At 44.5% G+C, this 144179-nt stretch overlaps 2 protein-coding genes across 3 annotated transcripts; one reads left to right on the top strand and one right to left on the bottom strand.

Annotated features, from left to right (window-relative positions):
• The first annotated feature begins 22874 nt into the window (after nt 1–22874).
• Nucleotides 22875–87023, top strand: neurl1aa (neuralized E3 ubiquitin protein ligase 1Aa). 2 transcript variants are annotated; one of them, XM_070924040.1, is made up of 6 exons: nt 22875–22956; nt 58887–59137; nt 59309–59630; nt 74384–75112; nt 85668–85817; nt 86782–87023. In XM_070924040.1, the coding sequence occupies exons 1-6, from the start codon at nt 22875–22877 to the stop codon at nt 87021–87023; spliced, it is 1776 nt and encodes a 591-aa protein (XP_070780141.1). The 2 variants fall into 2 exon arrangements, with proteins under 2 accessions (XP_070780141.1, XP_070780148.1); XM_070924047.1 differs by lacking the exon at nt 22875–22956 and adding an exon at nt 49111–49144.
• Nucleotides 87024–100659: 13636 nt separating this feature from the next.
• Nucleotides 100660–133189, bottom strand: sh3pxd2aa (SH3 and PX domains 2Aa). The gene is made up of 9 exons (XM_070915267.1): nt 133066–133189; nt 117035–117148; nt 112730–112813; nt 107252–107369; nt 105349–105752; nt 105195–105209; nt 103737–103786; nt 103135–103254; nt 100660–102690 (listed from the first exon to the last, which is right to left on the bottom strand). The coding sequence occupies exons 1-9, from the start codon at nt 133172–133174 to the stop codon at nt 100678–100680; spliced, it is 3027 nt and encodes a 1008-aa protein (XP_070771368.1). The 5' UTR covers nt 133175–133189; the 3' UTR covers nt 100660–100677.
• Nucleotides 133190–144179: the final 10990 nt, after the last annotated feature.

Raw genomic sequence — 144179 nt, 5'->3', positions numbered from 1 at the left:
CAGACGCAGCGGTCGGCCAAGGAAACTCAGTGCAGCAGATGAAAAACACATCAAGCTTATTTCCCTTCGAAATCGGAAGATGTCGAGTAGTGCCATCGGCTCAGAACTGGCAGAAACCAGTGGGACCCAGGTACACCCATCTACTGTCCGGAGAAGTCTGGCCAGAAGTGGTCTTCATGGAAGAGTTGCAGCCAAAAAGCCATACCTCCGACATGGAAACAAGGCCAAGGGACTCAACTATGCACGAAAACATAGGAACTGGGGTGTAGAAAAATGGCGGCAGGTGCTCTGGACTAATGAGTCAAAATTTGAAATATTTGGCTGTAGCAGAAAGCAGTTTGTTCGCCGAAGGGCTGGAGAGCGGTACAATAATGAGTGTCTGCAGGCAACAGTGAAGCGTGGTGGAGGTTCCTCGCAAGTTTGGGGCTGCTTTTCTGCAAATAGAGTTGGAGATTTGGTCAGGATTAATGGTGTCCTCAATGCTGAGAAATACAGGTAGATACTTATCCATCATGCAACACCATCAGGGAGGCGTATGATTGGCCCCAAATTTATTCTGCAGCAGGACAACGACCCCAAACATACAGCCAATGTCATTAAGAACTATCTTCAGCATAAAGAAGAACAAGAAGTCCTGGAAGTGATCGTATGCCCCCCCCCCCCACAGAGCCCTGATCTCAACATCATCGAGTCAGTCTGGGATTACATGAAGAGACAGAAGGATTTGAGGAAGCCTACATCCACAGAAGATCTGTGGTTAGTTCCCCTACCAGCCGAGTTCCTTCAAAAACTATATTAAGTGTACCTAGAAGAATTGATGCTCTTTTGAAGCCAAACCAAATATTGATTTGATTAAGATTTCTCTTCTGTTCATTCACTGCATTTTGTTAATTGATGAAAATAAGCTATTAACACTTCCATTTTTGAAAGAATTCTTAGTTTACAGCATTTTTTCACACCTGCCTAAAACTTTTGCACAGTACTGTATATGTATATATACGTGTGTGTGTGTGTGTATATATATATATATATATATTACACAAAAGGCAAAGCATATATGATAATTTATACTTTATGGCCCTACGTGGTCATATTGACTGCACAAATTTCACACGATTCTATTTTCATTGGAAGCGCGATTCTTTTTTTTTCCACACGGAGGGCCATGCATCTTGGTTGCTTAGCAACTGTCATTGTCTCTGTCAAAGAAACGTCGTGAGCGGTCCCGAGGTGTGTTTGCATTTCCTAATTTGCCTCCATTTAAAATACACATCATTCGACGAAATTGGCCTATTCAGTGGAATACCCCTGCCCTGTGCTATCCGTTAGTTCTGCTGGTAAACAATAGATGCTATAAAATGTTTCATAATCTGATAACAAATATATATATATATTTAATTGTTATTTTCTCAGTCTGAGTCGGCCCAATGCTAGATTCATCTAAAATTCGTCGGTACCTCTGATGGTTATGACCCTACAGAAAAATGCTGTGTGAATAAATGCAATAGTTACGGTTTACTATATGCGACGGTATGCACATTGCTAAACACGTAATTATCATCATCATTATCATCATTACATCAAATCTGCATATGCCAAATTTTGAAATCCAAGTTTTCAATAGATATCAGACGAGTAGACATCCTCTCCTGGAGCGCACCCTCGTCACCAATGGAATAGCTTCCCCGATCTCCTGTGTGAATTGCTCATAGTGGTCTCGTATCACGAGAACGAGACGTGTATCAGTTATGACTGAGGTCCATGAAGACTGGGACCTTATTAGTCATCAATTCATTTATGAATTCTAGAAATGAAATATCACATTGCAGGCAAGGTTGTTTAACTCAGTGTGCCAGCAATAGACCCACTCATTCACCTACTATATAGTGTTATGTAGAGCAAGTGCAACTTTGCTTTGAATAATGGCGTTCATTTCAGAGTTAAGATTAGTCATATTATTCCTAATTATTAGATCTGGGTGATTAAAGGAGAAGGCTGGCAACTGTGTTTTTCTTTTCACTCATCAATTCGAGGAACAGCCTCCTCGCTGGCTCACACATACTAGGTGTTTTCATCTGCCGCCCTTTTTTGGTCTCTCCAGTACAGTTTCAGTCACACGCTTCATATAAGTCATGATATATTCACTGAGTCTGTTTCCATAGCACTCATTTTGCTTTCTATCCATACACCTAACCCTTTCCACCTCAGCCAAGCATAAAAGCCTTTTTGCAATATTCCATTTTTTACAAATGGCCCCCAACAAATGCCTATATTTTCTCCAGTGTGAGTAATGTTTACTCAAAACCGGCCCAGCTATTTTAGGCAATAAGTATATATATATATATATATATTTGAACTGTCGTTAAAGTACATGTCTTCAGAAAATAATGGTCTCGGGGTTGAGTGCTGCAGACGGCAGGGAAATCAAAAGGTATTCAGAGACACACTAACACCCACTTTTGTGGGTTTTGGTCTTTTCATGGCATTTGTTGACAATAAGATAAATATAGAATAACACCAACGTTGCCCTTTAATTGAAGTCAATTTAAACATGCTTTGTGAGGCGTATTGTTTAAGTCAATTTGACATGTTTTTTTCTTTTAAACGCTGATGTGAGCAATACTGGATTAGCTGCCCATTACAGCTTATATAGTGCCATCACTGTGCTGCCAGTATTCCTCTATAACAGATGATTCTTTTTCGTCATTATCAGTTATTGACACTCAAAGGTAATCTAAACCAGCTAATACCGTATCGACTCCTGCATGATGCACAGAGCGCTATTCCTCGGCTCCACATGTGTTTTTATGAGATCCTCTGAGATCAAAATATAGTCAAATATGGAGTACGATATGTGCATGTTACTTATGTTAGAATAGGCATGACTTATCACTCCCATTTTTGTCCATTATTCTGATCCCTCCTCAGTCGAATGGCTCTCATGGTCCATTGTTCGTTTCAGATATTTAAGTTTCTTTCTATCGTGACAGGATAGTTTTTATATCAGTATCTTTAAATGATCCATGGAGCAATAACGATGAACCCCATGGTAGGTTTTTTTTTGTTTTGTTCTGTTTGGAGCTATCACGCATTGGTTTCCTGTGGACAGTCTTTCCCATTAGCATTACATCTCTACAGTAACCTGATATGGTTAGATATCGTTATTGGATAGGGGTAGCCTTCACCTCCTCTCGAACCCGTGGCTCCCCTCTTCCAGCAGGATTGTTCCCCACTGCAGAGCTTTCCCACAAACAAGATCACATTTATGGGAAAGCACCCCTTTTACACAGAGGACACCATTCCCTGGACTACACAGCACTTGCTCCCTGGCAACAGCAGTGCTCCGATCAGGGTAAACTGAGAATATTTCCTTGGTATTTCATCTCTCGTTGCGGTGCCCCCCCTCTCAGAGCGACGTCCTGGTTACAGTGTGAAGCACAAAACAAATGGTTACAGGTTTGGCACGCTCCGAGCCAGCAGTGCAGTGTGCTATGAGCAACAGAGGAGTTACTACAAAACCTCCGAACCCATTTGTTCTCCCGGTACATCAGGTCCTTGCTGTTACACAAACCGGACCTGTGTGATCTATTAGCATTATCCTGCTCAGCAGCGCGTTCATGGAGAAAGTCTGGAGACACCGTTATCTGCAGGGTGCGCATTGCGATCATACAATTCAACCCGCGTCATTAACGAAGCCACCCTGAAAGCGGAAAGCGGAGTTGCTCAATACTGACTTCACAATAGGATATATCTGAGGAGGGTTTGTTGTCATGGCACTGCACAGCTCGTATTGCAATCGTTCCCTTGACCAATTACGGCAAATAGAGCTTTCTGATCGTATGAAATGCTTGTGTTTATGCTCAGAAGGAAGGATCAACAAAGATTTCTATTCTGAAAGCCGAGGCTGGTTCTCCTTGGCTGACGTGACCAATGCCAGAGTACATTATATACATAGCTGTGGTGGTTTCAACTGTTATCTGTGACCGTCAGAATGTGTGACCCCAGAAACCAGAGCTGAAAGAGCACACTCTGGCTGTAGGTCCCCTGGAGGCCTTTTCAAATGCCAAATCCAAACCTTTATCTTCACACGTTTCCTGCGTCTATTACGTTCTGGCCAAAAATAAGAAATGGTCTAAATAGCACCAATAGAACCAAAAGACGCATCATATTTGTGGTGTGGATACCTGCTATGCCATCAGCATGTTAATATTGTCATTGCGAGCATGTTAGAACACTGACATTGGCTCAAAGCACCACTGTGAGTACAGCCGCACAGGGCTGCAGGCATGGCTGTAGACTCTTGTTTCTTGACAAACGTAAGCCCTCAGAACACACAGCCAGTAGTTAGGGAAGCAATAATGAAAATGTGTTTCGACGCGAGTTATTTGATCGTTTGCCTCTGGTCCCAATCTATTCGTTACATTTTTCGTCGCACGGCAGCACCCGTCTTCAGCCTCGAAAGCTGGCAATGGCAAAGTGACATAGACCGAAAGGTGGTCCCGATTTTTGGGCTCGTTATCGTTATCACAGTTTAACCTTGACGAGAAACAAAAGGGCAGAGTGTCTGTCTGTCAGTCAGTCGCTTAGTAGATGCGTCAGTCAGACCGTGAGAGACAGCGAATGGAACAAAAGAACAAGTAAAGATCCAAGCGGAGACATATCGCCGCACATGTAGAGGGAGAGACAGGCGTGGGGTGGGGTCAGGCCAGGGTACTCGGGGACTCTCATTAAATAATTACAGCCCGTGGGTCAAAAAGCTGTGAAGAAATGTGACAAGGTCGCCCTGCTTGTCAGCGGAGGACACTCTCAGAGAAAAGTGGGAGTCGAGCCTCAGCCTGATTTTCAAACTATCAAAGACACGGCATAAAGAGAGGATGAAACCAAAAAGGGTGGGAATCAAAAGAGACTTTCATATATAGTGCATCAGAGCTCTTCCTGTGATTTGGCATTTTGTGACATGAAAGCCGCTCGCAAGTCACACTTTTTTCTGTTTTCCCTAACAGCCGCTGCAGCGCATTAGTATTTGCGGCCCCAATTGGCAGCTCGAAAAAAAGGTCCAATTGGTCTGGAACAGCGTTTTAATGGGGACAAAATGGAACAAGCTCAAACAAACAAACATTAGGCTCCGAGTTAATGAGCTTGGCTGCACAATAGAAATGGCCTGCGCGCGGACGCCGCGTCCTCCGCTCCTGCATAGTGTGGCTGTTGGCAAGAGGCGGCACGCACAAATCAAAGCGTGGGAGTGAGAGTGTGAATGGGTGAGCGGGCGAGTGAATGGCTAACATTGCTGGATTCATCTGTGTGTGTGTTAAAGTCACGGCTTTCGAGCATTTAAAAACAAAGGTCACATAGGTGTGTAAATGTTCTGTCGTGGCTTTATCCGAACATGAAAAGACCTTGAGGGACAAAACTGCAATGCTCGTGTGTGATATTTAACACGGCGAAACATGGGATGGGAGGGAGTGGTGGCACTCGGAAAATAACGTCAAGGAAGGGGAGTGTGCTCAGCACGTCAGTGGTGGGTTTTAAAAACTTATTTTGAGGTCCAAGCCTTAATTACGGTCCATCACGAGGGATGCTTGCCCTGCTTTTCACCGCTGGATCTCCTAATATCTTCATGAAAGTTTCTCATCAATTCCGCCCCTTCATTAGACAGAATAAAGAATTCTGCTGTCTAATTTACGCAGCCCAACAGAGCCCAGGCGTAGTTATTACTGTAAGCAGATGACATGGATGAAAACCGAGATAATGGTCTGATGATTATTGTGGGTTTTTTTTGAAGAGTTTCATGTCTTTTTTCCCCCTGCAGCGAACGTCATCTATAGACAGTCTATAGTCTTACATGAGGAGAATCTTCTCAGACTGACTTTATTTTAATGGGAAATACATTACAGTGCACTGAAAGGCAGAGTGAAATAAAAAAAGTAAAAAGTTTAAATAAAAAAGTTTTAATCCCATGTCTCTGTTTTAATTGTTCTGCTGTTTCTTTGGTCAGGGTTAGCCAAATGTCAAATCCAGCATTTAGAAGTTTAGATATTAAAATTCCTCTCTTGGAGTGTTTTTCATTACTTATTATCTGGAACTCTGCGTCATATACACCTTTCACTGGGATTTTAAGAAGGCGAAACAATCCAGGCTTTTAATACCTCCCTGGCGCTTTAGCTTTTCTGTAAATGTGACGTCATTTCAAGTTGTTGCGACCGACTTTGTGAAAGCGGCTCAGGAGCTTATTCAAGTCCAACTTGTAAAGTTTCCGGCACATTTAAGTGAGTAACTTAATGACAAACGTTGGAATATCACTGACTGACTGGCCGGTAAGCTACTTGGCACAGAATATGAGACCGGCTAACAAGCTACACCTCGGTTGCGGTGGCAGCACACGGCGCCCTTGTCTGAGCCCACGAAACGTGCTTTTGCAGTGGAGGTTCCTGATGGACATGAAAGACGCAAACAGACTCTGATGTTCCTTGAGCTTCTGCTAAGTGACCTTTTTTAATGTACGCTCAAATGCCACCGCCTTTTAGTACATCATGTGTCGTCCGCGCGCACGGACGCGTCGAGAGCGGAGGGTGGTGGTTTGAGACAGATAGTGGAGACAAGGGGGGAGGGGGGCGCTCGTGACCAAGATGACGATTGGCGTCTGGCAAAGCTTTTCAGATTCACATTTCATCTCTTGTTTCTCGAGTCAGAAACTGCAATCTTGACAAAGCCGGAGGGAGACTGCGGCGGTGGCGACAACTGTGTTACACCGATGTAAACCCAACACAGCTCCCATTGCTGCGGGATGGCCCGGAGATGTGTGTCACGTGCTCTGCCAACAGCCCCGGCCCATTTCAGCTCGTGTGTGCGATCAATAAGGCTTTCACACAGGCCGGTTCTGTTTTTTGTTTTCACCTCTCTCCTCTGTCCGGCACAAAGCGAGATAAGAAACATCAAATTACATTGCTCCATCCCTTTCCAAATCAAATTAAGATTTCTTGGTTTGTATTAAACCACCCCAGCGCCCCCCTCCCCTCTGCATGGGTCCCCTAATCCAATCACGCAGTGCCAAGGCTCACTTCACCCTCGTCCAAGATAACATGCACAGAATCAAAGGATTTTTACTCGAGGGGGATTTATGAACGAAGAAATCCTAGAACGGCTGCCTGTCAGTGATGGTGGGGAACACTTCCGAGGTAACCCAGGCGACGGGGGCGACTGTGAGTGTTTTCGCCGCAATGCTGTGCCTCACGAACAAAGTGTGCACTTAAATCCGAGGGGGCGCTGCTTTAAAAGTATCTGCTTCTCTGGATAACATGCGAGATGAAAAAAAAAAAAAAAAAAAAAATCAATTTTTAATACTTTCTCGGGTTCAGCTCAGGCACACACGGCTGGTCCACAAACCGAATGAGGTTAGCAGTGCATATTTATTCTTCTCATTCATAGACGATCAATCTTCTCCTCATGAAACACTTGTTCTTCGGTCCGCTTTGGCCAAAAGAAAAAAAGTTGAAGAGCCCTCTCCTTTCACCTCACAGGTGACCGCCTCGGGCTGAGAAACAGGAATTAATGCTGCGGGAAGATGATTGATTAAAGGAGGAACATTGGATTCGAATCAATAGCGGCGCTGCGGTGCCCAAGTAGAATTTTATTGTTTTAACTCCGCTGACTGCCCCAGCTACAGTTTCGGGTTGATTTATCGAGCAGTGTTTTGTGCACAGGTGGCAGGTTTTTGGGGTTTTTTCTTTTTTTTTTTTTTTAAGCAAAAAGGGAAATATTCATGAATGTCTAAGTGTTTCAGTGAGCTAGTCAGAGATAAAGACACGTTCAGAAATCCATTACTAAGGAGGCTGGTTTCAGAATCCTGCGCAGGGCTTTGTGACAGCATTCACTGTGGCAGCTTAGGGTTGTCGGAGATGTTGCTCACCACCCCTCAGCAAGACGCCGCTTTAATGGCCAACATGGGAATATCGTCAGCCGCCGTTTAACCGTTCAAATAGAAATCTAGAATTGTGATTTTTCTTCTTTTTTTGTTTCTTGTTTTACCAGAGACAAAAGCGACAACCTGAAACCAACCAGAGGCTTGCAGTGTAATGCGCAGTGACATGGGCAGCGGGCCGAATGTGAAGACTGTGAGCGAAATCAAAGCGAACGCTTGGCAGGAGGCTGGGGAGGACATCGACTTTTTGACACCACATCTGGAGAAGTCAAATGAGGGAGAGAGGAAGAAAAAAGAAAAAAAAAAAAAAGAAAATTACAGGGCTGAAATGAAATTTTCCTTACAAAGGAAATGGAAATGATAAAGCCAGACTGAGTTACGCTGAGCTAAAAATAGGGGAAGCATACTTTTAACTTCACTTGAAAGCTGCAGAGACGAGCAGCTCAGCTTTAGAAAGAGCGGCTGCTAACAGTGCCACAGTGCAACTCGACGACACAGGCGGGAACAAAGCTAGACGATAAGGTGCTGTAGCATTAGTCCTATCATAGTAATTAATCGCTCTATTTTGGCGACTGTACACTCCCCATTAGAGACTGCTGAACAGCGCTGCATCATGGGAGATTTGTGCACAGGTCGTAGGGCAGTGACGCTGCCTGCTGCTGCGCCCCGCAGCAGCACAAAGCCTCTCTGCAGGCTGCTGCTTTGATGAGGGCCTTTTTGAAACAGGTTTCCACTCTTTTGGAGGGACTGAGACGCATTAACCATGATGTCTTCCAGTGAAGGGGGGGGGGGGGTGACTGTAAGTGGATGCAGGGGCTCTGCTGTCATTACCACCTGGCTCGCTGGCTGTCCTTCCTCTCCACAACATCAGTGTGTGTTTGCAGAGGCGATGTACCCAGCCGACAGACACGTGTCGAAACTGGGAGAGGAGCGCGGCGCGCTGGGGATAGCCGTCTGCGCGGCAACCGACAATCAAGACAAAGCGGCCGCGTGCAGCCAGGAGTCGCCGATGATAAATTGCCATATTTAAATCGAGTTGCCTCCTCGCTCATTTTTTTCTGCCTCATCAACAACACGTGTAAATGTTTTATGTTCGACGCCCCGCATGTTCAAATTTATGGAGCACGTCATTAGACCGTATGTCGGCGAGCGGCTCGAATTCTAATGTCATCTGTGTACGTGCACGTTTGTGTGTGTGTGTGTGTGTGTGTGTGTGTGTGTGTACACTGAATAATAATAAACAAAATGTATTTATCCCAGGAACCATCCCAGACCCTTACCACGTCTAGTATAAATTCTTACTCCTAGGAAGTCTTTCGTGAAATGACAATTAATCAATTAATTAATTAACATTTAAATCCGCATGAGCCAAAACCTCAGCTGCAAGGCTTTTGTAATTCCGTGATTTCAGCACCTTTTCAAATGTAACTGAACGACGTCTTCTGTTCTATCTGCAACACTGTTCTCTGTTTCAGTCACTCCAAAGTTTACGGGACACACAGTTTGAACTTTTTTTCATTCCTGGGGCCTTTTTCTGAACTTGCACTGCTACTTTGGTGTATGATGGAATGTTTCAGCCGTATGGGTCAATATTCACAGAGCCAGAAAGTTTAACAGAGTGAAATATGGGAGAGAATCTGTTATGCTCCTGTGATTGACACAGTGTTCCTGGAATGGTGCTGAACCTAGTCTGATTATTGAAACAACAGCTATAAATGATTGAATTTTTCTCACACAGGTTTTTGCTGCAAACCATCTTTGGCTGTGAGAATGCATGAGCTGTCCTGTGCATCAGTCTGCAATTTTGACACGGCAGTCGTGGTCCTTTTTCCCGACTGGCGAAGGCGAGGCTCTGCGTCGGGGGCCTCACGAGTCTGCTGACATCCTAAAGCTCTGGTGGCGTTATGAACATATACAGTGCTCTCCTCAAATGTCATATTTAAACACGCATTAAACTTTAGAGCCCAACCCGTATATTGGCACTGCCTATTATTGGTCGATGTTATCACATTGGTATTCTCGTGTGTCTTGGCCAATGAGTTAGAAGAAATAAGCTACTATGTGAGTGTGGTAAGTGATGCTACATGTTAATCTTCATTGGGGGTAGTTAAGCAATACTTCATATCTGCCACACAACAAGCTTCTCATGCCAAAGATGCGTTCGAGGTCGCTCAGAAGCAGTGCGTCCGTTGCATAATTTGTCCACCAGAGAGCAGCGGCGAGTCTATTCTCATGTCCCACCTGAACTGTATCTTAGTCACAATTCTTTTATAACCAAAGCCAATTAATGCCTGTCAGTAACATTTGTTATTTATGTTTATTTGAAAAACAAAACAAAAAAACAATCGAGACATTATCTGATCCCCCCCCCCCCCCCCCTCAATATATGCCGGCCTCAAAGTCTTGACACAGGAAAAACGCTCTTCTTCTCTGCTGCTCATGCAGTCCCGCGCCTCTTGCCTCTCGCCTCTCGCCTGCTGCCCAGGCCAATTAAATATGAATGGGCACTCATCTCCTTATACACAACAACGATACAATATTTAGCACATGATGATCTGTGTCAGGAGTGCTCTCCTTTCCCTTGCATTTCACATCGAGAGCCCCGAAGAGCAATTAGGCCCTTTTTTTTTTTTTTTTTTTTCAAGAAGGGGAGAGCCGGCTGGGGCTTTAAAGAGCTGTGTTTTAGAAGCAGCAATACTCCAGATCAAAGCCTGCCTGTCAGAGCCTCTTACAAACCTTTTTTTTTTTTTTTTTTTGGGGCTCTGGCTTGTGTATTGTCAATAAAAAGTAGGCTGTACTTCTACAGCAGCTGTATATTTCTATATATGTTTCTATATTAGGGGAAATCTATAGGGGAGTCCGCTGCGTGCTTGAAGTACATACAAAAGAAAATGTTTTGAGATGCTGAAAGTTGGAGGTTTCAAGAGTCGGTTAATTACAACAACAACAAAAAAGCAGCTTTGCAAGGTTTTTTGCCCAGGTTTTAGGATTTCTGTCTCCACCCCAATACAATAGAAGTCAATCAAAAGCACCGCATTGACAAATTATATTTAAAAAAGAAACACAGAAACAATCCCCTTCATTATTCTCGGTCACCCACAGAACATGCTGTCAGCGATTTTTCGCAGCGACTATTTCTTTGGTGCAAAGCAGTTCTAGTGAAATAGGCCAGTGGATTATCCAAAGTAACCGCAGCCTGACAATCAGAGTGAATTGCCATTTTGCTTTCACTTTATTTTTCAGCCTGGCCTTGTGTGTGCTGTTGATCATTTTCTGTTTTGGAGTAGTTGTTGTTTTGTCCTAACCAACCTCATTGTCCTTTTGTCTTCCTCTGCAATGGTTGATCCACACCCGACTGGAGAATTAGCGCCGCCACCTGTTTATCTCGATCATACCATCTCCCGACATATTCTCATAACAGTAGTGGATGGGAGGGCGCCTTCGTTTGCATTTTCTTTTACTGATTTCTTGGAAATTTTCACTACATTTGGATGGAAACCTGACTTCTTTCAGTCGACACAAAAGCAGTTAGCGGTTTCTAGGGGCACTCAGCTTAACGCTGTCGATTGAAGAAATATATTGATTTAAGAGCTGTTATTTCTGTATGTCCACACAAACCTGATCTGATGTAGAGGTCTGGAACCGGGAAATAGAGCACAACAAGCAAAATTCCATTCACCACCATTATATTGGTGTGGATGCACAAATCTCAGCGACAAATCTCAGGCAAATATAACACTATCTGCGTGGCTAGACACCTCTAGAAGTAAAGAGAAACGTTGGTGTTGTTTTTGTTTGCCGTGTTTTTTAGCCAGGAGTGCTAATGCAGCATAGATACAGAACAAATACATTTACAGAGGCTTTACTGCTTGCAAATAAATTCTGTATGTGCTCCTGGGAAACACACTTAATGCCAAGCAGCTGGATGATATGAAATTTGACACATGATGTTGTGCGTGAAATAACATGCCAGGTAGGTCTTGCTGCAGCGCGACAGCTACCACATCGAGCTGCAGGACGTGTGACCTTTGCAATGAAACACAGAGGGTCGTCATATGGGCTCAAACCGGAAGAGGTAAATGGAAGTGACAGGCTTATATACCTCACACCAGAAACTTCAGGAGTCTGCGTCGAGGCTCATAGCTTATTCAACATGTCTCTTGGGCCTGCTTCTCTGTCAGCCTCCGCTTTACTTTTGGGGGTTCTCGAGTTCTGCCCGGGAAAGGTGACAGGGAGTATGTATTGTAGTCAAAACAATTTGCTTGTGACATTTTGATAACTACTGTTTTTCTTGCATGGCGAAGAGGGCGCATGTATGCCATTTGATTTTGCAGCAGGAATGCGGGCTGTGAAGTCTGAAAGAAAGCTTACACCGGTGGAAAAAAAAAAGAAGCCTATTATTTTTATGTCTAACACAAAATGATGAGCGTATACATAACAGAAACAATACAAAGGGAGAGAGATGGTAAAGGGAGGGACGCAGTTGAAAGACACAAATCTCTTGAAAAAGAAAAAAGGTGAGAGGTATAAAAAAAAAAAGAAAAACAACCGTCAGGAGCGAATAGCAAATCTGGATGAAAACAAAGAGATCTAAAGCACGACATGAAGGGAAAGATGGGGGAAAGAAAGTGAGAAACAGGAAAAAGACAAGCGAGTAATCACGTCTTTGAAAGCAGCACAGGGACCAGTGAACATTGCTAAGTGCATACAGTGTCAGAAAGCATGAGCATCTGGGTTGTCATAAGAAATGGGCATTTCGTGTTCTCCCTTTGGTCGCTGCGCAGTGGATCGTGGCTGTTGACCTCCCCGTCAGATCCTGGGCTCCCATCCATCACCTCGGGGAGACATATTAATGTGGCAGCCTTTTTTTTTTAGCTCATCCATCACTACATCAGATGGCCCACACACAGAACTCAGGTAAGGACACAGTCGAGTCACTCAGACGATTGATTAATCAGACCTTGTCTGACTCTGTTAAAGACTATGTATTATTTAAACGGTTCTTTGGTCTCCGAGAAGACAAAAGTAGGTGTCGTGAAATGTGTTTATTGGTTCTATGTTAGTAGCTTGATTTGAAAAATAGATAAGTGTGTGAAGGTTTGTTATATAAGTGATCCTGCTGCAGTTATAGCCTCTTGTTATGGAAGGCTCTACTAGAGCTCACTGGGCTGAGCTTTTGTTTGTACTAAACCTTATAGGCTTGGTCCAAGGCCTTGGCTGGGTCATGATCAACGACCGAAAAGCTTGTATGGGCTCTCGTGCTTATTGGAGGCACTTGTTGCTCCTGGAACGACTTTCAGCACCGTTCTCCTCTTCTGTATCCATGGCCTGGACATAACTCAAAGGGCAGTTGGTCTTCGTCGCTCCTTGCATGGCCTTTTTGCGTGGTCAGTGGACGGGCTGCGGCTACGCAATCACCATTGTGCAGAGGACTGACCTGTGGGGTTGCCAAAAGGATACCTCAAACACCTTTTGAAGCAAGAAGTGTGACTGCAGGTGGAGAAACTGGAGTCTGGACTGTAATACTAGCATTTCTTGCGTCTAGTTTTTGAGTCGTTCAGGAGCGGTCAAATCCACAGGGGTGACAGTATCCCATACTCATGATACCATTCGAGGTTTCACCAGAAGGACGAGGAGCGCCACTAGATTTCAGTACACACGGCCTCGTTCATGGTGTTGCATCCTGCTTGTGGCCTTCTCCTTTCGGTGGACTTCCACACAGTCCTTAAAGTTCCACCAGACTTTTCATTTTGCGCATGTCCAGGAACTTCAGGTTGAGGAAGTAGAAGACCTTTAAATCTAAAAAGCCCAGCGTCAGCGCCTCATACATGTTCTGTATGAAATGCCCTGGCGAAAGTGCAGGGCACCGGAAAGGCTTCCTTCACGGCTAGCTCTGCTGCATGTTCACCAGTCGAATCCTGTCATTGCGTTTGAACACGTCCCCCCAGAGGGATCAGCGCTGCCCCCACCAAGGCAGGTGCACTATCTAGGCACTCTGCCAGGGATACTGACATGTTGAAAACTCTGCAGGTTTCAGCACAGGTGGAATGGTGCGACGGTCAGAGAACAGTATGAGCTTTAATTCCTTAGGCCTTTTCCCAACTTATGACGACTATCTTATGCTAGTTGGATGAAAAAAAACACTGAGGAGGGCAGACCTACTTGTAACCTACAACAGCTCACATGGTAAATTAAGTTTAACACTAACATTGGCCTTATATTATGTGTTATGTGTGTGTTACGAATATCAGCCAAATTGGTCTTGGCCTCAAAAATCAAATATTGGTTACGAAGGGATTCTTGGTCAATGTTTTTGTTTCAAATTTCTTTGGATGTTTTTGAGAATTGAAATACATGTATGTCCATTTGAACTGGATATTGCGTACGCCCCTTTGTGCAGTGTGTGACATATTCCTCTCCCTGTTCATGTTATATGTAAGGTGTATATTGCAGTAACAGTGAGTGTGTTTACATGAACAGAAGTATTGGTGTTTGTGCATCTAAACACCATATGCTGGTTTCAAACCCCAGTTTGAGAAATCTACATATATCTTACCTGAAGTAATCCGGTACAAATTGGCATACCGTGACATGTAAACACCTGATCCAGGTGTTTGATCATTGTCCGACATGTGGACAGGTACGTCCTCACATCGAGCTAGTTAGTGTTAAAGTTTGACATCAGTAATGCAGAGGATGCATGTTATTGTTGCTCCCGTCTTCCATTACTGATGATGAGACGACGAAGGAAAGTCAAGCAGAACAGTAAATGTTCTGGTAAATGAACTAAACTTGGGTTCATCCCCAACTGCTGGGGTGATTCGGTAGATACACAGAGTGGATGAGATGCCTAGAACACACCAGGATCCATTCAGTGTAATATAGACCCTGACCTACCAGAGACACATTTTCATTCATAAATTACAGACTTTGCCCAGTGAGGTTGCAAGAGTAGAAACGTGCCATTACAACTTCATGGGAATAATAAAAATGCAAAAAACTTCTCTGTTAGAAACCGGGATAGTAGTAGTATAATAATCATTTATACAAGGGTATGGATAACCAGGTTTCTCTGTGTTCCATGGAAACTTCACATCCTGAATATGATCAAAACTGGATAAAGCTTAAAACTGGGAAACTAGTGTGTGCGTAAACGTACACTCTTTACTCTTTTTCTGCTGCCTTCTTGGTCTGTCTCAAAAGACATTTTAATCACTTTTACCAGGTAAATGAAAGGAAAAGAAAGAAAGAAAAGAAAGAGAGAATAACCCTGATGATGTCATCAGGGAGTAATGACGTCTACAGGGTGACCTGTCGAATGAAAGACGCTATTAAGCTGCATCTTGGGAAATGTAGGATTCAGCACTTCTGCTCACTAGGGAACCCGAAAGTCAGGATATCTCAGTCTCTGCTGCTTCGGCTTTGACCGTTCTTTTTTTGATCTGTCTCTCTCAAATCCCACGACTTTATGAAAGCGCAATGACAAAAAAAACGAAATAGCTGGACTGCCCCTTTAATCATGACATCACTGGCTGAATAACCTATTTCTTGCTTTCTCCTGGAAGCAGCTGAAAAAGATGTAAGAAGAGCTTCATGTTGCCGAGACGCTTGCAGTCATGACAGACAGGGTTGGACAAGCTCCGGAGAGAATGTTCATGTCGTATTAAGCAAGGTGTGTGTGTGTGTGTGTGTGTGTGTGTGTGTGTCCTGTGCCTCTCTCTAATCCGCTGATGTTGGCTTCATTGTCTCCCTCAGCAGCACCGCCATGTGTGCCCACCAGCTCTTCATCCTGTGAAACTTTCTTTTTTTCCGGAATGACTCTTGTCGTTGTCAGCCCGGCACATCTGACGCCCCTCGTCTTCTTTTAACTGACACCTGTACTGAGGACCAGGGGAAGCTCTAAATAGGAGATTTCGGAAGACCCGTTGATAATAGATTTTATTGTGTCACAGGCATTAGGGTTATCACCCTATTGTCCTTGTCTCTCTGGTTACATTTCTCGGGGCAACCTCTCCATTTTCCAGAGGATTTGCTGGAGGAAGACAGGTATCACAGCGGTTTGGAGAAATGTAACTTTTTTTTCTTTCTTTTTTTGTCCTTCCTGTGTTTCATCGCCCTCCCTTACTCCCCCCTTTCCCTACCTTCTCTATATTTGCTCTGTGTCTTTCTTATCTTTCTCTTTCTCCGTTTCATAAATTACTACCTCCACTTCACAGGAAATGACAACAATCCTGCAGCAGCATGAAGAGAGCTTCTCATGTGAAATCAAAATGCACGTCATGTGCCAGCACATCAAAAGCAGGCAGCGTTGGCATGCTCCTCCGCCTCACAAGAGACATTTAGGATGTTTGGTCCTAAAAGCTTTCCAGTGGCTGATGCATCTAAATGAAATGTAAACTTAGAATAGAAAAAAATGTTTTCATGCTCAAGATTAGAAATGATCTTCCATCTCATGGTTGTGGAATACAAGTGTTTGAGCAGATGTGGTTGTTGTTGTCTGGGTCCATTACAAGATGAACTGTGTCCCAGCAGTGCCCCCTTGTGGCCGCATGTGACACAGTCCTCCTCTGACAAATTATCCATTGAAGCCTTTAGACGTGTTTCCAATCAAAAGGGGGTGGTGGCAAATCATATCTTGCCTTGTACACACCACTATCCACTGCCACCTTTATTATTTCTATTTAAAATGAAGATGACATGATTTAGAGATTTATGCGTCTGAAGGTATAGAATGAGGAATCCCGAGCTCTGCCTCTGGTCATAATTTTAAAATGAGTACCATAAAGTAAAGATGGTTGCAATATTGGACAAATTTAGCAGGGTATAAATGTAAAATCAATGGAGGTGGGGGCGGTTGGGTGGGGGGCTGAGGACTGTTAAGCTCCAGCTAAGCATGAATCATACCCTAAAGAGCAGTTATTTTAGAGCTCGGCATGATACGAGCATACAGTGCAGCAGCCGCATGTCAATGCTTCCGATACTTTCTCACCATCCCCTCGCCTCAGGCTCAGGGAGGCTTTTTTTTCGAAGGAGGCGAGTTCAGATTTTCCCGAAGAAGAATAACATTAGAAGCCTGTCCTCCTTTCCGAAAAAAAGGTCAAATATCATTCGGCTCCTGCCTACCCGGGGGCTAAAGGAGAGGCAGCACCTAAAAAGCAATACTGGACTCGCAGGACTACTTAGCTCTTTCTGCTGGCAGCGCCACCGTCCACGGCGAGGAACACTTTGAGATGAGAGCACCGTGCGTGTCTTTCATCTGCACAGTGTGAACCCACTGTCAGATCCTTCACTCCCGCTCCTCTTTCCCTCTCAGGCTCTCACACTCATGAACATGCATGGAAAAACACTGTGGACACACACAATGCGCACACACACACACACACACTCACACAGAGAGAACATCAGAGCCGAGGTGATCCTCAGCTGCTCAGGTGTGTAAGTGTGTTGGCGGCCGAGAGTTTACCTTAAGGTCATTTGCTGACATTCCTGTGAGAGATGCTCACTGGCTGATGCTTGCTCTGGCATTGTCGGTTGTACAGTAAGTGCTCGCCTTTTTGGGTAATTCAAGATCTGTCAGGTGCGGGGGAGGGCTGCAGTGTGTGTGTGTGTGCGTGTAGGGGGGGGGGAGAAACAACACAGGGCAAGATGAGATGTCTAAAAGGCAGGTTTTACTTGTGTAGAGTGCAGGGGTAAAGCAAATGAAACGAGGCTTGTTTGTTTTCAACAGCCAGCTTGGCGGTGGCCATTTTGCGAAATGTCACTAAACACTTCAAGCTATGGCGAGCCACAAATGTCAACACAAAAGAGTCAACCAATGGCACGCGGACTCAGATCGAGCGCAGCCAAAGGATGGAGGCAACAGCTGAGCGTTTATCACTCTCCGCGCCAGCAACACATCCGATTGGCACGGTGGGGAAACTTGGCTACGGCAACAACACCTCGCCGCGGCCCCGGGAACAGCCGGGAAGAAGCAATCGAGAGAGTGGAGTGGGGGGGGGGGTAGGAGAGAGTGTGGGTCTGATTGCACGAGTCTTCATCTGTGCTAAGCTAGAGAGTAATTTCCCACGGTCGCTTTCCACTTACCTTTATTAGTGGCCAGCTAATGGTCACTAATAAAGGTCAAATAAAGCAAGAATAGGTCTCAGGTCAGGTTCAGGACCTGCCTTCGTCTGGCAGTGCAGTTTAGCTCTGTCGTCGTCGTTTCCCACAACTCCTGGAGGAAACATCTGGCTCTTTCGCCTCTAAATGCTCCACTGCGTTCACCGGCTAGTTGCTAGCTTTGTCTGTCTGGTGTTTGGTGCTTGGACACAAGTAGCGTACAATTGGTTTATCAGACCTTTTTTGCCGCGGCATGGAAATGACTCTTACGAGAGCAGAGAGACTGAACCAAAACAGTAAGCTTAAAGAAACCAAAAAGCTCTGTAGAGTCGAGGGGGACTACAAAGTCTGGTTTGTCTCTACAAGGGACCCCTTTTGCACTAAAAATGAGTATTTACAGCCAATGCTGATGAAGAAAAATATATCAGAGACACGGGTACAGGACGGCTTGGGGTTCTAACAGAGCACGCCAGCTTGTTAGCTTGCGGCACACTTTTCGATTTAGCCTGTGTGCATACTGGAGGAGCGGCAGCGAACATGAGATGACGGTTTGAGTCCGCAAGTTTCTTAATTGAAGAAAATGAAGTTACACACCGCGTAGTTTTCAATCTGAGTGAATCTGCTGTACTATGCAGTTTGCTAGAGCTACAGCTATGGGGGATTTCCAGGGGGACGACTTTCTGTATATATTTTCAGTGTGGTTGAGATGTGTTGTCCGCCGATTTTACACATAAAAGTGTGTTTACAGTTGTCAGGAATACTACCACAAATGTGAGGGGGGGGGGGGGAAAGTTGTATAAAGCCTTTTGTGGCTCCAGAGGGAGCTGTGTGAAGTCTGATAAAAACTGCCTCAAGTGATGTCACTTGTAGAAGACTAGAAGAGTTTGTGGAATAAAGAAAACTTTGTCTCTGGTCAATGCTGCGTTGATGTTACGTTATCGTAGTGCAAAGCTAAATCTTCGAGGTGCTCTTTTAAAGTTTACAAAGCGTAAAGCCCTTTTGAGGGAAATTTGCAATTTTGAGCTGTATAAACAAAAGTTGCGTGACCAATAATCATATCGGACAGAAACAGAAAAACCCAGTTTGATTAAATGCAGAAAATGTCCCTTTTAAAGAAGAATGAAGGCCCTGAGTCGACCCTTGATTTTCCTCTGTTTGGCCAGACCCGACACGGTGCTTTCTTCCTGTGTGATGCCGGAGTGCTGCCATGTTAGTGTGTGTACACAGTGAAATGACCTGATCTGTGTCGAAGTAATATAGTGTGTGTGGCTGCTTGTAAGTTTCTGCCATCCCTGACTGCTCCAGTCTTGGGGCCTCTCCTTTCTTGGGGCCCTCTTGGCTCCTGCAGCGTCGGGACTTTTGAAGACCACCGCCGTGGCCTCCGTGCCGGCTCTGCTCCTTCATGTCTCTGGAGATCTGACAGGCCCGGAGGTCCTGCTGGAGCTGGATTTGGAAACACCAAAGAGCGAATAGATGAAAAAGATGCCCAGAGTTGGTGTGCTCCACTTCTCGGAGTGCTATATGCCAGTGATGGCCAGTAGGACTGTATCCTGCTGGGGCTCTCTACCTTTCTGACTGCACTCTCTCCAAAGCAAAGTATCCTTTATCTGTACCAGTGTTCCGCAGTTACTGATGTACAAAGTAACATTTCCCTTATTGATTCCAGGCGTTTGTTTAGCAGAAAGCCCAGTGGCTATTTCTTTTATCTCCTACCTTTAAAAAGACACCAAAAGCAAGGTAGACGGTAGTGAAGATGCAGAGGTAGGAGCAGAAAATCTGCTTCCCTGCATGTCTGATTTACTGTATCTAGCATGCAGCTCTGAGGGCCAGGCTTACGCCGACATGGTGTGATGATTAAAAGCCTACAGCAACGTCTTCGCTTTCTCCCGCTAACGGAGAATGCGGCGCATAACAATTCTTCTCCAATCAACTCGCTCTTTAGGACGTCTGTCTCTTGCTGGGAGGACGTGATCGATTCACTCGGCTGATTTTACACATCAAAGTCTGTTTGCAGGTGTTGGCGAGTACTACTGCATATGTGTGTGTGTGTGTGTCACAATCTTCACCGGATCATCAAATAAACTACAGTTATGCATAACAGTGACATGGAGTTATCTACATCTGAGCCATCTTTGTGGGGAACACGAGAATAGAAGACAGGACTCACCTGACACCACCTTCTCTTGGGTCACACCAATCATTTTGCAGGACTTTCTCAGCCTCCTCAAACGCAGGGGAGAGGAGCACCGAGAGTAATAAGCTGGGATCTGTTCCCCAAGGGGTGCCTGGCAACTTCTCCGGGTTTCTGCCTCCTGGGAGTTGAGAAATGGAGTCGCAAACCGTCACTGTCGGAGGGTTCAAAGGCTAATTGTCAAGGAAGCGTGAGCTAAATCACAGGCCTGCTCCCACCCTCATGGAGAAGGTGAAGTCCTGCACAGCTGACACGACCACGTGCGGGGGGGGGGGAGGGGCGCTGCCTGTCCAGTCGCTTCATTGCAGTCGAGTGACAAGTGATATGAATACCTGCAAGGTTCCCTCTTTTCTCTTTACCTGACGCCAAAAGCTTCAGAGACAGCCATTTTTTTAAATGATACCCCTGCAGTTATGTTGTTGATCTGACACGTCAGACCGCTAAAACATCTGTAGTAATCGTCATCCTACAGCCGACTATATTTAGAGCTGTGGTCAAGTTTTGTTTTTTTATGTATTGTGTAGTCGAATAGAAATCACTCTCAAACAGTGTGTAAAGACAGAAAAAAAAATATTGTAAATACGACGAAAAGACAAGTCATTTTCTTTTTTCCAGTTCATAACTAAAAAATAAAAAAGTTCAACATGAAAACTTTGACCGTTAATGAATTATAGGCCCCCTGTTTGCAAGCAAATGACCCAAATATTCAAAACACATATAAATGAATTAACCTAAATCTATCAGTCAATTCGCTGAGCTGCATGGCATTTCAACAATAGCAGGAGAAGCACTCGCATCATTTACTTCAGTAAAACTACCAATACCCGAATGTAGAAATACTCCGTTACATGTTAAAATCCTACTGAAGTAAAATAACAGAAGCAAAATACACTTTCAGCATCAAAAGTAAAGGTAGTCAATGGCTCTGTGCCTGAAGTATTATTAGATTGTTAGTACAAATGTGTCAATTCGTAAAGAGCATTGTCCTGGTGGAGCTCGTTGATCTACTTTGTATACAGAGAGGTAGTGTGGTTCCCAACCTTGGGGTCAGGCCCCTCAAAGATGTCAAAAAAAAACGACACACATTTATGTTTTATTGCGAAAGTCTGGATGCTCTCAGCTCTTTGGCCCCCGAGGGGTTCTTTAAATGATTTACTGGAGAGGTTTGAAAGGGAAACAACTCACAGACATCTGAAACTTGCCAACCAGGATCACAGGCCAAAAAGGTTGTGAACCTCTGAAGCTCATCAAATGTTTTTCTAATGTCTGCGTCATGATCTGAAAAGTTACCGTCTCAATAAATGTCATGGAGTAAAAAGCACAATATTTTCCTCTGAAATGCAGTCAAAGTAAAGGGGCATGAAATGGAAACACTTGAGTAATAGTACAAGTACCTTAAAAGTACAGTACTTGCGTAAATGTACGCAATGCATTTCAACACTCGTTTAAACAACGTAATCCAATGCTGGAAATACGTCATTGTGGGGGTCAGGAGGAGGAGGATGTAGTTGTGAGGTTTTATTGAACTTTACTTTAGCGGAGTAAAAAGGGCACACGTCTCGCAGTTTTGATAGATGACTAATTATTTAACGGAATGAATCACTCCTCATTATTTTCATCGTGACTTTCATCGGGGCTCTTTTCACTCATCAGCGGGACAAAAACCCCAACAACACTGAATCCCCTCCGGTGTTCCACTCCCAGCCCAGTGTGCTGGGGGGTCAAAGACGTGCTCCAAAAAAACACACATTACAGTTACAGCAAAGCAGTGAGTAGATGGACTTCATGTAGACCACCGTGGAGACCTCGGATCAGATTTTGGACGGGAAGCGTAAGCAGGAAGCACAAAAAAATAAAAAAAAATACCCCTCTGTGTGTCAGGGGCTGCTTTTGTTTTATTGTTTATTGTTGGTTTACACTAGATGGCAGCTTTACACAATTCATGAAGCATGATGAAGCGCTCATTAGGCGTGTGTGTGTGTGTGTGTGTGTGTGTGTGTGTGTGTGTGTGTGTGTGTGTGTGTGTGTGTGCGCGCTGCACTGGTTTGATATGTTGGAGGGATGGATGGCAGGTGGAGTTACATTTGTAGGTGTTGGATGACAGCTAGGCCTGCAGACCTGCTTAACATATCATCTTTACAGTCTGTTTCTTCTTCTTCTTCTGTCATGGCACACCTTCCACCCACTTTACCAGAGCACTGAAAGAGAACAACAAACTCAACGTCACTGAACTTCCCGCCCCGTTTGAAATCAAGCAAAGTGACCCGGGCTGTTGTGTGGGACCACTCGGGGCTTGCTGGAGGGGGATTATATCCGTCGTTACACTCCGCTGATGAAGAGCCGAAAGCCCCCTCCTGGATGCGGCGTCCTCGCGCTGTCGCTGCGCTCTTGACTCCGCACACCTGTGCGCGCGCCTCCCACCGTCTCTTCCGCTTTTGTCGCCTCGTGACGGCCGAGGAAGAGGGGGGGTGGGGGGGGGGGCGTCGTTAAAAGCAACCCCGCATCCACATCCGTTCACGACCGAGGAGGGGAGGCGTTCATCACTTGTGCACTCCCGGAGGGAAAGTGTGTCAGCGGGGTACAGCCGCCGGCGGCCGAGCAGCCGGGGTGAAAAACCAGACTTCCGTCAAAAGCCGCGGTGAATTAGTGGCCCTCTCGCCTCGTGCCATGGGCAACAATGTGTCGGGCATATCGACGCTGCAGAGAGGACAACAGCAGGGGTTCCACCGACTCCGGAACTCTCAGAAAGGTCAGGAACCACCGCAAACACGCCAACACACTGAGCGACCGATGACTAGCGGCACCTGGTTAAAAACGAGCGCGTCCTCTGGCAGAACACCGTTTGCAGAGGACTGAGAGGTGTTGGAAGTCACGCTTTGTCAACTTTCTGCTGCACCTGGATCAGTTGTCTGGAGAGAGAGAGTGTGTGGGGTGGGGGGGGGGGGGGGGGGGTGTATGGGGGTGCTGAAGAACAGCTCCCATCTCGTGCTGCAGAAGGCTGGCCTGTTGCTGGTCTGGGTCTAAGGTAGTTGTTGTGTTCGGGGGCATGTGAGTAAGGCGAGATCTGATCTGCAGCCAGTGACAGCTTCCTTGGTTGGATTGATTTTCTAGTGTGTAGAAGTTTTCTGAACTGAATTGGGGACAGCAGGTGGCTGGATAACAGTGTTTTTTTTTAATTGAACTTTTGTTATAATAATATAAAGAAATTCAGAATTAAAAAAAAAATTTTTTAATGTCTTATTCCCCCTAGATGAACCTTGGCTCAAGTAGTTCACACAGCACACGGGCTCCAGCTTATTTCTTTTGGTCATTTGATCAAACATTTTTTTTAAAGATTATGTACCATATAAGTGAAATAATAAATAAATTAAAATAAAGCTATATTAGCCACATAAAGCTATATTTAGCAGCTTCAGTTTCAGGGTCCTGGTGTTGTGCATGCAGGCTCATTGTGGCTTACTGGGACACTGGAAGAGAAAAGAACCAAACCCCATTTGACACACAGTGAGCTGGGGGCTTCTGGGGCCCCTAGGGGGTCTGTGGCCCTGGGCAGTCTCACCCCACCCCTACTCACCACTGTGCAATATAATATATTGCAAAAACCCTTCAAATCGTACAAAGTGCGCTGCAGTCTTTGAGGTAAAATCTTTTAGAGCTTTTGAACGAATCGGTCAACAATTGGGAAAAACTGTCTCGCGTTAAGGTCCATTCAGAAGCTGCTCCGGAGCTTTCTAACATATCGCATGATCTTCCTCAGCAGATGGAGTTTGTCCGTTTGTTAAAAGGTGATCTTGACTGGGGGTTTTTTTCTTGACCTTTTTGAAAAACCAGTTGACAAAACAAAACTAACCTCAAGGTCCATTTAAAAAGTGAACTTTGACAAGAAGTGCTCAGGGGAAAAAAAAAAATAAATAAAGTTTTAAATGCTACTCTTCAGCAATTCCATCTGCTAAAAGTGTGATCATGTGATACGATCTAGAGCTCCAGAGTAGCTACTAAATGGACATCAGGGTGAGGTTGTTTTGTCAGCTGCTGTTTCCAAGGTCAAGAATGAACTTGTTATTGATAACTGGGATTAGGTGCATGCTAAAAGTAGATTTATGCACGGGAGGGAGCATAATGAAGTTCGGCAGGTGTTTACAAGTGCAAGGGCCAGTTAAAGTAACACAATCCATCTTTAATCAAAAGTTAAACGATAAAATGTGCTTTGTACAGCCAAACGTATTATTCACACATACCCACCCAGGATCCAGGACCCTCTGGGCTGAGTCCCATGTGTAATACAATCATGTAACATACAAAAAAGTACACACCCCCCCCCCCTCCTCGTCCTGATTCCACTGTTACCTCTGGATTACAGAGGGGGGAAATGAGCCTGGGGGAACCGTTTAAAAAGGAGCTGTCATCGGGATAATCACCATAAGTACACAGGTTGCCCTTTCACATCCTCTATCTCGAACACACTCGCTCTCAGAGTGCACGGCTATTTTCACATCGCCGGAAACACAGCGCAGAACAAGTGAGTCAGGCGAAAGAGAGGCAAGGCGGTGCATGAGAAAAGAGAGGGGCCATTATTCAGCCAGGTTTCCTTGACAACCACCCCATAACATGTGCAACAGTTCCCATGGTGATGGTTTCCAGAGTGCGTTATCAGCAGGAGATGATGGCTGATTGGGATGAGGACCAGGCGATGTCACTGGCAGCCGTTCAGCAACGAACGAACGGACGGGGGAGGGGGGGGGGGGGGGGTGTTTGTGCTGCTCTGCGTCTGAGTTTATTAGGCTGGAGTGTGGACGGTGCGCAGTGATTGGTTTAGATATGGAACAGTGATGTCTGCAGATCAATGCTCAGCAGGGGTGACGACGAATGCACTCAGTCACATATTCGGCTTATAACACCCCCCAACACACACACACACACACACACACACACCTCTCCAACTCATGTCTCAATGACACACTCACTTCTCTTGGCTGTGCTGACTCAACTTCGTGGCGATGACATTTTCGGAGCAATCTTAATCTCGCTTCTTACATAAACCTCAAAAGTACATTGAAATTCGGTGCAGGGTTTGAACTACAGGCAGGTTTGTTTTTTTCCTCTTCTCTGCAGTGTCCCCTCTGCATGCACGCCGTTGTATTGGGGTTATATTGTCAGAGGCGTTCAATTTCAACAATCAGTTCCTGGATAGAGTACAGTTCAGATGAGAGGTGGATACAATATGGATACAGTTGTACGTTTTAGGGAACAATTAGTTGGAAAAGAAAATAGCGTAAAGGTGCCAAACATTCTCTTGTTTCAGCTTCTCGGATCAGAGGGTTTGCTGTTTGTTTTTGCTTTGTTTTTTCTTTTGGTCACATGTTGTCAAAGTGAAAATCTTTTAAAGACGTCACCTTGGGTTCTGTGGAGTTGCGGCAGGCTTCCGATCTTTCATCATTTCATGGACCAAACGATCAACCGATCAATCGAAAAAGTGATTGGCCCGGCGGCGCTCAACAGTGAAAACAATCATCAGTTTCTGCACTAGTATATTTGTCATATGATTAGCCAACATGAATTAACCTGGGTTAAAATGAACTCCCTCTCCACCGGCTACAATGTTAAAAAGCTGCTCTCATGTTAATGTGTCAGGGGGACATTTTGCAGTATTACATCCAGTACTTACTAACTTTTACATTTGTGCCAATTATACTTACTATACTACTTACTATACTTGTTATGGAGTATTCTTACATCCCGGAATTGTGACTTTTACTTAAAGCAGCTGTAATTGTTATTTTTCTTCTGTATTCTTCTATGTTGAGTTCCAGATCATTGTTTGGATGTCCGGCCCACAACTTGTTTTGGTTCACTCTCAGACTATTCAGCTGTCTCCTGTAAGCAGTATGTAACTCGAAAAAAGCCACGGTGCAAAAGATTTGTGAGTTCATCTTGTGCTGTACGTATAATCAAGTTCAGATGATTTGAAAACATGCAAGGAGTTTGTCCTATTGCAGTTTTTTTTTTGTTGGCTTTTGTACTGGATTCAGTATTTGTCATTACATATTAGTGTATGAGCCAGTATTATAATCCGCGATGCTTTCGATGTCACTAAGCACAGCTGTTCCTGTGACAGAGAGGCAGCAGGGCTGCGTTCAGACATCGGAGTCATCCTCAGGGACGCTGCATCACCAAATGCACTTCAACACAGTGTTCAGTCGCAGCCGCTGACACAGATATCATGTTCGGAAGAACGAGAGTACGGGGATGTTCACACTAAGTGCATGCAGACAGACAAGACCAAACTGAGACACAAAGAGATGTAGCTGAGGAGGACATGTAAGCGTGATAATGTGTGTGTGTGTGTGTGTGTGTCTCCATGGAAAAACAGAGTGAGTGCTAAACAAAGAGACAGGCAGACATTGGGAATGCAAATGCACCACGGAGCAAGATGTAGAGTTAGCCCTCATGGGTAAACAACAGTTTAGTTCCAGCTCATTTCTCCATCCTTTTTTCGAGATGAAGCCCACCTCGCTCGGGGAGTCCCGCCCGGGTAACGTGATAAATGTGTAATAACTGCAAACTAAAAATAGTTCATTTTTCGAACATTTATCCAACCAGGAAAAGGGAGTTCTTTGGATGTCTTCCTCAAGGACGCTCTTAACAGTCAGAGAGAAAGCAAAGCAACCGCTCTTTCCACTTCTGAATGGCAGTCGTCACACTGCGAGGTCAGAGTCCGTCCTGATTATCTCCCGGCACCTACGGCAGGACAGCGTTTTATAGGCTGGCTGTGGTTTGCTTCATTGAGTTGTGACACAGTCCATTTAGACTGGAGAGAGGAGTGAGGACTTAAACAGCCAGTCCGAGCTGTACATCATCGCTCTTTCATTGGAGCGAGCTGACTCCAGCTCAGTTCACTCATGATACACATGATACTACTGCGAGGGCACCACAAGGGCATGCTGTTACCTCATGCACACACTTAAACATATACAAACAGACGTACTCACCGGTTCACATGCTGTGCTGTACAGTACACACGTGAATATGGGAGTTATTGTCGACTAAAAGCAAAGACCAAGTCAAGTCAGTTTTATTTATAAGGCCCAAAATCACAAATTTGCGTCAAAGGGCTGTAAAATCTGTAAATCGTCCTTAGACCCTGATTTGGATATAGAAAAACCTCCCAAGCAAAACTTTAGATCAGTGATTTCAGATGTATCAGTGAGCTGTGAAACTTGACGAACCCTCGCACACATGCTGTCTTCCACCTATTTTGTCTCATCACGACTCCCTGTTTCCACTTATAGCTCAGTTACTATAGTGACAGGGCTGATGTGGACTTGATTTTCTTTTTTGTTACAACGGAAATACACGTTGTAGCTTGTGGTGTTAGCATTGCATTCACTAATTAATATATATTTATATATTTAAATCTTGACTGTAAAGGCTCATGCACACCTTCAGTTTCTTGTAGACAGGTGCGCAGGAGGAACTGTCCACAGGCAAGAGAAGAGAAGAACTCTCGCACTCTCCTTAAAAACAATTGGATCGGTCAGGTTTTTCACTCTAATTGCAATTATAAAACAATAGGAGCCGCCATTCTTATCAGGAAAGGGGTTGCATTTGAGGCCGCCAATGTTCTGTCGGACGCCAACGGCCCGGCCAACTTATTCCTGACCTGCACATCCACCAATTAATATTGGGAGGGGATTGTAATTGCATCCTCCATACAATTATGTAAGAAGTTACTGCTTCTTAGTGAACAAATGTCTTTCTTGAAATAAATCATACCCCAGGAATATCACAGCACACGGTCCGGGAGGGTCTGAAAGCCTATGTTTAGAGGGCAGGTGATTTCATACTCTGCCTACGAGAACAAACAGCACTCCAAATGGATTTGCGCATATACCCTAGCACATTCTGGAAATTGACAGCAGATATGCCCCCTCCCGCAATCCAGCCCTATTCAAAGAAAAGCTTTTGCTCCAGGCAGAGAAGCTTCGGCGAAAATCGAAACAATCTCTACGAGAGCACGAAGAAAAAGCAGGGAAATTATTAGCACATTAGTTCAAGTCAAAAGTAGCCAAGCAGGCTATACCAGAGTTAAGTGTAGGCCCAAATTCAACATCATGCAATCCCCAGATCATAAATGATCAGTTTAAATGGTACTACTACACCCCATATCTCTCAGACACAGATGCAGACTCATCCCAAGTAAGTCCATTCCTCGACTCTTTAGACATTCCCACCTTGAGCACAGGCGCCAAAGTAAAGTAGGAAGGCGCTTAGCCACCAGATCCCACCAGGGGATTCAGGGATCAACAGGACCGCTCCCAAGCTATCGCTATATGCAGATGACCTGAATGCTTTACACACCTATAGGGATTTGTGTTACAAGATCATTTAAAGCAGTTTTTAAACCTAACTTGTACAAAGTGTGCAAAGGGAGACCTGGAACATTGGTCAACCCTTCCCATCTCCCTTGTGGGGCTCATCAGTTCAGTAGAAATGACAGTATTGGCCAGGTTTTCATACCTACTTCAGATGAATCTTCGATTTTAATGATATTTTAAACAGTTGGATCGTCTTTTTTCGATTAGAAAAGCGAGTCAAGAGAGGTCCGAATCAGAGGGTGGGCTAGGTCTGCCCAATTTTTTCATTGATATTGGTCAACAAATATTCCTAAATGAAAATATACTGGATCACCACATTGGAGAGGGACCTTTATGGTCAACTCTGGAGTTACACTATCCTATCTCTCCAATCCCCTTGCTGGCGTCCCCATTAAACTAGATTATTACCTCATAATCTAAATCCTGTAGTCCAAAATTTAACCATCTCTTTCCACCCTCACAATTGGATTTAGCATTCAATGTCTGGCATAGTCTAATGATGGATTGGTCTTTTTGACTCATTCAGTTCTCTACTTTTGTTATTTCCAGGCTCGCAGTTTTTCCTCAAAATACTTCTCATACCCCCACCCCCCCACCCTAAAAACCCTGACATTGTTAAACTTAACCCGCGCAACAAAGGATTCATTTCTAGTGTACGACATGATACAGAACATGTGCTCCCCCCACGTGGAACACCACCAGCGTTGCTTAGGAATCGCATATAGATGAGAAAATCTCAGATGAACTGGGATGGGATTCTGGGCTATTTCTCTTATCCATTCTTCATCTTTCTGCATGAGACATAATCCAATACAATTAGAATATTTAATCGACTACACTAAATTGGCTAGAATTTGCCCATCTGTTCGCCCAGAGATGTCCTAGATGGACATCACATCCCAGTCTCTTTCCTTCCTTTATTCAGTGGCTCCAGGAGGTGACGTCAGTGCTGAAATTAGAAAAGATCAAGTATGCTATATGTGGATACATACAAAATAAATTATAAAACCTGGTCTCCAAAACATCCTTTAACAGAAATCAGGTGCGCAATGCTTATTTTAACAACAATGTACAACCACGGAGGCTATGTTTCAGCTTTGTTTAGGCCTACTGGAGTTTGTGCTTTAGCAGTTTGTGTTGAATTTGAGCGACAGAAGTAGAACCTAGCTCTTTGTTTGGGAGCATTTGTTGAAGAAATTAAAAAGGCAAACGTCTGGTGAAATTAATGGTCTTCAGAATTTGTATGTAATAGGAAACAGTTATATGACCCTGTGAACTTAGGACAAAGCCTAATCAGAACCAAGTGCACTTACTCTTTGGGAAGTGGTCATTAAATGAAATTATACTGTATTTGTTCAGTAATTAGAGACCAAGCACTGCACAGCCGAGTGGAGTCCTAACTACGAAAGACACTAATAATATACCCCAGGAAAACATTTCACCCATTTTCTACACTCCTTTGCTGCAGCAGTGACCTCTCTGTTTTCCTTATGTGACAGTTGACCTCGCCATGCAACAGTACAGCTCCAGTACGGCTGGAGTGTTTTCCAACATCCTTAACACCTGCCTAAATGAGAAACACAAATACAGAGAGGTGATGCAGACGCAGGCATTGTCACTCCTGGGAGGATTCGAGCTCCTCTGGCACTGTAATGCAGCATTCACACTTTGTAAACATTAGCTATAAAAAAAAGAAAAAAAAAGAAAAAAGGCCTGCATTTTCAAACCCAGACAGTTGTCTGTGCTAGATGAGCTCACCAGGTTAGACAGTGTGTCACACTTACATAAGACAACGCAAAGGCAAGGAGCTAAGATTGTTATTAATGCATTTTGAAATTGCTCGGGAGTGCCTTGGCGACAGTGATGCATTGCTCTGCTCTCGGAAATGCAGCAACCTGTTATATTATAGTCTATTCATGCCATGTGTTGTCTGACGTATTTGATGAAATTGATAGAATTATGCGGTTTTTGTCAGAAACAGTGAAAAATGTATTCATGTAAGGGCTCCATGGTTGCTTTAGTTTCTACCTTTGGTGAAAATATTTGTCTCCCAGCCCTTACACTATGATAACCAGGACAAATTATGGCACTTGTAACTTGTAGCTGTTAGCCGAGAGCACAAATGCATTGACCCCCCCCCCCTATAAAGATGGAAATATTGCCTGTTTGTACGCACGGTGGCAGATGTGCGTTTTAACGGCACTTTGCCGTGGCCTGCCTTGTTTAGTCAGCAGCTCCACAGCTTTTATAAGGGGAGAAGTGGAATAATGAATCTCATCTTGAACCATGATCATGTGCCTTTTTTATACATGCACGGTGAGTTCTGTAAAAAACGTGGTGAATCATGGAAAGCTCAGAATAGATGCAGGAAACGGTATCGAGGTGAATTGCAAACTCGCAGGGGTCAGCGGTAGTCGTTTGAGATCCAGATGGTTCTATAGTGCCGTGATTATCCAAGGGCACATTTTCGGCATTCTGGGCTACAGGTGCAGCTGTGATGTTTTGTGGGAACAGATCTATAAATTGGCTACATTGACTGCTACAACACTACGTCTCCACTGTAGTCTTCTATTCATATTTTTTTACGCAAAGTGTATGCGTCCCTTTTACACAGAAATGTAAAGTGTCTCTATGTAGAAGTAGCTATACTGCATATCGGCTACTTGGTATCAAACAGGGCTTCCACTTTGGGGTCTTGATCATCCTGTCGGCATTTATTTTTCCATACCAGCTGGCGGTTGCTTAGTAACTTTGTCCCTTACGCAGCCTAGATTTTACCCATATTACACAAACTTGGATGCGTTCCACAGCACATCTGCTCCACGAACGATCTGTATGGGTTACGAGTTCAATGTAGCCACAGCGTTAGTTTTTAAGTGTTATGAACAAAGTCACTTAAAGTTTTTAAGTGTTTCATTTATTTACAATATCCTCTCTTGCAATACAAAATCTGCTCGTAGCAGCCGAAGCATTATTACACTTTTAGAGTTACTTGTTGCAACTGGTTAAGGTTGAGATGGTTTTACTTTATTAACCAAAACTTCGACCTTTGACCTTAAACCTGCGATAACCAATTTTTTTGGCCACTCAAGGACAAGGGAAACGAGCAAAGACTTTTCTTTTTAGACATCCAGCAGAGCCACATTAGCATTCTCTTTCCACCTGATGAATTTAAGTCCAATATTCGCGCTCCTTTTGTCTTCAACAGCTCCTGAGGGAAATATCTGCTGCCTCTTTAACTGCTAAATGCGCCACTTTGTTCACCAGCTAGTTTTCTAACTTTATCTGGCTGCTTTGGTGCTGGAGAGGTAGTGCACAGCGCTCCACTATCAAAGTCCTGCACTTTGTACACCTGCCATCCCTCCTGATTATGTAATTATATGTAATTGTAAATGTAACTTCTAGGAGACAGGTTTGGATAATTTGATTAATTCCAAACTAGTTTTGTTTTAATTCCGTTAAGTTTGTAAATATACTAGAGCACAATAACTGAAACGAGGGCCTTAAGATGGCTTCTGTAGTTTTTTTATCCTTTATTTCCCGTCTTGTGTCAAAATATAGTTTAAGTACCTTTATTTTTTCAATTGATATTAGGTTTACATGGTGTATATTAATGGTGTATACTTAAATTACATTGTGGTCAATCAAAATACTACAAAAGAAAAGGGTAGATACACACATGTCCATAGAGTGGGAGGAAATGGTGAGTAAGAGAGGTCAACAGGGGCCCCAAGGGCCTCCTGGGAGGTTAATGAGGCCCTGTGTGTAGGTTGCAAGTTATCAACCTATTTGTGATCTACGACTTTTGTTTTTTGTTTTTATAAATAGATATATTAGATCACATGTTGATGCACTCCTTTTCAGGTGGAACCGTGTTGACATAATGTTCATTTTCCCCTTGTTGCATCAAATGACTTCAATGATTTGTGGAATGGAAATACTTGAAGCTTTTCTTTCCCAAGAATTGAACAGTATGTGTGGCACTGATAATATCTCAACTCATGATAGATCAAATCTTGTTACTCAGCTAGGATCAAATGAAATAGAACATAAAGGCATTTTGTGGCGAGCAGCTCTGCAGAGTGGAGCCATCGTGGTTGGAAAATGAACCGACTTGGAGAGGCCAGTACCTTGTCCTAATGTGACCTAAATGTCAAAAGAAATGTGTTGTTTTTCTTTCCGACCAGACCACCAAACAAATAGCTTTTCTATATGGCACGAGATCAAAAGAGGCATACAAACCACACAAATGGTTTTGATTGCACAATTAAAAAAGAGAAGAAGTTGGACTGAAAGTCAGAAGTGTGGAAGTAAATGTTGGCAAAATGACAAGTCAATCAGGATGTGAAGTAATGGCCTGCGTCTCTCTGCATGCCATCACTGAGAACATTGTGACAGGAGGGCGATTCTTTTCGGATTAAAACACTGCATTTAAAATTCATTTTGAATGTTGCTGCATGCTGGAAAGCAGCTAAACGTGACTATAGTGTGATACTTTTAAGAAGGAAAATATGAGTCTATTACTTTAAAACAACAGCTACATCGCATTTGCACGGTAACAATTTCAATTGCGTGCAAACGCAATGAAGTTACAGTTCCTGTGAGCTGTGTTCCCTCCACGAGGAAAGCAAATGGATCATACTGTCAACGGGCATTGTGGAGGGGGGGGGGTTTGCAGAAAAACAGACAGCATGGCTTGATGTAAGGTTTTAGCTCATCTTGTTAGCTTAACTCTTAACAGGCTAACTCTAAAGGGGCTACATTTCTTTACTAATAACATTGTAACACTACAAAATCTAGCAGAAAGAGTCTGGTGAAGGTTTAGTCAAAGGCCAGTTTAGTTTGACATTTGAGCAAACTCTCTGTTAATACAATAAATGAATCCAATACCAGTTTTCAGCGAGCGGCGTGAGAGTCGTGTTGTCGTGTCACTTAAATGTGATGAGGAGGAGGAGGATTCCCGCTTTTTCACAATTTGGGTTTTGTGTTTTGTTTTTTTTTTGGTTGGCCATCATTCCTATCAGAAAGTATTCTATTTGAAACAGAAGCTAAAAAGCTACAAGCTAAAAAAGAAACAAGAGACAACCGGACTGTCCATTGTAGACATTCTTTACAGTTTTAAAAAGGACGTCAACCTTGACCTAGATGTGGACGGACGCAATTTCTCTGCTCATTTAGGTCTTATTCCCAACATTTGGGCGTAGTCACTTCAGTTATACCTCCAAAACTGAACTGTTGACTTGTTTACAGCCTGATGGATCTGATCATCTGCTCCACAACGGACGTCATTGTCAGCAATGTTGTCAAGTCCCACCATCTCAGCAATGAGCGTAACCGTCACAGCGGTGAGCTCTTCAAGTCCGTTTTATAGTGCGTCTTTGTGAATAAGATACATCCTCTGATGGCGTCATCGGGCGCTTTGGGTCTCGCAACATCAGACACCCTCGCCCGTCTTCCACGCGATGTTCTTTGTTGACTTTTATACCAGAACTACGCCTGGTCTCAGGGCGGACTTGACAACCTGCTGGGGGTGGGGGGGCTTGAGATGTCTTCCCAAATCCACCAACAGCTGCCAGTCTTGCACCGCGCTGAGAAGCCGGGGTCCTCTCCTGCCCTCGCGAAGCAGATGGTGCGCTTCTGAGGTTTGGGCCGCCGGGAGCTGGTGATGGCATTGCAGATGGCTTCTGCGAGTCACCGCTCCCACCAGGACTCTATGGCGTAGCTGTGACCCTGCCTGCTCCACAGCTGCCTCCACTCTCCACTTCCTGCCGGTCTTCACTGCCGATTAACCTGACAGCCTCCACGAGCCCGATAGGAGAGTGTGTGAGGATGTGACTCCACAAGCTGCACAAACATGGGCTTTTCTGCTCTGCTCTAACGGAAGTATTTCATGTTTCACTTTTACAAGAGAAAAGGCTTCGAAGGTGAAGACTCTCGGGGAAGTATTCCCAACACAACTAGTCTGGAAGTTTCTCATCTTCAAAGTCTTTTTCCAAAAACAGGTGGTCCTTTTACAATCAGGGGCGTCTTATATACGGTGAATATTGTTATCATAACCAACAGGCCAAAACTATGAAACCAAGTTGTAATAAACAGGAATTATCCTTTAATGTCATTGCATTCATGTTATATTTATAACATATTTGAGTGGGTGAGGTGGCTGTTATTCCACTTCCTCTATACTCATAAACCCATCGGAGCTGCTGAGTACACACACTGGGCTGTTTGCTCCTATATCGCAGAATGGCACCAGTAAAACACATCTGCCACTGTGAATAAAAGCATGTAATGGTACTATCTTTATGGGGATGGGGGGGCGGGGGGGCGTTCAACACATATTTGTGCTTGGACAACAGTTACAAGGCTTACGATCATAAAAGTGCCATAATTGTGTCCTGGTTGCCACACAGGGGACACGGTAAATAAGCTTTCACATGGTTTGTCCAATCAAATCTGAAGTGTAACACATGACTTGATTTGATATGCCTCTCATCACCTCTGTCACTCAAAAAAAGCACAGGCTGCCATTCAAACACAAACAGGCCCCGCTTTCAAATCATTTTATACACACACACACACACACACACACACAAACACACAAAGGGGGGATCTCCCCTCTGGCCTGCTGCTCCACGGAGCTGCAGTAGTGTTTCTGATGGGATAATCTTTTCTCTTCGTCGTGCCGCAGCCCATGTGAGGAAGGGATTACATATTTATTTGGGGAGTTTTCATCCCGCCTTTACCATCTGTCACCAGTAGTGTGGCCACGGGACATTTACAAGAGCTTTACCGTGGAGTTACGGAGTGATGGGATGAGAGTGGGCGTGAGAGAGGGAGAGAGAGAGAGAGAGAGAGAGAGATTGTGTACGTGGGAGAGGGAGAAAGAGGAAGTAAGGGAGCGCGAGCTACTGGCGTTGAGAAACCAGCAGATGCCAGGTCGCAGCTGTAACCCACCTGCAATTTACCCGACCCCCCCACCCGCCCCACCCTTGACACCGGCAGTGGGGGATGTTCGGTAAAGTGAAAAAGTTGTGGGCTTTCCACCAAAGTCATGCAGTACGGTCTGGGACTTTTCCCATGCTCTGTGTTGGGAAAGGGGAAGTCTCTCCATAGATCCTCTTTTTAGATCCCAGGGTGATTAAGAGCCAACTCAGCACTGATGTCATAATCCACATGCCTGTCGCTTCCATTCTAGCTGCGACTTGATTGGTGGTCTGGCTTACTTTGCTGGCTCTGCCGACCTCAGGAAAGGTGGGGGGGGGGTGGGGTGGTTAAAGCCATTCACTGTATTTGCGCTCTGTAATTGCCTCTCTGTGTAGTAGTTTTAATCACTGGCACACGCAGGATGCATTTCACAACATTCTGTCATGTGTTCAGTATCACCACGTCGCCTGACTTCTTTAGTCTTCTTGGACGATGTGACCTGATGAATCGCAAGAGTTACTCTGTCATTGTTGCATTTCTGACAGAGCAGCTGCTCAAGAATTGTACCTGCCGATGCTCATGGACAGACCTGGACCATGTGGGGGCAGTGCAAGTTGGAAACGCTTTTTAATCCCCTTTAAAAAGTCGATATGGTGAAACATGTCAGCAAGCAGTTGCAGAAAACACAGAGATGAGCCTTCATTTGGAGTCATACGTTTGTGCATGTCAGTGAGGTCTGTTTTGGTTCTCCACAATCTGGTTCCTGGGCTGCCACTGCTCCACTGCGTTTACCAGCTCATTGCTGACTTTGTCGGTGTGTGGTTTGGTGGGAGGCAGGTGGCGACAGCGGGTTTATCAGAGCTTTGTCACCGACAACATCTGCCTGCTGCTGCTGCAGAAACAAGTTTTATAAGAGCGGAGAGACTGAACCAAAACAATGAGCTGAAAGATGCTGAAATGTTCTGAATATGCTAATTTGTCCATTCTCTGGTTTATGATTTCTTTTATTGTTATTTTTCAGGGGGCCCTGAAACATGCCAGGAATGATAGATATCAGGCATCTCAGTATTTCAAGGCACGCCCCTGCTCTGTGGTTACGGTCACTTTGCAGCTCTCACTGCGTCACTTTCGCTGACTTCAGGTCCTTTCCGGCAGCACTTTTTTTTTTTCGCAGGTCCCCACACAAAATGCTCGAGCGATCACATGTTGTTAACACATCTCTTTCACTTAGTTCACGCTACCACATACAGCTGGCCCGTCTTTTCTCCGTTTCCATGACCAGTTCGTCCACACGCTACTACAAAGCCTCCACCACAAGCGCTGGCTTTACTCGACAGAGTTCCACACACATCCTTTCAGTGGCCGCAGCCTCAATCCCCCTCGAGTTCAAACCTGCCCCTGACGGCTTCATTACCCTCCTATATAAACTTTTATTCTAAATGACTTTTTCAACTTTTTCTTAGCCTCTTTTAATTTGCTTTTCTGTTGCGACTGAGATCTGGCTCCGTGTCGGCGAGTTCAACCCACTGTCTGGACTCTCTGCCAGACATGAACTTCTTTAGCCCCTCTAGCACCACTGGCTACAGTACGAGATAAGCTCATATTTTTACAAATTGTTTTAAATGCTGCCAGTTGCTCCATGACTCCATTTTCAAGGTGTAACCGCTTCAGCGGTCTAATGCAGTGATCTCAGCCTAGAGACATACCAAGCTTAACAAGGACTATATTAAGGACTTCTCTGGAACGGCTTCATTATTCATATGTCTCTGCTATTCTGGTTGTTTGATGCCAATTCGTCTTGTCAGCTGTTCAAACTCTGTATTCCTCTTTGTGTTTTGCATTTCGTCAACACTGAAAACTGCCAGACAATTCCCAAACACTTACACATCTCGAGAGGCGCCGACTGCGGACCTCATGTCTGGGTCAGGTGCCTGACTTCCTTTAGGGTCCCCCGTACGTGAGATGCATCACATCCTTTTCTACCACAAAAGTATAAAAACATTTCAAATTTTTCTTTTTACGGTTAACTTAACCCCTTTTTGCTGGCACTCTTAATTGGCTCTGCGTGTCCAGATGGGTCGGTTAGATAGGAAGTATCTTTTTTTTCCTGCAAAGTGTTAGTGTTTGCTCACTCGTTAGCTCTGCAAATGTTCTCTAATGCATGGAGCAGTATCCCAGCAGCGCAGTCCTCCGAATCTTTTTTTCGAGGTGTCACAGACATACAGATATACAGGAAGCAAAAATGTTACATAAAGCGAATCTTTGAATGCACAATGCCAGATAATGACTCATTTAAAGTTAGAAAGCTTTCATCTTCAAGCTCCAAGCAGCGGTGTGCAGGCCATCTGGCTTACCGGGACAAATCCTGCTATCGGTGGGCCAGTGAACCGTTGAATCCATAAAGTTTTTACCGGCTGTTTGGCCCTTTCTGTCTCTTTATCCGCCCTGTCTGTATTCCTGTCATTCGGGGTGCACATGAGAGCATGTTGCATTCGTGTTCCCGGGACTGGGCTTACTGGCCAATCGCAATCAAGTCACTGTCGCTACTGTTGAGGCTGTAAAACGGTGGATAAATAGTTTTGATGTTCATAACTTTATTGTATCTACATTCAAGTTAGCATAGGTCTAAACCGGAAGTTACCCCAAGTCTCTGGTGAACATGCTCTGCCCAGAAATAAGTTTATACTTATTTCAGTTGGTAAGAATTAGTAAGGATGTTAGTGTGCCATTTTATTTTCTATGAAATAATAAATTAAGTAGCAGTAACAATTTCTGGAGCTTTATTTACCTTAAAGCATGGCACAAAATGCGATAAGCATTTGCATATTTTTGTGTGGGTGTGAGGGTTGCAGCAAATACAACTGTATTTACAACCATAACTGACCTCATGTCGTGTATACTCTACATATGAAATCAACCCCGACCGATATGTTGTAATATAGACTCAATAACAATTAGTGTCCACTTACCCATAATTCTCACCCTGGATTTAGGAATAGAAAAGTGTTTTAAATATTGGAGAGCAAATATTTCTTTATAGACTGACCCTTCAGTGACTCAGGACATTAAAAAGTGTATGGAGGGATATTTTGATAGTGACGACAATGGTAAAGTTACACAAGTCATCCTACGGGATGGGGCTACAGCAATAATAAGGGGTAAAATGATCAAAATATTGAGTAGAATAAGAAGACTCAAGACTTTGCTACTACTGATGCAAAATGGGGGCCTTAGTTGGCCCAACATTAAATGCTTCTTTTGAGCAGCACAGCTGAGGACCCTGATAGCATGGATAACAGGTGATATGGAAATGGGTTGGGTGAGAGAACAAGAGTATTTAAGACTCCTCCTCTGTTAGCAAGATACAGCAACTCCTCACAACTGTTCTGGACAGAATGCGGGAAGATTGGCGACCATGCCCGCATTTTTTGGGGTATGTCCTAAATTGTGTCAGTATAGGAGAGATATTCAGAAACCTGATGTTTTCAACACTAAGTGGACACCGGTAACACTACAGCTGACAAGACTGATGAAGGACACAGCCTCTCCATGAACTCAGTGGAGGCGGGGAGGTCGACAGGTGCAGTCTACATGTAACTGGAGCCATGTATACAGATGTGACTGTGATTGTGTATAAGTGCATGTAATAGTGATGGTACAGCGACACACTCCTGACCCTCTCTTCTTTAATCTCCAGAGTGAGTGTGTGTCTGTGATACCTCCTATAAACAGAACCCGAATAAGATTGTGATTTTGTGTGTGTTCACTTCCATATGATAACATTATGGCAATAAAGGTTAAGTGCGAAAAACAATAGTGAAATATCCAAGAAATTCAAGAAAGCCAGACATTTTAGACATATTATTTCTATTTTTTACAATACAGAATTGTATAATATAATAATCTAGATTGTATGTATACGTTTTGAGGGTATGAGTATGAGTTGTTTTGTTTTTTTTCACCCGACCGACGAAAGCATTACGTTAACACCACTTAAAAGTCTTGACCGCAGAAATGTGTTTTCAAATCTTTCAAAAGGAAAAGCAGCAGGGAAATGGAAAGAATGTAATCTCATGTGTCTCATGACAGTCTGATTAAATACCAGAAGGCTGCTCGAACAGCACAAACATAGCGTTTCTCTGGCATCTGTTTTGTTATTGGTATATATTTGCTTTATCTTGAAATAGCATAATTAAATAAGATCGTAAACGTCAAAGTCCTCCTCCTGACTGCTCTTACCATCTCTAAAATTGTTACTTTATCCAAAGTGGTCTTGCCTCAACCTTTTCTGGACCAAAACAGTTTTTTGATCAATCTTAGGCCGGGCCAAGTGGTCTTCATATTACATAATTGTCTATAACATAATGTGCTGATTGATTCTGTTAATCATGCCACTGTCGCTGACTATTTTCAACACTGGTTTGAATTTCAGGAAACTGCCCCGGAGTTAAAGATAATGGGAAGCTTTCAATCTGTTTGTGCTGCTCCAAATGTTGAATAAGGTTTATTATATGCGCTCCCCTCTGGGGTGTATCTTTCAGAAACACAATGTCTCCTTTCATTGCTACACTGATGATGATGTAACGCAAAGACAGTATTTCTCCGAAGCCAACGTGACATTTCATGCTGGATGGACGCACATTTGTGAGAAAAATAAAAGAAAAACTGTGGTTATCCTCCTCACATGCCAAAAATTCAACTCCACCCTCCAATTTGTGCAGGGTTGCTCACTTGTGCTGGTCACTTGTCCTTGGCTCACCGGCAGCTGATTCTAATGTGTATTTCGAGTTTTTATCGTTATTTGTAAAACCTGAAACCTATATACCACATATATATATATACTACATATATATATATATAATGTCACAATATCGGATGATCATATTAAACGTTGCCAAAGTTTCAAATAATGAGGTAAACGTATGTGAAAGTAATCCCTGTGAGGAAAAAGCTCAGGCTTCAGGCAGCTCGGAATACTAGGTATATGCGTTTTTCTACTTTGTTGATGACCTTTATATGGTCATCTGCTCCAGGCACAGTCTGTTTAGTTAAAAGCCTTATTCAACCGCTCTACTACGTTTACGATTGAAGGTTAGTTTCCTGATGGACAGATGTCTTTACTTGTCGTTGCTACGTTGCTTAAGTAATCGCTAACTACTGGCAACTGGAGCCGCCGTTAGCTAGCTAGCTCAGTCAGCTGGTCCTATTAGCTGGATAACTGTGGCCGTGTGAGACGTCCTCGTGGTCAATGGGGAAAATACGTTTTGGGCCGCAGGGGAATTTTTGAGTGCAATACCACGAGTGGCCACTGGGAAAAATTGGAAGCGAGGCTGAGTGACAGCGGTATCCAGGTCTAATCAGAGGCACTGGGTGCTGCCCCTCTGCAGGCTTTCCCAGGAAGTTGGCCAATCAGAAGAAAGTGGGCTTTTAGGGAGGGGGGCCGTAAAGAGACAGGAGCTAAAACGGCTTGTTTCAGACAGAGGGTGAACTAAGGAGCTGCAGAGAATAATTAAGGTTGTTTTTTTTTTGTTTTTTTACTGTGAATCATGCAGAGCTACTCCAGTGGAGTCCCAGAATAAACATATGATGAGAATAATAGGTCCCCTTTAAAGCTATAAGGCAACTGTTAATAAAAACTAAATAAACTGTTTGTCCATGCCCTCTAGCACAACACATATAATTATAGTTTTCCAATCTGACACCCCTATCAGCAACAACAACAACAACAACATTGTTTGTCTGTGCCTTTCAAAACTGTTTTAAATCACTGTTGGAAAAAAGAAATCTGTTTTATGATCGGAGAACGCCATGGTCAAGGTTCGGTTACGCCATGTCTACACAGGAGATGTAGCGAAAGCAGCAGCAGCAGCTTCCGTCCTCCATCTGTGTCGACACAGGATGCTACGGAACTGAGTTGTGGCAAAGCACGCATTTAACAAATCCCTAGAAAATGGCTAATGATGTTTTCATCAAGCATACTGTAGCACATCTAGCACCCTGCTCCCCATGACTTCCTGATTCTTGTACCCTGAAGCTACCGGATCTCAGCTGAGTCCTGTGACTCCTCTCTCCTTCCAGTCTTCCGTCCTTCTCTCAGGCTCAGAGCAAAGAGACATCTTCATGTGTTTCATCATCATCATCATGCTGGAGAGACGCTGATACTCAGGTCTGAGCTGTGGGAACAAGAGGAAAAGATGCCCTAAAAACAGTACTTCAGTCTGCTTTTGAGAAAAGGAACAGATTAGCCCCAGGTAGTATCTTTGGTGGCCTCTCCTGTGTCTAATTAAAAAGGCTATTGTTTTAGTGAGCACATATAAAGCAGTGATTGAGGTGATTTTCATTCTAAGTTGTGCCAGCTCTACGGGACAATCACAGCACTTTCAAGAGCTCCATTTTCTTTTGATCTCGTTTCAGCTCAACCCAGCTCCTCAAGGATCTAAACGCAGTGAAAAAACCTAGAGAGGGAAGACTAGAACAGCTTGTAAATGTGATAAATGAGAGGAAAGATAAAGCGAGGGTCATATAAATGGATAAAAGAAAGCTCGGGTGATCTGCCTCTGCATCTGGAAGTATCCTTTAGCCAAATGCGACATGAGCCAGTGGATGTCAAGAAGGATACAGTGCGCTGATTCACAGAGGGCACGGCTTGGAAACCACTAAACCAGCAGGGCCACTGATTGATGGCGCCAAAAATCCATGCAAACGCATTCATGTGTTTCCCCACGCAGCAGCTGTCCCATATTAATGTAATGTAATGAACAATAAACACCCCATCATGATCGGAATTGCAATTTAAAAGTCGCAGTGATGTGTTCTGAGAGGAATTACAACCACATGTACTTCTGCCCGTAAGAGAGGGGAGAGCAACAGGAAACAATGAGTTTCCTCATTAAATGTTTTTTTTAGGGTTTTTTTGGTTTTTAGCCACGGGGATCACAATGCTGGTCTGGTGTTCGGTCGGTCGGTCAGTTGGTCGATTGTTGCCCCACTGTGGCCCAGGCTAAAATGTCCCAAAAATCTATTGCAATTAGATTTTGTACAGACATTCATGGTCCCCAAAGGTTGAATCCTGCTTGGTGATCCCCTGAATTTTTCTGTATAGCGCCACCATGGGGCTAATATTTTACTTTTTTAGTTAGATGAGAAGATTGATGCTACTCTCATGTCTACTATCACCTGCAACCGATTTAGCTGAGCATTTAAACACTGAAAACGTTTCTAGCTAGCTGCCCCCTCCCTTTTCCGGCTTTGTGCTAAGCTAGGCTAACTGACTGCTGGTGGTAGCTTCATATACTCTCTGTTGAACTAGGGTTAGTTCATGGGTTAGCTAATGACACTCCCGTCGTTCCACCGCTGTACTTTGTGTTGCTGCTGTTGATGGCAAGTGTTAGCACCCTAAACCAAGATGGTTAACATAGTAAACATTATACCTGCTAAAGATGAAACATGTAGCATTGTCATTCTGAGCATGTTAGCATGCAGATGTTCCACAGTGCAGCCTCATCGCACCACCAGACAGTGGACTCTTAACCGATAAGTCATAGAAAATATACCGTATACACACCAGACAACTTATTAAATTACCAGCTTCATTGATAATTCAAATTCTTTCATATCCACAGTGATACCCCTCTGAAGCCCATCACTCCTCACCAGCACATTTCGCCGCAGCGTATCAGACAAGGAAACGGTATTTTCAGTTCCCGAGCAACAGAGACAATAAGGCATTTCTTTGCAACAATCCAGCCCAGGGCCGAGCCGTTCTGAGAGATATTAAAGCAGAGTGACAGATTTAATTATCACCTCCCCACTTCTTCTGCTTCAACTTTGATGAAAAGTACTACATTACAGCAGACATCCTATGCCCTCAAACTAACTTTCACCTTTGCTAATAACTAAGAGTGTAGTTATCTGGAATACCTGCTGAGGGCATGTCTCAGAATAGGCAGAAAGGGATTTGCAATAAGGCTGGATTTATGAAAGGAGGAGACCATCATTATTCCAGTGCTGTGCAAATGCCCCCTACTCGTTATCTCCCACCTTTCCCCCCCTCTCTTTTTCCATGTTTCTCATTTTCTCCTCTTCAGATTACATAATGATCTGTGGTCACTTTTGCTGAAATGTAGTGCAGTTGCTCCACCTCTCCCCCCCTTCTCTGTCCATCTCGTCCTGTTTCTGGATTGCATGAGGTTCCGCTGTTGCTTACATTGCAAATGGCCTGGTGATGCGCCTCCAGAGGCTATGCTGAATAGGAGGTTTTGTTTGGACACACACGCCAAGCAGCACTCTCAGACAATACCAACTGCAGGAGGCCCACTCTGCTGACCTCCCCTGCCACTCGGCATCTCCGCTGCCAGATCCCCTTTCACTTCCATACAAATCACTTAGAAAGAGGCGGCAGGCCCCATTCTGCTGGCAGGATGTTGTGTCGCCCCTGTGGATCGGTATACATGTGCACAGCTCACACCTTTTACAGTGGCGTTACTCCACTAAACTGCTATCTGCCGTGTTACTGTTCCTGGACACTGTGTTTCTAATGGGCTAATGTTTGTGTTTGTCCCCGTGTGCTTACATGCACATCTCTGTTAGCTGTACGTAATTCCTTTCGAGCAGTCGTTGTCGTGGAAACCTTGTTCAGGTCTGGTCTCCAGCTGCTGTCAAGCCTGAAGCATGCTGGGACATGTGGTGGTGAGAGTGGGTTAATAATCAGCCACAATGTCAGATCTGCAGCCACATGATGTCTGATGGTTGTATTCAATTTACGCTTTAATTGCAGAGAGGGACATACATGTCAAAGATGTCACAGCTAAAATTGTGACCAACTGATAAACATGCCTTTACATCTTTTGCCCCATCTTTACTGTGTATGAAGTGAAGATGAAGGCCTGTGGGTGTGAGGACACCGCATGCCAGAATAGAAGAGAATTAGCAATTCAAGTCAAAGAGTAGAACTTAGTGAATACAGTGTGCCATTATCTGTTTGCACCTGAAAATAATGAATGAATGTGTATGGTGCCATACATTGATGTTTTCACCGTTTTGTCTTTGTGGTTTGGTCTCTTTTTCGTCTTATCCCAACTTGCTTTTATTTCTTCATAATTTTGCCTTTAAGATGAAAGAAGGACACCGACTTTATTGGCCGAGTGTGTTTACACATACAAGGAATTTGACTCCAGTTTCCGGTGTCTCTCAATGTACTTAGGCACAGTGCAAAGAACAAATAGGAAGATAGAGTATAACATACATAGACATACAGCTAAAACAAGGACAACACAGCTAATCAAATATAACAATAACTATTATGAATAAGCAAGTAGGAATGGAAATATATATATATATATAACAACTTACATGGTTACATAAAACACACATTGTGTACATGGTTACAAATAGTGCAAGAGTGTGTGGGAGTGCAAATTAAGTTGGAATAAATATTGTATGGATCGTCTGATAGCTTGTGTACAGTGGCATATGCACAGTGTATACATATACACACATACACAGCGTGCTTACATTTACCTTTGACAGTGAATTGATATTACATAGATCTATTTACCATTAAAATAAACAGGTAAGATTTAGTTTAAATAGACTGCACTGTAACATCCGACATACACAGGATCCAGCTGCGAAGCGTTCTGGCGAAAAATCCTTATTTTGCAGTCACAACATCGTCCGACAAAATAAACAAAAACCTAGCCGGAGCGCAGCAGGAATGCGATGCAGGCGTGGACCCGTGGACATTCTGTGTAACAGAGATGGAGGAAATGGCAGTAAATGTCATCGAACCAACATAGGTTGTTTGTCATTGTTTGTCTGTCCTGGTTCCAATCAACACGACAGCATCTTTTGCGAGTGCCTTCCAAAACCCACTATCATCACAAAAAGGTATTCATAAAAGCGATTTCTGATTTGCCATCGTTATGGTCTGATTGAAATGGGATGTGCACAGTAGCTTCCAGTGTCAAAGTTCACCCTGAACTCTCTAGGTTTTGCAGTATATAGTGTATATACATATATACTATATATAACAGTAATTCCGCCTTCGCTGCTCAAAGACAACAGTTATTATTCACACTGACACAAGACGTGGGGTTAAGTGTTTCGGCAAACAACTAATGCTGTCATTTTTCCAGAGACGACGTCTTGAGAAAACTCTTCCTGTGATAAAAACGTGTGCTTATTTGTCAGAAGTCCACCTTTTAATATACTGTATCGGCCAACATATCTGCAGCCTTTGTTCCTGAGCAAACACCAGAGAACTCCAAAGGGATTGTCAGAAATCTTAAGTATCCAAAGGTTCAGCAAGAGCACACCAAACCTAAACAGAACAGAGCTGAATCACATCTGTTGATGGTGCTCGTGATATTACCCGGGGATTTCCCGTTAAGCCAAGAAAATACGGACGGAGTTAATGGTACACATAAAACATATAAACCGTCACAAAGGCAGCTGACGCTGTATGCATAGTCCCCTCTGATACCAGTGGAACTGCAGTGAACCATGAGCCGCACCGCATTATCTGAGCATGTTATGTAATGCAATTTTATGTACAGACTCTCAGAAATTCACCTCAATCATGTTGCAGAGACGACTGCGGGCCAAAGGAGGCTTTCTCGTTTGAAGGTCAAGGCCGACGGAGAGTGGTGTCTGCATTATTAAAACAGGAAGTAGAAGGTACTGTACAAAGGAAGGATGTTCCAGCAATGCGCTTGTGTACGGCACCAAAGTCAAGCCAGGCCAAGGAAGTGCACTTCACTTCAGGCCTTTCCTCCACCGTGCATCTGCAAGGTTACATGACATGGCTGCGGTAAAACCGTCTCGTGTTTCTTCCTGAAAGTCGTTTGGCCAGAGTCCAGTCACCGCTCTCCTTGCAGACAGTTGTTATACCTTAGTGCAATGAGGTCATCCGTGGGGAGACTTTTAAGACTCGACGGACTTGTTGGTGTTACTTTTAGTTAGTCAGGACCAAAACGCGCGTCTCTCGACTTTAAGCCCTTCTATGCCGTCAACTAAATGGACTCCCACCGGTCTGACTTGTCAATACTGATGAATACTGGTGAATTCAGTTCCAGTTGTTTGTGATGTCTTGAGGGTCGTCTTGCATTGTCTTAAGTCAACTTGGCTTCTTTGAGAATCCTGAATCCAGGTTTTTACAATTGTCTGCAGAGGTGATACTTGAAACCAAATGTGGCTAGCCTCTCTTTGTGCTTTGAGCACTTTCCACCAACTGTCTTCACCTCAAATGTGTGCGCCATGTGTGCGTCTAAAGTGTCTCGTTTAGCAAAACCAAACCTTGAGGTTGTGGTCCTGATTTCATTTTGATCAACATCCCAGGCAGGCTGGAGTGTTTGTTATGGTTACATCAGTCCTGATCATTAAGAGTGATTGGGAAATGGGGACATGTAAATATTATTACCTGCAGGATTTAGTGGGTAATGCCTTGAACATAAACATGAATGTACAGTATTGTTCAGCCTCTTCGTCCTGTTCACAAAAGAGTGGCATCTGTGCCATTTCATTATGTCCCTACATGACTTGTTATTGTCTCCTTTTCCCTTTTTAAAATGATTAAATTTTTTTATGTACAATAGTTCATTTCTAAAATATGAACAAAATCAAAAATATAAGCAATTTAAGTAACAGAACGTGGCACCAACTGTGGCTGAAATGGTGTGAAATTGAGGAAATGTAATTTACTACATTTACTCAACCGCTGTGCTTAAATACGACTTTCAGGTACGTGCAATTTACATTTCAGAGGGAATTATTGTGCTTTTTACTCCACTATGTTTATCTGACAGCTGTTGTTACTAGTTAATTTGGAGATTAAGCTTGTATGTGTCCAACATATGATTACTGTAGAAATCTGATGAAAATAGGATGGATTCCTCATAGATTAAATTACCCAATAGTATACCTCCACCAGCTACAAATATAAAATGCTGCCTTAACGTACCAGTGACAATATTGAAACGCTTTGATAACACTCCAAATTGTGCCATTTTGCATAATGAGTACTTTAACTTGTACTGGACTGTTCGGCGTGAGGTTTTGGTCCTGATGGACCGCAGCCTCTTGTATGTACTCACACCGGAATGCACACCTTCTACTTGTAAGGGAATATTTCAGTGGTAGGTTTGGTATTATTACTTTTACTTAAAGCAAAAGTTCGACAATATTTATGAAGAGTATGGTCCAGACTATATCTTCAGCTCTATATGTAAAGTTTCATTTTCCGGTGGAGAGTTAGATGAGATACCACTCTCATATATCAAAAAGCCAAGAATTAGTTTGGCACATAACCTCCCGTCACAGCAAAATAGTTTTACACAAATCAAAGGAAACGTGTCACGGTGCTGATAGGTGGATTTTGTTACAGTTGGATAGAACGAGGCCAGCTGTTTCCCACTGCTTCCACTGTCTTTGTGCTAAGCTAAGCTAACCGGCTGCTGTCTGCACTGTAGCTTTATATTTAACGGACAGATACGAGAGCAGTACTCCTCTTCGCATCTAACTCTCCACCAGAAAAGTGTATTTCCCAAAACGTGGAACTTTGCTTTTGTCTGTTTAACAGACAGATAGGAGAGTGGTGTTCATCCTCTCATCTCACTCTCTGCCAGAGGGCGTAAGCATGTTTCCTCAAACATTGATTCCTTGAAGGAAAAAGCTCTCAATACTCCCAATACGGCCCCTGCTGTAATTGTGTATTCCTGGCTTTCACCCAGCACACTTTTGTTCAATTCACATATCCAATTTACCTCACCCTGTCCTTCACGGTGCCATTATCTAAGAGCCTGCAGCTTCAGGCCCAAAGTAAAACACAGGCGGTGTCCGAGATTGAGGGCTGTGAGGTCACCACGGATACGCGATGACAGCTCCAGTCAGAGGCCCGACTCTTGAGGGGTCACCCGGTCTGTCTGCCAGGGTCCCGGAGCACATGTGGAAGTATGGAAGGTGAAAGAGTGAGTGCTGAGAGTAAAGAATGTGACCACTTGCACTCTGAGCTTCTGGATCCATACTTAGCCTCAGACTTGTATCAACTTTATTTAAAAAAAAAAAAAAAAAAAAGTCTATGTGGAATCCCTTTTATTTAGTAATTGAATTACTTGGCCTAAAGCCACAGGAAGATAAAATAGAGGTCAACACATCTTTGCGGTACACAGCCGGATGTGTTGTTTATTCTTCCTGGTCACCCCCCCCCCCCACCTCACGCTCCACAGCACCTTGTCGTGGCAGCGACAGCGTTAAAAGCGCTCAGCCAGTCTCCACCTTTTATGTAAATGCCAGTGTGTGTGTGAGTGAGTGTGACCCGAGGCGGAGAGAGCGCTCATTGAATGGGCTGGGTGGGTAGGTAGGGAGGGGAGGGGAGGGGAGGGGTGGGGTGGGGTGGGGGGGGGAGTTGCCTTCACGGATGTGTCCCTACGCTCACAAGAAGGAGGCGTGTGGCTCTCTGTCTCCAGTGTTAGCATCTATTCGGAGGAAAGGAGCGATAGGCTGCCTTCGGATGCGAACGTGCAGTCATGTCACGAGCGCTGGACCGGGCAACGAGAGCATCTGAATAATCCATACGGGCGATAAGCAGACTCCACAGCAATAAAGCAATGGGTGGGCAGATAACGCGAAATGCCTTTTACGGTAAGAAATACATGTGTTTTGGCTGTAATGTTTTGAGCATGTATTAAAACGCACGCTGTGCTGTTAAGGCCAATACGTCCGGCTTTGGTCATTTGGTTGTAAAGAGCGGTTAAGTGTTTAATTCCCGGACGAGCGTTAGCTGTGCCCACAGCACTGGCTGTGTTATCAGGTACCATATTGCCACTACAGCCTATTCTTTGGTCACAGTTACGTCACTCCGGTGTTAAGAATAGGGGAGGGGGAGGGGGGGGGGGTCTCGAGACGAGCAGCTGTGTTCCTCTCGTCTTTTGACCGATGTCACCACCTCCTCGCGCTCCAGCGGGGTGCTGTGTCCCACCGTAGACTGTTGTGTCGCGCGGGCTGAGGAGCGAGGGATGGAAAGTTGTGGGTTTCCCTCCGCTCCGCGCGGCGCTGCGGCGTGGTTCCCCCCCCCTCCCTCCCTCATTAAATGAAGAGACACACGCGCACGTTGATTTCCCATTGCATTGTCCCGCATGCTAACAGTAAGGTCCACCTCTCGCGACGATTTGTGGCTATAAGCAAAGCCGCTAACAGGATTGCAGAATCCTATTGCAATTTGATTTGGTCTTGAAGTAGGGTCTGATTTTTGTTTATTACTGGAACAAATTGGTGTTTTTTGTTGTGTGTGTGTGTGTGTGTGTGTGTGTGTGTGTGGATACAACAGTCTTCAGGTCTTTAAGGTTAATTGAAGAACTGAAGAGCTCCCTGGGACTTAGCGGCTCTGTCAGTTAGTAACCAGTGGAGGTCCGTGGGCAGAATGTGGGCCAGTTTCAGGCCTTGTCTGATGCTCCCTGTGGTGACAAACAGCAATACCATCATTGATTTTTTAACAATAAATGTAGTCCTCCCCCTTCTATCTTTCTTCCTCTCTACCATTGCAACATTTTAAGAACATCACAGCAGCGCACAGTGCCAATAGTATGATACTGAACTCACTCTATGTTTCTATAGAATTATTCTTAGCATAATATCGTATATATATTTGTGTGTGTGTGTGTGTGTGTGTGTGTGTGTGTGTGTCTGTGTGGTAACCTATGGGACTTAAGCCAAGTCCCTGTTCCTACAGCCTCTTCTGGTTTTGACCACCTGATCATTCTAATTAAAGCCCCAAGATTAATCCAATTAGCTAAAGAGGGACAGACTAAGACAGCAGGAAGAGGAGGCTATAGCTCCTTCTCTTTGGGATCAAGGTCAAACACCTCCATTGAATTACGTTTTGCAAGGTGTGTGCGTTCAATTGCAATATCACCCGATTGCTTAGCTGTTGGCTCACCGTGTAAATACTGTCCGTTTTAAACAGGTGAGGTTTTTTTTCTTCCAGTTTACAGTACATCAGACCCATTCAGAAATGCCAGTGTAAGTGCACTTCCTGGTGAGGAAAAAATGGACCCCCCCAGAATACGGGTTCAGAACAAGGTTCAAACACAATTTTGGTATCATTCAAAAGATCTCGGAGCTCTACCCGTAAGCCCATTTCAGATACAAAACTGAGTCTGGTTGGTGCTAATGTTTAGGCTGACATTCGCTGTTGTAATCTTTTCCTGGCTTGTGGATCAATGGTATCTTGCCCCCTTATTTCTGAAAGTATTTGTTGACAAGGCGAGGACCTGAGCTACCAGCATGGCGTTGTGCATGCTGGCTCACCGATATGGCTACTCTGATGCTTCAGTGGAATGGACTCATTAATTACTATTAATGTTATTAATTACACCTGGGTTTCTCCCGCTATGACAAGCCAAAATTTCAATTTCTTTTTTTTATGTCATTTCCTGTCCTTATCCCTTATTAACCCACACCTGTGAACTCTCTCCTTGTTAACATTTCCTGGACCTTCTCCTCTGGAGAATTCTGTCTCTGGTGTCACATGATATTAATATTGATATTCCTACAGTCCTATTTATTTTGTTACATTGTACATATGAATATCAATGCATGTACATTGCCTGAACTTAATCCATAACTCAATTGGCATGAGTATTTGGCTAATTCTTTAAGTTCTTTAAACAAAATACACAGTGCGCTTATTATTGCATTGTACTATATTTTGCAACACTAAAAAGCTTTAGCCCACTTATTACAACGCTGATTAGGAAATAAATCAGTAATTTGACACAATATAGTAATTCAGAAATGGATTATTAGCCTAAGAGAGTATTTTATTAGAATCTATTATTCAGACTTCGTTCATAGTAACATAAAAAGCAACATGACTAAAACGTTTGTTCTCAAAATGAATTGAAATCATCAACAATGAATATGTAATTGCTTGATGCTTCCAGTAAGATGGTGAGTGATCTGATTATCAAACAAACGAAGCTGACCTGATTTCTTCCTGCGGTGTGATGACTCGATGTGAAACACCAGCAGCAACAGCCAGTTATTCACAAACAACAGTCAGACTTACAGTCAGAAAAAGTTGTGTTTAGAAGTAAAAATGTGGAAAAAAATCCGGTAGAAGAACAGAGGGGTTAAACTGAATTTGATATTAAAGCACAGGCATTGCTATGGCGACCCACAGCCATTGATAGAAAGCATTTGTTTGCTTCTGCTGCTCCTTTCTGGAACGACAGTGCAAAGTTTAAGAAACCAGACTCATCGTGTTTTAACCCTTCCAGTGATGCATCCCTCCACGCTCGTGCTTTCGGAAAAAAATGCAGCTGGCAAAGGACTGAAACTTCCTAAATTGAAATCTATTATCTGTGTCACTGTTCTCATTATGCACTCACCGTTTACGCGTAGGTGTGAGAAAGGTGTGAGTTACTGAGGAACAGATTATGCTTTCTTAAGCTGCACCTCTGCAGGCTGTTGTTCCTCAGGTGTGAAGCACCAGAGCACATCCAAACAGTGCTTGCTGAGGTGGTTGCATAATTGAGTCTGCCGAGTGTGTGGGAGGTCCACTTCTGTGCTCCCGATTGACTGAAAGTGGGCCAGTGTCTGAGGCTGCACAGGCTGATTCGATGGAGCGTCTGGCTCCACTCGACGTGAATTGGACTCAGTATCCAAACGCAAAGCGGAGCTGAAAAGATGCACATATAACAAAGTTTGTAGAATCAGACGGGATCCATGCCTCGAGTTTATAGAATGCCAAATAAAGGCTGTGGATAGTTAATGCAAGCTACAAGCCACCATTGACAGTATGTCCTTTTCCTTCTTCCTCCTCTATCTTTTTTCTGTCTTTCTCTTTGTGTGTAGGCGAGTAAGAGCTAGAAAGACAGAGCTTTAATCAGTTGCTGGGGACTGACAGAAACATATGTCTCAGGGTCAGGTGGCGTTGTAAAGAGAGTGTGTGTGTCAGTGTCACCCATCTAATTCTTACTTTGTTTGACTTAAGGCGGCGTGTTCTGGGGCAACAGTCTGTCACCTGCATCAGCACACAGGGGGTAGATCCCCCTCACTTATACACGTGTGCAGCCCTAGCCTTCCTATTTGTCCAGCAAGCCTGCAAAGTTGTGTGTGTGTGTGTGTGCAGCCAGGCCTTTCATCCTCACGACAGGTCCCCTTCAAGGCAGCACCCACATAATGACTTCCAGCCAGTGCTGAATAGCATCTTGCCTGCTTTCAGTCAATACACGCTGCATATCATTACGCCCCCCCACCAGCCCTGCTCTCCTTCACTGCCAGAGAAGCATCATTGGATTGCATTGGTCTCGCGATATTATCACTTATTGATCTCTGTTGCATAATCTCGCTCATGAGGAGAATGCGGTAACAGCAGGAAGATGAGCGGGTCGTGGTGGATGGTGTCAGCCAGACTTCATCATCTCCTCTGTCTCACCTTTCACTGCCAGGTCATCACGGTGTGAATTATTGACAGCAGAGAGTCTCTACAGTAGGGTAAGCCCAGGGTAGGAAACTAGACAGAGATATTCCTTTTAGGTAGTAAAGAAAGTAAAATAAATAGTTGCGACTGCTCACATTTTGTAATATGTTATTTTTATTTTTGCTCAAGTCTGCGTTCTGTTTCCTCTAGGAGACAATGAAGTTAGTTGAGTTGAAGTTGAGTTAAACTTATATTGATAATAGATTCAATCGTTCAAGTCCAATCCATAATTTTCATCATCGATTCATCTGCGGATTCTTTTCTTGATTAATTGTGTGGTCTGTAAAACAGAAGAACACCAAATGTCCAACACAGCATCCCAGAGCGCGATGTGACATGAACAAATGTCTTGTTTTGTCTGACCGACTGTCCAAACCTCCAAAGCTTTCCATGTAATGTAGCGTAAGAGCAGAAAAAGAAGGGAATTTCTCGATTGACTAATCTTTGCTCTATTGAAGTCACTTATTTCCGGTTTTCTGGTTTTGTGCTGTTGCTCGGTCAAAACAAGCAATTTGAAGACGTCACCTTGGGAAACTCTTGACATTTTTCACTAGGAAGACATTTTATGGACTAAACAATGGAAAATTTGACAGATGATTTGATCATATTTAGCGACAGCTTTGCATTAAAGTGAACGCACATTGTTAGCCTGTTCAAACCTCTGAAACCTCTTCAGACCTCCGAATCACCACCATTACGTTGCTTAGCCTTTCCTACATTCATATTATTTTTTTAATTCAGCAACATGTTGTATCTTGAAAGGTATTGTCATGATCCCACAGATTTATTTTCTCTGCCCGGAACAGATAGCATTTTTACCTGGGCCGAAACCGACGTTTAAATCCAGCATTTCCACAGACTGCGCCAGCTACTGAGGCGGTCTCGGCAACAGACCTGGTGTACGTTCCAAAAAGAAGATAAGCAAAGCGGGGGGCGGCACCGTCTGTGGAAATGTTGGACTTGAATTTTGATTTGCACTTGGCAAATGTTTCATCATTTTGGGCAGAAAGTAGACAACCCAATCCGCTGCTGGACAACAGATGACATGGGCTAACAACAACATGGCCCCATCATGCATGCAACATTACCATGGGCACGAGTTAATGCATCAACACTGAACCAATAGATTTGTCACGACGTTGCCTAGCAGCGCTCAAAGCCCTTTGGTTACCACCAACATAATGAGTGATGAGTCTGTAATGAGTGTCCCCAGGTAGAATAGCAGCTACAGGTACAGTTACTATCACTGCCACAGTAGTAGTCACTGAGCCATTGAGCCACACACGGCCTATTGGGTTTCACACACTCGACCTGTATCTGTGTAGCATCTGTCACATGTGTGTAAATGCACATGCGAGGAGCTCAGTAAGAGCAGGAAATGTAATACCCTGCGAACTGCACTGTAAAGGGCACCAGACATAAGCCGTGAGCTGTGAGCACATGAAGCCACCTTGCCTGAGCCGTATTCTAAAGCATCTGAGCCTAAATGATAATGCGTGTGATTAATCGTCGCTATTATTGCGTGATTCATTTCACAGTTGGCGTTACATCGGGCTGAAATGCCATTTTGTCATGAGTCAGTGGGATTGAATACATCATCCAGACAGTGCTGTGTAAACATCATTAAGATGTTGTTTGTCATTGCCCTCCAGGCTTGTTGGCGGCGTTGTAAATGACACTGTCAACGCATCTACGGAGGGCAAAACCAAATACAGAACTTGAGCAGAAAGAGTCAAATTTTACACCGGTAAGAGGAAATCCGCGCTTTTATCCCTCCTGAGCTGGTAATGATTGCAGTTATTCCAAGAGAACAAAATGAGTGTTGAAGCATAACAGTCCCAGGTTCCCTTTTGTACAGTAGCACATTACCAATAATTTACACTGATGCAAACATGTAAGAGTTTATTTCATGTTACGCCCAACATTAGTCTGCATGCTTGCATATTCCAAACCGGCTTAAATATTTAATATTAGTGTGTGTGGGTGTGCCTGTGTTTTCTCCAAGGATGAGTGTTAAGCTGGGCTTTACATAGCAACAGGTACAGGGAGTGGGTGGGTACGTGGGCTACCTGCGCTACACAGGCACTGCTGCTGTTGTGACTGACTGCTACAGACTCGTCATGTTTCCACAGTGATAAAATCAGGCATAACGGTTATATATGTATGAGATCTGGATCTGTGGTATCCGTAAAACACTAGGTTTGTTTCAGCGTACCTAGTGGACACATGGGCGGGGTCTGGAGAGAGAAAGCTTGGATCACACTAGAAAAGGATTACCTACACACAGTCAATTTATTATGATTTACATGGAGATTAATCTGTATACATTCCAAGTGTTATTTAGTATTTCAATCATTCTGTAAGATTTCAACCGAATGTAAAGTAATACAGCTTAACTGTTACCTTATGAGAGCATTTAATTTGGAGAATAGCTTTTTCAGTTACAAATACTGAGCAAATATTTGAATAGTGTTCTCCCACCTATCAAATCCTATTTGCATGGTAAACCACTTAGCTGATGGTTGGTGAGTAACACACACACTGATGCACACACCAGCGGCTCACCTCTCGCTCCCCTTCGTCAGCCAAATGAACTGGCGAGAGATTAGTTTACTGCTCCACGGAGATGTTCACTGGCGTATGACAGGTATTAGCCCCACACGAGCCTGTGTGTTGCGATTGGGGTGGGGGGGTGGGGGGGTTGGAGCGGTCGTGCACGTGTTGTTATTAGTGGGATAAAGACCTCCATACAGAGCCCGAGGAATACAAGTGTTTCATCCTGTTCATTATAAGACACCCTTGACCTTCGGCAGAATGGCTCCGGTGAGGCCCCCCCCCCCCCCCCCCCCACACCAGATAACGCACGCATAAAGCTGTGTGCACAAACACACAGGTTTCTCAGCTGCCAGATTGATGTTAACGGGAGCCATTTTCAAGCCTTTTACATCAAGGGGTCACATCTCGGGCTCTGTGGACACGAGCACACTCCAGGATTTGTGTTGCTGAGTTAATTAAAGGGCTGAGACCAGCCGTTGGTCCACTTTGGTCTGTCTAATAACTTCAAACTACAACATGGGATTTAAGAGTAAACACTGAATCTTAAACAGTAGAACCGCCGTGTGGAAAAAACAGTTTACCACCCATAAAAGCCTATTTTTACTCAACTAAATACAAAGCTTAACTGATATTTTGCTGTCTCATACCCTGCTACAGGGCACCTGTGTAGAAGATGAAATACTTTAACAATAAAGTTATAATAAATGTTGCTCTCCACCAACCCCTTAAGGAAATATCTGGCTCTTTAAATACTCCACTGTGTTCACCAGCGAGTCACTAACTTTGTCTGCCAATTGGTGAACCAGAGCCTTTTTTTTTGCTGAAAACACCTTCCTGCTGCAGTTGGAAATGAGGTTGAGAGTGGTGAGAGTGAAACATGAAGGTTGTTGTTCCTGTAAATATAATGGGATCAACATAGAAACCACAGTCTTCCTCCTCCCCTTGCTTGTTACCTTGGATAGGAGGAAGGGTCAAAATGTCACAGAGCACTTAAAGACACTTAAATCCCATTTAATCGGGTGTAGCAGCTCAGTAGTTGACCTGTTTGTTACAAGGTATGAGTCAGTATATCCTATCTGATCGACCTGCAAGTACAAACGCCTGTTAAGCTGTTGAGTCAAGACATTTGGTAAAAGAGAGGATTAAAAGATCTATCAGAATGATATGAATAAAGTTAGACGTTAGTTTTGCTCTTGATATTCCCCTTTTGTTTGCTGAGTTGCAAAGAGCTAGAATCTGAGACTATAAATATAATTTTGTTGTGTCTGAGTAAACAAAAGGCATCTGTTGTATCCTAGCTGATAGCCGCAGAGTGAAAGAGTGCACTGATCGAGACCTTTAGATACAAGGGGTTGCTAAGGAACATGAATTCACACATAGCCCTGTTTCTCCCGACAGCAGCTGCGCCTCTTTAGAGCCCGGTAATGCATTCAGCTCAATCTGCCCAGGACCATGTGCACCGCATTCAACAACTGCTCTCCTGTGGCTCTTGCCTAAGACAAAAGGCCTCAACGATGCTCTGAGGTTGGGGCCAGCTCGAACGCTAGACACGCTTACGGGGTGAAAAACTGGAAGCGCTGTTACTAGATAAACACAGACAAGAGGGAGACAAAAAAAAGAGAGGGAACACAAAGGGTGCTGCTTTTTAAGGACTAGCTGCCCGGTCTTATCAGGACTCCACAGGACATCTGCTGCTGCCGCCACTGCACTAGCTTTCATCTGTTTGTTTGTCAGACACTCTTCTATGATTACGGCAGTGGGTACAGAGTGAGTCCAAAGCACCATTAACTGAATATTAACTATAATCTTACTTTGACATTTTCAATTATAGCCATTTATTATGTGGCTGTCCCCCCTGAAGTCGGAGGGTAGGAAGTGTGACGTGTGTTGCGGCTGGTGTCAGAGGCAGGAGTGAAACGTTACTGATACACCAGGGTAAACAGAAGGGTTTGCTGATGATGTATCAGTCCCTCGGATTTGAAAAGATGGGGTGTCTTTCTAGCCAGTAAATCATACAGGGAGAAATCAATCAAAGAGGAAACAGACATACCAATATCTCCTCTGACAGTCAATAGTCCGTAATGCATCACAGCTGGGAGACATGATGCACGTTGAGTCAGGAATTGGCATTATTGTTTCCTGGGCCTACAAGCAAAACCCTGCTGGATACAAAGTATCCAGGTGAGAACTTTTGAGGGAAACGTGGATCACTAACTGATGTGAAAGTAGACCAGGCCAGTTGAGAGAAAGCGGGCAACAACAAAAAGATAAATGAAACCACCACAAAACACTCTAAGGTCTGGAAATCTAACATCCAAGAATGATGATATGTAATATATGGAAGGAGTGTCCGATGGCGGAGGTTTTAGGTTTCTCTGTCGAAGCCGTTCAGCTCAGTTCAGTTCCAGACTACTAATTTAGCCATTTTAATCTTGCCAGCTCTGGAAAATATCCTGTGCTCCAGGACATGGTAAACGGACTGCGCTTTTCTACCTTAACGGACAAAGTGCTTTACAGTTGGCCTCTCACATGCACAATTAGCGGACGACCCACTGTACTGCCCCACGTTGTTTCCAGAAGCTGCCGAAGTGCTGTGGTCATACCCCCTAAGCCACTCTCACCCAGACTCCATTCAGACACATTTATCGCTCATGCATCTGATTATCAAGTCAGTCGAGCCTTCCTCTGCATGTCTTCCTGACTCCTGGCAAGCAGCCACTGAACTGCCGGGTTTTGGGATGAAGCACATGACAGAGTGCGATATGTGATATTTAGTGATATTTAGAACTATTTTGTTGGGTAGTATAGATCGGCAATTTAGCCAAATAATGGATGGTTATTAATATCTGTGTAGTGTGTACTATGTTGAAAACTGCATTCCAGTGCCAGCCCAACTGTATGGGCCAAAGTCGACAAGGACCATCTCGTCACATCCATTGGCTTTTCTAAAGGGCTGTTTGTCTGGGAACAGTTCAGTATGTGAATAACTGAAGAGCGTAATTTACAGAGTAATTTTTGCAATCTTGACCTGCATGGAGATTTGCTTTTCACCCTGCAGAGCCCAACGTGATTATGGCTGATTAGCTTATTGCTTCGTTGCTCACAAATAATCAACAAAGGACCCAAATACAAGAGCTCAGAAATCTTAGATTATGAGGTAATATCTGATGTTATTTTCTGTGATGCAAAGCTTTTCATCAAATTTGAAACAAAAACATCAGACTCTAATTACAGTGACTGAATCTAACCTCCTGCTCCTAATTAGGACGTTTTGGTTTTTTTTGTTTCACAGTGAAGCTCATCTTTCTCTGTGCTTCGCTCTCCTTTTGTCCCTCTCTGCCTCAGACTCCCTCGGTGGCCCGTTCCCTTCCACGTCACACCGATGTCACCACAAACCCAAGAGGTGCCTGCCTATCCAGTGTGGCAGCGTTGGTGGTCCCCTTCCCATCAGCCCACTTCTCTTCCATCCAAACGCCAAGGGATCCCAGATCGTCATGGACCTTGCCCAGAAGACGGTCAAGAGGCAGGCCAGTTTCTGCAACGCCATCACCTTCTGCAACAGGCCCATAGCGCTGTATGAGCAAGTCCGCCTCAAGGTGTGTTATGTCCGAGTGGAGTACTTGAGCTCCTGAAAGTCTGGGAACTGTCTATTGTGCTATTTGACCGTTTTCATTTCAGGTTTACATTTAAAATGGTGAGTCAAATTTCTAGGAAGTGATCACATATTTTCAAAATAAATGAACAATGCCGCATTTGGTTTTCCCCAGATTACTAAAAAGCAGTGCTGCTGGAGTGGGGCTCTACGTCTGGGCTTCACCTCCAAAGACCCCTCCAGAATAAACCCAGACAACCTGCCCAAGTACGCCTGCCCTGACCTGGTCTCCCAGACCGGCTTCTGGGCCAAGGCCCTGCCTGAAGAGTTTGCCAACGAGGGCAACATTATCGCCTTTTGGGTTGACAAGAAGGGCAGAGTCTTCTACCGCATTAACGAGTCCAGTCCCATGCTGTTCTTCAGCGGAGTCCGCACAGCTGAGCCCCTCTGGGCCCTCATCGATGTTTACGGTCTGACCCGCGGAGTGCAGCTGCTAGGTAAGATGGCTGAAGAAGCATAAGAAGCAGAGCTGAATTACCAACCAGGCAGCTGCCCCAGGGACCCGGACCCTCGGGCCCTAATTTAATTAACTGAATATATACTGAAATGGAAAGGGGTTTAAAGGAACAGTATATAATAGGGTATGTAAAATACTATGGTATTTAAGGTATGGTATGATATGTGCTGGACTATTTTTTGGCTTGGTTGGCAACCTCGTGGTGACGACAAGACTCCATAAAGTCACTGCTCCTGGCCAACGTGTTAATAGTGAGTTTTAGAGCTGCTGGCAGGCCGATTTCTTCACCTTTTGACAGAGCCAGGCTAGCGGTTTCCTCCATTTCCCAGTATTTATGCTTAGCTACGCTAACTTGCTGCCGGTTGTAGCTTCATATTTAGCATGCGGACATGAGAGTGGTATCTTTACATCCAACCCTCGACAAGACAGGGAATAAACCTATTTCCCAAAATGCCAAGCCATTTCTTTAAGGTGACTCCTCTATTTTTAGCTAATCTTAAAGGATATTTCTGGTTTATTTATATTGATAGTGTCTATCGTGGCTCTACAAGTCACGCTCATTTTAAACTCGCCACCTCCATCGTAGAGATTTGGGAAAATGAGGAAAATAGCATGCAGCTTTCCAAGTACTCGTGATTTTCCATGAATCATTTGTCTCTGAGTCAGACTGGAAGTAAACACCTGGGACAGCCATTATGACTACGTGCATAGGAATCATGCATATTTTTTTTGTGTGAGGATGTGGGTAGCTTACCATTTGGTGTGTGCTCTCTCTAGAGATGTAGTAGCAAACAAAATGACATAATTGACAAGATACACACCGTGCAGTTTTCATAGACTAACGGTACCACTGGATGATAGAGACTCTAGTCGGGTCTAGATTCACTGCAAGTTGACCAAAACGCTACCGTCACATTCTTTTTATTTTTGGTTATTTTTTACCTGGGGGTAATTATCCAACACAATTGTGATCTTTCTTCTCAGCTACCGTGGTAATTTTGGGTCATGCTTATTGCTGGTGGGATCACACATATTGTAACCCCTCACATAGCGTCTTGCGCGTTGCAATGGCCTTTTCTTACTGTGCGGAGAGCTGACCCAGCTGGTCCAGCCAGCCTCAGGCTTTTCTTCCAGTTGATTTTGGGAAGGTGAAATACAGTCTCCAGGCCAACAATGTTGATAAGCGCTGCAAATTCATTTGCTGTGGTTACACAGCTGGGATCACTCTCAACCGTGGACACATCTACTCACAGTCCACTGTCCACTGACCCAAGGCGTGTTGGGTCACTGTGTTTGTGAATGATATGTTACCGCTAAGTGTTCTGCTTACGAAAACAAAATGACAATCAGATAAAAAAAACAAAAAAACAGTCTTGTCGTCAATCATACCATTTCTGCAGATGACAAAGCAGGTTTTCTTGTGTCCTCATGTTTACTGTAAACAGGTCCTTCCTAGAGGTTACCCTTCCTGTCTTTGTGTACAGTAAAGCCTTCCATGAAGCAATGGAATAACAATGAACAAAGGCTATCTATATCTGACCAATATTTTGCCCCCACATTGACACAAAAGCAACGGGGCACGCATGTGCATTATCAAGGTATGCTAGCTAGCTTAACATACATGCCACAAAGGCATAGCACAGGATAGCATGGTCCAGGCTTTGATGTGAGAGAATGAATACACATATTTCTTTCCCCTGGAGAGTCAGTGCTGTCATCCCCTCCGCTGTTGTAAAAATAGACCAGGGGTCACATGTTCCATAGATAGCACATTTGATTGTAATTGTGCACTGCGTTGATTGACACTGGTATCTCCAGGCTGGTGGGGGGTGGATGTTCAGTGTCTTGAGTATGAGGGAAGCCATATTCTTTGTTTTCCGCTCTCTGTGTTTGCCTTTCCCTTGATGACCAGTGGCACTTTCATAACTCAAAGTCCTGTTGTCATATTCAACGTAGTCTGTCCTAATAAATTACTGTTTGCAGATGGGGGAAAAAACCCTTATTAGATAAAGGGACATGCAGAAAATGGTTCAAATATCAAATGGCAGAGGCCCCCCAGCCGAGCTCACCACCCCAAGGTTTGCTCTGATTGAAGTCTCTGTACGACTCTCTCTTTCTGAGAGACATCCGACCCCTCTGAAACACTGCCCCAAGTAGAATTTCAATCAAAAACCGGGCTTCTCCGTAGCCCTACTTAAGTCATTTCTACTGTCTTTTTACAGTCAGGCCATATGCAGGGCTGCCTATAGAACAGTGCTCCTGTTCCCCCGGGGGTGGGGGGGGGGCGACTGACTGACATCTGCCCCCACAAACAGGGGCCTGTTCAGAGGGGTGGAACGCTACCGAAGGTCGAGATAGAAACACATCATCTAGACGAGACACAGCCCTTTGTGACGCTGAATGGCCAATTGTGTCAGCTCTGTGCATCGCGTTTCTGTGCGCAACGCTCCACGAACCTTTCCCTATCCGCAGATAAGCCCTTGGGCTTTCACATCTGAGGCCTTTTTTCTCTTGCTTTCACTCCTTATTTTATCTGGCATTTGAGGAGCTGCTGTTGTTGTTTTTTTTCCTAGCCTCGGATTCTCAATTAAACCCATGGCTTGGGAGACAACAGATAAAGCAATAGAATTGGTAAATATGCAGCCTTTTCTTTATTCCTTTTTACTCCTTCTAAATCTTCCAATACCTAAATAGCAATCTCAGAGCAAATTTTGCTTCGGCTGTTGCCGAAAAAGCTTTTGTAACAATTGTAGACATTTTATCTTTAAGCCCCTTTTTTACTTTAATTTAGATCCTTTATCACATTCTCTCTCGAAATCTCCAATCCTCCCCAGCCTCCATTCTTTGCCGCCATGATGACCAAATTTCCCCTCTAGGATCAATAACATTCATATTATCTCCATTTCAGCATTTTTCAACAGCAAGTGCGATTATTCATGTGCCTCTTTGGAAATACTATAATCCTCCGCTACATAAAGATTGAATTAAAATTCTACGGTGGATTAAGTTTCTCGCTCAAAGACATTTTGTACAGCTTGTGTATGTAGCCCTTTCATAATGGAAATTAACAGGGGGCCTCCGGTCGTGTCTCTAGTGTCTACATTCAGCAGGGATAGTGCTACACACAAACATGCACACGCCTTCAAAAGCAGCCTCCACCGTCTATTCTACCTGTCTTCATTCATCACTTTATATGCTTCTCCTTCCAGCTGCTGCATTATGTTGCTCATTTCATGTCATCCATGTTATCTAATGGCTCCTGTGTATTTGCTGTCAGCATATATCTAGAGTGGGTTTGTTCCTTGAATACTTAGCTGGGTGCTTTGCTTGATGAGGACTAATGGTTAGACAAGTGGAGGACGGGTCTTGTCACAGGAGCTCACAGGTAGTTCTCCTACTGCTCGGTGTTTCCAACTCCCGCTCTTACAACCCACAGAAAATGAATTTGATCAGGGCTCAATACAACCAAAAGAGGGATTTAAGAATGACTTGACTGGATTAACTAAAAACAGAAGGCATGATTTGGTTGTTTTAATCCTCACAATAAGTATGTGGGAACACGTTAAACCTCAAATCCCCACTTTGGGACAGTGAAAACAAGCAGTAAACACAACATTGACATATTATCAACGTCCAAATTTTATATAGAAAACGTTTTAGCAAGCAGTTGCTTTTTTACACTCCTGGAAGATAACATTAGAATTCATTTGGAGTCGTGTTTGTGTCCTACTGATGAATGTAAGTCCAATATTCACTCTCCCTTTTAGTTCTGTTCTTGGTCTGACAAAAATATCTTGCCAACTTTGACAAACCGGAAATACGCCTTAACCTCCTAAGACCCAAGCTCTATCTTAATTTCTCTTTGCTATTTGGGCTTATTGGGACCTGATAAGTATAAAAACTAAACATCATCTGTTGACATGATGTGGTTCCGCATACGGGGACAATTTTGAATTTCCATATAAGCAGAATTAAGTATTATGGTATAACCCAAAATGTGATGTCCACGCATGTGGATGCCAGGTCTTAGGAGGTTAAAGCAGTATTAACTTTCTTTTTGCCACTTGGGGGCAGCGCAAAAAGCCAAAAACACAACATTGCCATATTGCCCTATCTAGCTGACTTTGTTTGTCTGCCATTAGGTGCTGGATCACTAGGGTGCAGTAGGGTCATCAGAGCTTTTTCCCTGGGAACCACTACCTGCTATGGCTTAGGTTGATGAGAGCTGTGAGAGTGAACCAAAACAGTACATTGGCAAGCAGGAAAAAACAATACAATGAAGTGAAAGATGCTGAGACTCCTTAGAACTAGGGGGAACTGCAGAGTTGGGTGATAATTCTCAACGAGTGATTTCTTTTACATTACACATAGTCATTGGTCCCATTTTTATCCATCAATAATATAAAAATATTGATTATAGCCACTCTAATTTTGTCTCAGCACATGTCCTGAGCTGCGTCTTGCTTGTGCCCTTATGTCTTGAGACGCATCATCTGTTCGGCATCCCGAGGCTGTGGAAGTGGAAGAGCAAAGGGTGACCCTGGATGACATTTGGAACGCCTTTGATCCAGAAAGATTGAAATAGGAGCCGTATCATGTGATGATCCACACCACAGGAATCACCAGGGGGATACATCATACAGGACGGCAACAAGAGGGGGCAGGGCCCATTTAGTGGTTTCACACCTCCCTAAGCATGATGACTGCAATTTAAGATTTTCCCCTCCCACCTTCCAACCTGCTAACGCAGCTGAGACAGAAAAAAATGATTGGACACCCTCAGTGACTCCAGAAACGAATGCATGTAGGCGAGTATACATACATCCATCCATTTTTATGCTTCTGCTGTAGAGAAAGGGTGTCACATGCAGTGATGTTTCTGCTTAGGTGGAGGAGGTAGCAGGTGATTGACTGCACCTGGCCTTGAACTGGGCAAAAACATTATTGCGGAGGTTTGGCTGGATAATCTTTGGGGGAGACTGAAGCTGTCCCCATAGGCCTGAAATCCAACAAGCCAGAAAAGTTTTTTTAATATATACCCATGTCCCAGGTTCCAAGGGTTCGCTGTCACTCTCATACAGTATGTACACACACACACGCACACGGCCGAACTTTACTTGACATTGGGAAGGAGGCTGAGTAACTGAGCAATTCCAGCTGTTCCAGCAGGACTCAGATTGTATGAGTCAGTCACAGTGGAGCTTTAATCAAGAAGGGGCCCTCTGTGGGACTTCCCTGAAGGACAAGAGAATGAAGTCTGATTGCAAAGCCTTGAGGCTGCTAACACCTCTCAACCAGGCTGACTCAGAGAAGGAGCGGGCCAATCTAGCTGTCACCCCAAAGAAGCAAAGCAGTTAATTTAGTTCATACGAAACACAGTCGTCCTGGAAGAGAGGCTACCCCTGTATTCCATCAAGAAAAAACTCTGGGAAACACTAAAGAACTTCTGACATCCGCAGTGTTATGAGAGATTGTCCTCAGGTCCTCAGGTGATGGATTGAATTACACAGTAGCTCCTGACCAGAGAGTGAGGAAACTACCGCGCCATCAACAACGTTTGCCGTCACTCTACATGATTGGCAGAGCAGCAATGCAGTAATGGGAGAAATCTTTTTCATCAAATCAACCAGAAAATATGATGCGGATTTCTTTGTATCTTCAGGATATATGCTATCGTCCTCCTTTATTTGGCTGGACAAATCGCCACTGATTGTAGTAATGTGCTTTTGTTGTAAAGGTGACAGATGCTGGCTAGGTGAAGGGAGAACTAATCCTAGAGACTGAAGTGCTGCAGCGAGAGTAAAACAACGTGTGAAGGCTTGATGGATGAAGGCGCGGCAGGCCCGACTCTCCGTTTACGTCTCTCACAAGAGGTGTCAGAAGAGCCGGCTTATCTCTTGACAGCGCATCAGCTCGCGAGGCAGGGCCGTCCTGTTTGAACCCTTCACAACATGTCAAGTGTTGCTAAGGCTAAAGTGAAGGATGCCATCTCTGATGGAATTGTCATCCCTCGTGTGCTCTCATGGAGCTTTCCAGCTGGTTTGGTCAAAGAGCGGCTTCTCCGCCTACGTGTGCTCAGAGGTTTCCCCTTCACTGATGTTACAGGTGTTTCTAGGTGTCAAAATAAAATGCAGTTCAACAATAACCCAGTACAAAAGACAGGTAGGGAACACTGTTATATACATGGAGCTTCTTGCGGCGAGTAATATTACAACATTCCCTTTACAAACCCTCTCAGACTTGATTATTATGCGTGACTAGCAACTCAATCAGAGCAGGCTGTAGAGCATTATCGCATTAAGGTATTAATGACATATGAAATTTGGATTAAACCCGTTGGTCTGGTGTTGGCTCCCATGTAAATGTGATGTTAGGGTTAGCTTGTTGGGGTAAAGTAAGACAGACACGGGTTGATTGAACAGTGTGAGCGACGAGGGAGAATAAAAAGAAGTGGATTAGCACTACCTCCATCAGTGGCATAATTTGGTTTGCTTTCCCTTCCTGTGGAAATGTTTTCTTTAGCCCACGGTACACAGAGACTAATTACCATGAAAAACCTACTGAATATCTGATGACAAAGATTAGAACTTAGCAAGGGATGAGATGAAACACATTGTAAACCCAACACTAATTATAAAAGTCCGGAAGAGTTCGGAGAAACAAACATTAAAACACTTAAATGTAAACTCAGTTCCACAGTTGCATGCTGAAAAAATAGAGCAGGTTTTCATTTTTCTCGGGGTACAATACGAATAATAACAAGATTTTAAAACCTCAGGACTTGTGAAATACATGCACTCTGGGTTACTGACTGTGGCTTTGGCTCTCTCTGTACTCTGCTCCGGCTCCACTCCTAGGACTCCACTAACATGAAGTCATCTAAAAATGACAGAAGTCTGTTATGAACGTTTGTTGTTATCCTGCTCAGAGAGAGAGAGAGAGAGCGAGAGAGAGAGAGAGAGACAGACCAGGCCTCCCATACTTCCGAAACCCATTACTTTCAGCGAAATGATGATTTGATTACTTGCGCGCACTTGACTGGCACTGGTGTTTGACTTGGCAGAACTCAGCCTCCCAGTTAATAGCAGCACTTACGAATCCCGATGCCGCACGCAGCACCCTCCAACAAAAATACACAAAGCAGAAGAGATGGTGTAAATCTGACTCTCTTTTTTTGTACTCATTTAGCAAATGTAGTGGATGTAGTGTTGAAAAGACCTCGAGACATCAAGCAAAGCAAATTTAGCAACGTTCTGTTTCTTGGCCTGCATATGATTTATGACGGTTGTTGGTCAGAGCTTGAAAGGCTTAGAATAAACCGGATTTGAATGATTTGGCATTTAGATTGAGTTTCAAATGACTGTACCTTGGCTGGATTTCCTCTCCAAAGAGATAGCACAGAAGACATTACTAAAATCATTCCATTTCGAACTTTATCAGTAGTGAGAAATTCAACAGATAACTTTTAATGGGGGTAAAATAGAGGTAACTCCTCAAGATTTATGTGGCGCTTCCTGTTTTCTCCTCAACTCTGTCTGTCTTTCCTGTGCTCAAAAGAAGTTATTTTACCCATAGTTCAAAGCACGACGTTCAGTAAGGATCCTCTGAAACATCCAGCCGTCGAATACTGCTCGCCCCCTGAAGCGGCGCCAGGGGAATCAAGACCATATTTACTGTTCACTGCTTATACACTTTTAGACTGAGACAGAACAACAAGAGGAGTCACAGGGTTTATGAATGTTCCTTTATGACACAGTTCAAGTAAGTGGATGACAGCTGGCGTGCCCGATCAGAAATACGGTTCAGAAACAAAGCAGCCGTGTTAATTATGTGCTGTGATTATTTAAGGGGTGATTCCAGTTTATCCCAACTTGGGTCATATTTTTTATTAGGTTTGGCCATCATTCCTATTGGTAATCATCAAGTTAAGTGCTGACATCTGGGAACCCTGCACCATCAAAAAGAAGTCTGATGGGGAAAGAAACATGAGCGGGCAGACGGCCATACAGGTTTGAAACAAACCCAGAGGTTAGCCAAACTTGGGAAAGAACACAAGGCTGAATGGTAAAATTATTACTCAAACGCTGTTTCGCAGTTTACAGGCCAACTTCCTGGTTCGACTTTGACTCCTCGGTAATAACGGACATTTCACTCAAACTCGGTGTATATAAGATATTTAGATTACAGCTGCTGCCTCGCAAATGTGTGACCTGTCAAGTCAGACAAAATAAGCAAACTGAAGACATTGCCGTTGTGACTGCCATCTTTTGCACAATTTCCTTAACATTTCGTGATCAGTTGATCGAGAAAATAATCGGGATCGAGATTAATCGATAATGAAAATATTTTTTTAGTTGCTAATCTAAATAACGTGTCTACATTTTTTGGCTTGTTTACCGCCTGTCTGACTGTCTGACCACAAGCGGCGACAGCTTTCTCATTACACAGTCACTTCACCCTTTGTTGATATACGAATATAAATGAATGCAGCTTTAAGAGTTGAACCAGTGTCGGCCCTCTCCCAGTAATAAATAATTAGCCTAATATCGGCCTTCCTCCACGCATGAGCGCTGGAAATAAAGCAGGGGAGCTTTAATATAAGAACCTTATGATGGAGGTTATTAACGCCGGCGCGCTGATTGGCAGAGAAGGGGCGGCACATGCTGAATTCTGCCGATGACCTAAGGGACAGGGCTTTTGTGACTTACCGGGCGTTTTGCCCGGCTCTTTGTTATGGCCATGTGTCGCCCTGGGAGCCCGCTGCTCTTTCCAAAAGCCCCAGGTTCAAAGCCGCCCAGCCCGATCAGGGAGCGGGGATTGGGCCCAACGCCAGGGAATAAAGAACATCCTAAACATCTAGCACAAAGACCCCTCTGACTCCATCTTTCTCTTCTGCTACCCCCTCCCCTCTCTCTCGCTCTCTCTCTCTCTCTCTCTCTCTCTCAGCTGCTTTATATCTCGGCCTCTCACTCGCTTGGCCGGTCAGTTGGCGTCTCTTAATCCTCGGGTCAGTCACTGAGCTATCTGCTGCCTCTTTCTCCCTCAAAGACCCCGTTCTGTGTCCCCGACTCTGTGCCTTACCTGTTCATAGCAAAGTCCCCCTGGATATCCATCTGTACCTTCTGCCTTCTCAGCTGATCCCAGCTGAACAGTTTCCCTTTACCTCTTGTGTCCTCTTTTGCTCCCGTTTCTCCTCCCCTCCCCTTACCTCTCCTCTTTCCCCTCTCCTCACCTCTCCCCTCCCTTTCAAATGGCTCTTAAGATCTCTTTTCATTTTCTCTTCCTAGTTCCAGCTCTCTCTTCACCTTTGCCGACATCAGATGAAAACCCTCCAGAGACTATGGATAAAGATAAGCCCTGTGAGATAGATTGTGTGCGTGAGATAGAGTAAACCCACCCCCCACCCCCCTCTCTCCAGCACTGGCTCAAACCCCTGGCACGTTCCGTCTGCTCGGGCTAGCAAAGCCACTAAGCCAGCCTCTGCCTCTATCCACCTCCCCATGCACACCATTAGCTAACCTGCTTTGCAGCTATTCCCTAATCAAAAACATTTACATTGTGAGCCAATGCCTATGCGGGCCAAAAGAGACACTCTGCCATGCTCCCTCCCATCACCCGCCACCCATGTCCATGTGTTTGCGATGGATTAGCCCAACAGGTGCTTAATTATTCTGATAAAAAAAAAAAATGCTCCAAGGAGGAACTGGGGAAAAAGGGCAAGCAAAATAGGTTTACATTTTTACAAATTCCAATGAAAGAGCCAACCCATAACTCTCACACACATCTGCAGGAATTCATTAATGGTTCAGCCCAACAGGTGCTACATTTGATTTGAAATTCAATCAAAAGTGAAGAATCAGGTGATGAATCGCCTCCTTTCCCCAACCCCTCCAGGCTCACAGTGTCAGCAGCTGCATCTTCCACAGCCCCATTACAATGTCTTCCTACATGAGAGAGAAGCGAACACACACACACACACACACACACACACACACACACACTGTTTAATGCTGCTTTCAAAGTGCAAAATTCTGGCCTCGGCCAATGGGAAAGAGCATCTGTGAGTGGTGGATTTGAAAGGGACCAATAGGACAAAGGGATTGTATCGGCTAAAAACGCAGGTGCACCGTGATTAGTGGGCAGCAGCTGGTGAGGTCACAAACGGACGCGGACACACACACACACACACACAAGCTTTTTGCAAATGCATGGTAAATATTCTACAGTCCTTTCTTTCCTCTCTCTGCCCTCCGAGCTAACAACAAGCTTTAGGAGCACATAAAGTACAGCAGTGCCTCCGTCTCACCAGCCTTTGATGAATAAAGAACCAAAAAGAAGAATACATGGCACACAAGCCAATATGGGTTTGAAATGACTACTCTTTGAAAAGTGAGAGAGGAAGAGGGGAAAGGGAGAGGATAAAAAAAGGGAGCATAAACCCTCTGAGAAGCCTTTTGAAAATAGCTGATAAAAGACTATATTTTTTAGAGGAATCAATTTACCGTGTGTATGAGTTTGTGTTCACACATTCTACGTTTGAGCTAGAGTCGGAGTGACACACACACAGAGAGTGAGATGATTTGCGGCTCTTTGGAAGCCTCCGCAGACTCCTTTCAACCTAAATCCAGCATTGTCACAGGCAGCACATCCCTCCCTCCCTCCCTGGATTTACCTCTCCTCTCTCTCTGTTCTCTCTCCCATCCTCTGTTATCCCCCCGAGACATGTCATCATCCTCCGTGCAGCTCCGGTCCTCCCGCCCGTCCTGGAGGTCTCGCAACAAAGTCTGTCCCATCGTAATCCAATTTAGGATGGAGTGATGGGCAGCAGAGAAATGGCCGGCTCTGGAAGAGACGCACACAGTTTCATTTGGTGATGTCAGTCAAACCCCCCCATAACTCTTGCGATGCCGAGCAGTCGGCTGCCCGTTCGCGCAATCTGTTTGCGGTTGAGCAGTTAACATGCCTCCTTCCCGCTCTCTGGCCTTCCCTAATCATCAGAGAGCAGAATATGAGGCTTGAGCCACATTAAGGTTTCTCTACTTCATTAAAGGCTCTCCCCTCAGCAAATGGCTCTCTGTCTGAGGAAATGACATGAAATCAGGAAATGGACTACATGGCAGATTGAGCCGTTCAATTACAACTTAACAGCCATACGTTGTCAGGCTCTGTTCATTTCCACAGCCTGCCCTCCCAAGTTCTGGCGAGGGTTTTCATGGAGTCCATCAGGGGGGAATGATAGGGGGGGGGCAGTAGATGAAAATCCGAGCTGGCATGCTAGTCATCTTCAGCCTCAGCCTCGGGGACTCGCAGTTAACTGCCGCACACTTCTGAGCAGAGAGGTGTTTAATGGTTGATTAGCAGTCTCTGGGAGCTGCCCTGCGCACCAAAGACACTGTCCTCCCCATTTTATGCTTCTGAAGAGAATCAATTAGCACAATTAACAGCATCTCGGTTCCATTAAACATTAATCACAAAGCGCCGTGCTCCGGGTGAGCAGCTAACATTAATTGACAGCTGACATGACTTTGAGGGAGCGGCGATACCATCTCAGCTTTACAGTTTACGAGGACTCATCAGACAGCGTTTCAGTGATGATGCAGAAAATCTGACGCATCAGTTTCAGTTGAACACTTAATGTCAGGACTATGGTACACCGCTAGAGATGTGGATTTAAATAAGATGTGTGAGATGTTCAGATGTTTCTTTTTAATGATGTCCTTATCAATGTTCTTTGGCACAGAAATACAGGAATCTCCCAAACCATATAATGGTACTATAAGGTTATGTTATGACTACCAGTTTGGAGCTGAATACTACAATACCCATGAGCCTTGGTCGCTGTTGCTACAGTTGCTACTGCTTCATTGGCGTCTTTGGGGACAAAATACGAGATTGAGTTATCAGGTTTCTAAATCTTTAGCGGCACAGGTAACAGAGTTTAAAGCTCAGTGATTGGATGGTGGATGGATGAATGCACCATGGGAGTCGTAGTTTACTCCTCTCTTTGCCTTTTAACACATGAATTCATGTGACCCAGAATCTGATAGTGAAGTCATTTAAGCAGCAGATTGCGTTATCAAAGTTTCCCAAAGGTACCCTGTAGCTTTTGGTCGCCATTAGCAGCACTCGCTACTGACTTTTAACCTTGGTGATTGGTTGTTTCTTAGCGAAATACATCTGAGTTGTAGTTGACTATTCTCATATGTTTTTATGCACACAGGCTTGTAGTTTTGACATTTAAAAAAATATTTTGATTTGATTTTATGTCCATCCAAGTGCTCCAACCGCCAGTTACCTGTAATAGTCTTTGCAGAAACGCCCAAAATGACCCCTTCTGCTTCTCAGCTCTATACCGAACGCGGGCCTGGAATGTCGGGTCACATTTGTAACCTTGTTTACTTAATCTTTGTAAAGATAGTTCCTGATTCACATTTTTGTAAAAATGCAAGTTTGATGCTGTTTTATTGCGGCAATGTTCTTGTACAGCTGCCTATGTTTAGACAACATCTAACATTTGATAACTTTGGCTTCTTTTGTTAGATGAATAAAAGAGTATTGAAGTAAGGCATCCAAAAAAAAGTATAGTTTTGCTATCACATTATACTTGTGTATTAATGTTTGCTGATAGTGAAATGAATCATTGCCTTGTTGATTTCCTAATCTCACAGTGCATCGCTACTACTATTTTTCAACTTACCGCTGCAATAAATTAGCAACAAAATCAAGTTAAAACTGTGTTGAGAAACAAACTGCAAATGTCAAACTGTTCCTGTTTCAGCCAGTATAATGTCTGCTTCCATTAGGGCCGTCATGAATCTATCCTCATTTGGCTTGTGTCTCTTTCCGCTGTGGGAGGTCACCATAAGAGGCTTGGCTGCTCTGTTTTCACTGCTACAGTTTACAGTTAGTGGTGGGCAGCCTGTTCCACAGCCCTGGTAATTGAGGCTAAGAGGTTTATCTGGAGTCAGGCTCTCAGGGCCTGGTCAGATAGAGGGGCCTGGAGCTGACCAGGACTGGAGAGACTCTCCAGAGACAGTCAGCGGCTGGTCACTGTCTTTCATCCTCCATCCTCCCCCCAGCCCCCCTTTTTTTTTCTTCGTCTCAATAGCTCTCCCCCACCTCTCGCTTTGACTGAGGAGGGTCGCTCAGTATCTCTTGTTTCCTCTGTCTGTCAGTCCTACAAGTACACATGTGCATACATCACACACAAACACAGACAGCCCACCCTTTCAGCCCACTCCCGCCCAAACTCGGGGAGTAACAGGGGTCTCTCTCAGGACGCCAAGCTAATTTTACCCCTACCACCAGGCCAGGAGGAGGGAGGGCACATTTAGAGGTGTTATTTAGAGCAGCCGTCTCGAGGCGTAGGATGAGACTGTAAAGCCCCTTTCACACATGCATTCTATCCCTAAATTTCCCCCGAAACATTTCCTGTATGGGTTCATGTGTCAATGGGAGCAGGGATTGGTATTCAGGGAAATCTGTACCGCCGATTTCCCCACCTCAAGACCGCGTAACGCTTCAGGGAAAATGCCGGTAAGGCTGTGTTGTGGATGAAAGCGGCAACATTGCAGAGACAACATTGCAGGGACAAGCACGTAAAGGGTTACGTCCGTCTGACAAAAGACAAGACAATTTGAATCCGCTTTTGCGGGGTATTTCATAGTCATAGTCCTTCAGAATTAACGTTTTCCCATTACGCAACATCAGACACCCGCTGAACATACAGTTAGGAAATAGCACGCTAGCTACAAGTACATTGATTTAAATTCAGTGCCGCATATTTTCCAAGCTACTGCAGCTGTCACATTTTGCGGGACCCGTGTGGGCGCGGCTTCCACAAGAGCTTCCGCCAAGGCTTTCATCATCCCGGAGTGGGCGTGGTTCCATCTGAAGTGGGTGGGGAAAAAACGTCTGTTCTATTCCAGCATAGCCATGGCAATGCGTGAAAAGGCACAAGACGGAAATGTTTCCTGAATGTAGCCAACAGGAGTCAATGTGTGAATAGTGAAAATCACTAGCGGTGCCTGAAAGGTTCTCCCTGTAATCTGCCAGGAGCTACGTATGAAGGAGGCTTCTGCAACCTGAGGGCAGCTTATCAGAGGTGGAGGCATTTGTGTGCACTTGGCCACTACGCTCGCTATTGGAGGCACATATTGGCTGATATTAATGGCTTTCTGCAGAGTGATACTGTACTATGGATTGCAAGGAATGCAGCCGACACACACCCATATACTCACACGCACATACACATCCATGCACGTTATGCATGGATGTGTATTATATTTCGTTTCAGGAGAGTAATTTATTCTTTGCTAACTGACACCATACAGCATATTCTTGTATGAAACCCGATGATTCAGCTCTGTGCATATGTAGTAGAGCCACTGACTTTCTTTCATTTCTTTATCTTAAAACAGATTCCCTGACACTCTCATTTGCCGCAGCCTTGAGTAATTAGAACTACCCTACATCGCATACAACTTGTGCAACTGGAGTTAAATTGCTCTCTCTTTTTTTTAATTTTTTTATACCATTATCTTGTTGTTAGACTTGCTGCAGATTCAGCCCTTCTGAGAACTGTATGTGCACAACTGGGATTCAGCTGACTGCAAACTTCATCGCCACAGGCATCGGGCAAATTGCTAATCAAAGCAAAACACAGTCAGACTAGGCTATTAACCGCTGTTCTCTCTCCGTCTCAATCCCACTCCCTCTCCCCTCCCTTTCCAGACAGCGAGATTGTACCTCCTGACTGTCTGCGGCCACGCTCCTTCACCACAGTGCGCTCCTCCTCCCTGCGGCGTGAAGCCGACGACTCACGCCTGTCCGTCAGCCTGTGTGACCTCAACCTGCAGCAGGAGGACGGACGCCCCGCCCACAATCACTCCCACCGCCACACCCTCCACCTGGCCTCGGCCTCCTCCTCCTCCACCTGCCCCATACCCCAGAACTCCCTCAACTCCCAGCAGTCCTCTCTGCTGCCCTCCGCCCTGGAGAGCGACCTCCACTTCCACCAGCTGCGCGGCGCCCACATCAAGACGCTGGACGAGCAGACGGTGGCGCGATCCGAGCACGCACGAGAGGAACGCACTCTGGTCTTCACCAACCGGCCCCTGCGCACTGGAGAGACCGTCTTCATCAAAGTCACCAAGTCCAGCCCGGCGCGCTCGGGCTCATTGTCCTATGGTGTGACGTCCTGTGACCCGGCGGTGCTGCGCCCCAGCGACCTGCCCTACAATCCAGAGGCTCTGGTGGACAGGAAGGAGTTTTGGGCGGTGTGTCGGGTGCCGACGCCTCTCCAAAGCAGTGACATCTTGGGCTTCTTGGTCAATCCGGAAGGGGAGGTCATCCTCAGCCACAACGGCACCAATGTTGGCATGCAGGTGTGTGTGGACAACTCCCGCCCACTCTGGATGTTCTTTGGTCTGCATGGGGCTGTGACTCAGCTGAGGATTCTTGGTAAGTAAGAACTGCATGAGGTCACATTAGATTCAAGGGGGTTGTATAAAAAGAAAGAGGACTCTAAAAGGGGTACTCAAGCGATTTAGTGTTTAGTATGGTCGAAATCCATACAGGGGAGGCTGAGATCTCTTGACTTTTACTCCCTAATATAGGTCCAAAAACGCTGGATCCACCAGTATCTTCTGTTCACTAGACCCTCGCTGCCTGCATCTTTTAAACTCCATGCCCCCAGTTTTTCAGGCTTTCTGTTAGAGCTGGACTGATAAATCGGCCAGGTTGACACTATTAGCTTATTGCAGATAAATATCGTATCTGTTTATATATGGGCGAGTAAGTAACAAGACATTATAGCACAGAGTGGCCACACTAGGTCTAAGGACATTCAGAAGCAGTGTCACCATTACATAGTTTGTCTATCAGAGGACACTAACAAGTTTATTTTCATGCCTCTGCAGCCAGAGGCATTATGTTTTCCAGTTGTCTGTCTGTCCGTCCCATTCTTGTGAACGGGATATCCCAGGAATGCCTTTGTGGAATTTCTTCAAATTTGGCACAAACGTCCACTTGGACTCCAGGATGAACTGATTAGAATTTGGTGGTCAAAGGTCAAGGTCACTGTGAGCTCACAAAACAAAGCGTGTTTTTGGCCATAACTCAAGAATTGATGACCATATTCCACAGTTGGTCGGACAAGGAATTGGTGACACTGACTCAGAGGTCACGTGACCTCAAAATATATTAATATTGACAAACACGGTTTTGGCCATAACTCAAGAAGTGACGATGTAATTATGACAGAATTTCACACACATGTTGAATGGGATACAATGATGAAGTATGCATCTGGTCACAATTTAAAAATAAATAATCTTAAGGGATCCCTATCAAGATTATTTGTTCATGTCATGTGTTTATATTTAAAAAAGAATATTAACATTATCGGGCTCTAAAATCTCTTTACTTTCTGTCACAGAAGACATTATACAACTAAGGAAGTACACTGGAAAATAGGAAGCGTGGAAGTACAATTTAAAACTAATCCTCAGAGATATGATCGACATAACAAGCACCTTAATATGGCCATCTTACTTTGCTATTTCGGTGTAGTTCACTGAAATTTAACTCGTATTTAATTAAGTGTTAACATTATTTTATCAAGTTGAGTCATGAGCACCCTTTGTTCTTTGACCGCATGCTTGCGGATAATCCCACTTGAAAGAGTCATTTATGGTGGAAATAAGCATCCTTTTAGGCCGGTGATGTGTCCCGGGTCAGGAACTTACAGATGGTGGGGCTGAGTTCCGTGCTTAATTCACTTGCTCCCCGTGGTCAAAATGTATTTGTGCAAGGTGTCGATGGCTCTGACCAGTACACCAATGGAGGCAAACCACCCCCCCCCCCTTTGTAAATTACAGCCACGGTCGGGTTCGGGAGAGCACTTTGTTACTTTGTTTGTCACAATATTTACGGCAGATGTCTCGAGACAGGAAGCATCTGTACACATTCGTAGGATTAACGAGAAAAGTAGACGCTCTGTCACGACCTCAGAAGATGAAAAACAGGAAGTGAGCAAACGGAGTTGGAGAGAGGCTTGCAGGGAGGGGGGGGGGGGGGGGTGCACACAGCAGGGATGACAAGATGGCTCAGCGGGGTGGATACTTTGCCTGCCAGTGGCGGGGGGGGGGGACACCTGAGGTGTGTTTACCCTTTCTAAACGCTGATAATGACAGGGGGAAGCGGGAAAAGGTGTGTGGCAGTTCTGACCCAGCACTTCATTTCACCCTGCCAAGCATATTGCCTTCCCACGAGGTGCACTTAGCTATGGCACTCACGAGCATGAGAAATGGAAGACAGCTCTGCAACAGGCTATCTTTATGAACGCCATTCTGAATGGCATTTGTTCCCACGTCTGCCAAAGAAAGTCGGCGAAATCCTATCTAAACGACAGCACCGCACAAATGTACACGCGTTCTGAAAATCGTCACTTTCAACAGCCATTATAAGGGTCCTTTAAGGGTTGACAGTAAAAATGCAACGTCTTTCTCAGCTGTATAATGCAAATTGGCGCGTGCAGCGGTGGATGCTGTCTTCTATTAACGCAGCTTAAGAGGCATAACCCGCCAAAACAGCACCGGCCTTTCAAAGGTGTCACAAGTGTTTGTCGGTGGAGGAAAGAGGCATCTATAAATACAGCCTGCTTTTCTTCAGTGACAGCAGCGGAAAAAGGAAGCAGAGGTCAAAAGAGGTTGGATTGGAACAACCTCAGCTTTAACTAGACATGCGAGAGAGACAGAGAGAGAGACAGAAGCTAAGGCTTAAACCTTTCACTCATCAAAAGTTGTGAAATATAATGTTACAGGGGTTTTAAACTCGGCTCTCTGCATGTTGCACAAGGGGATTCACAGTGTTCACTAGGGGCTGGCCTCCGGTAGCTTGACCCACTTAACGTCAAACCACAGCAAAGTAACCATGACAGCCATGTCGATACAAATCACAGAGAGCTTCAACGTACAGTAGCTTTGATGTGCAGAGGAAGAATGTCCGTGATCAATTCAGCCAATGCCAAAATATCACAAATTCAGCTTTTGTGGACTTTTTGTCTTTCAATCTCCTCTTTACCTTCATGAAGCAAGCCGTACCTTATCTTACTTTTGCAATGCAAAAAAAGCAAAATGTCTCGATGATACAGTAGGCACTTTTGCTCAGTCCTGTAAACAGAGAGGTCACTTACTTCACTGTTAAATTACATTTTAACTTGGCAACCGTGCATTATAGACCACCTGGTTTTTTTTATGTGCATTTCTAACAATCATTTACTGAAACCAGAGAGCCTCGGCAGCGCAACAAAACAGGAATAGCAGAACAATGAAACCCGGTCCGAGGCACATCTCCTTATCAGAGCAGATCTCGGAATTCCCACTGAGGTGTGAATCATCTTTACTTTCCAGCTGCTTTCAATTAGGACGCATCTCTTATCTCGCTCTTGCAACTCTTGATCTATTGCTTTGTGTTGACTGAAGAGCAATTTAGCCTTTAAGTTGAGCTGAATGCGAGGCGTGCCCTCTACTTGGAGTGAGGGATGTTAAACTTGAAAGCTCGGCTCTCCCAGTGGGCCCCCGCTCTTTTCGGGCATGGCAAGATAGAGCGGCCGTCGCAGAGGCCTCTCACTTCAAACAAAGCGGGAAGCAATGGACCTTTCTAATAGGAACAGACACACTCAAACAGATACATCAGGATAGCTCAGGTCAGCCAAGAGAGCTTGGACAGGGTAATGAAATCGATACTGCATTAGTTCTATTAGTAGTAATGGCAGTGGAAGTAATACTTATTTTATCATTTTAAATTAAAATGTCTGTCTGTTTTAAATCCATTTGAAGAAATGTATTCTGCACAATATACATTGTATATATTGTTTTACAATCTGTTTGCTAGCTTGTAGTCTTCTTACTTCACTGCTTTGCTTTGCCTCTTTGTGCATTACTGCCACCAACTGTCGACCAGCGGAATAGAATAGAAACTGGTGGCACGAAAGTTTACCATGTTGCCCGCATATCGGCGCAATCGGCCTGTAGCACCAGTAGTTTAATGCCCAGAAGTGTTGGATGGATGAATAATAGAGAAACAAGTGTTGGTGCCAGAAGAAATACCACGTCAGGCTCAGGTCTATATAGTCAGAATTTAAGGTCACAGCCTCAGCTGTAACATTAGCATGCATGTTAACTATTGGATGTTAATCTGCTGACCTTTCGCACGTTATCGTGTTCACATTCGTTCGTTGAGTTCGCACGGGAACATGTTAACCATTAGCATGCAAGTGCAACTGATGTTAGAATGCTGTCAGCATTAATCGCAATGTACAAGCGAAGCAGACAGAAAATTGTTGATTAGTTTATTATGCTAAAGTTGACAGTTATAGTTTTGATCAGTCAAGTCTCTTTACCCTCAGTTGAGTCGGGGTCATTAGTTTGTGGTCGTGAACTGCAATAAAAGTGGACAGCTATAGTTTTGACCTGTCGGTGACACTAGGCACCATTATTTGGGCGATTAATGAGTGTGTGTAAAAAAATTAAAAAATAAATCACAACAATCCATGCAACACTTACACAGTATTTCACTGTAAACTATAGACTGACCCAATGACCAGCTGCCATCCCCAGAGCCACACACCGGCAGCATGACCAAAAGTCACCCTACGTGTGGGTGGATTAGTGTGAAATACATAAAAACCGACAGAATCTGTGTTTTCCAAGATCTCCATGTCAAGACACGTCAACTACAGTTTTACCCTGCGGAGGTACGCCAACTCATAGATTGCGGCATTGTCCTCTATTGTCCATGTATTTCCTGAAAAAGAAATGAAGCTGAAAACAGACCAGAAGACAGTTGAACTTTGAGGGAGGGATATTGAAGGGACCTTGTGCCTAGTGGCGTGGAAATAGGACACCCATCCAGTGACCCACTTCGCATGAATTATAGATTCCATTAAAATGTCAGCACGCTCATGCTCAAGTGAAACGTCTCACCACCCACATCCTCATACTCTGCAGCTGCCACGCTTCTCTCTCCTCCTCTTCTCAACTTCTGTCATCTTAGCTGGTGTCTTCTTCTCTTCTCTTTCACATGTTTTGGTTTTCCTCGTCAGTTTTGTGCTTTCTATTCCCCCATTAATCACACATGTACCCCTGCTGCTGCGTTAGACACACAGACATACAGTGCATCCGGAAAGTATTCACAGCGCTTCACTTTTTCCACATTTTGTTATGTTGCAGCCTTATACCAAAATGGATTAAATTCATTTTTTTCCTCAAAATTCTACACACAACACCCCATAATGACAACGTGAAAAAAGTTTTTTTGAGATTTTTGCAAATTTATTAAAAATAAAAAACCTGAGAAATCACATGTACATAAGTATTCACAGCCTTTGCTCAATACTTTGTTGATGCACCTTTGGCAGCAATTACAGCCTCAAGTCTTTTTGAATATGATGCCACAAGCTTGGCACACCTATCTTTGGGCAGTTTCACCCATTCCTCTTTGCAGCACCTCTCAAGCTCCATCAGGTTGGATGGGAAGCGTCGGTGCACAGCCATTTTCAGATCTCTCCAGAGAAGTTCAATCGGATTCAAGTCTGGGCTCTGGTTGGGCCACTCAAGGACATTCACAGAGTTGTCCTGAAGCCACTCCTTTGATATCTTGGCTGTGTGCTTAGGGTCGTTGTCCTGCTGAAAGATAAACCGTCGCCCCAGTCTGAGGTCAAGAGCGCTCTGGAGCAGGTTTTCATCCAGGATGTCTCTGTACTTTGCTGCATTCATCTTTCCCTCTATCCTGACTAGTCTCCCAGTTCCTGCCGCTGAAAAACATCCCCACAGCATGATGCTGCCACCACCATGCTTCACTGTAGGGATGGTATTGGCCTGGTGATGAGCGGTGCCTGGTTTCCTCCAAACGTGACGCCTGGCATTCACACCAAAGAGTTCAATCTTTGTCTCATCAGACCAGAGAATTTTGTTTCTCATGGTCTGAGAGTCCTTCAGGTGCCTTTTGGCAAACTCCAGGCGGGCTGCTATGTGCCTTTTACTAAGGAGTGGCTTCCGTCTGGCCACTCTACCATACAGGCCTGATTGGTGGATTGCTGCAGAGATGGTTGTCCTTCTGGAAGGTTCTCCTCTCTCCACAGAGGAACTCTGGAGCTCTGACAGAGTGACCATCGGGTTCTTGGTCACCTCCCTGACTAAGGCCCTTCTCCCCCGATTACTCAGTTTAGATGGCCGGCCAGCTCTAGGAAGAGTCCTGGTGGTTCCGAACTTCTTCCACTTACGGATGATGGAGGCCACTGTGCTCATTGGGACCTTCAAAGCAGCAGAAATTTTTCTGTAACCTTCCCCAGATTTGTGCCTCGAGACAATCCTGTCTCGGAGGTCTACAGACAATTCCTTTGACTTCATGCTTGGTTTGTGCTCTGACATGCACTGTCAACTGTGGGACCTTATATAGACAGGTGTGTGCCTTTCCAAATCATGTCCAATCAACTGAATTTACCACAGGTGGACTCCAATTAAGCTGCAGAAACATCTCAAGGATGATCAGTGGAAACAGGATGCACCTGAGCTCAATTTTGAGCTTCATGGCAAAGGCTGTGAATACTTATGTACATGTGATTTCTTAGTTTTTTATTTTTAATAAATTTGCAAAAATTTCAAAAAAACTTTTTTCACATTGTCATTATGGGGTGTTGTGTGTAGAATTTTGAGGAAAAAAATTAATTTAATCCATTTTGGAATAAGGGTGTAACATAACAAAATGTGGAAAAAGTGAAGCGCCGTGAATACTTTCCGGATGCACTGTACATTCACGCAAGCCTATACGTATAGATATACACATGAACAGTATATATATATATATATATATATATATATATATATATATATATATATATATATATATATATATATATAGTGCGTATGTATATGTGATCATATATGTTGTTTTTCCCGGTGAACTGTAATGATTGAATTATTATTTGAAATATTGGTTAAATCAGAGCATTGTTGTCGTTTCCTTGCCCGCCAAGAGACAGTCCATGTTTCACACCTCAGTTGTTGAGTCTTGTTAATGATATTCATTGCTGGTTTTATTAGTTTGTTAGTGCGGTGGTTGGTGTGGGGTTGGCATTTTACGCTGCTGCAGGATACGCAAAGGATAAAATGCAGGATGGGAAAACAAGTTGCTTTTAATTACCGTTTTTAATTTCGGGGGCATTTTCCAAAACTTGCAAAACCGAGTTCGTTTTTCGCGACCGTGCATGCGGTGTGTACATGCGCTCGTACATATGCATGGCAGCACACAACCTCTGCTCACTACACCTGGTCAAGAGATAGCCAACTCTCGGATGTAAGACTGTGTACTCCCTCCAAAACAGCTCTTAAAGATAACATCTCCACCACAGACACAAAGAGACTATTAACATTTAATGCAGCAAGCTAAACCATGACCTTAAACTGCTACCTTCTGAGCTGCTTTCCTCTCATCCCATCTAAACACAAACACATCTAAACACATCTGAGCACAAAGCCTAAGTGCACATTTGTCCCGATGGTGGGGATTCTCTGCAATTAGATTAACGGCTGCTCATTTTTGTCACCAAGGAAATGTTAATGGAAGCTATTTGCAAGGGTCCTTTCCCTCCTCTCTCCTTCCTTTCTTTCGGTTGCTCTTTCAGTCTATAAACAGGCCTGGAGATTTTCCGTTTCACCCCTTCCCTCCCCTCGTTGCAAAAAAAGTGACCGAAATCTCTGTCTCACACTGGCCTGAAGGCTGTCAAGGGTGATCCTTATACACACAAACACACGCTAAACCCCTCACCCACCTCCCCTCCTCACATACTCCGCATGCCTCCCATGCTTTAATAGATGGATGGATGATTAGACGGATGGATGGAGGTAGATGGCAGCAGAGATGTGGCCACAGAGAGGCGGCTTGCCTCTCACAGCTGTTCACACAGGTCGGTTTAATCTAGTGGTGAGCGGGCGGGATCAGGGCGAGGCACCGCAGATCCTGCCTCAGCTGCCCTGGATGGGAGGTGCCCGCCTGCCTGGGGGATTAACAGGGAGAGATGGGGCAGAGGCAGGGAGGGGAGGGATGTGCAGAGAAAGAGGATTCGGTTCCACGGGGGAGGGAGGGGGGGGTCACTCATGCTACAGGGCTGCAGGGCGATCAGGCTCGAGTAATCCGATGAAAGTTGAAACATGACGAGTGCAGTAGCACCTTGTAGGGGCGGCATGGTGATTTACTGATCAACACTCAGCGTGCTGGTTTGATTCTGAGCCTTTCTACACATATACAGTCCACGTGTCGTACATGTAATCGCTGGGGGGTTTTCCTCTAGCTGCTTTGATTGATCCTTTGCTTTTGCCACTTTCTGTGACGGCTGCAACGCCGTGAGTGCCGTCAAGGGGTGACACCATTATCCTCATTTGAACGATGGATCATGTCTCGCCCTTTTCTACGATGGCAGATTTTCTTGCCCGGCGTTTGAGAGTAGCTACAAGATGTTGAGACGCATCCTACAATGCTGTTTATTCCGACAAACCGAAACCTTCATCTTTTGTTGTTCATGGCATAGCGTCCGCGTACGTAGTCGCTAGGTCCATATATATACACACACACACACACAGATAACGCAGGACTGGAATCTGGACCTTTTAGAAGTTAGAAAATGTATCAGGAGCCTATGTTTTTAGTAATGTTGCCACTATCCCAAGATCTCAGCAACTACTTTAGTGAGTACAGCATTCATTTATGGCTAGAGCTACAAAGGTTAGACTCCTAACTGGTTTACCTTTGGTTTTTTGGTTTGGTCTTGACCAGCAGCCAGGATAGTTTGGAATCTCGAATGCCACACTGATTAGAGAGAATAAATTCTGAGTCGGCTTGTGATGAAGTGTGTGTGTGCGCTTATACTTGTGGCATCTCACGCATCCCTCCTGGACCAGGAGTGTGATTCTGGCTGGGGCGTCCCCCTGCTAAAAATGTATTCTCTTAAGGTGTTCCAGATGACCTGTTACATCATGCTACACACTGTACATACAGTACACTCAAACACACTTTGACAGGGTAATCCCCGGTATGCAAACAACAGAGATTGTTGACTACCCCTACCACCCCCCCCCGAAACAGCTCCTGATATAGAGTAATGAGCAGCAGTGACACGATGCCACGGCAACTGTGACAGAAACGCTGCTACTGTTTCCTACCTGGCAGTTATGGGCCAGTTTCTCTAAATTCCGGTGACCCGTTATTGGCTTGGCCCTCAAGTGAAATAGGCCTCTGTCTGTTAGCCCTGGGCATCAGTTGGATTGATCAGACTGCTGTGACATTCATTAGTGTGGGGCTGTCATCGTGATGTTACTGGTCAGTGTTGACGGTGACTCTGCCACACCAGTTGACTCCGGTTTCACTTTTTCGCTCCTGTCATCTGTCCAGGAGAACAGACACTCGGTAAGAGATGCTTTTTGTAAAAAAGCAGGTCCCCGTTATGGGATGGTTAAATATCTAACGTGCACGCGGCAGCTGATTTCTGATGCAGTTGTTGGTGTCTGCTATTTTTTGACAGCAAGCTTCAGGGAAGGTAATTAAAGTAATCTGCCTTTACGTTGGGAAGCCGCAAAGCATTTGATGGGAATTCTTTGTTGATGATTACATGCTCACTCTGCAAGGCAGCTAATTTGCATCTTAATTTGTTGGGTATTTTGGTGCCTCTGCACTACCTGTGATGGTAAACAATACAAGTTATTTTAAATGACAGAGCATACCAGAAGATTAGTGACAGACGTGGTCTTGTGTATTTTACTTTTTATTTTATTTTTTATAAATCACCACATTTAGCATATCCCCGCTGATACTGCCCTTTTGGCAGATGAACAAGCTAAAAACACATTTGACAGATTATCGCCCTATAACCTCATAAAATAACAGAATAAATAATAGATAACCTCGTTATTTATTCTTTATTCTCTATTCATTTACACACACATATATATATATTTACATATATATACATATATTAGTGCTAGGAGGGTAGTGTACACTGGGTTTATCACTGGAAACAACTGTCTGTTGCAGCTGGAAACAATGCTGACGAGAGCTAAATTTGTTTACAACCAAAACAATTAGCTGAAAGAAGCCAAAACACACCTTAGAACTGCAGAGTCTGGGAATACTTCTCTGTGGGGTTGTCACTGCGTGCGCCCCCTGTCACATTACATCATTTGATCCATTGTGATTATGTTAAAAAAATTGATAAGTGCAGCTTTAAAGTCACATGTTCAACTGGCTATGTTAATGACTTTGAGTCCAGTGTGTCGTGTCAAGTCGTACGACAGCCTCGAACTCTGACCTGTCTTTCCTGGCATCATTGGCATTTCAACATGTGTTTCCTAAACTTGCTCGTGGAATTCCCATTTGTTCCTCGACCGTGATGTAAAGATAGGACGTGGGACGTGGAACGTGGAAAGAATGGAGGACGCCGACTCTTGTTTTATAATGCACTTTCCCAAAAAGAGACAGGAGGGAAGAGTTCATCTCTTCAGCGATGAATATGTGCGCACTTCTAAAATGACTGCTCTCACAAATTGGAGTGCTCTCCCTGTGCTCTCTCATGATGATAAATGTAATGCCTGGATAATGGGGAAAAAAGTTACATTGCATGTACTATTGTCGACCAAAGAAACAAAAGAGAAAAATTAACAAAAGGATGGGGGAGAAAAGAACAGCCGTCTCATGGGAAGACCTTTTATGTCGCCTTAGCTATTAAAAGTCAGTCTTAACTTTTTATAAGTGAACACACTATTTGGTCTACGGCCCTCTAGACCTCTCTTAGACCTCCTTTTACATCCTGTTATCCTAGCACCACGTCAGTCGATCTGTATTCTGAGGATCATTTGAGACCACGGTGTCCGTCTCCTATTGCAACCGGTTCCTGAAGTCATCTGAGTTGTGAAGTAAGTTGAGTTCTGTGAACTAATTCCCTGCCCTTCTCTGCTCCAACTAGGCTCCACTCATCTCGGGGATCCGCGGGCCACATCGAACCCCAGCTCGCCCTCCTCCTCCCCGCACACCCACAGCGCCCTGAGCAGTGGCAGTTCTGATCCGGTGCTGAACGGAGGCCTGTGCTCAGCCGCTTACTGCAGCTCAGCGGGGGGTAGGTACACCCAGATAGGAAGCTACTACCACAGAAGCAGAGAATCAATCACCCCACAGGGGACTGAGTGGGAAACCATTATGGGATAGTGAGCAGACGTCCTCCTGCAGCAGTCGGGAACAATGGCCAGAGCTTCATGGTCCCACCGCTGCTGCAGCTGCAGCTGGATGTAGGGAAATGCTCGGCACGTGTTGTTATGTCACACAGCTCTGTTACGTAAATGGGCCTGATGCCATGTCTTTTTTTAGAGACTTAAACCTTGTTTTTTTTAAAACCTGATAATCAGACCGAGGTGCCCTTTAGTTTCACTTCATCCATTCAGCTTGATGTCGTTCTCATGTTCGCGGATTTCTTGCTGGATGGAGGGAGGTATTTTGGATCTTAAATGTACTAAAAATGTCCTGAAAATGATATTAGCAGGATGGCTACATCACTTGCTACTGACTGGTTACAGCTAGTAGCAAGTGACTTAGCTAACGTATCCTAAAAGTCAACATGTTAGCAGCTGTTATTTCTGTAAGATGACCTGCAACAATTTGTTCAGCATCAATCTTGCATCGTACTTGTCGCCCCCTTAATGACATTTTACTGTTGCTATTTTTTTTTTAATAAAGCTAGGTAGCTAACTACGTAGGAAGATGCTGTCCTATTACTTGCAAAGCTCTGATTGGTCAATTGTTTCTACAATCTAAGAAAACAGTCGTCAACAAAAACAAAATAAACCTCATTTTGAATTGTTGGTTTCTCTTAACAATAATAAATTCTCTTAATTCTCTTAATAATATAATTTATTATAATAAAAAACCCATCTTAAAGTAGCTGAGATGTTTTCTCTTTACCACCAGTTTGTTACATGTGCATCTAGTGGTGTAAAAAAAGTAGATGATATCAAACTTAAACTCATTTGGCTACTTGACTTTTCCCATCTTTCCTTATTTGACATTTTATTTCTATTTCACCACAGGAACAACCCAAAATTCACCAGTCAGCCTCCCCAAGTCACCTACGTTCCCGTCAGGCCGTGGGCCTTGGTCCGACGAGTGCTCCATCTGCTACGAGAACGCGGTGGACACGGTCATCTACGCCTGTGGACACATGTGTCTGTGCTACACATGCGGCCTCAAACTCAAGAAGATGTCCAACGCCTGCTGTCCCATCTGCAGACGGCAGATCAAAGACATTATCAAGACCTACCGGAGCACGTAAGGCAGGCGGCGGCTAACGGACGGACGGCCTCCCTAAGGACGGCAAAACTCCCAGAGTCAGGGAAAGAAACGTCTAAGTTCAGGGAATATGAACTCTGGTACTTTTAATTAGGTATGTTCATACAATTATCATTGGTTGGTTCTTTCACGTGACCTTTTCTCAAGGCGGTACTGCTTCACTGGGAAGGTCTCTTTCAGCAGCCTCCCTGCAGAGGCAGCACTTGAAGTGGCAGGGGGTTCCGCTGAGAACTTTATTCTCGCCGGAAGTGTTCCCTCTTCTCCTGGGATCTTGGAAGGCTTTGAAGGGGAGAGAAGAGAAGAGAGAGAGGGAGAGAAAAGAGAGGAAAAACTGAACCGATTCCAAAATTCTTTCATTTGTTGAGCCACGTTGTGTGATTTAGGGACTGTGGCCCATTTGCAACGAAAGCAAATGAGTCACGTCGGGGCTGAATGTCTCGATAATAGATGATGACTGGAGCTCCGAAATATGCTGTCAACCTGATGCATATTTCCGACGTAACCACTCAATAAAAATGAACACCCGCAGCAGGTAATCATCTCAGTGTGTCACAACTTTTGTCTGTGTGTTACTGAGCATTAGAAAAGAGAAGCCAGCCTGCCGGCGTCATGATGAAGTGATTTCTGTAATTATCGTGGTGATTATCAGTGAGTGATGTGCTTAGAGATGCAAGGCGGCGCTGAGTATATTAAGTAGGATTGTAACACCTCGTGTACTCATATAATCTAATGTACCTTTATGGTAGTTCTATTGCAATCGTCGGTGGTAGCTATATTGTTGTGCTAGCTAGCTGCTTGCTCTGCAGTGTGGTATGTTGCACTGAAATCGTCCTCTCAGAAACGGCCCGTTACAGGCAGAGAGGGTAAAGACGTTCATCAGTCCAAACAACAAAAACAAAAACAAAAACCTGCGTCCAGCCGACTCAGCAGCTCCAAATCTATGAAAGTTAACAGGAAGTGGGGAAAAAAAAAACAGTAATTTGGATTCTCCTCAGGGCCAGCAGTCTTGTTTTTTAAGATGTGGACCATTTTCCCAAACTCAACCTACAACCATGCCTGATACACTGTGAGCGCTCATGACGATTTGACAGGTCCCCTAAAGTAGTTCCCATAACAACACATAAAGAAGAAGGATTGTTGCCATGGTACCAGAAGCCAGCACGGATACAACACAGCCTCCTGCCTTAACCCACAGAAGGTTCATTTGTTGCACGCGGATGTATCATATTCTGTGTTTTCTGCCGCTTCCCCAAATCACCCCCCCCCCCCCCCCCCCCCGACAAATTACCAAATAATGCTGTGGCGTGGCACAGACTGTCACAACATGTGGAGGAAAAAAAAAAAGAAGAAAACGCACACAAATTGAAAGTTATTTTTGTAACATAAATCCACGACATTTCCAATGTTTAATAACCCTCGTGACAGGCCTTTCACCAGCAGCAACGATCCTTTACAGAAATCTGTTCAGGTGCCGGGTTTTTAAAAGAAAAATATTTTGAATATTTATATGATTCTTATCCCCTAATTTCATTATAACCCCCCCCCCCCCCCCTCACACACACACACGCAGGAATTTCACCTGTAAATACAACAACTCAGCAGTAAGCCATAGCTTATTACAGGACATCACTCGAAGCTGAGAGGCTGTTTTTTTTGTTTTGTTTTGTTTTTTTAAATTGTCCTTCATTTTGTAGATAATCAACAAATGGGGCTCAGACCTTTGCTGCTATGGTATTTGCCAGCTGTCCGCTCCGGGCAAATGCTGACAGTGATGTTCTCTCACATCCCTCTTCCCCCACGTTACCGTTTGATTACGCTACAGCTTGAAGTGTTAATTCACATTTGAATGTTAACTTATGTATTTAGAGAGAGAAACAATTTTTATCGGTGTGTTTGAATTGAAAAAAAAAAAAAAAAAAAACTAAGGAAAAAAAAAAGAAGTTTTTTTTCGAAGTTTGTTTTGATTGATAATCATGATTTGTTTTCTTGTTTATCCAAACACCAGGAGAATCTAAATTTATTCTAATAGTGAGAGGATGGAGGCTTTCGTGTACCTTGCAGCAATAAGAGATATTGCAGTACACAATCAAAACCTCATTGCTTTGGGGTGCAAGATGTAAACTGGGTTTTATTAAAGTCCCCGAATTTCAGGTGTTCTTTTTTTGTAATTTATCTTCTGGCGTGTAAGCCCATGTTAGGGAGCCCCACCAGCCCTTCTGTATTTCTATCTGTCATCAGTATAGAGTCTGAAAGCCGTCACTGGATGGCAATGATCAATGTCACTTTATAAAGCTACTGATTGTAATCTTGTAAATGTTTAGGCCAGCGTTGCACTAAGACTCAACCATGGCGTGTTTTATTTTGTGCAGACACTCCGACCAAATCGAAAAAACCTTTTGATTTTTTTCTTCTTCTTCTATTACTTTTTTGTTTTTGAATATGTTGTATAAATGCAATTTTACTTGGTGTGAAACCCCGTATTCAGTTTGGGCTTTTTTAACATTTACATCCATCTGTTTTTGGACCACATTCATTGATAAATTAATTTAAAAAAAAAAACAACAACCTGTAATTCATACCAAAAAAAAAAAAAAAAATGGCTGTAATTTGTAAAGTATTTTGTACACACATTATAATGAAAGGATGTAATGCCATTTAACTTTTTAATTTTGTTTTTGCGTCCAGAATACTCCACAGGCTCCTTGAATGTGACTGATCCTGTAATGTACTATTTATTTGTCCATCACTGACGTGTGGACACTTTTTCCCGTGCGTTTGCTTTCTCCTACATTGCCACTGCACCGACATGACGCCTGTGTGTCCGGCCAGTCGCAGAGCAGCACGTCTAGAGATTCTTTCTGCAGATCCTCGTACTTTTTGTCACGCACCAATATTCTGCTCACTCGGCGTGAACATCGGGACCAACAGTACGCGAGCATCAGAGTGGACCGCTTCCGTAGACTGGAACCACTGGCTACAAATACTATACGGCCATCGTTGTGACACAGCGGCTGAAGTACTCTGCTAAAACTGTATTTTCTTTCTTTTTCATTTGAAACAAGTGTTTGTTTGTGAGCTCTCTTCAGTGTGAGTCGGATGATTGTGGTTAATAAACTTTCCAGATGTGTTTGAGCAAAAAAATGTGTCATAATTGAGCCAACATTTACACATTCATGATAACACAAAATGTTCTGTCTGGGAATAAAACGCAACCATATCTTTAAGGCAGCATTAATTCATCTTTTCGGCCACTTGGGGGCAGCAGAACAATCTGTAGACACGGCACTGACAATTAGCGCCTTAAGAAATTGTTCTGGCAAACATGTAAGTGAAGTAAATGTTCCAAAAAAAAATAGAACATTTAACGCTGTGCTAACATGCTAACATTGACATATTACCCCTACATAAAGATGTGTTGCCCAACAGTCAGTGAAGAAACACTTAGGCAACATTAGCGTTCCCTTGAAGTTGTGTTTCTGGCCACTTTTCATGGAGTGCACACACACACACACACACACGGGGATGCAGCCACAGCAGATACCAATTACCTTGTTAGGCTGAACCAAGTGGCCACGGAAGAGAGAGGGGGGAGGGTGGAGGGTTTTTTGTTAAGTTCATTAGTCCTTCAGTTTATTATGTATGTTATTTAGACTGTATTAGGCCATAGTCATTGGTGTTTTGGTATAGGGAAGTGTTGGTGGGGTTTAATTGTAAATGTATGTTTTAAAGCGGTATTGGGATTGTCTACGTACCCTTCACCGTATAATGGTGTTGCTTGAGACATGGTATATAGGTCAGGTGCAAGATCAGTGTCCAGGGTCAGAGGGAGGGGGTCAGGTTGAGGTTGAGGTTGGGGTCACCTCTGTTGCCAAGGCATTTTGGTCTGCTACCATTAATTAAACGTCCCTGATGAACCTAAATGTTCCGGACTAATTTGCCAGGCTAGCTAAATGCCCCACTATGTTAGCTAGTTGTTGACTCTGTCTGGGTAGGCAGTGTGCAGCTCATCAGGGCTTGTTTGCCCTGAGAGTAGCTGCCGGCTACTGCTGGACACGAGGATGAGGAGAGGCCGAGAGGCTGAACCACACAGTGCAGTTGGAAGTAAAAGAGGCCAAAAAGCTCTGATCCACTGATAACATAAAAACATTAATGGGTGCAGCTTTAACTGAAAGTAAGCCATTTGTTTTGTTGTTTTTTTTTTTACATCACCAGTACAGCTTGTGCAGTGACTCACAGTAAATTGCCAGTCACACATGTGATCATCGGTTCCCCCTTGAACAGAACGAGGGCCAGCTGGAACATCGCCTAATCAAGTCATCTGTAAATAGCCACCAACTTAAAGCTTATGTCACGGCAAGAAAAAAAAAAGAAAAGAAAAGAAAAGCCGGGTTTAAACAGGTTGCTGTAACAACCCAAATGAGGTGACGCCCTGGATCATCTGGAGATCTAAACCTCAGTCTCCTAGCGGACAGCAGCCCTGTCGGGCCCCTCTGCGGGAATGATTAACATGCTAACATGCTAAAGCTGCGGATCGGCTCTGTGCGGCAGAGGTGTCGCATGAGTCACTGCGGGGCCTGCTCATTGTCCCCACGCTTTTTACTCTTCAATAGATTTGTCCTTTTGTAGGTCAGGTGCATTTCTGGAATCCACAATTAAAAATAAAAATACTTAATACTTAGGTTGGCCAGTTAAGGTCCACTTACTAGCTTTTTCTGAGGCTTTTGACTGTATCGCATGGCCTTCGTGGCAGCATGGAACTGCAGATGTTCAAACTTTCCATCATTCTGAGCGCCCATAGGACGTCTCGCCTTTGCGCGATGCCGTCGGAAAGCTCCGGGGCGAGCGAGCTAGTGGCCCTTTTGGACTAAGGCAGTTTATTTCAAGGTCGCGCTCAGTTAGAGCCGCTTCCTTTTCACAAAAGTCGTGTTTATTGTGCGACTCGTGCCGTACAGTGTGAAGAGCTTCCTGTTGATATTTGTGTTTATGCTGCACAGTATCACACATGACACTGTGTCAACTGTGCCAAATGTTTGCCTCAAACAGTTGCAACATTGCCTCCACTTCACATCGTGCTCCTTTCCTCTGTCATATTGGTCACCCTGAATGGAGGGTTAACAGTGTTTACATGCGCTCTACATTTGTCAGGCCAAATGAAACCCAACAACGCAGATGTAGCCAGCCGTGCCTTTTGAGTTCCGGGTGGGTGGGGGGGGGCGGCCCGGCCCGGCCCGGCCCTGCCCGCTGTTACACCATGTGCTGTGGCCTCTGTCCCAGCAAACAGCTTGCACCCTACTTTGAAACTTCTAGGTCTAGATGTGCTCCTACCAAAAATGGCTGCACTATAAATTCATGAGGCACCTCATCCAGATGTCTCTTCGGAGCTCCCCGATAGCCATCTGCCTGCGCCTGCAACAGGCCGACTCGTGACGTCTCCATGTAAAAGCACTGACTAAGGGATATGAATAAATTGAGTAGTAATCTCATGAAAAAGAATAATCCAGACGAGTGTATCTAATACTTGTCATTGTTCAACTGAGCATTCATAACCCTGCCAGAGATCATCATCCTTCAGTGTTCACACGCAGTGTTATTACTAATGCCGTATAAAAAAAAAAAAAAGGATCTATCATAATAGAATTTCATTTCAAGACTCAATGTCATCGTACATATTGAGTTTCTAATGTGCGGGTCTATTCATGTGAAAATCTCTGTCCTATCAGCACTGATGCGGTCTGTGAAGGGGAGGTGGGGGGAGGGGGGGTTGAAATAAGACCGGTTCAAGAGAGCCATCTGGTGGCGATACGCTGGTACGGTGAGTTTGTCCACACATGGAGGGTTTCTTACATCTTACATCTTAACTCAAGCTTTTTCCAGAGCTTTCGACTGCACCTCAAGGTCTTCTTCCTTTTTGAAGGGATTCGGAATTTGCTCTGTTGTGCTCACATATGCGGTAAGACCATCTTTTAACAGAGGATGGGGTTATAATCCCCCCCCCCCCCCCCTCCCATACTGTACTAACCGCCCTCATCTGACCAAATTCCGAGCTTTTGTCTCATGATGACTGAGTGTATCTCCATGACAACATCCACCGGGTGTGGTGTCCTAGCTCTGGAGAAGAAAGCTAGTTAAATGGCCCTGAGGCAAGTTTTTTTTTTTTTTTTTTTTTTTCACACTACTGTTTCCAAGGTCAAGGATGAACTCTCATGTTCAAGTGTACTTCAATAATTACAGTAATTAAGTCCAACTGATTAATGCTGCTCGAATCGACACTTTCATGTGAACGATGGAATCCAAAGACTGTGTGCACTGTGAGAGAAAACCTGTATTCTGTTGGGGCAGAGGTGTAAGCGTGTATTTCGTGTAACTTTGGACACAAGTTATAAATCTCTTCACACACATTTTGGATGCAGGAGAGCAAAAAAAAAAAAAAATGGGGAACTGGGGCTCCGGGAGCTCGTTCGTCTTCATTCAGCGCTCCCCAGCCTCCTCACACTTTTCCCTCATAAGTCACACCGTAACTCTGTAATGTCTCCATCTGTAACATTACTGTCACATGCTACCAAGCTATTATCACGGGCAGGAAAGAAGGGCACAGTGTGACAGGAAGTGGGAGACAAATGAAAAAGGAGCCGGTCTAAAACAACAAAGATAATACATTTAATATTGTTTCTCTTTTGGGCAATGCGAGATACAATGTAAACATGTACAAGATTAAAAAAAAAAAAAAAAAAAGAAAGAAAAAGAAACAAGACTTGTCAAAATGAAACGGCAGATAAGAAAAATGCCCTGTTTTTCAAAATAATGCGCATGTGCAGGTGGTCTCCAAATCGGAAAGGCTTTCGTTGTATGTCGTCCCAGTTTAATGACGCCATGAACCGACTGGCGCGTGGCCCCCGTCGCCATGACTCGTCGCTGGACATTTACAGTGGGGACAGGGCCTCCCTGTGGCGTGTCTTTTGAAAACCAGCAGTCTGCAGGAGTTAAAACACAATCGGCGAAACGACGGCGGTCATAGAAAAAGAGAAAACAAAAGAATAGCACCTCCTTCGGTCCAACTCGAGGCCTGTGGTTGTTAGTGTGGCTGACATGCTGGTAACGGAGTTGCTTTTGTCAGAATTTACAGATCAAGAGCTTCCGGGTTGTTTTTGTCGGTTGTTTTTTTGTTTTGTTTTGTTTTTTGGCACGCTGCTCTCCTCAGCGGGACGGTGGCAAAACTCTGGTTCTCGAGATGCAACATGGACGCTAAAAGCAGACCTCCCTCCCCGCACATCTCACCAGAAGCTGTGACCCGGCATCAGTCACTTCTGACAGCCCGCCTCCACCACACCCACACACACACACACACACACACACACAAAAAAAGAAATATGGCCGAGCTCCAACCGGCACCAGAGGCTCCCACGCTCTTGGTGGAGGAAGCTGTTAGCGCCGGAGTATCATCTGACCGGCTGAGGTTAATTAAGACACACTGTTGTGCTAATTAGAAAACAGGACTTCAAGCCGAGGCAAAGCAAAGTGGCGCAGAGACGCGGCGGCGGCGGGGGCCTCGTTCCTCGACACAGCCCCCTCTCCGGAGCTCAGAGACGGCTCCCGCTGATGCCCGCTGGTGCGTCAAACAACTGCGATTCTGTGAGGAAGTTTTCCAGAATGACATAAATAACCCCCCCCCACACACACACACACACACACACACACAACCCCTCTCTTCTCTACCCCAACCGCTTGAGAACAGCCCTGCAGCTCCGCTTGTTCTTTTTCTTTCTTCCCTCGCACTCAAACAAAAACTAGATTATTAATTTAAAAAAAAAAAAAAAAAAAACACCCGACAAAATCACCCCCCTAAATACCTCCCACCTACTCCCACACACTTGCTGAAACTTTCTCATCCAACCTACAACGTCCTCCTATCAAACAAAGCGCCATTACCAACCCAGCGATCACTCCCTTCCAGAGCCGGGTGCTGTCGACCTTTGAAGCCTCTCTTTGAATTTCTTTCCATTATGAATTAAAAGTCATTAGATGTGAATGAACCCTTCAAATCCTGCGTTACACTTTTACAACATTCAATTATTTTCCCGACGAAAAACCACAAAGGAATAAGGCAAAAAAAAAAAAAAAAAGAGAGAGAGAGAGAGAGAATCCACCATTTGAAGCCTCTTTTTTTTTTCTTTTTTTTTTTGCCTTATTCCAAAAAACTTTTTTCCAACACCCAGCTCAAACTCTCACACCCTCAGGGCGACATAAGATCTGAAGACACTGACAGTAAAAGAAGCTAAGAAGCAGACGCGGGATCAGTTTTTAAAAGGTATTCTGTCGGACGGAGAGTGAGGCTGAGGAGACGCTGCCGTAGCGGGAACTCCTCTTGCAATTAAAACATTGTTTGGAAGTAATGAGATCTCGCAGCTCAGGTTCGGAAGCTGGGAGCTCGTTAGGGTCCGGGCTTTTTTAGAAGCTGAGTGGAGGGAGTTCATAGCGTCCTAGCTTTTAGAGGCCCAGTGGCCTTTCATCTCCCTCCTGTCAAAGCAAAGCTCCTCTCACCTGGTCCTCCCAGAACCCACCGCCTGATCCATCCTGCGTCCCCCTGCATCCTGCTCTCGCAAATCCCCCTCCTTGACCTCCGAATTCTTTTCTCCCCGAGTGCACCTGCACACAATCCATCTCATCATGCAAAAACACACACACACACACACACCCTCCTGGATATCTCAGTCATGTTCACCGGGAACAGACTGCTCGGCTGTGTCGAGGAAGGAGAGAGGTGGAAAATACGACGTGGGGTGGGGAGGGGAGGCGGCGGCTAGTGTTTGGGATTACAGAGCTTCAGGTGCCGCCTGTTTATTCAAATAAAAAAAGAGAAGCGGGGAGTAAAAAACGTGGTGCTGACATGGCAGAGCTGTCTCACCTGGCTGACCTTCGGGGGGGGGGGGGGTATGTCGGGGAAACATATATTTCCTCTGGCACGAATGAGTCCTCATCATCATGGAGTGTGTGTTTGTGTGTGTGTGTGTGTGTGTGTTGGCATATGTGCGGGTGGAATGCAGAAATATTACCTCCCACCCATTCCATTTCCATTCTGCAGCTCAGAGGGGCTGAACCGGCAGGCCATGACTGAAAAAGACGCCTGTAACCTAAAGAAGTTACAGGCAGACAGAGTGTCGAGACGAGTGACACCGCTCTCGTGTCTGCGCGCTAAATGCAAAAGCTAAAGCCAGGATACAGCCGGCTTAGCTTAGCATAAAGGCTGAAAACCAGGGCTAAGCCTGGCCGAAATATCCAGCACCTCTGAGGCTCATTTGTTTCATTCTGCCGGGTGCGGACCCAACGCGCTTGTGTAAGTGGCATACTGGACCGCCATTGGTCTTCCTCCAGCCGTGATGTCACAAAATCCCGCCTGTGCGAACGCGCCTTAAACTTTAAGATTTAAAGGCGAGCACAGCAGCAGATGTACGTCTGCACAGTTGAGATCAAACACCCGAGTGAGGCGACGATAAGCGGAAAAACACACGTTCGATGTGTTTGAAGTAGATCATTGTATTTCCCAAAATGTCAGACGGTTCCTCTTATCTCCAAACTGTCCCAACAAAAGGATTCACAAGCCGCCGCTAATAACACAGGCAACTCTGTGTGTTTGCCTGAACACACAGGAAGTGTTTAGCACAATGACGCATTCACCTGCAGCACATGGATAAGGCCTGCCGGGGGCTCAGCAAAGAGGAAAATAAAAGGTTGTTTTTTTTTCTATTTTTGGTGACATCCTGGAAGTTGATGGATTGAAGTGAAATGGCCTGAAGGAGCGCTCATCTCCCCGCTCTCTTGTTTACCGTCGAGACTCTCCCGCCGCCGCCCGACGGTTCCAAATGTCACCTTCTCCACGGTGATTGGTGAGGGGAAAAGTCTGACTGGGTTTGACAACAGCGGGGTAAATGTCAAGAGAGGCATCCACGTAGGTGCAGAGAGGACACACTCCGGGGGGGGGGGGCAAAACAAAACAAAAAGAGCAAGAAAACAACAACAAGACAAAAGCAAGAAACTATCAAAATTCCATTCAGGCACGAACGTGACAGCTCAGAGCAAGGGGGGGGGGCTCCGAGGCCCCCTGATGATGGGCCCCCGTGACTCGCCGCCTGTGAAGAAGACCCCAGATGGCCGTCATGTCAATACAGAATGGGTCATGGGTCAAATCACTGTCCACTGCTGATCCGGGGTCAGGAGGAACGGAGCCTCTCGTGTAAAGTTATTATAAAAGTCCATCACGGGAGGAGATAATGAGATGTCCACACACAGCTGCTTTGGTCCAACGAGTTTTCCGGTGCTTTCCGGGCCTTTCACCGCTGCTCTTTCAAACAGACTTGAAAGAACACACTTGAAATGGGGGCGAAAGCTCACCACTGGCAGTTGGAGCGGGAGGATCCACTCCCAGCAGATGTAGCGGCAATGTTCACGTTTTTAGTTTTTTTTTTTTTTTTCCCTACACCTGTGTTATTTTCTCCTCTTGTTGAAGCGTGATGCGTTCCTTACCTATTGCACATTTCCTTGCGGGTACATTTCAGAATTTGACAAAAAAAAAAAAAAAAGGGGTGGGGGGGGGGTAAAGGAAGGTAAAAGCACAAAACAAGCTAGATGCTACACAGCTAAATGTACGAACGACTCCCGTGCTATTTCAGCCGAGTACATTCAGCTCGATCAAACAAAGAAATATGCAGTAATAATATGAGCTGGAGCCAAATGTTAAAAAGTGATTCAACACATTTACATAATGCCTTCGTCTGGATGGGAAGAGGCCTTGTCGTCCGGCAGCAAATGTCCACATCCTAATTCTTAATTCTATCGTTTATAGGTCCTTATATGGTCATAGTTTTCATTCTCGTATATTAAATTGAATGCAAACACCTCCCACGTTCGACGAAACCATTGCATTTTTACATTTCTGATGACTGAGTCGGCATTTTGCACTGTCAGGTGAGTGGACAGTGTAAGGATGATGGTCCGTGTAATGCCACACAGTGATATTTTGAATGGGGGAATAAGGTGATTGTCAAACCGTGATAAGACATACAAGTATTCATAATAAATATGCATTAAATCAGGCATTATGTAAAGCACAATAAAGATGAAGGAAGTGTCCATGATTTGCTAAAGTTGCAGCACACAGCATAGAGAGAAAAAATATTTTTATTATTATTTTAATTTAAAAAAATAAATAAATTATTGCCCAATAAAAAAATATGTGCTACAAAATAGTCTTAGCTGCACTGAGATTTAAAAAAAAAACAAAAAAAACATTCAATTTCTGTACAGTTATTAATGAGGCTCACTGACCAGCAGTGCATGTGTTGTTGCACTGAGGTAGGACGGCCGGTAAGCCTGGAGGAGGGGATAAAAATCATGTTGTAGTACCTTTGACCTCCCACAAGAGGTCTCTCTTTCCCCAATTCTACTCAAACTTTGGCATGATCACTGTCATGGAGAGGACTGAGTTTCCCGCTCTCATTTGAGGTGAGAGAAAGAAAAAAAAAAAAAGTTAAAATTAAACAAGTCCAAAAACGTATTGAATAAATAACATGCTGAGTATTCACTGCATCTTTACATTAATGCACCGTAAAAACAGGTTTAAAGTGCATTAACTCGCAAAACAGAATCACTTCGTTCCTCATTATTGTCACTGTGTGATCACAGAGCAACAAATTAACAAACACACAAAAGAACAAATATGGTTTCGCAAAAAAATAGATAACTGCCGTCTAGCAGGTACTGTACTTTTGTTTAATACTATGATACTGTCCAGCAGAAACATAATGAAGTTGGTGTTCAGCCTCACACAGAGAGCTCAAACCGTTCGTTAGAAAATGTATTTCAGCAGTCTTGAACATCAGCCATTTTCAGTTTTGAAAGTTGGATTTTAGCTCCAAATTCTCATATTTCACTTCTGCATTGGGGGGAGAATTATTCCTAACTTGATATTTTTGGACGTGAAGTCTTATTTATATGATCTTAAAATGTATGATATGAAACACAACCATAATTTGGAAAAAAAATACTATAACTTTGAAAAAAGTTAATACGCTACGTTGTCTTCTATTTAATGTCAAAACTCATATTACGATTTACTTGTTGTTTCATAGATCTGTAATTTTGAGAAAATATATCAAGTGCTTCCAGGTACTGATAGGAAAACGTTTTTTTTTTCAGTTCGGAAAACCTTGTTTTGAATACACCGTATTACTTGTACATAAATAAATAGTAAAATCACAAAACAAAGCCAATGAAATGATATTTCTCTTTGGTTTGATCACATTTTGGGCTAAATGCTATGCAAATATGTCCCTGGGATTCAATAATTTCACCACATTTCCAGTAATTATTCAAAACATCTCTGCAACAGCGACATTATCATATGTATACAAAACAAAATATATACAAAATCAATTGTTCCTGGAACTAAACGCACTACAGTAAACCTAAACCTTTTGTAAACTAATTGTGTTATTATTAGCTACCCAGATATGAGGTGGTTTTGTTCTGGAGAGCACTGAAGTTGTTCCTTCTAAAATATCCGACTGTTTTTTTCTTCTTCAAGTTTCACAGGTTTTTATTTATACATTTGTTATCCCAGATAGTTACATCTCGGATTAAAAACGTGAATATTACCGTAACATATTTTTGTTCTGGGGCTTGAGGATCTATGACAAAGCGATGCCGATTCATCGAAGCTGAACACCTACTGCATGTTTTGCCAGTGTCAGATGGTACAAGACATGAGGCACTTTTCCAATTCAAGGCTGCCGGTGGAATACAGATGTCACAAGAAAGCAGAAATAATTCTCTAAGGAAGACTTGCATTAACACAAGACATTATAACATAAGCAATGAAACTGATAAACTGAAGAATATTGATAACGAGATTAAAATGTTTTAGTTTGCTTGATCATTTGTGGCTTAAAACGAATAAATTCTCTGCTGACTTGAGTCCCTTCAATCTCTGTTTTTTTTTCTTTAGTCTGCGTTGGAACAATTAAAGCACTCTAGATCAAAACCTTACACTTTGTTTGCCCTCTACAGAAGAGCTCTTAATCGGTTATGGAAAGACTCCTGGTGGTGTTCATAGGCCTATGGCACTCTTAAAAGATTTGGTTGATTTAGTGTTTTACCATCCACCATTTTTGACCATTCAGGTGAACAAATACAAAAGGCACTTGTCGGCCATCATAATCGGTGATGGGCAGGAATAAGCATAGCCATTACCCTGCTCAACTTCTGTATTACATGATGCAAACCTCTTTAAGAGGTTTCCACTCCCATTCATACCATTTTATATCTAAAAGACACTGTCCTCCTCAAATTTCAAGGGTGACCCATCCAACGTTTCTGTCTCTCATTCCCAGGCAAAATATTTAAAACTTTTTACACTCCTCTTCGTATACATTTTAGTAAACCAGCACTAAAAGTGTCCTTCCTTATCATACGAAAACATCTTTCTTTTTAAACACAGTCTTTTCATAAATGTACATTTTCAAGGACATATTGCTTATGGGAGTTTGTGAGTAACATTCTTAAGGAATGATGCCACCCATGTCCTTGAAGACATCAAGAGGGGGACATTGGGGGGGGGGCGGGGGTAGGTGAAGGATGTGGGGTTCTTATTTTTTCCGCTCTAGGTAGTTGGAGGGGACCCAGCCCTTGCGGGGAAGCAGGCTGTCCTGCACCTGACAGTACCACCATCCATTGGGGTTTCTCTCCAAAACCTCCAGACAGGTGCCCTCAGTGAAACCCATAGTTTCCTCATCGCCACGATAGTCAGCGATAGACACGTACACATCCCTGCCAAGGTTATTGTGAATCAGTTGGCTCTTCTCTATCGGCTTGGGTCGGACTGTGGACACAGGGATGCCGTTGCGTTGGTTAACTCTGCTGAGGGCATCCTGGACATTGCTTGTGCTGAATGAGCTCCCTGAGGACCCCAGGCTGGAGCGCTCGGCAGGCCTCGTCTGACTTTCAACAACTACGTGTGGCCGCACGGTGCTGAAGGAAGCATTTCGGCGGACACCAAGAGTGGCAGAACCAGAGCCATAGTGATCACTTCTGCCAAGTGAGTCGTTTCGCCTCAGAGACCCTGTCATGTAGTGTGCATCCTTGGCTGGCTGTGATGTGGTCACAAATACAGACTGAGGCCTCACCGCCACCTGGCGTACCCCGTTTCTCATCCTCACACCTCCATTAACCATCCCAGACGGCTTTGAGAAGCCACCAGGAGGCTTAGAGGGAATCGGCGGAGTGTTCCTCCTCAAGCCTTGATGCTGCTGGCTCAGACCCTGAATGTTGATGTTATTGAGGGCCAAAACATGTTGCTCGTTTTTCTCCAGGCTGTTGGACTTACTCCCACCACTCCCGTGTCCATCTGACTCTAGCCCACCTGCATCACCCACTTGTCTGACAGGTTCCAGGTAGTACGAAGGAGCCCAGCCCTCTTCGGATCCCCAACGGATGTACCACCAACCACTTTCCTGCTTCTCCAGAACCTCAACCTCCACCCCGGCTGGAAAGCTGACCTCAGAGTCCTGGACCTTCTTATAGGCATCCAGGGAGCGGTAGAGATTGGGGCTTTCCACATCTGAGTCACCACGGCTCCCTTTGGAGTAAACAGAAGAGAGATCTGAGGTACTGCGTGAACACATTGAGTCCTCTGATGAGATAACAGAGGCTGTTTCAGAGTCGTCCCCACGAGTAGGTTTGAGGCCATGTCGAAACTGACTCGTAGGCCTCAGCTGCCGTCTCAGAGAGCTGATGTCCATCCTCTCAGGACTCTGGGGCTCTGATTTGGTCAAGAGTGGTTTGGGTCTTACAGAAGGCTTAGGTCTGGTGGAAGGGCTCTGGCCTATTCTCTGCTCCACATCCCGGCTGAAGGCAGGGCCTTTCTTGGGGCCTCTCAATTCATCTGATGAAGAGTGGGGGCTGTTGTCCTGTGACCTGAGGCTGATATCTATGTGTCTGCCCAGGGTCTGGCTTCTCCGGTTCATCTCTGGTGTCATGGTCTTCATGGGCCTACCAGCTAAAGGTGAAGATCCAGAGGGTTTGCGTGGGACTGTGGAGGAATGGTAGCTCCTTGGGGAATTCGGCACACTAGAACCTTTGACTGAAGTTCCTTCAACGCCGCTGCTTCGCCTGAAGCCGTCATTCTCATAGATACACTCCTCTTTTGCAACCTCCTCTACTGACCTGAAGGAAGCTCTTCGATGAGTGAACACGGGGGACGCCTTGCATACAGGAGAGGCCTTGCAGGAAGGAGGAGAGCTGCGGTACTTGTCGCTGACCACGTTGCTGATCTTCACATCCAGGACGCGCTCATCCTTCAGGGAATCTGTGTCTGATTCACCTTCACATCCAATTGCAGGAACATCATATTCAGGTTCCTCGTACACAGGCCTGCTCGGCGGCTCTGAGACTTTAGAGGCAGAGTTAGCTGGAGGTGGGGCCTCCTCCGAGTCTGGTTTTTTGACAGGTGGAGCTGGGGGTGGGACTTTGGGCCGGGTCAGGGTGCTGGTCCGACGGTTGAGGTTAGGCTTCTTGCGCTTGTCAATGTAGGAGCAGGGGGCCCAGCCCTCCATCTCTCCAATCTGCACATACCACCAGCCTCCAGGGTTCTTCTCTATCACCTACACAAAAAGACATGGACGATAAATATCTAAGAATATTTCATTTTCTTTAGGATTTGTTGCTAAACACTGAAATGGGATTAGGGTTCAGGGTTAGATGATCTGATGATCACAGACGTGCTGTTATTATACCTGCTATTACAGATCAGTGTGTCTTGCACAGACATTAATGACAAAAAAAAAATGGCACACTGTTTCGAAGTACCAGCTCAACATACATTTAAAAAAAACCTCGAAGGAATCTGTGTTGTTATCTTCATCTCTCCACCTGAGTCTCCGCAGAGCAAATTCTGTCTACATCATCACATTCAAGCACAAATCTCAAGGTCGCATCTCTATTGCCTCAGCTTTCCTGTCTATCTGGGGAGCACTCAGTTGACATACATATTCAATGAGCCCTGACTGTCTCATCTCTGTGACAACAATGTAGACCTGGACTCTTACATCAGCCTTTTGTCCTCCACGGAAACTGATGCCGTCAGAAATCGAGGACTGGAAATCTGCTATAGTGTAATACTCTGCTTCCACAGCAGGGGGCTCTGGTGGTTTGGGTAACTGGAATCCCTGCACAGCAAAGGAGGAGAGATGTAAGCAGCTGACATCACATCTAGGCATCATTATATTGTATCTGACTATGACTTAAGAATGAGTACAACTAAAGACTTAATAATGATTTCAAGATATGGTTTATGGCTGCATATTATAATAATATACACATATCCTAGTATGTATATACAGTGGTAGATTCAGACGATCAAAGGCATGCTGAAAGTGTACTTGTGTTATTGCTGTGCTTTAATGGTTGCTATGCCAACTCTTGCGGTAACCTGGGAAATAATTAATAATCTTTCATTCATGTTGTTGTTCTTATTCACTGTATTCATACTGCTTTGAAAATGCTGCAAGAACCAGTTTGTAAATGTGCTCGAACATTCTCTATTGTGGCATCAGGTTCTTTGATGCCTACAAGTTTCTATTGAAGATACAGTCATATTAGAGAAGGCCCTGGGTATTGTTAGGAAGCAGTGGCTTGTGAATTGTCTTACCAAGTTGGTTTCTCTTCTTGGGGGAGGTTTTTGTCTCAGATTCGGAGACCCTGATAAACAAAGAAACAGCTCAATAAAATGTATTTGCAATGTACTTAACCTCATCCAACAATCAGTAACTATGGAGTTATATTTGTGCCTCATTCCTGCGGGCACAAAGACACATATACATACAACTGACGCAGCGTTTCATGTCATTCAAAATAAGCACAAAGCTTTTCGTGTCACCCCAGCAGAGAGAAAGGTGGTCCGGTGAGACATCTCACTCATGCTACTCGGAGACCCGGGGTTACGTTAGTAACCTCGTGTTTTCTTCCATAGCACTCGTTTCGATGTCTATACGGAGACTCCTGTATTACCAGACAAGATTATCCCGATGTGGATAAAGCAGATCCACCAGGGAGCCCCCGCTCAGGACAGCGGGAGCGAGGTAGTAGTGCTAGTAGTATTATTGGTCACTAGGGAAGGAAGCACTAGAAGAATGATAAGCGGCTCCACAGCCCCATGAAAATCTTTACACAGTTTTGATTAAATACCTAGTTTAATGAACCTTTATTCATTTCTGGCTGTAAGTTGGTCCATTATTTATTACCTAGCAACCTATCTATCTTGGCAGGTTGCTAGCTCTAACTTCTTTTTGAATTCATGCAGTAGCTAACTAAGCCAGTTGGTTACTTTGCTGATTGGCCACAGCCATGGCTTTATAATCATGAATGTACTGGAATCTGGAATCATCAAGTTCGCCTACTAGTTTAGAACTTGGACAGCTACCTATCAAGATAGCTAGGCTGCAAGCCAAAACAGTAGAGATGGAAAGTCATAAAACTGGGTAAGTAACCAAAACCGTATCAACTAATTATGTGGGGCTGTGGTGTAACTGACAATACTACTAGCAACCCGACAGCTAGTCAGAAAGCACATACTCTCTGATTGTCTGGAATTGTGGCACACCGTTACACTCTCGTCAAGTTGAGAAAGCGCACAGTGCGGGGCTGTGAGCAAATGTCCAAGGGTTTGCCAGCATGCAGCAGAGAAATTGAGAATAAGTCAATGACGAACTGGTAACTGGTTGAGAAAGGTTGTCATTGTGCACTCGTGGATATTGGCAAACACACAGGCAAATGTATTGAGCCCAATTCGTTTGCTAAAAATAAAAGCTTCTTTGTCTGACAATAATTTCTGTACAAAAATAGAAGTCATGTACTTGCAAAAAATCTTTTTCTGTGCTCACATGCTCAGGAATGAGGCACAAATATAATGCCATAAGGAACCTCCGCGATTTAATACATACACATACCATACACATACATTCTTAGTATGTAAGTGAGATGGAAATCCACACACCAAACATGTTAAATAGCCTCAGGTTACCATGACAACCAAGTATATGTTATTAGATTAGATTAGACCACCACCACCACCACCACCATTAGATACACCACCAGCCATGTTGCTTACCTATAGCATCAAAGCCTACACAAAAGGAAAATGAAATGTCTTAATGTCTCGTACAAAGACTCCAAATCCTCCTCTCCTTCGCTGCAATGCATTTACTGCTTTATTCCCTGGCACAGAAAGCTCAATTGTCTCCTCACGCACCACAAATACTCACCAATTTCCACTCTATGCGGTGCCACTCTTGCAACAGCTGGGGATCCTGGCTCGCCTCTCCCTTTATTTTCATTTAGAGCAGCGCTCGCTGCTATTCCCAGACATGGGCTGTTGGTGTCACGGCCCGCGCTCAGCCTCCTGCCCGTCTCGGCATTGATTTCAGAGTTGTAGGGCATGGGCAGGCTGATCTCGCTCTTGGAGATGTGGCGCTCCGGCGTGGTGCTTCCCTCTCCGTCGGTCTGGATGTCCTTCTCGCTGACCGACTTCTTTTGCAGGAGGTTGCTGATCTCCATGATGTTGCCGATGATCTCCACGGGGCCTGTCAGGGTCTTCTTGCGAGGGGAGAAGTCCTCTTTCACCTTTTTCAAGTAGGAGGCAGGGGCCCAGCCCTCTTTCCCTAAATATCTGTGGGTAGAACGCATGAAGACAGTGTTTCATATTGTATCTTCTTCTATCATTTAAAGGGGCACTGCACCAATTTTACACATAAAGGTCAGTGTATGGGGGCATGGACATGTACCAGGCAGGGAGTGCAATACTAAATCATCCGAGTACCCCTTTAAGATGAGCGAATAAACAACTAAATTCCCACATTCTCTGACATTTAAGCAATAAAATACACCCAGTAAGATGCTGTGTTTTGAAAAACAGACGCTTTTAATTCTAGTGACGTAGGGGTAGCCAGAGGCAAGTAAACAGACTGCATAATTTATGCAAAGAGACACCGCTTCCCACATTTCCACATTCATTGTTCAGCTAAATGAGTCATTTTAGACTGCTTTGTGAAACAGTAAGTAATGTTTCCAAATGCAACAAGAGTCATTTGCCTCTGGGTGGGCCATTTTCTGCTCAGAAGACATGTGATCGCTTCTGCTCCCCTCCAGCTGCGACCACAAGGAGTCCCCATAACTAAAAAATCCCCATGCTTGGACTTCAAGGTATAGAAACGGCCCACAGAGAGCAGCATGACTCCGGCGTACATCTGGAGGATTATTTCTTGTTGGACAGCGTGCTCTAAAATGACTTGTGCAACAAGTCAAGTCAAGTCAATTTCATTTTTATGGACCAATATAACAAGTTTGCTTCACAACCAGTGTAGCGTGCGACACCCTCCATCATTAGATCCTCGATTCGGGGGAAGGAAAAACTCCCCATCCAGCTGTTTGAACAAGCAGGTTGTGTATACATATTATCCATGTACTACAGATATCACACAAGCACACATAAGCCCCTTTAACAGGGGCCCTGTGTGTGTACGTTTGTGTGTACATAAGCATGCACACTCTTATGTGTGCATGTGTGTGTCAGATGCCACGAGGCAGCATGTGATAGTAATCCGCTGTGCAGTAGAGCTCCACTCTCTTTTGACCCCCCCCCGTTCCCGGGGATATAAGGAAACAAACAACTGACAGGAAATACACACTGGCTGGGCAAACAACATGCATATGCACAAAGAGGCAGGCAGACAAACACATACACATTAAAAACCTCAGGCAGGACACCCAGTTGATATGTGGAGAAAGCGCCGTATGCTAATGGCTCCTCCTCAATACCATTATGCAAGTGAAAGCTGCAGGACACTGTAGGACACGTCTTTTAAAGTGGACAATTGCTTTTACTTTGTGGTACTTTGTAAACTTGTGTTTGCTTTTGCTTGTTGTTGATCAGTTGTTGTCGTATGTGCAGTGCATTTCTTCTGTTTTTTTATGCTGCACCAGAATTGCCCTCCAAGGACAATAAACATTGATTTAATTTCGCTTAACTTAATTGACAACGTCTGCCACGTACACTTTACACAAAAGAAAATAAACTTTGGACAGATACCATTTCTCTCATTCTAGCTGCTCTCCTGCTGTGGCGGCTCTGTCAGCTGAGCGCCTCTTTGCTCATCAGCGTTTACTCACCTGATGTACCACCAGCCCTCCAGGTTCTTTTGGATGACCTCCACGGTGACCCCTTTCTCAAAGCTGACTTCATCCTTCCCTTGACTGGTGTGCGGCTGTATCGTCACATATTTCTCCTCTGGGGATCGAGAGGGGTGTAGGAAAGAGAAAGAGGGGCAAAGTGAGTGAACTGTTACCATTAAACAGTCTTAGACTGAGGGGTTAAACCGCTGTACAGTTTACATCTTCCCAGAGGGCCTTCTAAGGGGAAAAAATGGCCAGTGTGACCTACTTAAAATGCTCTGACTATTACCAACACAAACACAACCCCCCTTGTCCTACACAATAATAACAACCGGCTCCCCCTGCTGGCTGGACCTCTCCCCCTTGCTGCTTGTTTCTTATCCACGCTAAGACTCGTTCAAGACCCCGATCCAGTGTTCATCTCTCTCCACAGGGAGATTCCTCTTCTAGCAACAGGCCTACATCAGGGCCTCCCCGGAGGAGATAAGATATTTGGACCAAGATCTCTCTTCTCAGATCCCTATCTGACCGCCACTCCTCTCTCACGCTCTGCTGGGCTTCCGAGACCCCGTAGGGAAGGAAATCCTACAATGGGCTTAGTGGGGAGCAGCAGAAGGTTAGGGGATTTATAGACACCAAGGCAAAAGATGGGAGCAGAGGAGGAGACGCAAGACTGGCAGATAGATCGGACCAAGCTTCCCAGCAGTGGGAGAGATGATCAGCGCACTGGCTTATTTCAGCGGCTGATGAAGTGGCATGGAATGGAGAGGAAGAAAAATCATCTGCATACGCAATTCGGTGGCAGACAGTAAGACAGAGGAAAAGGAGGGAGAAATGGCTGCAGGAAGGGATCTAAACATAAATGAGACCCGAGTTAGACAGGACAGAATGTGACCTTCGATTTCTGGATAATAATAACAATGAGTAATGGTAATAAGATTGCTCAAGGAAATGTGAGGGGCAGGGATGATATCTCAGAGGCATGCGTGTTTCTTCTTCATGTGAATGCATGCTTTCAATAGGTGGGGTATGTCCAGACGGCGGGGATTCAAGTTCCTCTCTCGCCCGTCACTGTGGAGCAGCTGAGGTGAATAATGTGGACCAGAGTGGAATGTCTGGCCCTGAAGCTCAACTCGCAAAGCATGTTGCATGTGTGTGTGTGTGTGTGTGTGTGTGTGTGTGTGTAGAGGTTGGGGTGAGTACTTGCAGATGCACAGGGAATAACAAATGGGGGGGCTTACAGAGGGATCTGGAACGTGTACCTAAATGCTTGTTATGTGTGTATTGATGTACCACTAACAAAATCTTTGGCACTGTGTTGAAAGTACAGAGCGCATCTTCGTGTGTGTGTGTGTGTGTGTGTGTTGTGGATTATCATTTAGTCGACTAACTAATAACTCCCTGAGGACTGGAATAAAAGATGAAAGATTGAATTAATCACATCTATTAATCACATCTGTGTGTGTGTGTGTGTGTGTGTGTGTGTGTGTGTGTGTGTCTTTCATGAGCTGGACACGTGCCTCAGTGTCCATCTCTGTGTGTTCGTGTTGGCGCCGGTGTCCCACTGCAGGGACAGAACAATGAGTTGAGTGGGCGGTCAGTGGGACTCCATAAATCAGATTAGGGGTCTGCTGTAAGTGATAGCGCTCTGTGAAAGCACGGGCCGCTGCCAGCAGGGCGGAGGGGAGGGCGGCTCTTGCTGAACCTCGGAGCGCGAGACGCCGCCCCATGCCGAGCACACAATGAGGCCACCCTGACCTGGCTTTGTGTCTGAGCGCGGGTGAGTCAAAAAGACGAGGAGCCCTGTGATTTAATTTGAGTCCCGAGTGCGCCCTTATTTCATTGTCAAGATCTCTGGATCGCGCTCCCCATCTTCTGTATGAGGCACCGCGTAAAAAGGCCAGGAAATATGTGTCAGCAAACGGCCTGCAGAGTATACGAGCGCTCTCTTCCATTAGCAAATTACATCCTGAGGGAACATAAATCTACGTGACCGGCCTTTGTTTTTGTCTTTTGCCAGTGCCACTAAATCAAACCGTATCTCAAGTGTCTGCGCCGAGCTGTAAAACCTCACTCACCCGTTTCTTATCGCGAGCTCAACAATGCATTATCAGGCAGGGACAGTGGTGCCTCCATTCACAAGGCAGAAAAAGGGGGGGAATGGGGATGACAGGAAAGTGGGGAGGATATGAATAGGTGGAAAGATTGAAATTTGGCATGGGTCAAATAATTTTCTTAACTACAACTTTCCAGATAAAATCCACTCCTATTATTCCCAATAGCAAACCCAAGCTATCAGGTGAGCCAAGCAATTCAACACAAAACCACTACTGTACCTGCGCATAGTGGCATTTGATCCAGGTCTAACTGAAGCACAGGTGAACCGGCTTGAGGCAGAGATGGGTACTGTGTAGCTCGTGCACAGTAATCGGACAGCATGTCGACAGACAGTAACACAGTCACAGAGTGAAGAGTGGTGGTGAATGAAAACGTTGGAAAATCCATAAAAAAAAAAAAAAACAAGTTTGACATGACTCCAGTCATCAGCAGCCGCTGGTGGTGATGGTGGTGATGGTGGTGGTGGAAATAGGGCTACTGGTCCAGGAGCCGTTAGCTTGTTTGCAACATATCCAGCAACACTCGCTGCCATGTGATACTCCTCAGTTCCTCTAGTCCTCTGTGACCTGACGTGAGGCTTCATTAATATGACCGATCTCTTTCAACCGATAAATCATCGCACAGCAGTGTTTTAAATTCTCTATCTAAGCTACACAAACTGAATATGTTCAGCAACGAACAACAAAAACTAGCCTGTACTCCAGATGTTGTGATGTAAGTTGTGTATCCAGCCAATCTTCATATTTTTTGACCATCTGAGGGCCAAATGCCAATGGTGAAGGGCCGAATGATGTATTTCACATACAGTGCAGCTGCCTCTGGTTTTAGATCACAGGCCTTTCAACCAAAAACACGTGCTGAAGCTGGTAACTACATCAAACTGTGTATGTGCAGATTTGGCCACCATGACAATGTTCAGAATTCATGTTTTGGTGGCCAGTGATGACATCAGCAATGCTAAGTCATGCTAAAAAGCACAGCGATCAACTGCAAACATCGCAAGTTAGCTTGGTGTGCAACAAATGGCGACAGGAGAAACGTCTGATGAACCTGCTGGGGGGTGCCAGGGCAAAAATGAGCTGCTGGCCCCCCATTTACCCACCATTAATGGCAAAATATACGTATTTCTACTGTTTATCTTGCGATTGTCGCAACAACAGTTGCCACCTCGATAACTTTCTGGAGTTATGACGAACTGTTGTATGTTTTGCCATCATCATAAGCCTTCAAATTCACAGATCTGTTACTCACACTGGACTAACCCTGGATATTGTATATTTATACTGCATATTTCATTGTCTTGCCGGTACCTGAGGCAACACACCCCCACCAACGCACCCCCCGACGTTGTTTTAACGCAAGGTTGTTTTTTGGTCTCAATGCCTCCCCTAAGCCTGCAGATTTCAGGGTCTAGGCCTGGGCCTGTTGCCTGGTTTGCTCAGGCGGAAATCCGCCCTTGCATGGCAGTGACGGAAAAATTTCACATTTTGAAGAAAGTGATATGTTCAAGTGTGTACAAATGTGGCTTGAAAAATCAAAGAGCCATTACGTTGACAAGGTGGAGAGACTCTGTCAGGTCACGTTGGACAAAGTAAAAAGCTCGGCGTCTAAAAAAGCAAGCGTTGGAATTCAAGAACACGGCCTCCAAAAGTGTTTCATGCCCTCATTCTCTGGTGGCGACAGCTAGCCGCGCTCTGTGGAGATTGAGGTCTGTGTGATTAAAACCAGTCCGCAGATTGGGCTGCTGCCCCACTTTCACACTTTCCGCCGCTTTCTCACCGTTCTGGGAGACATGTCTGGTGTGGTGACATTCCTGCAGACCTGGCTAATGCAGTATATGCTTTGATTCTAGTCAATGAGCGATGATGGTTTGAATTCCTAAATCAGCTGTGTGGGGGGAAGTGAATTAGTAATGTTCCCCTGTCTCTCAGCAGCTATCACGATTCCTCCCCACCAAAACAGGATTAACGACATGGGTATGTGGCAATGTGGTGTGTAACTTACCGTGCATCAACTGCCTGAAGCTGTTGACTATATAAGAATATTTCCTGTATATCAGTGTGTGTGTGTGTGTGTGTGTGTGTGTGTGTGTGTGTGTGTGTGTGTGTTTTTAGAAGGAGCAGGGGTCCAGTGTTTTTCTCTCCTGTACAGTGTAAGTATCAGTATTTTTCAGACATAGACTCGTGTCTCTCTTTCAGCATTAAAGCAATACTGACTCTACAAAACCGCAGGTAACTTGCAAAAATTCAAAGAGTGCAAGAACATTTTACATGTAACAGGCAAAATGTGAAAAGTCATTAACAGCGTTTTAAACCTAAGGGAGCTTGCTTTAATTAAGCAGCGACACTGTTATACAATCATTTATGTTCACATGGCTCAGTGGCCGTCAAGGTTGCTGCGTTCGTGCCGTGCTGGGGGCCGGAATAGCCTTAATTACCCAAAATGTGCTTAATGCAGTCCAATTATTTTTGTTGTGCTCCGTGTGAGCTGAGGAGCGCTCCAGTTTGATGGAGTGAGATTGGAGGTTTTACTGTCAGAGCTGACTCATGGCCACCCAACATGCTGCTCCTGGTAGATACTGGAGGCCAGTTGTTGTTGGCCGACTAGTGAGGACGTAAATTGGGTTGTTTACCATGTGGCCGCAACATATGTGAAGAGTGGGGCCACGGGGAGGTGCTCAGCAGTGTGTATTTGTTTCTTACAGTATGTGGGGAAGGTGTTGGACTGTGTGTGTGTGTGTGTGTGTGTGTGGGCGAGTGGGTTTCAGTCACTTGATTATTATGTTTTGTTTTAACTCTGTGACATCTGCTATAACAATTATCCACCTTTCCATCGCTTAAAATAACATTTTACGTGTGTGTGTGTGTGTGTGTGTGTGTGTGTGTGTGTGTGTGTGTGTGACAAAATGAGCTCAACTTGCTAGCTTTGTCTGAGCTCCTGCATCTCGCGATCTTCACTAGCAAAGAAAAAAAACAAAACAGACTCAGGTGCCCTGATGTGAGCTAACGCTAGCTACCGTGTGCGTTGATTCTTTTCAGCATGCTTTTAAGAGTGCGACTTTTCTGCAAATTGCATGAAGGTTGTTGAGAGATAAGATCGTGTTGTTATGACAACATGTATCAGGAAGTTTCTCTTAAAGCTCGTATTTTTAATTAGTTGACGAATTAAAATAGTGAAAGAGAGATGGAGACAGGTGAAATAAGAAAGAGTGTGTGTGTGTGTGTGTGTGCATCTGTGGTATATGTATACATGCTAACACTTCTTCTGCACTATATGTGTGTATTCACGTGTGGATGCCCCTAGCTGGGTATTCTGTGCGTGTGCGGGGGAGTGTGTGTCCGCCGTCTCCATGTTCACCTCTGCTCTGCTGGCGGTTGACTATACCCCCGAGGGTCCAGCGGCGGTCCAGCCTCTTCAGGTGCGCCTTGCGTCTCTTAGTGACTGATGATGATGAGGAGCAACCAAGGAGGAAAACAAACAAACAAACAAACATGGAGTTAGTTTAAGAAGCATAGATTAACAAAGTGAATAAATGCAACAAAAAAAAGCTGTTATTAGTAGCACCACAACCGTGAACCGGAACTTCCGTACGTCAAGTATGAAGCCAGTAAATCATCTCTCGCAATGGTAGCAGGGTCAGTGTTTTAGCTAAGGATATGTACAAAGTAAGTTGCTGTTCGATGAAGACAAACAAATATGTTTTGTCTTTTTATGTGTATGGAGTCAAAAGGAAAACTCTCAATGGCCTATGACGGGACAGCTAACCACCACGTGTTACACTGGGCCATTATGGTCCATACGCATCATGTAAATGTCATGCAAGTGAATTTAATGAGATATGTCGTTTTATTCTATTTTTAGTGTTTGACCAAGTCCCTTCCTGCAGCCGCACCCTCCCCATCGGCCACCTCTCCCAGGCCGTGTTCTTTCCTCCTACTCTCCGGACCTGCCATCCTCGAGCCGTCCACCAGATGGTCCCTCATTCGCCCACACACCTGTTCGTCAGCCCTGCAGCCACCTGCTCAGCTGCACCTCATTCCCCAATCACCCGTCACTACTTATACCGGTTCACCTGCTTTGCTCTGCGCTAGTTCGTTGTATGTTCTGGTGCTGTGTGTGTTTTATGTCTTGGCTCCCTGTTATGTCTTTGTCCCCCTGGTTTCACTATTAAATCGTCACCGCATCAAGCTCTGCCTCAGTGGTCTGCATTTGGGTCCAGACCCCGGTGTTCCTGTTACCCTGTTAGCCCCAGCCGTGACAACAAAAGACAACGTGACACCATGTACCTCGAGCTATGTGTTATTCCTACCTTATGTTTATTTACCTTTTTATTTATATAAATTTTTTGACGGTAGCAGAGAGCTCTCAGAGAGCATCCACCTCAATTTACAGACTTAACCCCACCAAACAAAAACCAAAAAAATGCACTGCTGCTTTCCAGCTGACACTGGTAGTCGGCAAGATTTTGCATGTTCCTCTCCGCACACATTTCATCAAAGTCAGCCACTGGAGCGGCCATCTTGGCCCTACAACAGGACTGTCATAAACACACAGCAGATTTCCCGTCACAAGTGGGAGGCACTTCAGTGAGTTCCTTCCAACCAATAGTTTTTTTCCCCCCACCAATAAAACAAGTATTTGAGTCCTAGGTGGCATCTTAAAATCATTTTTGTTTTGGCCGAAGCGAACAGTCCAAAATCCAAAGGCAAACATTACGACACTTGCTGTGGTTTCTTGACTCCAAAACACTGCAAACTGACATGAGAGGACAAGGGACGGACACCAATCTACAAATGAGGAATCGCTTTCGAGCACCCGGTTCAAGTGTTACGTCGCCTATGAATATTTCCAGAGAGCAACTTGTACAGAAACGAGTGTCAGTACGTTGAAACGGAAATAATACAGTAGGTTGAAGGTGACTTGATTAAAAAAAAAAAAAAAGAAAAAAAAAAGCTGTGTTGGCTAATGAGTTGGCTAACATCACTGTATTCTCCACTGAAGAGTTCAGATCAGCTGGTCAACTCAGGAAGTGCAGATTTTATTGATTATAAACTGGCAATTGATCCTACAGTATCTCAATGGGACTGTACACAGTCTGTCGCTGCTGTGTGCTGAACTCTCAACCTCTCCCGCTCCTTATTAGTTCAAAGCCTGTGTGATAAAGCAGTAGTCACAACATGATGAGTCATTTTCCGATCTCAGTGCATTCTCTGAGGCCACGTGAGGAGCACGCACATTACAGTAATGCAGGGAAGGATGGACGGAAACAGCACTTGTCTTCTGTCTCTCTCTCTCCATCTTCTGTCCTCTCTTCACCTTCTTATCTCTCCGTCTTTCCTCCTGCCCGACATCCACCCTCTCTCCCTTTTGTGTGCTTCTGCTACTTGTCATTTCCCCTCCCTTTTGATGCCTCCCTGCCGTCCATCCATCCCACTGAGCGCCATCCTACTCCTGTTGACCCCCTAATTGAAATATCAGCTAAGGGAAGGCACAAAGGGAAATGTTATTTCGAGGTAATTTCAGCGGGGCCAGGCTGCGCCTGTCGGTTCCTCTCCAGCGAGCCGAGCTGTCAGTGGAATTAGGTTACAGACCACGCAGAGATAATGAGATGTAAGAGACGACAGGAAGCGGGAAGGGGGAGATCAGAAATAAGAAGTGACGATGTGTGCAAACACAAAGACACCAGGCCTAATGGGAAAATGGGGGCCACTGACAGAGGATGGGGGTAGAGGGGGAAGTGTGTGTGTGTGTGTGTGTGTGTGTGTGTAGTTGTGAGGTACTTCCCGCATAAATTCACTGGAGGTTAACAGAAAAAGAAGACAGTGAGAAAACCAAACGCGACGAGAATGTGTTAACACAACTGCCAGATCCAACCCACAGGCTTAAAGGATAATTCTGGTTTATTACAACTGGTTTTATTTTGGTAGATTTGGCCATGCTTCCTGTCACTAATGAGCAGATTGCAGACTGCTGGGATAGGATGGCACACAGTTTTCCAGTACGTTGAGGGATTGTCACCAGCATTTGGGGTACACTTCCTTTCCACCTCTATATAACATGGTTTAGATCATCTGTTAACCCTCTTACTGCTTGCGTTTCTTGCCCCGCTGGACTTCTTTGTAGCAGTGTTGCTGTGTTCCCAGATCTCTGCAATTACTTAACCGATTTAGCGTTACACTCCTACAATATTGTGGAACCCACGATGGAGATATCGTCTTTCTGTAATACACGGTTTCTTCTTCCTGGCGCCTGCATTACCCACAAAGCCACTCGACCACCAACAGTGTGGAGATTCGGGTGTGTCATGCCCGTTGCGAGTGTAAAATCAGTGATGTACACCGAGCTTAATAGAACGCATGAAAATGCTCAAAAGGCAAAACATTATATGTTAAAACTGCTGCATCAAAAGCATTTACTGTACATGTGCAGTCATCCAAATGTAGTTCTGCACAATCAAAGGACAAGATGACGGCAAGACATTCTGAATATGTCTTGGGGACACAAGCCCACCATTTGAGAAGAGCTGCCCTGACATCGCCCATGCCCATGACGGCAGGTGGGATTAACTTGTGTCAGTGAACAAGGGAGAGAGCAGCCCGGACCCACTGTCACAGGGCTTGGCCTGCTTAGATAAAACTAGCCTACTGTCATGAAATCCCCATAGATGAAAGCTGTGCTATACGAATAGCTGTTTGACTTTTTAATCATGTAAATAGTTCAATTTGTGGCCTTCAGTCTTAAGTATCTATGTAAGAAGATGCATTGCCATAAAGCTGTGTGATGTTGCTTGTTGTGATTGGCTTATATGCCTTGTATGTGTTGAGTGTGTGTGTGTGTGTTGAGTGAGAGAGAGAGGGGAAAAAAATCCAAGAAACAAATGAGAACAGCAAATAACAGTGACTGTGGCAGCTGTGCAGGGGCTGTCATCATTCTAGCAGAGTGTGTGTGTGTGTGTGTGTGTGTGTGTGTGTGTGTGTGTGTCTTGCAGAGTGTGCCCAGTTCAATGAAGCGTGGAGGCTTTTGTGTCTTCTGTGAGAGACAGAAAATGTTTGTTCGATAATCCAGTGGCACTCTGCAGCATAATAAACCATTGCACCGTCCCTGTTTCATTGCCAAACACTAGTGCAGATCAACTGTGTACATGTATTTCTGAGCATGCATGTGAGCACACTCGCGCGTTTGCACTTTATTCATCTCTAGCGGATTCCCTTGGTCAAAAAGCAGAGGGGGGGGGGGGGGGGGCTTATGGCACAGTGATGAAATGCTCCATCCCAGCAGTCAGACTAAACATTCGGGAGGAAAGGGTCACAACAAAACGAGGCTCCTGCAAGAGTTGCAGCCTCCCGGGGGAGCTGAAAGGAATTTTCAGTGGTGCCAAAATATTGCAAACCCTTTTGGCTGCGGTCTGGTACCATTTCACCATGGAGCTGCGACTGCGGTCTTCAAGGTTCCTAATGTGTGACTGGAAGTGCATGTGTGTTTAGCGCTGACTTCTGTTTGCCGCTTTAAGTCTTTTAGTCTCGAAAAACCACCCACCAAAAACCATCATTGAGAAATCATGATTTCACGCGGGCGTTTCTCATGTAACGACTAGGCCAGTGTTTTATGAATCTAATAATGTTGTGTTTCTGTGTGTGTGTGTGAGTGTGTGACTGCACTAACCTTCTCCAGTCCTGGAAGTGCCCAGATCCAAATCGTCTCTGGTTACATTCTGGGAGTCCAGGTATGTGGCCGGCACCCAGCCCTGCTCCTCTGCTGTGCTGACGAACCACCAACCTACAGAGAAGAGAGATAGAGGGAAGAGAGACGGAAAGAGACATATTAGTGCTGCTAACAATCATCGAGGCCCGGAGGATGGCAGCGGGCTTCGTTCCCACATGGTGATTTACACCATACAATGGAAATTACACATCATTGTTGCTCATCTCTCAAATGTAGCACAATGTACCGTGCCTGTGGATGAGCCGGCATTCGCTCTACAGCAGTTTCAGTGTATGGGTTGCAAAACTGTCTAATATGTTGGGCTTGTCTGTAGCGTGACAGGGAGATCTGTGGCTGCTACAAGTTTCACCTACTTGGAAAGCTCTCATCATTACTAAACCAGACACTGAAAGAGAAGGCAGACACTGGAGAGAGGGAAGTGTCGGAGCTTGAAGCAAAGCACAGATCAACGCAGGTTTAAAAAGCAATTGTTGCAACAGTTGAAGATGGATCTGTTGAGGCTTCACATTATGAAACATGTTATGCTGCTGCTGTTTTGGCCAGACCTCCCTAACATCCTAGAGCTACAGGCCCACAAAAAACATGTTAACATGCTAATGTTTAGCTGGCATAAAGTTTTACAGCGTTCACAATCTTAGTTTAGTGTGTTAGCATGCTAACATTTGCTAATTAGCACTAAACACAAGTACTCAAGTACAACTGAGTCAGAATCAGAAACAGGTTTATTGCCAAGTACGTTTTCACTTACAAGGAATTAGCCTTATTTTGGAGCATAATGGTCGCAATAAACATGGGAAGAGAAAAGAAAACAACAAGTACTGCAAAAGTCAAGACTCACAAATACATAATGAATAAAATGAAAAGAGCTGTACGGTGTTTAAAACAAAGAGGACGTGCAAAATATTGATTGTGCAATTGTTCACAATATATAGAATATGTGTAACAACAACAAGATTTGCAAAAATGTGTGTTCATGTAAAGCATGGGAATGTCATTAGTTTTGCAGGGATTTCGTCATAAACCAAATGTCTGGGAACCATGCATGTCTGTGGCAAGCTCTGTGATAATCCCTCAGGCAGAAGTCGATACATTTCACTAGAGAAGGGATACATTTGATGCGCTGGTGGGGGCGCAGCCACCTCTGGGGATCATGAATGTCGCTGAGATATTACAGCCTGGACCAAAGTGGTGGGCCAACTGACAGACCGACAGATTGACCAAACGGCCGTCCAACATCGTCATGCCTTGAGCCCTGCTGCCATTGTCCATTGCTTTATCCTACCGAGTCTTCATAGCATGCTTACTTGATGCCATGAGAGATACTCAGTGTGTGATGCAGTAGAATTGTTGATTGATGACACATTACTGCTTTGTGAAACAGCCAAAGACATCTTGCTGGACTGTCCACATTTTCCAAGGCTATCCTATCGTGTCTTTCTCACACTGACTGACTGAATCTTGTGTCTTGAGGGAGTCTCATGAACCTGGAGGGGTTTCCACTCCTGAATGAATTAAATATCATAGTATAACATCACACTGGCGCACTGCATTTGCATGAAACTTAACTTACAGGACTTCATCCATACCCTGGCCAAAGTTGTAGTCGTACTTTACTACAACTAACTAATGAGAGGTTTGTGGTCACATGGATGCTATTCTGTTTCAGCATTCACTGAGCTGACTTGACACGACTACAAAAACACGTCCCTTTGGGCGGCAACCACAACCAAGAGAACCGAGGGGCGAAGTCATTTACATCGATCACATTTTGACAACTAGCATCTGTCATTCTTTAACAAAGGGCATGTTTAGAAAATTCGGAGGCGGGTCGAGTATTGCCTTTGTAACATTTGGGATCATATCAATGGTGCTGGATAAGTTGTCTTAAAATTAGATGTGACTTCATTATTGTTGTCGCTCAAGCTTCTGGCTAGGAAAGCATTGCATGACACATTCTTTCAATATGTAACAGTACAAGCTGGCACGACAGCTGACTCTGTCTGAGGCGAGAGTGAGACTATGTATCACAGCATTTTACTTTTTACCATGGAAAGTTGATAAAAGACATATTTCTCTCTAACAGCGTGGAGGACTATCTTGCAGCACTGCAGCTCCACCAAAGTAAGTGGTTCAGTGGCCTTGCTTGTGGGCACTTCTAATAGTAGCTGTTGTGCGCTATATGTTTGCAACAAGAACCGCAAATTTGGATTTAAAATGCCGCTCAGACTGGTTTCAAGTGTGCTTTTGTATGCAAGTGTGGTTGAGTGGGAAAGTACAGTAGAAGTGACAGAATTGGAGAGATGGGTGGAGATAGAGCTAGAAAAGTAGGACGAAAATGGAAACAAACTCACGATGAGTTCAACAATCAGGTCGTCACTGCTCCGATGCATTTGCAGCCATATGGCTCAGCTCTCTAATGTGGTAGGAGAAGCCCGGGTGAATCAACCCATCACGCCCTTTTTTATTACCCGGCAAGACACCAATCACATTAACACGTATGAATGATGTGGAAAATATGCCTGTAATATAGAGCTGTATCATAGGGAAAGTTACAGTAATGGCAACGAGGGGAAGGTGTGTTCCTGCTGTATAAAGCAGCCGCCGTATAAGCAAACTGAGATTTGGTTGGAACAGAGCATGTGCGTTATTTTCAGATAACTGCACAGCCGTGTTATCAATGAATACTCATAACTACATGGGTAATCATTTAAACTATTGCTGAGTAAATAGTGAAATCATTTACATTTGTGAATAAATAATACTTCAGCAATATTTTAATTGCTGTTAAGGAGACCATGTCTTAGCAGTATAATGTAGTCCAACCAGTGTGAGGAATGCAGTTATCAGACAATAATGCACGTCCCTCTACTTCAGGTTAAACTGTGCAGCTTGTTTTGGATCGGTACTCACATATTTCACACATCTAGAGCTGTTAATAATGATCACTTTGATTATATCTTCATCTATCTCCTTATCAATTATTCATTTTTTTAATCACTAGTCTATAAATGCTACAAGTCACAGTGGAATGGGGGGAAAAAGACAAACAGATAACACTAAATATTTACATTCACGAATGTTTTGTATATTTTGCTAGATAAATGACTTAACTGCACAAATGATCATCAAAATTATTCATGATTAATTCTATGTTGATAAAATGCATGGTCCAAACGACCACAATACAAATATTCAAACATTATTTTCGTGCAAAGTTTGATGTGTTTCTCATGCTTGACCCCCCCCCCCCCCCCCCCCCCGACACCACTTACTACCTTTTTTCGCTTCTGGCCTCATCTCTCCTTATACCTATATAAGCACAGTGAGACCCGAGCCACCTTGACTTTGACAGCATATGCGTAGCATAAAAAAAACACCTTCTTCCAACACACACACACACACAAAATCATAGTGAAATACTGTCTGCCCTGAATTTCCCCACAGCGGGTCATGTCTCGCAGTCAACACAGGAGTTAATTCAACCTGAGGCCTGACAGACACATGGGGGTTATGCACAGTAGCTGCAGTGTAGCTCCTCCAGCCTGAACTTCCTCACAGTGACACTAGCTTTCTGTGGATGCTCTGTAACCTCCTACCGACTGCTTTCGCACTGCTGCAGAGACGGTGCAGTGCAGTTTCAGTCAGGATCAGTTTAGGAGCCTGTTGGGCCCTGACTGGTGGAGGTTCATGTGAAATTGTATTTGACACCACAACAGTTATAACATGCTAATTAAATCTTACACCATAGCTCCTGGTTTAAGAAGCCCAGTGTTATAATAAACAGCGCTTGCCACAGTCTTAGGGCTTGTAAACTCAGGAGTGGCTGTCAAACTTGGGCATTCAGGGGACTTTCCCGTTTCGGGGGGGGGGGGGGGGGGGGGGGGTCCTCTGCTGGGTAAGGGTTAGAGAAGAGGGCTGTGACCAGACAATCAGTGGAGAGTGTGTCTTTTGATTTCTGAAGGTTAATTTAGTTTCTGTTTTGCTGCAGTGTGAAAGGTCCGCCTAGCAGTAAGAATAACTTGCTCCATATGAAACACATTAGGGCTTTCATAGGCTGATTCATTGCAACTACTTTAAAAGCTCAAGAAGAATTGAAGCCACCTGTACAGAGGAGAGCAGTAGTTCTGCACAGAGATGAAATGCAGGAGTTCTTCCTCTCTTTAGCCCACCTGGCACGCGGTGGAAAAACAGAACACTAAATCTGCAGCGCTGATAGGACTGAGGTGACTGTTTGCCATCAACAGTGGCAAGTGTGAGATCCTAAGCTGCTACATATCTCATCTTACCTTCGGTGAGACCTCGTGTTACTGAAGGTGATGTAAGTGCATGTTTCTAGAAGAATCCGTGAGTGGCATACTCATACCCCACCATGCAAAGAAAATCCCAAATCAGGAATGATTTTGCCTCATTCATGCTGGTTAAAACCACGGCTGCAGCATTGTCCAAAATGAAGACACAGCAGCAATGTTTGATTGATGCCAGAGTGATGAGGGTTGCAGAAGTCCAAATGTGGGGAATGAAAATAATAATTGGCTTTCTCCAGACCGCTAAATTATAAAAAAAAAATGGGTTCAGTTCTTCAAGTGGCTCTTGATTGAAGAAAGACAGACTGCACAAGTCTCTTTAGCCATACTGCTGATCAAAGCTGACATCAGAATCAAAGATTATTCCCAATTTTTGACCTGCTGTCAATATCTAGCGACACTGGCCGACAGGAGTCCTAGTTCATTGCGAAACCCAAGTGTTTTGGGGGAAACTGAAGATTTGTTTGAGAATTTAGTGACATGCAGAACTTTTTTGGGGGGGAAACGCGCTTATTAGCTCCCTTGTCAAGAGCTATTTGAGAAGATTAATACCACTCTTATGTCTGTACACTGACAACATGTAGCTGGAGCCAGCAGCCAGTTAGCTTAGTTTAGCATAAACACTGGAAACAAGCTGGAAAGAGCAAGCCTGGCTCTGTCCAAGTGTAGCCATTCCAAAAGCCATTCCAGCAACCTCTAAATCTCACTAATTAACATGTTATACAGTATCTTGCAACGTTATACTATTTTATGATTAAACAAACGAGATATAAAGTGTTAATTAATGAGCTTTAGAGGTGATGGTAGGCAGATATTTTTTTAGAGCCAGGCCTGCTGTTTTCCCATCCTTCCTGTCTTATTCTAAGCTAAGCTAACCGGCTGCTGGCTCCAGCTAAATGTTTACTGTACAGACAGGAGAGTGGTATCAACCTTCTCGTCTAATTCTCTGCAAGAAAGCTAAGTTTTCCAAAAGTCCAGCTCTTTCCTTAAGTCATGCTCTGCTTTCCAATCACAGGTTTTCAGAAGACAAACGTGTCATACAGAGATGGTATGACCAGTTGTGCAAATGGTGCACAGATATTCTGCATGGCAATCTTTTTTTCCATTTGTAAGCACTGACAGGGATGTGTGAGGAAAAATGAACAATACCACTTGGCCATCACCAGGCTGGCAGATATTCTTTTGGGTTTCTGTCGTTTTCACATATGCACACCAAAACAAAGCATCCCAAAGGCCAGAAACAGCCAGGCAGGCTCTCTGTCTTACTCACAGACGCCAAGCTTCAGACTCCATCGTGTGCACACATGGTAGTGCGAGGCAAGGTTTTGACAGCACCCAGTTCCCCTATAAATCCAGCTCTGGAGAAAGTGGGCATAGTAAAAGCAGATAAATGAGGACCAGAAACCGAAACCGTGCAGGATTGCCTCAAATACACACATACACTCTCACTCTCACAGAGGGTAGAACAGACTGGAGACAAAGGCTACGAAAAACAAAATGGAGATGCAGATATCGGAACAGGAGACCGAACGCGAAAGACAGAAAAGCAGTCACTCTCTCACTATTATAGCCAGTTGGCAGTATGGCAAACCTGGGTCCTGAGAGAAGTGGGCTGACCCTCATGTGTGAGAAGCCTGTAGTCAGATTACAGTTTTCACAGAAAATCTGTCCCGTAGGAGGCAGATCTGGGCCAAAGATTGGCAGCCAGATGGAGAGAAATTACTCAGAGTCAATTAAAGCGAAGCATAACTTGGCTCAGCTTAAGCGTGGAATGATGCATAAACTGACTAGTGAAGTTAAGTGAGGGCGTGGTGGGCCGAATTTCTGCAAGGGCGAAAATGCTCACTTGAAAAGAGATTGAGTGTGGACAGTGAAGTAGATTTGTTGATTTTTGTCCCGTTAGCGGTAATGCCTAATGGCCAGAGCTTTCTTCAACCGAACTAGTTTGTACAACATGTCCTATGTTATGGGTGAAAAGCCTGTCGTCATAGAGCGCGGTTCAAATGAGGATAACGGTGCACACTTTTGGACAGTCTCTCTCAGCACACACAAAAAGTGACCAAAGTAGTTGTGTGAAGAAGGAAAAAAGTTCAGGCCTTAACTATTTTTCGAACCGCCATCAGAAAGGTGTGTGGGGTTGGAGTTTCAGGCACTGTTCAGCGATCCAACGAGCACTTTGTTTGAAGCCTACTGCCCACTTAAGGGAGTGTTCAGACCTTTTCAACAAGACCATCGCGTTGAGCCAAATAAAGGGTTGGTCCTGGCTCAACTTTTGCCGCAATGCAATGCGACAACATCCTGCAACCCACTGTGCTACCCAGTCAAGTACATGCAAGTGCACATTCCTAATCGACTCATTTGTAAAAGTGAATGGGGTTTGCCTTGTAAAATTCTGCCTCATAGTGTTATAAACTGCTGTGCAGTGTTTTGGCATCTGGTAACCCTTCAAACTCATGGATCTACTACTGAAATCGGCCTTCCCCACATTTCACCTCCTTACAGCACCATGGTTCCGTCTCTCTCTTGTTCAAGACCAGGATATCCAAACAACTACTAGCTCAAATTGTCAAGGAATTGAGACATGGATATTCATGGTACCACAGGATGAATCCTAATGTGTTTGGTGACACTGGGACTTTTCCTGTAGCGACAACATGAGGCCAGAGTTTCAACAAGAAATATAAAAACAGATTTCCATTTGCATTTGCGGCGCACATTCGACCCTTTTCATCTCAGACCCTCCGTGAGCTTTCCTCTAGCACTATCCTCAGGACAAAATCACCACTTCGCACACAGTTTATCTCTACATCTGACAGGAATGTTGCCCTGACACTTTGCTGTGCACATTCATGCTTCCTAGGGGATATACTCTTTAAATTCTAATGCCCTTAAATACTGCCTTTCAGCCTCAGGGCAAAGTTAGCATTGTTATACCTGATAGAAGGAAAACAAAATTGCTGATTCTGCACAGCATTTTCAAACTGAAGGATGTAATGAACAGCCGCCTGGAACTGATAAAAATTCCTTTTACTTTTCATTTTGCTGAGATACAAGTTTCTTTGTGTAAGTAAAAATACAGGCACATGGTGAAACTACAGTATGTATGTACTGTAGGCCCTGGAGATAATGAGATGCTGCTCTCTTAATTTCCAACATATGGATGAAAAATGCATGTGTTATGATAATCTTGCCTTATATGAAGTTCAGCTTCAAATAAAGTGCCCCCTAGAAGGGGTTCAAGTTGTGATCAAGGACCTCCTTAAGTAGGGGAAAACATCACTTTTCTTTGAAACATGATGACAAATAACTGCTCATGTACATGGCCTGCCGTGGAAAAACAAGAGTCACGCTGGCCCAAGCCAGTTGGTGGGGTGGGCGGGTACGGCAGCAGTGGCAGCTGTGAAAGTGCCCAACAGTACAAATAAAAGGTGTTCAGGTAATGAAGTGCATACTGTAGAGCCATCTGTACATACAGCAGAACGCAGGAGTGGACTGTTTGTTTTAACAGGTTGAAATCATCATACTTTGTTATTGGTGGCTGGGTCCACCCTCTGTGTGTGTGTGTGTGTGTGTGTGTGTTTGAGTGAGTCACACCGATGAGCAAAGCAATCCCAGAGCTCTGCTGAGTCCTCTCGACTTGAACCTGAGCCGTAACGCGTGGAATTTGATAGTATGAGAACACGAGTGCTCATTTCCTGTTAGGTGTCGGGTCTTTTTTATCGTCCAGGTGCTTGGTGAAGCGGAACAGGGATGTGTGAGGAAAAATGAACCCCCCCCCCATAAATGGATGCTCGTGCTAGTTTGTCTGACATAACAGACCCAACTGCTCTGGAGGATTTATGAGGCGCTCAACAATTAATGACTAATATTCATGAAGGTTATGCAGCAACACCTGCTGTCTCCCACATTTATCCACAAAGCACAAAATATGAATATGTAAGGCAGTAGAGGAGCTGTAATTGGCATTTCTTACAGTGTTGAGCTCTAATTGGAGTTTCTAGCTACACCATGTCTTGGCAGGCTATAATTGCCTGCATTCTCCCGCGGAGGGAAGGTGGAGGTCACGGTGAACACAGAGGTACAGTAGCCGAGCAGAGCAGGATTATCATCGTCACGGGCAATGGGAGAGGTTCGGAGGAATGGGAGGTGCATGAAGTGACGCAGCATCCCAAAAGGGTGATTTAAAAAAAAAAAAGACAGAAGTGAGCGAATGAGTGAGGGGGAGACAGGGATTGAAAGAGCAGTATGGGGGGAAAGACAGAAAGACAAAAGGGGGAGAGCCAGCAGCAGATGTTTGGCTGGGGCTTCAAAGCCATAGTATTCCACGTTAATTCCCCGTCCAAAAACAACACCGCAAGTTTTCCTTTCGGTTACTCATTTTGGGATCCTCGTAACGGTCATCAGACAGTTCCGACAGTGACGTCTGTTAGAAATGTGACATCTGTGGCATCGAGGTGACTGTCATCCTTGCTTTCTCCTCTCAGCTTCTAATTAGGAACAGATCCCCTGGAGGGCAGTGAGCGCTGGAACGCAGTGCTTATTTTCAGAGCAACGTATTGAATTGCCTGCTTATATTTCTGCAGAGTAAGCAGAAGGGGGGGATTCAAAGAATATGCCTAAAATAGCAGCACAATTGTTGCTGCCTAAACCCAGCTGTGAAATCGGCCACAATATTATCTTTAACATGGACTGCACCAGCTTCATTAATGGGATTAAACTGCAAAAAAACGCTTTTTTTGACCTAGATCCTCATCATCATCATTCAAAAATATCCTTTCGATCCATCCAGTGGACATGCTAAAGATGGTGAAATGTTAGGGAAGTGACTGCACCGCATTTCCAACGGAGAACCAGACACAATCCTCAGCAATTACATGTATGTATTTGAAACTCTGTTTAACCCGCTGTGAAGCTTTAAAATATCCCATAACTCTGCGGCCAAGTACAGCCATGCAAATTGTCTGTGTCAAAAAAACCTCCACACAAAGTCTATAAGTAGTGAAGTGGGTGAAGTTATTTCGAGCATTGCCTTTTTTCCCGAGGCAAAAGACATGTCCATTTTCTGCATTGCCAATGTTGGGTGACTCGCAGTTGGAGCACTTTCCAAGATCGTATGGGTCCGGTTGAATCATCAGCGCGGAAGATGAGCTATTGCGTAAGAAAATACCTGGTGCTTTTTGACAAAAAGTCAAATGTCCAAGCCTGTCTACGTTAAAACGTGAGGAGACAAGTCAAGTCCCATTCAAAACTGAACTGCCAAGAAGCTTATCGCCCAACACTGGATGTCTGAACAAGCTTTAATACCGAACCACAGGCTAAACTGTCAAGTTGCAGGTACTTCTACTGCTACTGGTTCACGGGAAGATGGACTAGTGGCTGTAGAAGACTTCTTAATCAAATAACCACTTTTATTCCTTGACACACCTTCGATCCATCAATGTGCATGAAAGATATAACTCTTGATTGCCCTACAAAAACAGTGAATCACAGATATATTTGAAAATGAGCACCCTTACGAGCACTATATTATGCCTAAATCCCATGTTTCCTCCTGTGTTGAGAAACATTTAGGTTCTCAAGATAACTTTTAAATGTCAGCTTACAATGGGGAATATACTTCCTCCACCCACTCAATACTCTATGAGAACTTTGAATTGACTGTAACTTTTTTTCTGGCGTGAAAACGATTGGAATCCACTTTAATTGCCGTTCACCGTGAAGAAGAAAGCTACAAACCTTTTACAACTACCTCTCAGACCTATAGGGTGTGAGTATGATTAGTACCACTTTAAGACACTTCAAAGAAAAAATAGGATATATAGGGGGCCACCCAGCCCCTTCCGTGCTGTTTCTTCCTAGAAAGTCTGAGCCTATTTCAAGGTTCTGCTCTTTGTTGACACTGTAAGACGGAGGCATGACATCCCAGTTTGAAGCTCATGTTACCTGGTTGAAGTTTTCATAAAACGCGGGGGTCTTGTTCCTGCCAGCAGTGGATCTTTCAATAACCAGTGTTGACTAAACACCACACTCATTACTCCTCCATAATGTGTATGTGTGTGTGTGTGTGTGTGTGTGTGTGTGTGTGTGTGTGTGTGTGTGTGTGTGTGTGCTAGCATGCGCTACCAGCCTCTAGCTAAAATATCCTCCTCCGACCCACAAACACGCACACGCCCCTTTGTGCTAACACTATCATTGTGCTCATCAAAGACAACATACTTTTCTGAAATGTAGAGCATACAGCGGCCTGTCAGGTTTCTGCCAGTATCCGTACACACCTCTTTGCTATGCTAACTGAGCCCCATGACGGTGGCTCCCCGGTCAGCTTAAAGCAGTATCCTCTGAGCCTCCGCTATCCCCAAATTGTCTGAGCTCATGTCTGTGAATGAAGTGACTGAAGCAGTTTAGCACTTTTTTTTATTGCCTGAGGGTGAAGCTAGCTCACACAGCTAAGCTAGGATGTTGAGAGAATGATACTAGGCCGTCTCTTGGCTCAAGACGTACCACCCTGATTGATGTTGGCTGTCTGTTTTATAGCCTGGAGGCAATGCTAATACTTGCCTCCAGCCTCCCACGTGAACTCGGTCCAAAACAGCCTTCTCTGATCCAGAATATCCTTTAAGCTAGCCCTCAGTACACCTTGATTAAAGACATAGGCCACATTTGACAGCCTAAGACAGAGGGTATGTCAAGCTAGCTTCTATGCAAAACCTTTTTAAAGGCCCCCCTAGAGAAGGCTTTAAAAGGGAAACGCTGCATCATTTCACATTTGGGCACTTTGATAATTTTTAAGGTCCTTGACAGTCCACTTAAAACATAATTCATTAGTTTAAAAATAATGTTTCAGCTTTATTTTACAATGGTTCCACAAACCAAAGATGTGTCACTTATATCTTAAGGCAACAATGTTGGATATATTTATTGTATCTTTGTTGTGTTCTCAACGGGGCTATTGGTGTAGTCCTGAAACATTTAGTTGATTCATGGATTGGTGGTGGCTTTTTTTCCATTGTAAATTGAACATGTTGGTTATCTGTTTTGACTTCTAATGGGCACTGTGAGTGAATGCTCATGTTCAGAGCCATCAACTCCTTTTGTCTCAAACATCAAAACCAGGATTCGGTGTAAGCTGTGTAAGGGGCAGGCAGTCCAATATATTGGTAATTATAGAAAAACTGATTTCAACAATGCTTTAATTCAGAGGAATTTCTTCATATTTCCCTGCCAGTACAGTACAAAAATGCTGTAATTAAGGTAAGGCGTACCCTAAGCTAACTGCAGCTTGTAGTGCAAATGACCTAATGCAATGTGAGGCCCTGATACAAAATTTTAGCTCCAGGCTTTCTCTATATGAAACTTATCCATAGAGGGAACAGTCTCAGGCCAGACAAAGCAAAGCACTGAGGACAAACCGTTGGAAAGGCGTTATGGGTTAGACTGAGGGCTGCCAGCATCACCAGATCTCCTGGGCACTGGGAAAGGTGTGATGGGAAAATGTTGCCAAAACTCCTGGCATTCTCCCTCAAACAGCATTGCACCCTCAAATGTGTCTAATTTCTTTAAATAAACGGTGACAAAATGCCCCTGAAACTTGGCTGCAAAGAGGGCCAACATATTAGGGCAAATGGCCAAATGGTGTTGTGATTTGGGCGGTACACTAACCCAAAGGATCCTGTTTGCAGTTTAGTGTCACGGTCCTCCTGGCAGATCCATTAGTCTCGGCTGATGAAACAAGGGGGAAAAAAAGGGTATTTTTCCCACATACATTCCCCCGTCTGTCACCGTGGCCACAGAGTGGAACGCTAGTCACTTAAATTTACAATTAATTCTCTGAGATGATATCAGAACGTGAGGAAGAAAACATCTATAGGATTACTGCTCCTGAGGCCATGTGTTCTACACAACATCAAGTATGTGTTTTTGTGCCTTCATTAGATAGAGAGCTAGCAGAAAATTAATAGAGAAAGAGGGAGATTACAGGCAACAAATGTCTCCTGCCTGAATTCAACTGGGAACTTTGCAATTGCAAAGTCAAACTCTTCAACCCCAAGGCCACCTTGGCATGCCAAAGCTAAAATAAATGTATGTACATTTGGCACTTAATAAGCCAACAAATAAGGTTGCCATGTGCATCTATTTCTGTGCCACTCACTCTCCTTGCAAGATACCTATAGCCTGGCAGTACAGGTCTTGATCCAGAACGAATTGATTTTTGAAACAAATCAACCTGGAGACTCAAAAAGACCTACCTCTACCTGGCAGGCAGTCATCTGTGCCGTGCTTGCGGCATGGCTCTGGAGATGACACTGTCCATCTGGTGTTTGGTCCAGACTGAAATATTTCAACAACTACTTGATGGATTGCCATGAAATTTGATACAGATACCCATGGTCCACAGAGGATGAATCTTATTGACTTTGGTGATCCCATGACTTTTCCTCCAGTGCCTTTAAGTGAAACGTCTCAACACCTATTAGATGGATTGCCATGAAATTTGGCACAGATGTCTCGGCTGCCCAGATGATGAATCCTTTGACCTTTATTCTAGCAGCACCATAAGGTCAACGATTTCACTTATGCGGTGAAATATCTCAACATCTACTTGATGGATTGGCACACAATTTGATTCAGACACTTATGGTGCCCAGAGGATGAATCCTAATGACTTTGGTGATACCCTGATTCTTTGTAGGTTCAATTGAAATGTCGAAGAATCGTTGGATGGATTGATATGAAATTTAGTACACTACTGGTGATCCTCTGACTTTTCATCTCGCACCATCACAGGGTCTAAATTTCAATTCGTCCAAGATTTTGGTTTATGACTAATGACATTCCCATCAGCCTCATCTGTACTTTGTGTTTAGTGCTAATTCATAAATGTTAGCTGCTTGCACTAGCATGTTAGCATTGTCAGTGTGAGCATGTTAGTATGCTAATGTTAGCAAATAAGATTTCATCAAGTAAATTGTCAATCACAGAAAAGAAACATAAATATGCCATTAAAAACTTGCATCTTAACCCCGTAGTACTGATTGTAAGGCTCCATGTTGCCCCATCTGGTATTCCAAGAGGGATCTCCAAGTTTTCCAAGAAGGATTCTGATCAAGTACTATTTGACACAGGTCCGTGGCTGACCTTTCCTCTTCGTCTCCTTCACGTTACTGCCTTCCCTTAGTCCAACACACCATATCATTTAACTGGTCACATATGCAGATTTATTTTCTCCAGCTGGGACATTCCTCTCTCCAGACGCTCTATGGTTCCCATGTCCGAGAAGGAACCAGACTGAGAAAACCCGGACAGTGGCCCAGACGAGGTCTCTACTTCTCTCTCAGGGACGATTCCGGCCTTCCAACCCCCACCCACCCCCCCTCCTTGGTGCTTCATGAATCTCACTTTACTAGATAGCAGTTCCTAAATTGCACGATAATTGTGCAAGGATAAGTATACACAGAATTCACACACACAAGGGCATAACCACCGGCGCAAACTCATCCAAATACACACCAACCCCCCATTTCACACACAACTTATGATTTAACCAGTTCTCACTATGACAACGGGTCTACTTGAAACACTACAGTGAAACAGCTGAGTCGAGACTTGCAAGGGCAATAACTTCTCACAGGGGCAAAACGACAACATCCGACTCTGGAGTTGAACCCATAATTATATCAGCAAGCCTGCAGACACTTAAAAACTGGTTGAATTATTCTGTATTGGAATGAGGAACAGCATAATAATGCATGCTACCATCTGTGCTCAATATGTGGAGGGGGGGGGGAATCAGTATTTGAAGAACAAAGCAGGTAAAATATGGATTTTGGGGAGGATTAAAAAACATCACTGTACTACACTGACACACACTGACTAGGATGTTGGAGAAAATAAGCTCTAATTAACAGCCGGATTGTCAGTGTCTCTGCATGGAAAACGTCAAAGGGAATAAGCACGTGTAGACCAGAAGGCTGCGGTAAAACCCTGAAAGGGGGAAGGGGTTTTGTAGGATACTATACAAGCTCTCAGATGTGTTTGGCTTGGCATAGCCTCCGAGTGATGTCATCATCATCATGATCCTCATGGCTGTTCCTCCACTTCTTTGGCCCAGTAAATGACGACAGCACACATATCCAGCTCTTGGGCAAGAGCTCTTCTGAATTCAGAAGTTGCTCATATTGCTGTAAGAGCTTCAATCAATGTTAAATGTTAACATGCAGAATGAAGCTTTCAAATGGGTCTGGTGAGCAGATGCTCTCAAGCCAGATTATTAGAAATGGGATCACCAATGAAGGTTACTGTGTGTCTAAGGCACACTTATGGATATTAACAAAACATTTAGTGACGCATAACACCTAACTCCAAAGAGTTTATGGTAATCCAAGTTGCATGAGAAAAAATTTCCCAATAAGTGAAGTGAGTTAACACGAACACTTGACATTTCAAAACCTCAAAAACAAAGCTGAGAGGAGGGCCGGAAATTAAGACATCCCCGTCCTTCAAATCAATCTTGAGAAGACACCAACTTCCTTGAGTTTGACCGAAAGCCACAACACAAAAGAAATCATTTCCCGTGCAACTTCTTTCCTCTGTCAAAACTTAATTTAACAATTATCTTTTTTTTTCGCTGACAGCGGACAAATTGAAAATGCACCAAATGCTACGTGATTCATACAGAGACGACAAAAAGACGAGCCAGTTCAAAGCTAAAACTGACTCATTAAGGCACGTAATCACTCAAAGATGTGCAAGCCAGGATATCTCAAAGAGAATGAATTCACATGCATAAGCAGTGTATAGATAAGAGCAGAGAGAACGATGGGAACGCGGTGTATTTGTGCCAAGCTTTCTGCTGAGTTCCCCAGAGTTGTGCAAGCTGCTGGCTGTCAGTGGCTGCTTGCATGGAAAATGAGATCCAGCTCTGGGATTGCTAAACAGAATTTCCACAGACTTTTTCACCTTGCCCCCCCCCCCACCGGGCAAGGTGAAAAATGATGTTGATCAGCATGGTTAGTCAAATATTGTTACTGTAGTTCATTGCGTACACACTGGATAATACTTTATCCTCTCAAATGTTGACTTTACAGCCTGGATCCAAAATGGAAAGTGACCAATCAAACATCTCAATTCTCACTTTTACTAAGCGTAACAATTACTTCTGAATTTACTAGACATTCTTGTTGCAAAAGGCAAGAGACTGGCCTCCAGCCATAACACTGCCTTTCCTCCACAACCCAGACCCCCCCCCACACACACACACACACCAACTGCTGCCAGCCAAACAGCACCTCCAGGTGGTGCCAAGCCCCAGCTAAGAGATTGGGAGATTGGGAGAAGAGGGGAAAGACTGAGGGAGACCAGAGGAGCGGGAGGGAGGCTGGAGTCGGGGACTCTTACGGACAAAGGGGTTACAAAAGGGGGAGACGAGGGAGGGAGACAGGAGACAGAGAGGTACCTGAATGCCTCTCTGTGTATGTGAGTATGTTTACTGATGTGTACTCAGAGAGAGGGAGACACAAACAGGAAGAAACAAAGCGAGTGTCAGGCAGTTCTAAGAACATGTCACTTTTCTTACTTTTTACAAAACACGTTATGATCTAAGCGTGTGGATGGTTGTCAGAGTTCAACAAAGACATGCTTGGCACACAAACAAAAGATGAACCCACTCACCACTTTCGCTCTTCTCGATCACATCCACCGTCTCGCCGGCCTTTAGGCTGATCTCCGAGTTCTCCTGCCTCTCGTAGTTGGCCACGGCCACGTACTGCTCCAGCACCATGGGCTCCGAGCTGTCAATCCCTGAGGGGAAGAAACAGGCTGTCAGCCACCTGCCCGCCGAGGCACCCCGCGAACGCCCGCTGCAACCAACTACACCGCTGCTGCTGTGCACCCGGTACGTCGCCATCGGCCAACCCCCGCTCCCTGCCGCCCTGACCAATCAGAACGCAAGCTCACGACTTGGCTGCATAGTCCCAAACGTCTGGCCATATAGCTGAGTCGACCCCCGGCCCACAGCAAAGGACTGAGGAGCATCGGAAGGAATCAAAACAAAAGGAGGGAACGGGATGAAAATGTTTGCAGGGGTCATCATCGCGCCACTAAAGTGGATCCATGACCTCAAGCAAACTTTAAGACCCAAAAAGAAAGAAACCGAGAAGTCAAAAGGAAAAGGAGAAATAGAGGAGCGGCTAATGGTTTGAGGGGAAAGACTGGGGAGAGACGGAGTGGAAGAATGGTGAAGTTTCCCTGTGGAAAATCAACAGTGCGGTTGAGAGGAAAGGCCTCCCCTCCACTGCCTTTGGGAGCCAGCCGTTGGACGGCAAGTCAGGAGGGGGGGTGAACACACCAATCATGGTAGTCAGCACTGCTGGCCTTAAATAGAAACATATGAGTGGACTAGAGAGAGAGAGAGAGAGAGAGAGAGAGAGAGAGAAACAGGGAAGGAGGTTGGGTCCATGTTTATGTGAAACAAAAGAAGAAAGCATTTCAGTTGGGGTTAGGCCACTCTGTTTTCTCTCTCTCCTTCTCTCTGATGTTTAACCTTTTCAACGCCAGCAGTGATTTCATTTTTCATTTTCATTTTTCATTCTTTTCAGCAAATTGTGCTTCGCATCCTGGTGTGTTTTGTTGTTTGAGTGTTGAAATGTCCCTATTATTGATGTGATCGGGAACAGGACGTTTGTGCAGTGAGAACAAATAAATCGATGTTGTGGAGCCAAACAAAATCACTGCTATTTATTTGTAGCAAAAAACATATATTCATATCTGTCCTAAAAATGTGTTCAAAGGGTGAATCCACTCCATGACTCATTTCATGAGGCGGTTCAACAGATGTGGCCAAAAGCTGATCATAACGGATCATGAAATGAATGCAACCCACTCACCAAACAGAACCGGTTGCTGTAGGGTAGGCACAGATGGACTGGTGGGCACGAGATACAGGGCCTCTGGGAGCAGCTAAAAGTGTTGCACTCCTCACGTTATTATATACTTCCAAAGAGGGTGTGGCTAAAGCTTAGGGGCGGGGCAAAACATCATCAGTGAAAGAGGTAGTCCAATGATCCTGTCATGTTACGTGAATGCATTTTGAAGTGATGTGCCTTTTTTTGCAATAGGCCACTCGCATAGCCACGCCCCCTTTTAGCCAACCGGCATGACCACAAACACACAGACACACTTGACCTCCAAGCCAAATTTCAGCTTCCGAGGGTGAAAACTGTGGCTGCCAAAGGGTGGACCGACCCACCAACCCACCGTGCGAGCTAAAGAGCTCAAAAGCTAGCACTGGTTGGTGTAAGTCAGGATGTGAACCCTGGTCTTAGGTGTCGAACAAGAGTACATTTACACACCCGTCCACCAACTTTAACTTTGGCTGCACTGGTACTAAACGTCAACAGTGAATGTAAAACCTGCAGTGCAATATCGTCCTGAAGACCATACTTCCTTTGGGAGGTTGGACTGAGTTTTTAAACTGCTGGATTTCTTCTGAAATGAAATCCTATGTTCATCAACAGAGTGCACGAAGCTCATATATTTGCACCTGTGCTACAACGTACTGTCTTAAACTTTGGCCAGATCTTAGCTGCTAGTTCATGTCATCATTACACTGACTGCATGGTTGAAATCAGGCGGAAAACCATCCCTCGCAAACAGCACTTTGCTGCCATCAGCCTCTCTCTTTATGACAGCAACGATGTGGATGATCAATCAGGCATTTCCAAAATGCAAATGAAAGGAACAACTCCAATCACACAAGTGAGCTGCAGTTTAAAAAAACCCAAAAAAAACTAGATACTAAGATTAGATCAGATGTATCGAGAACAGAAAGCAGCCTGAGATTCTGCTGCGTGGGCTTGGTGGTCTGCTTGCTAGCACCTGGCTAACCGCTGACCCCTATCAGACATAAACACACGCATTTTGGCAAAGAGACACGGAAGACGCTACATGTAGTGTTACAAAAAGTTACCACACACCATACATAAAAGGCAAAAGGCACGTCAGCCCCAGCAACGGCACAATACAGAAATCACATGGAGTCTGGCTAATTGCTGAGGCTGGGAAGAAAAAGCAAGCATCATACTTTGTCAGCAAATCTCTCCATCTTCCCATTTTACGGCTGCAACAGAATTCTCTGCTGTCAGCCTCTTTGTCATTTTGTAAATGGGACTGGACCTTGAACACGAATTGCATTGTAAGAGCAAAGCTGTGCACATCCTGCACGTTAGATGACACTGTCCTTTTAAGATCTAGGAGATCTCCCTCGCTTAGAACCAATCCTCATTGAGATTAAGTCGAGAGTTTACTGTGCAGCTCGCGTCTAAATACGACTACAAAATGATTACATTCTAGGTTTATACGTGTACGGCTACACATGTATGTAAATAACAGTATATCGTGTTTTATTAGGTTATTTCATTTTATTCTCATCAAAATGTGTTATGTTCTCTGTTATGTCTGTGTAGCACGGAGGGGCTACAACTTACATTTCATTGTGCAACCCTGTGTTATAAAAATGACAAATAAATGACCTTGATTTGAATATCTTCACAGTGGCCTTGGACGGTTTTTATATGAGAATGAAACACTCGTGCATTACGCCCGGATGAATAAGAAGTAGGCTAAAGCTTTTTGCACAGTGCTTAAAACACAATTAAGCATCTCTACATGTTGTTCCTCTAATAAACAGGCAGGGAGCACCGGGGGAATGCTCGTAACCTTACGTCCCCACTGGGTGAGGCTGGGCATTCGTCTCCGTCTCTCTTTAGCGCTCTCCCAGGAGGCGAAATAAAGAAAAGGAACACATTGCTCGGAAAGTGAGCAGCCTATGTGCAGGGAGCAATCAAACTCAGCCTGAGGTAATAGAGCCGCACAGATCCGGCTATTTAAAAAGCTTTATGCTGTTGTAATGGCAGCCGCGCCTTGTTGAGAAATACCATGAATCCTAAAGACCTGTTACATTCTGCCTTCAATATTCCAACGCTTCGATTGCACAAGATTTCTTGTTGAAATTTAAGGGACGGTGGTTTTCTCCAAGTTATATGGTCATCATTTGTTTGACTGAGTCGGTTCGAAGGGGGCTTCGTCTTTGTTGCTCCTAACTCATACAGACGCACTGATAGCTCTAATGGAAGGGAACAACATATCTGTGTCTTTCCCCAGCAATTCCCCAATTACAGCTAAATGTCTCAAAGAACATTGACTAAATGTTCACCAGATGGGCAAACCGGTGATTGTATTTGTGTCAAAATGTGTGTTTATATCTGCAAGAGTTAAATGTTCTTTCCTGGGATGTTTATTTGCAATAGAGACAATTTCAATTCCACGTCATCCCTCTCGACTCATCACTCCTACACACCCAAAGTTGAATGAGGTCACCTGTGATCTACAGCCATGTTGCAGACAAATGCAAAGAACCAGACTTGACACCTCATTTCAGTCTAAGACGCTTCGCTAAGGTCCATGTTCTGGCCCTCTGGCACTGTGCCCAGCTGTTTTGTTGGCCAGCCAGGCCTGCAGAGATAGATGGACAGACTGCAGAAACAGAGAGGCTGAATTTGAGCAGATGGGTGAAAGGAGAGGCCGATGACAGCGCATGCAAAGCAGATGTCAAGAGAGGGCTCAAGTGTGAAAAGAAATAAACGGGGGGGGGGGGCAAACGGGATGCAGCTGGCATGTCGCTCTCACACAAGCACAGTAGCGCATGCATATTCAACATGTTGACATAGACGCACAAGGCTACCTGAGGCCTCTTTCCTCGGGCTGTCTGTAAAGCCGTACATCCATACTGCAGACGAAGAGAAGGAGGAAGAGAAGCAGAGAGAGATTATTCAGTTTGACAGCATGCAGAAGCAACAGTATGGCAGAGCACACCTTCATCCCACCAACTGAACACAAAATGTAAAGAAGCAGAGATTAGTTCCCCTCATCTGGGAATCATACACAAAGTCGAGGCCTATGTTTTTGAGCTCAGTGTAAAGTGAGGGACGGGCCAGAGTGTTGGTCCTGAACGTGACAAGCACTCCCTCCATTTTTGATCTCGTACTCAGACCCTCCCTCCTTTTAAACACTGCAAGACTCCCGCCCCACCCTTCCCATGCCCATCGATATACAGAATTCGCACCCTACTCCCACCCATCCATGTTTTTAAAGGAATAATGATGTACAGTACACATTTAACATTTACAAGTAATTTACTTGATTTACTAATTTTCCTGTAAAGCACGTAGTTTTTAAATATGCCCTATAAATAAATTTGATTTGACCAGACTTGACTTGACGACTGGAACTTTATGTGTACTGGGTATCACAAAGTGTATTGAAGGTACTAAAAGTTGGCATGAGATGCTCGCTCAGATTCATGGCTTGTGCACATATTCTTTTATCAGACTTTATACTATAATTTAGTATATTTTGTAAAATTAAAAAAAGGGTTGAAGCATGTTCATATTCCCCAAATAAAGGTATCCAAAAAAAGTATTGGTTTGGTGTCAGTACCAAAACTCTTGGCGCTGATATTGAAAATGTACAGATGATATCCAGTCCTGCTTCTCTTGGATTATCTAGATATCCTTTTGATCAACCATGGTTTTAATTTGTTCACCTCGAGGTACTCAATGCCCTTAGTGGGCGCAGTTATGTAACTTAACTTACCTAAGCTCTGATTGTTTCTCTAACTGGGGGGAAACGGCCGTCAATGGGTACACCAGCGCAAGCTATTTGATTTGCTAAAAGACTCTTTGAGATGTGGGCTGCGATTCAGAGGTCTGGAGCCAGGCTAACGAACTGGTGGTTAAAAGAACATTAATCCCACCTCAAAAATATCTTCCTGTTTCTCTTCAACTCATTACTTTTGTTCAACTATGGCCCACTTCAATGCACCACAGTGACATCTTCGAACATAAAAACTGTAGACGTAGTGAAACAGAGATGGTTGAGGCGAATGGATAATGTTTCCAAAAAGACCTTGTCACCCCAAGTTTGGTTTTAACTCAGATTGAAGGTTTATGGCCTTAAACAAGTACATCTCGTTTTATCGCTCTAGAGTCCACGAAAACATTCGAAACCCCGTGGCAAATCTTCAAAAATCATCAATCATCAATCTGAAAACAGGGCGGTTTCCTAAATAGCTAACTTGTCTTTTGAAGAGTCCAAGTTTTTCTACTTCATGAGCAGCTTGCTGTACTGGATCCTGACAAGCGCCGCCCCCGCTGTGAAGCCGGCAGCTCCCCTCCGTCGACTCACGTGAGATAATAAAAGCCAAATCCCCTCTCGCTATCCACCAGAGCCTCGGGAGCTTTTCTGGATTGATGTTGGCCCCAGAGGGAGGGATACGGGCTGATCCCAGGTCAGCCAGGGTCAAACCCCCGCTCACTAACGCCCTACCGTGATTATTACCCACCCGGCTGCTCTCAGTGTAGCGGTCAACATCTGATTAATATTAACCCTCCCCCCTCCATACAAATAGACACACTTACATGCAGATGCTTAATTCCTTTCAGGTTTAGGGAATGACGCCACAAACCAGCAGAGCCAGCAGTGTTTTCTCTGTCCCTTTGCTGCGGTGGGTAATTTTCCTCGAATTCTGACCCCAAACGTCTACATTCCCCTGCAATTGAGGGCCCAGGGAGGGTGAAAAATGGCATCTCTTCTTTCTAGGTTTGGATTGGAGGGGCTTATTAGCCATCCACCTTGTTTTTCTGTCGACTTAGTAGATTGTGTTTTGAAAGAAAAAAGTCCCAGTTGCTGACATCACAGCCCTCCCCCCCTCGACAAACCATGGCCCATCAACCGGCTAAGACCTGTGTCCTCAGGAGTGAAACTGTTCAGCAAATATAAAAAAAAAAAAACAATGAATCTTGAAAATAACAAAGCATCTTTTGGTATTTTGAGGGAATGTTCTGTCACAACGGACCAATCGACAAGACAACAAACAAGAACCTTCAGCCGCGCTAGCAGCTCTGTGAGGCTATACCTGGGCGTTGTGGTACATGCTAACAACAATGTTTACATGTTTAACAGGTACATTGTTTAGAGCGAGACCAACGGCCAGGCTGATAAATCAGCCGATAAGGAATTGCAGTACAGAAATGCTAAACTAGGTTTGAGTTTGGCACTAAAGGCTCCAATTAGTTGATTTTTCAACTGTTAAATGTCCCTTCTCTGTGTGTATCTTGGCCATAATTCTTAAAAAATCAAAATTGTTTGTTTATGTTACAAAAGTACTATTGTTATTGGATTTTTTTTAAATGACGAAATACCAATTTCAGTATGGGCCTCAAAAATCCATCTTAGTTCAGTGTGTTAGCATGCTATCACTTGCTAATTGCCTTGGAATACAATGCAGCATGAAACACATTGGTCGGAATGTCACTCGTGTTGCAGGTATGTGCTCATAGACCAAAGTATTGGACACATTTTGACCTGATGATGGTGCCAGATGAGAAGTTACAGGATCATCAGTTTTTACAGTCCATCCTGAGGTTGACATGTGCAGAATTTCATTGCAATCCATTGGATGTTTGTCAAGCTGCAGGTGGCGCTAGAAATGACAGTTGATCACCAAAGTCAGTGAGATTCATCCTCGTGGCAGCATGAATGTCTGCGCAAGTGATCATGGCGATCAAAGTCAGGATATGTCTGGACCGAACTGGTGTACCGACTCGCCGACCGACCAACAACAGTGCCAACCCTGGAGCCACGTTGCTAGTGTGGCAAAAAAAACAAAACATTCCCTCACTGCCATTCTCTGGGCTCCGCAACTTTCAAAACATCAGTGATAAGAAGGGAGAAAATCTGTGGATTTGAGGGGAGGGGATGTGCTATGGGACACTGTAACAACATCAGGGTCTTTAAAAAGTTTGAGAGATAAAGAGAAGAGAGAGGGATTAGGTGAAGATGGAGAAAGAGAGATAAAGAAGTACATTTTTCACTGCGGCCTTCATATTACATTGTTACATCTGGGTGGAGTACGCATGCCCCAGAAACTCCTCTACAAAAAACAAAAAGAAAAAACCTCATGAGCAGGTAAACAAAGTCAACAGCAAGACGCACAGTCGGGAGCTAAAGAAAAATCACTGAATTATGAAGAATACTAAACACGTGTCATACTAAAAGCTACACCCAGAACTTCAGCTGAAGAAGAGCGCTATCTCTGAACGGGACGTACCGTTAATGACGTCCCAAAGAACCAAGGCAAAAGGCGACCGACAGCAAATCACAGCTAACCGATATTGACTCGACACGGCGGCTGAGAGTGACACCAACGCTAACAATGTCAAACCACAGGCAGGAGTTAACTAGCATTGATACAGTGTTCAGCAAGGGGAGGAGAGAACAATGGAGACGAAGCAATTCATCTCTGACTGTAACACAAACGTTTGCGGGACGAATGACATTTGTGTGCAAACAGGGTGGAGGAGTGGAGTTGGGGTTGGGGTTGGGGTCGGGGGGGGGGGTCCCAATCCAGGCTGGGAGAGTGACATGATGTCGGTGCCACTTCTGGGCCGTCCAAACTTTTTGTTTTGTTTCGTTTCGTTTTAAACGTCACCTTCCTCAGATTGAACGGAGACGAGCCACAGAGATACGACACCACCCCTCCCCCGGGGAATAACTCTCACTGCTCCGTCATACTGCATTTGTCAAGCCTCGAGGCCATGAAAGATGGCAAAGACGATTATCTCTTCTTTTTTTTCGGCCTAAATCGATACTCGCTTTTACTGTATCTTCAACACTGATGTGATAAGAGCGTGCTGACGTTATTATTGCTGCAATTAAGTGTGATGGTACACGTGTAAAAGTCAACATAGAGAAGGGTTTTTCTTCTCACGGGTTCTTATAGGGAGGCAGGTAATGGAGGGTGTAAGTGCCACACAAATGTGTCTATTGACAGAGGAGCTCCTGATGGTACAAACAAACGCCTGGCTCTGAGATCCTAATTAGCACAGACAGCTTAACAGATATGTACACACACAAACTGCCCCTGTCCACTAAACCCTGACACACATATATACACACACACAAGCGCGTGAAGACACAGCCCCCCCTCCCCCTCCTCCAAGTAAATACGACTGGCCATTCCGACATCAGTCTGAAATCGTATCCACTGTGCCACGTAAACAAACCAGCATCTGTCTGACAGTCTCAACCCCCGTGGCCTCCGCAGTCCAAACAGCACCCTCCTCCGTTCCCTCTGAATCTGGCCCTCGCATGGAGGAACACAGGCTCCATCCGCACTCTGCAGAGCCCGGGAGGAGTGGCGAGCTGTGACCCTTGAAAGTCCCTGGACCTGACCCTGTGTTTAAAAATGTGTCCCCCTGCTAACTTGAGGTTAAGACGAATCAGTGTTTGGTTTCTGTTGGGAGGCACCAAAAAAAAAAAAAAACGTAGTTTTAACGATTTAGCTTTTAATGAATGATTTTAGTTCACTTTCAGTTCAGTTTTCTTCACCCTTGTCACACTGTCTTCCTGTATGTAGGGGGTGGCATGCAACAAAGGACCCTAGTTCAATCTCAACTGGAAAATTGCAGTTGCATGGTGTGGAGCTTGTCCTCCAGGAAGGACCCCCCAACCACTTAGCTGCTCTCTTTTACCGACTTGATATTGAGTCAACAAATACCTAGTTTACGTGTGCTGCTCAGACTATCCCCGGTTTCTGGAGAAAAGCGCTCTAGTGCCGTGCAAGTGGTGCATTTACGTTTCCAGAGTAGCTAATGACGACAGCAATTTGTTTGGAACTAACAGAAGAACAGCAGGGTAGATGTCGAAAGCAGCAACAGTCAAACAAAAACACACCACTGACAGTAACTTACAGCCACAGCTCACACATGTTGGGAAGTATTTGCTTTCTTTCTGACAGTTCAATGAGAAGATCTTTAATCAACGTCATGTGTGTTCATGAAGTGTGGAGCAAAGGCCAGCAGTTGATTAGTCTAGCTTAGCATAAAGAAGAAGGTTGGGGGGGGGGGGGGATGGGGGGGGCAGCTAGCCTGGCTCTGTCTAAAGTTTAAAACTACCAGCACCTCCGAAGCTCACTAGTTAAAATGACATATCTCATTTTCTTAATGCGTACACAAAAATACACAATAAAATGTCGTGATTATTAGGTGTTTAATGTTAATACAGATTATGATTGACGTATTTAAACAACAGTTTGTGGTGTGTGTGTTTTTTTGGGGGGGGGCAAACAAAGTTCAGTCCACCCAGCACTTCTGTGGAGTGCCTCCGGCTATACCTTGCACACAGACAAGATACAGCATGTTAATACAATAACATATATATATATATATATATATATATATATATATATATATACTGGAGTGGACACGCAGTCTGAACAACAGAGAACAGGCTCTGCTGCTCTGTGGATGGTGAAAGGGTTGTGATGGTTACTAACACCCTAACAGCTTCAGGACAGCTATAGGGGTGTCATCTACTTTATGTGGCAGCCATCATCTCTACGTGTAAGTACAAAAAAGGGCATGTGGCACCTTCCCTTCATTAAGGGATATTGTTCCTTCAGTTTCCACTCTCAAAAATAATGCAGATGTTATGTAACCGTCCAAAGGTTTAAAAATAGCCATTGCAGTTGTTCTCGATCGCTCACACACTATAACTGGGCCTATTAACTAAAAATTCCAAACCATGACGACATCTACCAAAAGACAGACCGCTTCCCCAAAACTATAAACACTATTCCCCTGTTTTCACACATGACTCAGTGTGTTCAACTCGACGCACGAATCCCTTCATGTGCTGTGTGTCACTGGCTGCACCATGTGCTCATTTAGAGAGAACTGGCATTCAATATCATTAACTCAAGTCACCACAGCTGGAGCCCAATTAACACACGAGTCCCCAGATGGAAACACTAAGGGTCAAAATTGTTCGCGCACCAATCAGAGCCTCGGGATACAGAGATAAAAGGGCCATGGGCCAGTTCACTTGTTCTGGAACGATGGATCCACAAAGACATGAAGGTACAGGAAGAGGGGCACATACGAGGGTGCGGAGGAAGGGCAAGGGCGCAAATAGTTTCTGACGAGATTCATGCAACTCTAGTTGATCATGTCCTTGTCAATGTGATGTCAATGAGGGAAGCCGGGCAAAGTTATCTACACACTGCTCTCTACTGCAACCTTGGAGGTCACAACACCTAAACCCCTTAGAGGAAGAGGCTTGTTTAGATATTACGGTTGAGGCTTGCCAAAGGTGGATAAGGCACCCCGCTGCCTGGCTAGGGGTTATATTGCCTGTGATGTTGATGAGAATCTCTGGCCTGACCCAGACCATAGACAGGATGCTGAGGCAGAATAAATGTGATTTCCTTCTTTTTGTACAAACAGTTTTTTTTCCTTCTCCATTGGTTTATATTGGTAAATACGTGGACAGTAGACCACGCACACCAACATGGACAGTCCACATATTCTGAATGTAAAATAAATGGTGCAATATGTACATCTCTCTATGTGCAATACAGTATAATTCCCTCACCTTTCTTTCTTTCGCTCTGTGAATTTGACAATTTGTAAATTATAGTTGTTTTTTAGTTTCAGAGTTATTGTTTATATTTATCTTGATTTTTCTACTTCTGTCTCTTGCTATTGCACTCTCCTGTATGCTGCTGTAACAATGCAACACTGAGGGATTAATAAAGGGCTATCTTATTATGTTACTGTATTCTTCTCCTTTATCAGTGGCATATTTTTACAGTACACTTACTTTTTCACTCAATTTCAGGGAGGAATTAAAACATTTGAAAATGTGCGCATGTGTGGTGTCTTTTTATT

This window comes from Enoplosus armatus, chromosome 2, assembly GCF_043641665.1.
Source record: "Enoplosus armatus isolate fEnoArm2 chromosome 2, fEnoArm2.hap1, whole genome shotgun sequence".
NCBI lineage: Eukaryota > Metazoa > Chordata > Actinopteri > Centrarchiformes > Enoplosidae > Enoplosus > Enoplosus armatus.
This window is presented reverse-complemented; position numbering and strand designations above follow the sequence as displayed.

Coding starts and splice junctions, on each gene's coding strand:
- neurl1aa (XM_070924040.1), top strand. CDS start 22,875: ATGGGCAACAATGTGTCGGGCATATCGACGCTGCAGAGAGGACAACAG. Junction 59,631..74,383: donor CCGCGGAGTGCAGCTGCTAG/GTAAGATGGCTG, acceptor CTCCCTTTCCAG/ACAGCGAGATTGTACCTCCT. Junction 85,818..86,781: donor TTACTGCAGCTCAGCGGGGG/GTAGGTACACCC, acceptor ATTTCACCACAG/GAACAACCCAAAATTCACCA.
- sh3pxd2aa (XM_070915267.1), bottom strand. CDS start 133,174: ATGGTGCTGGAGCAGTACGTGGCCGTGGCCAACTACGAGAGGCAGGAG. Junction 117,149..133,065: donor GATCGAGAAGAGCGAAAGTG/GTGAGTGGGTTC, acceptor TCTTCTCTGTAG/GTTGGTGGTTCGTCAGCACA. Junction 107,370..112,729: donor CAACCGCCAGCAGAGCAGAG/GTGAACATGGAG, acceptor CTCGATCCCCAG/AGGAGAAATATGTGACGATA.